This window comes from Chionomys nivalis, chromosome 7, assembly GCF_950005125.1.
Source record: "Chionomys nivalis chromosome 7, mChiNiv1.1, whole genome shotgun sequence".
Lineage (NCBI taxonomy): Eukaryota > Metazoa > Chordata > Mammalia > Rodentia > Cricetidae > Chionomys > Chionomys nivalis.
This window is the reverse complement of record NC_080092.1, coordinates 42806209-42943951: the sequence shown is the minus strand read 5'-3', so window position 1 is coordinate 42943951 and position 137743 is coordinate 42806209. Positions and strand designations below refer to the sequence as shown.

General features: G+C 48.7%; 1 protein-coding gene and 1 pseudogene across 1 annotated transcript; one reads left to right on the top strand and one right to left on the bottom strand.

Moving 5' to 3' along the window:
* The first annotated feature begins 33010 nt into the window (after nucleotides 1–33010).
* LOC130877010 (ras-related protein Rab-5B-like) lies at nucleotides 33011–34425 on the top strand (annotated as a pseudogene).
* Nucleotides 34426–64021: 29596 nt separating this feature from the next.
* On the bottom strand, nucleotides 64022–111834 carry Kcnj12 (potassium inwardly rectifying channel subfamily J member 12). Its single transcript, XM_057776379.1, has 2 exons — nucleotides 111267–111834; nucleotides 64022–68030 (listed from the first exon to the last, which is right to left on the bottom strand). Exon 2 carries the CDS (start codon nucleotides 67972–67974, stop codon nucleotides 66688–66690), a length of 1287 nt encoding a protein of 428 aa, XP_057632362.1. The 5' UTR covers nucleotides 67975–68030; nucleotides 111267–111834; the 3' UTR covers nucleotides 64022–66687.
* Between the last annotated feature and the right edge of the window lie 25909 nt (nucleotides 111835–137743).

Genomic DNA, 137743 nt, shown 5'->3' with positions numbered 1-137743 from the left:
TTTGAGGTCAGAGGTAAAGGCTTTAGCCTTCACCCTCTCCAGCTGGTCTGCGTATGTCTGCCTGTAGGCCAGTACACCTGTGAGACTTGTGTGCTGGACGGCATGTGTGTAGGTGTGTGCCTAGGTACCAACCATTGTCTGCCTAGTGGTCTCTGTGGAGGCCTTCATGCAGAGTAAGTAAGTATCTTTTTTTTTTTAATTGAAAAAAAAATTTCCGCCGCCTCCCAGCCTCCCATTTCCCTCCCCCATGAGTACGTATCTTTTAAAAATAAATTTATTTATTTTAATTTTATGTGTGTGTATATATGTAGGTATATATACATACACTACTTGTATGCCTGGTGTCTGTGGAAGTGAGGAGAGGGCATTGCATCTCCTATAACTGATGATATTGGTGATTATAGGCTGCTGTTTATTGATACTTGAAACCAAACCTGGGTCCTCTGCAAAAGCAGCAAGGTGCTCTTAACCACTGAGCCCTAATACAGGATGCCTCATCTGCCCAAGGCCCCTTCATCTCTGCAATCTACTTTGCCTCGCGTGACCCTCCTCCTTTCTTGGCCTCAGAGCACGACCTCAGAAGGACCCTACTGTCTCCCACTACATGCACCCCCTTCTTACTCCTCACTGTGGCCTTGGCATTCATGGGTGTGGCTGCTTTCCGCCATTGTTTAGGTTCACCACGGGCATGCCCAACCACAGTGGGGCAGAGCAATGCCAGGTCACAGTGGGCAGAGCGACACTAAGTCACACTGGAGCCTGGCTATACTGGAGCAAGATGGCCCTAGTCACAGTGCTGGTGTCACGGAGGCAGGCAAACACAGGGATAATTTAGTCCTAGGGTACTTGGTTTTGGTTAGGCAAGTCTGTCTCCTGGCTGCCCAACTCCCACTACACACCCACCCCTCTTCGAACAAGGCACCTTCCAACCTCAGACCCCCACCTGTGTGGAGCTACACCTCTCTCTGAATGACTTAAGGTGCTCTGCCCCAACAACCATCAAAATCACTTCCTATTCAAACACATTCCTAATGTAGCAATAGGAAGAACAGCAAGGCCAATCCAACTTTTAGGGAGCAACCCCTTATTTACCAGTTTATGCATATGCATAATTGGGCACACACATGATTAAAATCAGTTGCATTATGGGAAGAGACATATGCAATAGAATAAAATGCCTTTATCACCTAATCTATACATCAAAACAGAGACGCGTCCGTATTACACCCTTAGAAACCAAGCTCCTCCTTCTCTTGAACTGGGGGTCTCGAGTGCCTTTTTCCCTCCATGTCCGCTGCTCCTTTGCAGTGTATTCAGATCATTTTGATTGCTTTTGCATAGAGTTTTCTTGCTACGTTGCAATCTGTGTGAGCTTTTGTTTCATTCTTGAATAAAATACCAAGAATATGCACATGGTCAGTGCAGATAGCCATCCCAACCACTGGCTACAAAACAGGAGCAGGAGGATGTCTGCTCACCTGGAGCCCAACAAGGACCAATAAGAGCCAGCATCCAGACTGCGGTGAACTCAGGTGGCTCACTATTCGACAAAGAACCCTCAGTCTTATCAAAGGTTTACAAAAGATGCTAGCAGACACTTCCTAAAGAAGACAGAATCACCCACAGGCACTGGAGAAGATACCCAGCCTCATAGCTCATCAGGCTTACTGTAGGCCTATCCAGCCATTGGGGAGCCTGGGGCAGGCTCCCCAGCTTAGCAAGACTACCTCAAAACTAAAAGTAGTAAATAAAATAAATAACAATTTTAAAGGCCGGAATACAGTTCAGTGCTTGAGCCCTTGCCCAGTATACATAAAGGCAAGGGAGGAAGGAAAGAGGAGGGAGATGAGAGGGAAGAAAAGGAGTGAAGGAGGGGATGGAGGGAGGGAGGAAGGAAAACCTGGGCCATGAAACATTACAATAAAATTACAGAATCTGGGGATAAAGAGAACTGTGAAAGTAATGAGACAAGCCACAAGCTGTGTGCCAGGAGACGGACCAGCAGGTAGATGCCTATGCTGCCCAAGCCTGGAAACCTCAGTCTGACCTCTGGCACCCCTGTAGGGGTTAAAGAAGATAACTGACCCTGCCAAGTCGTCCTCCGACCTCCACATGCCTGTGATAGCACCTGGGCCCTCACACGTATGTAAATTCTCTCTCTCCTCACCCCCATACACATCAACAGCATCATCATCATTATGAAGAAAAAGAAAGGCAACTTGTTATGTACAAGGGACCTTCTGGAAAATTGACGGAGATGAGAAAGAATGGGATAAGGGATCTAAAGGCCTGGAAGAAAAGAGCTGTCAGCCCCAAGTTGTGTCCTGAGCAAAACTTCCTTTCAATAATGAAGGAGAAATGAAGACAAACAAGAAAACAAAATCTGAGGAAACACATTGCTGGTATCAAAGGCTACTAAGAGTCCTTTATCCACCTGCCTCTGCCTACCCAGTGCTGGGTGAAGGGTGTGCGCCACCACCACCACCAGAGATCTTGACTGTAATGGAAGTGACTGGACAGTGTCATGGAGCCCAAGAAAGGATGGGAACACTGCTAAAGGTCCCTGCACAGAAAACACTAGCTTTATTTTTCTTTCTTTTTATGTATATGGGCATTTTGCCTGTAGGTGTGTCTATGTACTATGTGCATGCCTGATGCCTGCGGAGCCCCTGAAACTGAAGTTACCAAAAGCTGTGAGTTTCCATGTAGGCCCTGAACCCCAGTCTTCTTGCAGAGTAACTAATGCTCTTAACTGCTGAACTGTATCTCCAACTTCGGTTTTATTTTTTGAGACAAGGTCTCTCTATTTAGGCCAGGCTGGCCTCAAACTCACTGTCTCTGCCTCCTGCGTGCTAGAATTAAAGGAATACACCAGCCACCATGCCTGGGTTGTTAATTAATGTGTGTGTGTGTGTCTGTCTGTATGTCTCTGTGACTCTGTATGTATGTGTGTATGTATGTATGTGTGTGTGTGTGTGCTTGTGTGTGCACGCAAGTGCATGTGGTACTAAGGACTGAACCTAGGCTTTTCTAGGTGTCAAGCACGCACTCTTCCAGTGAGTGACATCTCCAGCTCTTTTGTTTTACTTTGAGACAAGGCCTTGTTAAATTGGCCCAGGTCGCCCTTGAATCCCATCTCTAGCCAAGACAGGGGCTTAAACTTGCAATCTTGCTGCCTCAGTTTCTTGGTACCTGGGATCATGGGCTTGCACCATGAGGTCAGTCAAGATAGACTTTTATAAAGGCAAGAATTATTGCATGCTTGTTATGAGTTGAAATTCCTGTTTCCCTACATAATTTAAGAGACACTACATAAAACAATTATTAAAAACCTATGTTAATAATCATTCAGTGTTCAAAGAGAAAATATGCAACAATAACAACATAAAAGGAAAAGGGCAGAGAGTTTTAGGAATAGAGTTTTGCATATTAATGAAACTAAGTAGATATTCAAATTAAGATATCACAAGATCAAATTGTTAATTTTAATTTTTAAGATAATAACTAAGAAGATAAATTAAAAACTACATAAAGGAGGGTGGGGCAGTGCCATGAGTCAGTGGGTATAGGTGCCTACTACCAATCCTGATAACCTGAGCTCAATCACCTGACCCCATACAGTAGGAGACAATCGGCTCCCACAAATTGTCTTCTGCCCTCCACCCGCTGTTTGTGGCACTGAAGTCCCCACACATACACACATCCACACACAAAATAAATAAAGTGGAAGCAAAATGTAAACAGCAGAAATAAATCTTTATCAGAAAAAAATATTACATATAAATGATCTGAACTCTCTTATTTAAAGGCGGAAATGGGCAGACAGATTTGCACAAACCCAAAAGATTCATCTACATGCTATTTATAGAGGATTTGTTTTTGTTTGTGGTGGTGTTTCTGATGAGCCCAGGGACTAGAGCACTAGGCTGTCTCCCCCTTAGCCACGCCCCAATCCCAGCACTCAGATCAAAGGACACAGAAGATCTAAAGTAAAAGCACAGAGCAAGACACTTTATATACATAGTGCTCCAAGAGCAGACTCAAACTCACGATTATTATCAGACAGAATATGTCGTCTGGCAAGCCCCAAAGAGACATTGAAAGAAAAACCCCAGATTGATAGGTCCATGAATACAGGTGTAAGTTCCTCAACAACATATCAGCACAGCCAACAGCCTTGCATTAGTTACCACCATCAAAGGGGATTGTTCCTAGACGGCTGCAGGTATTCAGTTCTACAAAAAACCATCGGTTCCGTGTACAGCATTGAAAGAATTAAGAAGGAAACTATACAGTCATTCCAAAGGTTACAGAAAAGGCTTCTGACAAACTTCACCACCTTTTCTGATTAAACAAAACAAAAACAAGAAAATACCAGGTCTAATAAACTAGGGTTAAAAACAAAACTTTTGCACAAGAAAGGCCATAGACAAAAAATTTTGCATACAATAACGTGCTTATGGGGGAAAAACTGAAAAGTTTTTATGTAAGATCAGGAATGAGGCAAAACTGTACCCCTCACCCTCTTCTGCTCAGCATGGTACTGGGTCAACTACACATTTGGCCTCATTCCCAACTCCCAGTCCCAAGTCCTGTGGTATTTTCTTTTGGGTCAAGGTGGCCTTTGGCCAAAGCCTCATCCAAGTCTCTGAGAAACTTTATGTTATGGCATCCTGTGGACTTGGCTGCTGGTTACAGATGAAATTAGAATAACAGGCTGCCCTAACTCTGGCACTTAGGCAAAATAATAATGATAATACTAAATAGAGGTATCCAAATTGGAATGAAAAAAGGTAAGTCCACCTCTGTTCACAGATGACATGATCTTACAGGAAAAAGGACCACAAAACTGTTAGAACTGATAAAAAAAACATAGTTGAGATTTTTTTAAAAAATCAACAATCAAAGCCATTGAATTTTCATAGACTTGCAAAGAACAATCCTAAAGGAAATTAAGGAGTAATAACTTATAATAACACAAAAAGAAATAAAATACTTAGTAAATTTAACCAATGAAGTGAAAGAAGTATATGCCAAAATCTATAGAATACCATGGAAAGAAATTACCTAAATAAGTCAAAAGACTTATAGACTGGAAGACTTAAGAAGGCAATATGGTCCAAAACAATTTACTAATCATATAGTTGACAACAAAATCCTAACAACTTTTAAAAAACAGAAAAGGTTAACCTAAAAATTCAAATGGAATTTCAAGAAACTGAGCAGTCAAAATAATCTTAAAAGGAAGGGAGAAGCTAGAGGACTCATACTTCCTGGTTATAAACAGCACAGAGTTGCACAGCCAGCCATGTAGTACCTGTGTGGACAGGGGCGACAGGGATCTGGCCAGTGCAGCCGGATGGGGAGCACAAACAAACCTTTGTAGGTATGAGCAGATGGCTTCTTCACAGGCCTATCATGAGCATTCAATGGGGCAAAAACCAGTCTTTCAATGAACAGTGGCTATCATTCAAATTAGAATGTCATACATTTAAGATGTTTTGCAATCAGTCTAGCAATCAGTCTTGAAGAGAAAGCTGGATAGACACATGCAAAAGAATGAAGTTAAGTACTTAACCAATGCCACAAAAAAAAAAACAACCCTCAAAATTGATCAAAGACCAAGGGACATGCCTTTAAAACTTAAAAAAAAAAAAAATGGGCTAAAGAGTTGAATAGACATTTCCCCAAAAATATACATGAAGAGCAACAAACTCAGGGAAAGATGCCCAGCTCAGCACTGGAGAAAGGCAAACGGAACCAGCGAGAGTCTACATCTCCTTCTATATATCCTCCTACAGTGAGAGGATAAGGGACACAGACAGTCAGGAGGACCCTGTGCATTAAATGGGATTTGAGAGTGTTGCCGTGTTGTGGCCACTTTGTCACGTGCCTTGGCAAGCTAAGTCATTCACCTGAGTCACCGTGCCAGCCAGCAATTCCTCATCTAGGCAGCTGACTATCCTAAAGAATGGATCCGCCCAATATCTAAACACACGTTCACAAAAGCGTTGTCCTCTGTCTGCAGAGAGTAGCAGCCACCCAAATGAGGTCATCCGATGGATAAGAAATGCAGTCTATCCCTAAAATGCGATATTCCATGGGTGGCCTGTGAAAACACACGAACTAGAGGGAGTTGAAGACACAGCATACACTGAGCGATAATGCTGATTACAAAATAGCCCAGATACGCAAAGCTCCGGAGATGGGGGATGGATTAGTTGTCGTCTGAGGCTGGAGGTGGGAGAAGGAAAGATTGACAGGGTTTCTTTTGGGGGTATTGTGGTGGCTACACAATGGTGACACAAAAAGCACAAAATCATTTGCTTTAAGTGGAGCTACTGGTCTCCCTGTGGAGCGGGTTAGATGCCCAGGCCACCTTGAGAGACTCCATGACATACTGAAGGTCTGGAGCCACCACAGCCACTGGGTTAGACAGGGAGACTCAGGTTGTTAGGAAACAACCTGACGCTGGCTGTTAGGAAAGAGCTGTGTCCACCCTTCTTTCTCACCCACCACCCACATCTATGTAAAGTCCAGAAGCACCACCCAGCCCCTAGGATGGGCAGAAGACCCCCAAGGATGACGGTGGTCCAGGCAGCAAGGAGGTTGGAGAAGACAGCTCTGCTGGTGAATAGCAGGGAAGGGGAAATTGCTCTCAGAAACCAGACCTGTACACTGGGCTCAGACCAACACAGAAGCTCTCCTGTACCCTGAAGCCCAAGAATCAGCAGGACTTCCAGTTCCTAAAGGCTCCCCGACATGATGGCCAGTGCTGCTTCTTGGAAGACCGCTGTGACAGATGAGTTTGAAACCTAAGACGGCAGCTTGCATCACACAGAAAGACCTAGTGTATCTACTGTGGTACTGCAGGTGCCTTTACCGGGGAACGTGAGGTCACTTGCTAAGATGGGCAAAGCGGGGTCGCAGCAACAGGTGCTCTGTCCCATGCTCTAAACTGATGGAATTCTTCACCCCTCACTCCAGACATCAAGGAAGGCAACTTTGAGCCCTCACATGCGTCAGTTCCCATCTTTTGAAAACTAGACACACATGTTTGGCTGCTATTGTGAATACCTTGAAAGAGGAAGGAAAGACTCCAGTCTTTCAATGCCAGTCAGAGGCTACCGTGAGCAAGCAGTCCCATGCGGCCATTAGGATAAAACACCTGGGCAGTTTTAAGAACACGGCGAGGGCCAAGCTACAGCTTTTGGTATTAAACCAAGTACTTGTGGTTTATTTCGTTTTCATGCAAAACATGTTTCTATTTGAGCAAAACAATTTTTTTTAAAAAAAAATAAGGTGGTTACTTTCATTTTAATGGCTTTCTATTATTATTATTAACATTGTCATTATTTTGGGTTTTTTTTTTTTCAAGCTAGGGTCTTACTATGTATGTAACCCTGGCTGTCCTAAAACTCATTATGTAGACCAAGCTGGCCTCAAACTCACAGAGATCCACTTGCTTCTGACTCATGAGTGCTGGGATTAAAGGAGTGCACCACTACACCTGGCCAGTGGTTTTCTATTTTTAATTTCATGTGAAATGGTCTTAGCTTTTGATATAGAGGAACTAAGAGCAGAAAGAATAGATACCTATTTCATGGTGGTACAAATATAAGAAATATTAAAATATTTTTAAGTTGGAAAATTTTTTTGTTGCTGTTATTTTTAACTTCCCAGAGCCTTTGTTTGTGGCTCTTCAAGAGGCTCTGAAAAGTGGAAAACAGGTTTGTGGTTTTGAGAACCATTTTGTAGTTGAAGAGAAGTGGCTTATCTGAGGCCAAGGCAAGTGTATGACCAGCGATAACTTGAACTCTTCACCTGTCTTAACCTTCACTGCAGCACCGAAGTTGCTGTGGGTTCTAGCACATTCTAGCTGATCCCTAATTCCTGGTCTCAGTGGGTTCCAGCATATTCTAGATGATCCCTAACTCCTGGTCCCAGGTCCATTGGCATTTCCTCTTCTGTCAAGGTGGCCCTGGTCACTGCCCCATGGGATTCTCTGAGAAACTATGTCTTGGCGTCCTTGGTGGACATGGTTGCTGGACAGAGACAAAATTTCTAGCAAGGACCTGCCTGAGCCAAGTCTGGGTGTGGGGACAGGTGGAGCCGCAGTGAGCAGCGAGTCCTTCCTGATGGGGAGTCTTAGAGGAAACCCCTTAAGACCCCAGCAGCGCAACATGTAAACAGGCCTGCTCTGTCAACAGTCGTCAAAGAAAAGAAGGAGAAGGCAGAATGGGGACAGGGAGAGGTTGAAACACAGAACCCAGTCTCTCTCGTGGGCCCCCGGAGGACCTGGGCTGAACTTAGCCACCGAGGACACCATAGGCACTTCTTGCTCAACACCTGTGCTGTTTAAGAGTTCTTAGAAATCCACGACAGCTAAGTGGAGACAAAGATGTGAGCGCCAACTCCTGGGGCGTCTCATATCTACCAGATTAGAAGTCATCCAGCCGCCCTAGGAGAAAACCTGGAGCACGCGGATGCAAAAAGAAGGCCCCTACACGTCTAGCTGACCCATAACCCCTGGCACGCAAGACCTGAACCTGGAGACCTCTCCTGTGTACAGGACTGGGGCTGTCCCAAAGTTGGGTAGCCCTGGCTTCTACCTGGGGTGACACTGCTGGATCCCCAGCCCCCAGAACACCTTCTTGGCCCTCACCCACCACAGCTGGCTACTCACCACGCTCCTGTGCCACTGCTCCAGCCTCCTGCCTGTCCTGGCCCACGCTACTCATTACTCAGGCCGTTTATTATTAGCCTGAGATTTTGTTAGGCCTAGGCCACACTTCCTGGGTTTTCCCCTCGACCTGGGCATGTAAATAAGCCACCCTGCTGACCTGCGCCTGCGCCTCAGTCTACGGAGTTCAGGTGGGTGACCTGACCCTATTGGCTCAGCATGGGGGGCTTAGCTTGACCTGGCTGTGAGACGACAGGACTTGGGCACTTCTGGATTGTCCCTGGCCCACCTCTCAGGGGCCTGATTCCTGTTCACTGCCCACTCACAGTCCAGGCTAGGCTGCCCCAAAAGCTCTTGTCACCCAGAACTAACTTGAACTCAAAATTCTCCTGTCTCTGGTTCGAGACTGTTGGGATTGTAGGCGTGCTCCACCACACCTGGACCAGAAAGCCATCTGTGACCGCCCTGGCCATTAGATGCCTATTCCTACAGCAAGTTCTCAGCACACCATGACTCCGCCAACAAGTTACATGGGAAAATCAATGCTACTGCCCTGATGATCCTGTGTTGTGACTTCATTTCTATGCATTCCCAGGTCTTCAGGATCCTGCAGGGAAAGAAAGCCCAACAATTGCTCTCCCAAGTCCATGGCAGTACTGTTCATAGGAGCCCAGATACAGAGTCAGTCTGTACGTCATCAGTGGATGAGTGGATAAGAACCGGAGTGTGTGTAAACAGCAGGATTCTATCCATCCTCGAAAGAGAAGGAAATCCTGCCATCTGTGTCACCCAACATGAATGGAGCTGGAGAACCTCGTGTTTAAAAATAGAAGTCAAGCTGGATGTGGTGACTCACGTCATTAACCCCAGCACTTGAGAGGCAGAGGCAGACAGATCTCCAAGTTCGAGGCTAGCCTGATCTACAGAGCGAGTTCCAGGACAGCCTGGGTTTTGCAGACAAACAGTGCCTTGAATAAAAGAAAGAAAGAAAAAGGGAAAGAAAAGAAAGAAAAAAACAGAAGAAGAAGAATAATTCATGGCCTAGAGTGAAGGCCCAGTGGTTAAGAGCTCCTTTGAAGAGCCGGGCTCAACTCCCAGCACCTATGTGGTAGCTCACAAATATCTGTGACTCCAGTTCCAGGGGATCTAATACCCTCTTCTGGGCTCTATGGACCCCAGATACACATGGGATGCACAGACACATATGCAGACAAGACACCTATACATGTAAAAATTTAAAACTTGAAAGTGTTTAAATAGAAAGAAAAAGGAGTCAGTCCTGGAGAGACAAAGCCATATGTTCTCACTGCTGTATGGAATACAGAGCACAGAAATCTTACAGCTCCAGAGAACAGCAAGTCATCAGAGGCTGTGGAGGGTGAAGGGCAGGAGGACAGGGACAGCTTGGTCAGAGGGTCCCGTTTCACCTGAGTAGTTCTGTGGTTCTGTTGTGGAGCAGGCTAAGGTTCACAGTCATTCATTACAGCTCAAAATGGCCAGAGGAGAGCTGCAGCACGGCAGAGCAGTCAAGCACGGGGAGGGCTCTGGGGTTCATCCTCAGCTCTGAGAGACAAAATGGCACATACAGCGACCCCAGTGCGTAAGAGGCTGAAGTGGGGGACCATGAGCCCCAGCATGGGCTGTATAGTGAGACCCTGGAGAGCATGGGTGGGGGAAATACAGTCTGGAAACTGGGGTGGGGGTAAGGGTGGTGGAGCTTGGCACTCACAAGGCCCTGGGCTCAATATCCAGGACAGAAGGGTGAAAGAAGAGACAGAAAGAGGGAGACAGAGAAGAAGGGAAGGGAGAGAAGGAAGGGAAGGGGAGGGGAGGGGAGAGGAGGGGGGAAGGAAGGGGAGGGGAGGGGGGAGGGAGGGAGGGAGGGAAAGAAGGAAGGAAGGAAGGAAGGAAGGAAGGAAGGAAGGAAGGAAGGAAGGAAACTGAACAATGTCAACCAATGTGACCCATCAGGGTCAATCTCTGAGCATGATCCCGAGACAGGCTGCAGGTGATCTAGGAGATAAGGGCATCCTGCTGGAGCTTGTGGCTGCCCAGAGCCATTTTAGGGAACAATTTACCCAATACTGTCCCTTGAGACCTCAAAAGTCTGTCACTGGAAGCTCATGAATGTCAACAGGAGGCTGGCAGCAATGCACTGCCCATCCAGTGGAGGATGACTGCATAGCCAGGGTGCAGAGGTCAAAGGAGAAGCACCAGCAGTTGTGAGAGTGTGGGAGAGGCTAGACTCGATAGGGTAGGCCACTGAGGAAAAGTGGTGGAGCAGGATGCTGACAGTAGGATGTGTATACACACACACATGCACATGCACATACACACGCACACACACACATTCATACATACACTCATAAAATATACACAATCACACATACATGTACACATTCACATATATACACACATGCACAATATACATGTCACATGAATATGCATGCACATATACATACATGTACACACATGCATGTACACACCTACACATGTACACATACTCTGATGTTGTTTTCCCAGAATGAGGTACCTGGGAATGTGATATATGACAGATGGGACAAAGGGTGGCATTTGAGGGAACCCCAGTCCTATATGGGAGGTTTTCATAGCTAGTGTTAATGAACAGTAACAAAACCACAGCTGGGCCAAAGGAGTGACAGGTGGAACCCATTGCCAAGAACATTCTGCCTCCATATGGGAACAGGGCAAGCTTGGGGTTTATGAGATTTCTGGGCCATTTCCCCTCCTCACCAATCTGAGCCTGTTGGAGCTGGACTCTACTGCCTCACTGAGGGCTGTCTGGGGCCTGGGCCCATGTGGGGAAACTGTCTGGGGTTGCTGAGCCTTCCACCACTGGAGCTGAGAGTATAAACTGAATGGCTGTCCTGAGTCTCACATGCCATCTTGGCCAATACTTACAATGCTCTGTACATAAGCGAGAGCCAAACAAAGCCCAGGTTCTCTGGGAGACAGCAGGGAAGAAGGAGAGGGTCCCTTCAGTCACATCCAGCCACCACTGGCTGACGCTCCAGTGCACATGTGCTCTCTCAGAATAGTGCTGGCAGTTTCCAAACCTCATTCTGAAACCAGACTTTTCTGTGCTGTCTCCAGGGGCACCACCGGCTTCTCACTGTGAGTCACATGGCCAAAGTTTTAGAACTCGGAGCAAAGACACTTTGCACACTGCAAGGATTGAGAGCTAGTTCATTTACGCTAGCAGGGTCCAACAATTAAAAGGCGTAGGCAGTTGGGACTAGTCCAGAGAGCAAACCCCAGACCATCTAAACACCTCAGCGTGCCATTTCCAACATTTTTAGCTGAGCCCAGCCCCGTATCAGTACCTCTGGGGGATGCGACCATCGCATGGCACCCTTTGCTTACATCATACTGGCTGGGACAACTCAGATGTGGTGTTTCCTGTGTGACTCAGTCTCTGAGCTCTCAGAGGGACAGTGGGGCTTTGACTCAGTCTCTGAGCTCTCAGAGGGACGGTGGGGCTTGCTGCGGCCCCAGCTCTGCTCCATTTCTTCAGTCTGTTGGGCTGTACACCATCTCACTGAAGGCCTTGTGTTGCCTCTGTGGAATTGCCTCATCAAAGGCAATGTTGCCCATTATTATTGCCCAACTTTGCTTGTGCTCGTGGTGGGGTTTGAACCCACAGACTCAAGGTGGCAGCTAGCTCTGACCTACCTCCCCTCTCGTCCCTGTATTGAAGCATGCTATTTGATAATATCCTCTGAGTAGGTTCTGAGATAAGCAAGTGTCCCGAAAGGGATTTTTTTTTTTTTTTGAAAGGGACATTTTCAAATCTAGAGCTGAAGCCCTTGTCAAGACCACAATTTATACACGAGCCATCTATGACCACTTTCCAGTAGGGCTAGACACCCTACCTGGGCAAATCCCGACTTGAAGAAGCAGACAGTAGGCTCTTTATTATCACTGTTTATTATTACATTAAGTCCCCGGCTTCTTATAGGAGGAGCTGGACACTCTTTACTTTAACATGTTTTTCCTGATTACATTTTATTGTGAAAATTTCAGAAGGAAGAACATAGTGGTGATGGGAGCCCAGTCAACCATGGGGTCTCCACCTGCTCATGGAGTCTCTTCGGCCGTGTCCATCTGTGCCCTCCTGCTGAATGTCACCTCTGTCTCCCAATCTTGTTGTCTAAAGCAGTGATCTTCAACCTGTGGGTCCTGATGCCCCTTGGAAGGGATTGAATGACCCTTTCACAGGGTCACATCAGATATCCTGCATATCACATGTTTACAATTCATAACAGTAGCAAAATTACAGTTATGAAGTAGCAACAAAATAATTTTACGGTTGGGGGTCACCACAACATGAGGCACTGTATTGAGGGAAGGTTGAGAAAGTGTTTTCTGTTATTTTCAGTGTTCCATCTCTTCTTTGATCTGTACTGTAGTTTATCTCGATACCCCTGAAAGGCCAGGTGATAAAAGCATGGTCTGGGGCCTGAGAAGCTGCTGGGAGGTGGTAGACCCCGTAGAAGATGGGGCCTATGGAAGGAAGCTGGGCCATTGGGAGCCTGGCCCTCCCTGTCTCTCTTTTCTCCCCACCCTACCACAGGCTGTAAAGCAACAGAACCCTCACCAGGAGTTAAACTTAGGAAGCCAACAACTAAATAAATCCTGTCTCCTACAAGTTGCTTCCAACTGGTTCTTCACAATGATGAGAAAAGAAACCAGCATTCTAGTCATCTCCATGGAAGGCAACGGCCCCTTCGAAAGCAGTGACACCTGGGCGTGTGCTTTGACTGTTTCTCCCACGCCCACCCTTGCTTGCCCAGCACTGGCTTCTGTAGCTCAAACCCGGTGTATCAAGGGTGACAACTTAAACTGATGGTCCTTGGCCAAAACAGATGGCACCCTTGCAAGCTGGAGGCTTTCTAAACCTGCCACCATTTCTGTGTTTTAGTGCCTGTGAGGAAGGGCTCTCTCTTTTTACTGTCGTGCTCATGAATGTCCTGAAATCATGTGTTAAAGATTTGCCTTTGGCCTGTGGTGTTAACGGAGGCTAGCGATGCATGTAGGGGTCAGAGCAGACGTTGTAGGAACCAGTTCTCTCCTTCCGCCATGTGGGTCCTGGGGAACAGACTTAGGGTTAAGTCAGGCTCGGTGGCCACTCCATCATGGGGCCTCTAGAAACCTTTAGATCTTTTTTTCCTTTTTTTAAAACTAAGGTCTTTGAGTCCTTTTTTATTTTATTTTATTTTAAATTTTCGAGACAGGGTTTCTCCGTAGGTTTTTGGTTCCTGTCCTGGAACTAGCTCTTGTAGACCAGGCTCGCCTCGAACTCACAGAGATCTGCCTGCTTCTGCCTCCCGAGTGCTGGGATTAAAGGCGTGCGCCACCACCGCCCGGCTTGAGTCCTTTTTTTTAAAAAAATATTTATTTATTATGTATACAATATTCTGTCTGTGTGTATTCCTGCAGGCCAGAAGAGGGCACCAGACCCCATTACAGATGGTTGTGAGCTGGGAATTGAACTCAGGACCTTTGGAAGAGCAAGCAATGCTCTTAACCTCTGAGCCATCTCTCCAGCCCCACCTTTAGATCTTAAGATAGGAAAAAATCCATTTCCCTTCCCAGTGGTTCCTTGTTTCTCGAGTTGAAGTCCTCTACTGTACAAATGGGATAGGGGAAGCTGCCTCCTCCGGGATCCTCAGGGCTCTAGAAGGGAAGGGACCTACAAGTTGAAGGCCCTTCAGGGGACCATGTATTTTAAGATGGGGACAGTGGTCATGAACCGTGTGGGCTCTGGGCCGTGTGAACATCAGGCTTGTCCTCAGAACCCAACACAGGACTCAGCACACACTGCCCGTTCAGTTAACAGTCTTTGAATGAGCAAATGAATGGAAATTAAAAGCAAGTTCACAAAGCCCCAAGTTCTGCTTCCTAGAAGAGATGACCAATTTGTGGGATGAGAATCAGTGAACCAGGTCCTTTGTGAAGAGAAAAGGTTACACCCTGAGGGAAGGTAGGGGGCAGTGACTCAGAGAGATCTCTGTGCACCGCCTATGACTCACGGATCAGCAAGGTGGGAGCACACAAGCCAAGAGTAACCTGGATCCATTGCCTGCTCTTCTCTCCCACACCTCCCATGCCTGTTCCACCACAGACATCCCTGGGGTGGGCCAGGGACATCCCTGGGAACACCCATAGCCTCTGTCCTGCTTCCCTGACCTGGCAACACTTTGCCTCCTGTACTATGCACCACAAAGTCTTGGCTCCAGCATCTTCTTTACGAGACCATTCTACTACTGAGCAGAGTCCCAGTTCATCTTAGTGAAGGTTTCCATTGCTGTGATGAAACCCACGGTAAATATGACAGAAGAAATCTACAGATCCGATGCAGTGCCCCTCAAAATCCCAGAAAAATTCTTCACAGACCTCAAAAGAACAGTATTCCATATCATATGGAAAAGTGAAAAACCCAGGATAGCCAAAACAATCCTGTACAATAAAGGAACTTCTGGAAGCATCACAATCCCTGACTTCAAACTCTACTACAGAGCTACAGTACTGAAAGTAGCCTGGTACTGGCATAAGAACAGACAGGAGGACCAATGGAACCAAATCACAGACCAAGATATTAATCCACACACCTACGAACACCTGAGTTTTGACAAAGAAGCAAAAAAATATAAAATGGAAACAAGAATATTCAACAAATGGTGCTGGCATAACTGGATATCAACATGTAGAAGAATGAAAATAGATCCAAATCTATCACCATTCACAAAACTCAAATCCAAATGGATCAAAGACCTCAACATAAAGCTAGCCACACAGAACTTCATAGAAGAGAAAGTGGGAAGTACACTTGAACGCATTGGCACAGGAGACCACTTCCTAAATATAACCCCAGTAGCACAGACACTGAGAGAAACAATTGATAAATGGAACCTCCTGAAACTGAAAAGCTTCTGTAAAGCAAAGGACACAGTCAACAAGACAAAACGGCAGCCTACAGAATGGGAAAAGATCTTCACTAACCCCACATTGGACAGAGGGCTGATCTCCAATATATACAAAGAACTCAAGAAATTGGTAATAAAAAGAACAAATAATCCAATAAAAAATTGGGGTACAGACCTAAACAGAAAACTCTCAACAGAGGAATCTAAAATGGCTGAAAGACACTTAAGGAAATGTTCAGCATCCTTAGTCATCAGAGAAATGCAAATCAAAACAACTCTGAGATTCCATCTTACACCCGCAAGAGTGGCCAAGATCAAAAACACTGATGACAACTTATGCTGGAGAAATTGTGGGGTGCATTGCTGGTGGGAATTCAAGCTGGTACAACCCCTTTGGATGTCAGTGAGGCGATTTCTCAGAAAATTAGGAAACAACCTTCCTCAAGACCCAGCAATATCAGTTTTGGGTATGTATCCAAAGGATGCTCAATCACGCCACAAAGACATGTGTTCAACTATGTTCATAGCAGCATTGTTTGTCATAGCCAGAACCTGGAAACAACCTAATTGCCCTTCGATCGAAGAATGGATAAGAAAAATGTGGTACATTTACACAATGGAGTACTTACTACACAGTAGAAATAAATAATGACATCTTGAATTTTGCAGGCAAATGGATGGAGCTAGAAAACATCATTTTGAGTGAGGTAACCCAGACTCAGAAAGACAAGTATCACATATACTCACTCATAAGTGGTTTTTAAAAATAAAGCAAAGAAAACCAGCCCACAAATCACAATCCCAGAGAACATAGACAACAATGAAGACCCTAAGAGAGACATACATAGATCTAATCTACATGGGTAGTAGAAAAAGACAAGATCTCCTGAGTAAATTGGGAGCATGGGGACCTTGGGAGAGGGTTGAAGGGGAGGGGAGAGGCAGGGAGGGGAGCAGAGAAAAATTAAGAGCTCAATAAATTTTTTTTTTAAAAAAGAATATATCCTGGAGAGAGAGAGAGAGAGAGAGAGAGAGAGAGAGAGAGAGAGAGAGAGAGAGAGAGAGAGAGAGGAGGCCAGCATTACTGAGGTGAAGTCTTCTGGAAAGTGTTTCCTCGGGGTCAGCACACAGAAGCTGTGTTGTAGGAGTGACCAAGGTTGTACCTCGTGTAGGCAGCCAAATTTCCTAGTTTAAGATTCACTTAGGTGGTACTGGTTTTGAAGGCATAAGGGGCCATGGAAAAGAGCTGAGGCTTAGCAGTGTGTGGCAAGACTAGAACCCCAAAAGAAAACCCAGGAGAGGCTATTGGTGCAAGTTCTGTCCAGTTGCAGCAAGAAACCCCATCGGTTTGGGAGATGCCAGTACTGTGGGAGGACCATCAAGGACAGCAGCAGCAGTGGAGTGCAGCCAACTGGGTCTAGAAAACAAACTGTGTGTGTGTAATGGAGGGCAGAGCTGGAGAAGTGACCCAACCCCCCTGGGAGGAGCCCAGAAGATCACGAGTGAATCCATATATTGGACATTGAGATGCTGGAGTTTGGTTTTGCTTTGTTCAGAATGTGACTGTACCCTGGTTCTTCCCTCTTGGAGTAAGGAAATACTTTTTTTTTTTATTTTACAGGAACCCACAGTTAAATGTTTGTGTGTTTTCTTTTTTTAATTGATTTTATTGAACTATACACTTTTTTCTGCTCCCCTCCCTTTCAACCTCTTCCATGGTCCCCATGTTCCTAATTTACTCAGGAGATCTTGTCTTTTTCTACTTCCCATGTAGATTAGACTCATGTATATCTCTCTTAGGGTCTTCATTGTTGTCTCTGAGGTTGTAAACTGTAGGCTGGTTTTCTTTGCTTTATGTCTAAAAGCCACTTATGAGTGAGTACATATGATATTTGTCTTTCTGGGTCTGGGGTACCTCATTTAATATGATGTTTTCTAGCTCCATCCATTTGCCTTCAAATTTCAAGATGTCATTATTTTCTTCTGCTGTGTAGTACTTCATTGTGTAAATGTACCACATTTTCCTTATCCGTTCTCCAATTGAGAGGCATTTAGGTTGCTTCCAGGTTCTGGCTATGACAAACAATGCTGCTATGAACATAGTTGAACACATGTCTTTGTGGCGTGATTGAGCATCCTTTGGATACATACCCAAAACTGATATTGCTGGGTCTTGAGGAAGGTTGTTTCCTAATTTTCTGAGAAATCGCCTCACTGACATCCAAAGGGGTTGTACCAGCTTGAATTCCCACCAGCAATGCACCCCACAATTTCTCCAGCATAAGTTGTCATCAGTGTTTTTGATCTTGGCCACTCTTGCGGGTGTAAGATGGAATCTCAGAGTTGTTTTGATTTGCATTTCTCTGATGACTAAGGATGCTGAACATTTCCTTAAGTGTCTTTCAGCCATTTTAGATTCCTCTGTTGAGAGTTTTCTGTTTAGGTCTGTACCCCAATTTTTTATTGGATTATTTGTTGTTTTGATTACTTGAGTTCTTTGTATATTTTGGAGATCAGGCCTCTATTTGATGTGGGGTTAATGAAGATTTTTTTCCCATTCTGTAGGCTATTGTTTTGTCTTGTTGACTGTGTCCTTTGCTTTACAGAAGCTTTTCAGTTTCCCGAGGTCCCATTTATTAATTGTTTCTCTCAGTGTCTGTGCTACTGGGGTTATATTTAGGAAGTGGTCTCCTGTGCCAATGCGTTCAAGTGTACTTCCCACTTTCTCTTCTATAAGGTTCATTGTGGCTGGCTTTATGTTGAGGTCTTTTGTTTTTTTTTTTTTTTATAAGATTTATTTATTTATTATGTATACAACATTCTGCCTCCATGTATGCCCACATGCCAGAAGAGGGCGCCAGATCTCATACAGATGGTTGTGAGCCACCATGTGGTTGCTGGGAACTGAACTCATGACCTCTGGAAGAGCAGCCAGTGCTCTTAACCACTGAGCCATCTCTCAAGCCCCATGTTTTGTGAATGATGATATATATGGATCTATTTTCATTCTTCTACATGTTGATATCCAACTATGGCTGGCCTCTTCTTAATCATAGCTGATTCTTCATCCCCAGCTGACCATACACACCAAACTCCCAGGAGAATCTTTGCTTCCCTCTGAAGCTTCACAGCCAGGCCTCCAGCCTCTGTACTGTTCTCAACATTCGTATTTTCCAAGTTCCCATTGAACAGCTCACTAAGCTTTGAACACTCAGTAGCTTTTCTAACCCAAAACCTTCCACAATCCTCCCCAAAACAACATGGTCAGGTTTGTTACAGCAATACCCAACTCCTGGTACCAACTTGTCCTAGTTAGAGTCACTATTGCTGTAATTAAACTCCATGACCAAAAGCTGCTTTGGAAGAAAGGGTTTATTTCACTCACAGTCCCTTTTAACAGTTCATCATCAAAAGCCCTGTGGGCAGGAACTCACTCAGGTCAGGAATCTAGAGGCAGGAGCTGATGCAAAGGCCATGGAGGGGTGCTGCTTACTGGCTTGCTCTCCATGACTTGCTCAGTCTGCTTTTCTACAGAATCCAGAACTGCCAACCCAGGAGTGGCCTTACCCAAAATTGTCATCAATCATTAATTAAGAAAATGCTCTACAGGTCTGCCTCTAGCCAGATCTTATAGAGACAGTTTCTCAACTGAGGCTCCTTCTTCTCCAGTGACTCTGTTTTGACATAAAACTAGCCAGTGCACCACCTGAGCCACATCTGTCTACCATGAGCTTATATTTTCTCTGCATGTATTTCTGTGCTGATAGGAGCCACCTGCTTTCTTAGCTAGAATGTGAGCTCCAGGTGGGACATTGTGGCACAAACCTCTAAACCCAGTTCTCAGGAGGCTGAAGAAGGAGGAAAGGCACAAGTTTGAGGCCAGCCATGGTGGGCCGTATAGTGTTGACCAAGTTTTCTGTCCCACCAGGTCCCACAGCTCTTTAGTCCCAAATAAACACACAGAGGTCTACATTAATCATAAACTGGTTGGCCTAGTAGCTCAGGCTTCTTCTTTTTAATTGATTCTTACATCTTACATTAACCCATTATTCTTGTCTGCATTAGCCACGTGGCTTGGTTCCTTTTTCAGCGAGGCAGTCACATCTTGTGTCTTCTGCATCTGGGTGATGACTGCAAACTGACTCTTTCCTCTCCCAGAATTCCCCTGTTTTCATTGTCCTGCCTCTACTTCCTGCCTGGCTACTGGCCAATCAGCATTTTATTAAAATACAATTGACAGGGTACAGACCATTGTCCCTCAGAAATATAGTGAGCTCCTGCCCATCTTGGGCTGTACAGTGAGACTTTGTCTCAGCAAAACAAGGCAAAGGAGAAAGAATGTGAACTCCAGGACACCAGGGCCTTTCTCTTCTCCTTGCAGAGCCCTTGGGACCTAGAGCTGTGCCTGGCATGTGAATGGCATCCAACAGATGACAGGTGACCAAACAGAGAGGAAGGAGGTGAGGCTGAGTGCTGTGCCAGGGCCCCTGCAGAAGAGGGATGAGGTTCACGGCACTAGTGAAGTTGCCCATTAGTAGAGTGGGTAGGCTAATAGTCGGTGATCAAAGTTTGTTAACCACCTGTCATGTGCCAGGCACAAGGCACAAATCTGATTTTTCATCCTTAGAGTGAAGGCAAGATGGTTGCAGCCTTTTCACATATAAGAAAGTGGGGTTAGAGAGACTCGGCATTTTGTATACAGTCTGTGGTGTGGTGGAGAGGGGATTTGCTTCCACAAATCTCAAACCTCAGATCATGCACTTCTCCTACCAGTAGCTAGTCCCTGACCTGTGAGCCGCATTCCTACTGATCCCCAGGCTCTTCTAGCCGGTGGCCCCAGCCCCTGAGAGGACAACAGGTAAGAGGCAGAGAGGTCGCCTGCACGGTCCACAAGCAGCCAAGCTCCAAAGGTGGAGCTGCTGGCAACAAAGAACTTGAGGCAAAGATTCTGTGCTGGTGGAGCCCTCCGTCCGCTGGGGGTGGGGTCAGGTGGGCTAGGGTCTCCTTCCCAGTAATGTTACTGTGCAATTCTGCTGTGGTTTGGGAAGGAAGGTGCCTTATGCGTTACAGGCTTGGCCCCCAGTGCTGACTCCTGTACAGAGCAGGAGCCTCAGGGAAGCAACTCTTAAGAGGGAGTAGAACTGTGAAGGAGGGGCCAGCTAGATACAAGCCTTTGAGGAGCATCTTGGCTTCTGTCCTTCCTTCCTGCACTCCTCTCTGGTTCCTATGCCCTGACCTACCACACACTCATCTCAGAAATCTGCACCTCATCTCAGGTCCACACTACGAATGCAGCCATCTACCATATCTGTCATGACCTTGGAAACCCTGAGCTCAAACAAGCCACTCCTCCTTAAAATGCTGCTCTGTCGGGCATTTCCACAGAGCCACTAGAGTTAACAATTCCATATATGGCTTTAGCTTTATCCTGAAAGAGGCTCATGGTCTCTCTCAAATCCATGCTGCTTAAAAGACCCTTTTAGGAGCCGGGATGAAACTCTTCAGTGGACTGATTGCTTAGCAAGTACAAGGCCTTGGGTTCTATCCCCACCACCCTCCCTCCTACCACACACACACATATAATTTTTATTCAGTTACCATCCCTGAACTATTGCCACTACTCCATGCCTTTTACTCCTTTGGGACTCAAGTTACATACATCTTAGGTTTTTTTTTTAGTATTAGGTTTCAAATTAATTTATGCTTTATTATTATTATTATTATTTGACTTTGAGACAGGGTCTCTCTATACAGCCCTGGCTGTCCTGGAACTCACTATGTAGATCAGGCTGGTCTAGAACTCACAGAGATCTGCCTGTTTCTGCCTCCCAAGTACTGGGATTAAAAGTGTGCACCACCATGCCTAGCTTATTTATGCTCTATTTAACTTTGTTCTTCAGTCTGGATATTTTCTCCTGTTTTATCTTCCAGTTCCTTGAAACTCTCTCCAGCTGTATCTAATCAATTATCAAACTCATCTTTTAAATTTTTTATTTGTTGCTGAATTTTTTAGCTCCACATTTTTTAATTTGTAAGTGATCCTTCAGTCTTCATTTCTTTCCAGTGGTTTTCTCTCTACTTTTTTTCTATAATAGTAAATATTTTTAGTGACGTCTTAGCTTCACAAAAAAAAATGTGGAAATTGCAGAGTTTTTGTATATCCTTAGGCAACTCTGCAACATCCTCCCCCATCCGTGTCCTGTGCAGAGGGCTTTGTGCTTTCCTCACAGCTGTGACAAGACCTGCGTCAAGAAGCAGCTTCAGGAAGAGTTTGTCTTGGTTTCTGGTTCAAGAAGGTCCGGCACATCATGGTATGAAAGGCGAGGCAGCAGGCTCGGGAGTCAGCTGGCCACATCCACACTGCCTCTGCAGTCAGGAAGCAAAGAGCGATGGGCAATGTGGCCAGCTCGTTTTCTTCTTTTCATTCAGAGGCTAGTCTCCTAGGTGACTCTAAACCCAACCAAGTTGTTCAGCAAGATTAAGCATCACATAGGGATGTATTTGCTGCAGTCAACGGAGCCACACTGCCAAGTCACTACCCGTCAGAATTCCTGGTTTGCCTCCCTCTCTGTGCACCCTAAATTGGTCTCTGACTCTGGATTCAAGTGAGAAGCAGCAGTGTGGCTGCCCTGGTTCCTCCCTGCCAGGCCCCAGCCACTGGGCTGAGGACTCCTGGCACTCTTGGGATGGTCTCATCTTGCCTGGCAGGAGACTCCCAGGAGACGAGAATCTGGACTTAGGACCCAGCACCTGACATCTGTCTGGTCCACTTAGCTGTCCCCCAGGGATGCTTGCAGGACCATATTTGGTGTCCCCAGCAGAGTGGAAGAGCCCAGATAGCTGCTGTCTTGTGAATTTCAGCCATCAACGGTGGCCGTGCTACCAGTTAAATAAAGTGGAAAGTTAAATAAACAAAGTTGTTTATTTATTTACAAAAAACATGATAAAGTCCCTATCTTGTCAGCACACACACTAAACTGGGAAGTCTAACTATGCAGGCTCCGAGGTCAGAGTGAGAACTTCTGCGGTCTTGTGTTTGCAGACAGCTTTGGTTCACAAGCCAGCACCTAAGTGCTAAGAATAACTGGATTTACAGACAGATGTGGGGTCAAGGCAGGATCTGGTAGGTGCCATTAGGATGAGGAGCCACCATAGACACTGAGAACACAAGGCATGGTCTTCTGTTAGAACTTGGGTCCCGGGTAGGTCACATGGCCCTCACCCTTCCTTCCTTTTGGACTCTATTTTCCCCTCTGTGGAAGTAAGCCCTGGCAACCTCCACTTCCCAGGGTGCAGGAAGCTTTGCCTTTGAGAACACACCCAGCGCCTTGCACTGATGAACACCAGGTCTTGTGGTTTCTCACTGTCAGGGTGTGGGGTACACTCCCTTCCCTCCTGCTGTGCAGTCTGAACCAGGGCTGGATGGAGGGGAAGCAATGGCAGCCTAGGGTCCAAGACCCCAGTGTTCTCCACATTCTCCTGTGTGGAGAGGCTGAGGTGGAGCAAGAGAGATGACTACCTCACACTGATCTCCTGTGACCCCAAATGTAGACTCCCCTGACCCATGAGTATGGTAGCTTTTTATTGCAGCAAAGACCCAGAAGAGCTGAAGACTGGCCAGGTCTCCGCAGGGGACGGGGAAAGCATGCATCCACTATAGGCAGCCAGGACAGAGGGGACAGCATTGAAGCCCCATGTGGTTGATCCCTGTGGCTTCATCCTTCACCAAGACCCATTGGGACACTGGACAGTAGGGAGGCACTGTCTCTCCCTCTTCCAGTCCCAGCAGGTTTCTTTGACTAAACCCACACAACCAGGGCCCAAAGCCCAGTCTGAAGAAGGCTCGCTCTCTGCCCCCTCCCCACCCAAAATAAGGGTCATTACTTCCTGTGAGGTTAACCTTGTCTAACAGGGAAGACTGCCCTGCCAGCATTACATGGGGATTTGTTTGCTATGTATAGCTGTCCTTCATTTATGTCTTGTTGCCGGTGTTCCATTCTATAAAGACCCACAATCCTACCCATTATCCTGTTCACGGAGATTTAGAGTAATTACTGTCTGGAACTGTTGCAGACAGGGCTGGCATGAGGGTTTTTAAAAATGTGAATTGTAGTGAAAATGTCAACACATCTAAGTTGAACGCATACCCAGGGGTGAGGTGGCTCCTGAGAGGAGGGGTGTATTTGGCTCACGTGATGGTTGCCACATCATTTGAATACTTTCTACACTGCCTGTGCCCTCTACCCTGTCACATCCTGAGGCCCTGTAGAAGGACCCGTGTTCATGTCCCTCCGCCACTTAGGAGTTGTGATACTTGGGCAAACCATACTTTGGTGTCCCATATGTGAGTGGGGTGAGCCATGGGGTCCTGTCTGCCAAGTGGGGTGATTGCAGTGTTCTATCTATAAGTGGAGTGAGCCACAGTGTCCGGCCTGTGAGTGGGTGGTTACCCTGCCTCATGGGTCTGCAGGGAGGAGTAAGAGAGGTGAGAGCTCTCGCCTTGAGTGACAACTCTTCCCTGCCTTGGAGGAAGGTCCCTCCACTGCCCTACACGGAAGCCTGGAAATGCCACCAGACTCTGGCTTTTCTCTATCTGAGGAGGAAAAGGCCCTGCATTGTACTTTGACATGCTGTCCTACCCTGCAAAGGCTCATTGCTCAAACCATTATCCTCAGATTACATAGTGAACATGAATAGTGATGGTATTTGGAAATTGGGTCCTTGGGAGGTGAGGCCTTAAGATTTGATGAGGTCATGAGGGTGGGGCACTGCTATGGCATTATTGAATGTATTTGTTTGTTTGTTTGTTGACAGAGTCTTGCTGTGTAGCTCGGCTGGTCTGCAAGTCATGATCCCCCGGGTCAACTTCCTGGGTGCTGCAGTGACAGGCCAGGGTCCTCGTTCTGTTTCCTGAGGAGAGCCAGCATGCCTGGTGTGCCTGGCCTGACACCCTTTGCCATGCCATGTTGCAGTAGGAAGCCCCTAACTAGGTGCTTGCCTGACTCTGATGTCATTCGCTTGGAATTCTCAGCCTCCAGAACCGAGAGCCAAATAATATCTGTTCTTTATGTGTCCCTTGGTCTTGGCTATTTAGCAATAGCAGCAAAAAATAGACCAGCACATCCTGGGCCATTCTAGGCCATTTCAGGAGCATCCACCTGAGATCCAAATGGCTCTTAACTCTCCAAAAGTGGTGCCCTATCAACCAGAGGGCTTTCCAGCAGTGAAGAGCCCAGCTGAGCCCCCTTTGGAGCACCGACCTTGGCCCCATAACCTGTACCCCATCCTCTGGCCATTTACAGCACCCCATCTCAGTAAAGACGTGTAATCAGAACTTAGGGGCCCAGGACAGATGTGGCTCTCCCCTCTTCCAGCAGTGGGCACCCCACTGTAAATCACTCCAGAGACAAGGCATGCACGTTGCTATATGTGTGATGGCAGCCAGTCACTATTTCTATATACCAGGTAGTGCCCAGTCTGTCACTACCACCCTACACCTCATACTTTTCCACCTGCCATTCCCTCCAAGGCTTCTTCTGGTACACACAGAGCCCTCCTAACATCCTCCACAGGCCCCACACCCACATCAGAGCCCTCCTAACATCCTCCACAGGCCCCCGCACCCACATCAGAGCCCCCATCATCCTCCATAGGGCCCTCACTCACATCAGAGCCTCCCTCTTGTCAGAAGCTTCCTTCCTCTCATTCTCCTCCTCCATCCCAGCTGGAAGGGTCTCTTCTGGAACACCTCTTCCAGCCACCGCACTAATGACATCTCCGCTGTGTCACCATCCCCCAGACCCTGTCTGTCTCTTTTGCAGCTTACACTGGCTTCACGTTTTAGACACTGGCTCATCTGCCTCCCGATAAAAGAGAGTCGTAGCTGTGAATGTGTCCCTGGCATGACCTATCTGGGGGGTGTGAGCACTTTTCAAGGCAGAAGATAAGTTTAGAAGTGACCAGAGACCTGCTGAGGTCACACAACAGTGACTATTGGCCTCCGAGGGACCTTTGTTGGCATTTCCCAAACCCTCACAGGGTGCCAGTGCTTAGCTGACCCTGGACACAGGATGAGCGAGCCATCAGTCCTCCACAGACGGGAACCAGAGTCTTGGCCATGACCAATGGCTGGCCATGCTGAAATCAGAACCCAATACTCCTGCTTCTTGAGCAGCTCTGGAGACCATGGAACTGATCCCCCAGGCAAGTCTCCTTAACACTCCACTCTCACCCAGTCCATGTACAAATCATGTCGGAATCACCTTCCAGAAGATTCTGGGATAGTTGCTCCTTGCTCCCTGCCTGCGCTAATAGCTAGCTCCCCTCTCCCCTGAATCAGCCAGAGCCCTCCTCTGGGCCCCTCCTACTGCCACCTGTACCCCTCCTGTTATTCCTATCCAGAAACACGGGGCCTGCTAACATCAAACAGCCTGCCCCTCCTTTGCAGGATTCTCCACTGGCTCTCCAGGGCCTCTGAAAGCCCAGCTTTGTCCCAAACTGGGGCCTGCACTCTCGGCTGTGGGTACCCTCCCCGCAACTGCAGTTGCCTGACTTCCCTTCTCCACCCCTTGCAGGGCTTTTGCCTTTCTGCCTCAGGGCCTTCAGGTGTGCTGTTCCCTGAGCCTGGATTGCTTTGCCTTGAGATCGGCAGGGGTAGGTAACCTATAACTTCCTACCGATGTTCATATCTCACGCGACTGTGCACTATTGTGTGATCCACCAACTACACGGAGAAGGAAAGGAGGGGAGGAAGGAAGGCACACTGCCATTTTTATTCCAGGGAAAGCAGTTTCAGTGGGTCCCCAGGAGCAAGACAGATGAAAGTGGAGCTCAGGGTGGGGCACTGCTCCCCCGCAGTGTCCCAGAGGCAGATGCTGAGACTACAGATGGATGAGCGTCATTTCTGGAAAAGCCTGTCCCAGTCCCTCTCTAACACACTCTTTCCACCCCGAAACCACGCCTACCCATCTGGTCTCTAGGACAAGGACCTGAGAGTAACCAGGCTAAAGTAAGACTCCCCTGCTAGCAATCCTCCAAATGCCCGACCTCACCTCTCCTCTACACAGGGCTGCTGCCCTGGGGACAGGAAGGTCCCTGACAGTGTGTCCTCAGCCTGCCTTAGCCTCAGTTATGATTCCCATCCAAATCGGGGGCAGTGAATGCTGTCCTCAATGGGACAGCCCTTCGTGTCTGCTGCCTCCTGTGCATTTCACTCTGATGCTGCTCCTCTGACCACCAACCCAGGACAGTGTCACCTGGTGTCCCCTCTCTACCACCCTTCTCGAGAGTGGCTTGGGTTTCACATACCGCAGCTAGGACCCCAAAATAGCCTGCAGTCACTTGCTGGTGCCGAAAAGGAAGTGAGAGAAGTGCGCCTCTTCCCCTGGTGGAAAGGGCCTCTTCAGCGATGACGTCCGGTTGTTCCCCAGAGCCTTGCTGTCCTGGTTCCCATCTCATCCTCCTGTGGGAGACAAAGGCTTAGCTGGCCGGGGAGGCAGCTGCATGACAGGATTCTCTACCGTACGTCATTCCCCGTGAGCCATCACAGGGGACACAGGATGTCAAGCAAGTCCCCTGGAACCTGAGTGACCTGTACTAGTCCTACTGTTTCTGCCCTGCTTGTAACACCGTATGTCTTGGGGGGAAATTGAACCCCAGCAGAAGACTGTAGGCAGATAAGAATGTTACCTTAGCATACATTATGAGACGCTTTAAATTCCCACATAGTCCCCAGCGTTGAGCATGAGATTCCCAGGTCTCAGAAACTGATACCGTGTAGTTGATTCTATGGGTCCTTTAAGGTCTCATGTGGTTTAATTAAAGTTGCAGCTTCCCCTATGGGAAGCCGAGGTCAAGACACTCATCTCCTGAGGCTATCATAGAAAAAATAGCTGCTTTTAGCAGGATGTTCAGCCTGAAGGACCTTTTCCATCTCCACACATATCTGGAGCATCTCAGGAGAAAGAACGCTGGCAAAGCGAGAGTGGTGTATTGCCGAAAGGAACAATTTATCCCTGACTGCATCTTAGAAACTCCACCCGTAGGGAGTCTGGAGTTGATGATCCTCTCCACTGAATCCTGTCCCCTTGGAGACGCTGTCCTCCTCCGCGGCCTTGTGCTTGGGCTGATGCATCTGGAAAGAAGAAAAACAAGCTCATCCTGCTAAGTTATTCTCGAGTTCTCGCCTCTGCCTCTTGAGTGAACTGAGGCCTTCAGGTCTTCCAAGTGCCAACGGATGTCCTCTGACAGAGAAGCATCACCTGCCAGACACAGGGCCAAGGCCCAACTGTGTCTTTCATTCTTGCTCTGATATAGCAGGCGTTTAGAAATTGCTTTTACTAAAAAGTATCAACTCATCACTTGGGTATAGAAAGCAACTAAATGCAGGATGAAGGCCTGGCATTTCTGCCTTTGTTTTGGGCTCATTTCTTTTACCTTGGGTCAGATTTCTGCCCGACCCTACACGGATGCATTGGTTACAATGGTGTATCTGCTTGCCTAACCTGTCTCAATCTCCTTCAAGGCTAGAGGCACAACGGGAAGTCATTGATCTAGGCCAGTATCTCCTTGGATTCCAGGAACAACACAGACACTACACCCCCAGGGTAAGGCAGCTATCCGCTGTGCTGAGTTGCAGCCTGGAGCAGAAGTGTCATCTCAGAGGAGCAAGCTTGCTCTCCTCAAGTGAGAGATAACAGCTGCTTCACAGCTGCCTTGTAGAACAAAAACTGGGGCAAATTATCAACCAAGCTGTGCCTTGACCAAGACTAGTTAATTATGCATAGCTTTAAAATGTATATGACTGTTTTCCTGCATCTATGTATGTGTACACACGAGTACACGTGTACCTGGTGCCCTTAGGTCCCTTGGGACCAGAGTGACAAAGAGTAGGAGCCACCTTGTGGGTGATGGGAATCAGATCTAAGTCCTCTGGAAGAGTCGCAAGTGCTCTTAACAACTGATTCATCTCTCCAGCCCCTAGTTATGAAGAACTTTAAATCCTATTCCCATTCCTTCCCTGTTTAAGCCTAAATCTCATGTCAGTGCTAGGAAGACAAACTTGGGGTGACCGGATCCATCTATTTGCTCCTCTTCCCACAGCACTGATTTTTCCCTGTTGTCCCCTGCTTGTCTCTTTAGTTGATGTATCAAGATGGGTGACTAAGCTGAACCAGGTGCAGATGCCAAAATGTGTTTCTGCCTCCAAGCTCCAGTTGCCCCAACAGAAGCACTTCGGATAGTCACACCGAACACAGGCAGTGTTATAAACGGTTTGATGAGTTCTAGACACAAGCAAAGCATTTTCTTCCTAAAGCCTCCAAGGAAGTACTAGTGAACAAAACTCAGAATTACCGTGTTCCAAATGCGTCAGTCATGTGTTATTATAAAGAACATCTTCTGTCTGTGGAAAAAATTAAGTATCTATTTGCATGTACAGGCGGAATCGCTGTTAGGAATGTACCACATGTAAGAAGGCCAGGTGTTGAGACCCCGTGGGACCCAGTGATCACGCCTTCCATGCATATGGCGTTCCTGTCTTGTGTGAGCCAGGCTTACAAGCAGTCAGTGTCATCAAGAATAGGACACATAAATACTGAGCACTGGAGGGACTCCAAAATAAACCATTTTCATAGAACAGGACATTTACAGCCATTGTTCTATCTCATCCTGAGGGCTGGATCCCATTTGCGGAATTTGAGGCAAGCGCCTAACCAGGTGCATTTGAACCAAGACAGAGACATACCAGTGTAGACCAAAAGGACCCATAGAAAAAGAGGAATTCCTATACTATACTAATCCTGCCGGCAACTCCCTCTCTTTTTTACTTCTGGTAAACACATTACTGCCCACGCAGCACAGGCCTCGATGCCATGGTAAGGTGTCGACCGCCTTGGAGGGTCATTTAGTCTAGAGATTGTAACCCGCCTGGCTGGTCAGTTATTCCAGGGTCCCGGAGAGGCCCTACCTGAAAAGACATGGGCAAGAGAGAGGAAGGAGGCCAAGCAGAGTTCTTGTCAAAGCTTCCGTTTATTAGCGTCATGGTTGTGGCTTATATAGCCCCTGGATGAGGAATTTGGTTGGGATGGGGGCAGAGGCAGGAAGGGATCTTGTTGCGATGGTCCAAGCTGGTCACGAGGTCATTGGCCAAGAGGTTACGATCAGTCAGGTCACGATTCCTTGGTCAGGAAGTCACAAGTTGACGCACCTAGTTCTCTAGATAGTTGGAATGTGAGGCGGGTTCCGCTAACAGATAGCTCTCTATTAACAGATAATTGGGGTATGGGATAGGCTTTGTCAATAAAACAATTCTCAATACAATTGGGAAGTGGAGCCCTCTGCAAATTCCTCAGGGTGATGATCCCTATAATAATTTGGGGGGGGGGGGCGGGAAATGGCTCCTGACAGTAAGGGCCTGCACAGGGGAGATTAAAGGAACCTGTCTTAAACTAAATAGACCTATAACCCATAAGGAAGTAGAAGCAGTCATTAAAACCCTCCCAACCCCCGCTCCCCCAAAAAAAACCTAGGGCCAGATGGTTTCAGCATAATTCTACCAAAATTTCATAGAAGAGCTAATACCGATACTCCTCAATTTGTTCCACACAATAGAAACAGAAGGAACGTTGCCAAACTCTTTTTATGAGGCTACAGTTACCCTGATACCCAAACCACACAAAGACATTATTAAGAAAGAGAATTACAGACCAATCTCTCTCATGAACATTGATGTAAAATTACTCAATAAAATACTGACAAACCGAATCTAATAATACATCAAAAACATCATCCACCATGATCAAGTCGGCTTCACCCCAGAGATGCAGGGACAGTTCAGCATATAAAAATCCATCAGTGTGGACTGGAAAAATGGCTCAGTGGCGAAGAGTACTGCCTGCTTTTCTAAAGGTCCTGAGTTCAATTCCCAACAACCACATGGTAGCTCTCAACCATCTGTAATGAGATCTGGTATCCTCTTCTGGCCTGCAGCATACATGCAGACAGAACACTGAGAATATTGTATACATTATACATAGTAAATAAAAAATCCATCAATGTAATCCACTTTATAAATAAACTGAAAGAAAAAAGCCACATGATCATCTCATGAGATGCTGGAAAAGCCTTTGACCAAATCCAACACCCCTTTATGATAAAGGTCTTGAAGAGACATACCTTTTGAAGGAACATACCTAAGCATAATAAAGGCAAAATACAGCAAGCCAACAGCCAACATCACACTAAATAAAGAGAAACTCAAAACGATTCCACTAAAATCAAGAACAAGATAAGGCTGTCTACTCTCTCCGTATCTATTCAATATAGTAATCGAAGTTCTAGTTAGAGCAATAAGACAACAAAATGAGATCAAAGGGATGCAAATTGGAAATGAAAAAGTCAAACTTTTGCTATTTGCTAATGATATGATAGTATATATAAGTGACCCCAAAAATTTTACCAGGGAACTACTACAGCTGATAAAGACCTTCAGTAATGTGGCAGGATACAAGATTAACTTAAAAAAATTAATTGCCCTCCTATATACAGATGATAAATGGACTGAGAAAGAAAGCAGAGAAGCATCACCTTTCACAATAGCCACAAACAACATAAAATATCTTGGGGTAACTCTAACTCAAACAAATGAAAAACATGTATGACAAGAACTTTAAGTCTTTGAAGAAAGAAATTGAAGAAGATATCAGAAAATGGAAAGATCTCCCATGTTCATGAATAGGTAGGATTAACATAGTAAAAATGGCAATCTTACCAAAAAGAATCTACAGATTCAATGCAATCCCCATCAAAGTCCCAATATAATTCTTCACAGACCTCAAAAGAACAATACTAAATTTCATATGGAAAAATAAAATATCCAAGATAGCCAAGACAATCCTGCACAATGAAATAACTTCTGGAGGCATCACCATCCCTGACTTCAAACTCTACTACAGAGCTACAGTACTGAAAACAGCTTGGTTTTGGCATAGAAACAGACACTGGAATCATATTGAAGACCCTAATATTAACCCACATACTTATGAACACCTAATTTTTGACAAAGAAGCTAAAAATATAAAATGGAAAAAAGAAAGCATATTCAACAAATATTTCTGGCATAACGATTTCAACATGTAGAAGAATGCAAATAGATTCTATCACCATGCACAAAACTCTAGTTCAAGTAGAGCAAAGATTTCAACATAAATCCAACCACACTGAATGTCATAGAAGAGAAAATGGGAAGCATCTTTGAATGCATTGGCATAGGAGACCACTTCCTAAATATAACACCAGTAGCTCAGACACTGAGAGAAACAATAAATGGGACCTCCTGAAACTGAGACGCTTCTGTAAAGCAAAGGACACAGTTAACAAGACAAAACAGCCTACAGAATGGGAAAAGATCTTTACCAATCCCACATCTGACAGAGAGCTGATATACAAAGAACTCAAAAAAATAGACATCAAACTACCAAATAATCCAAATAAAAAGTGGGGTACAGACCTAAACAGAGAATTCTCAACAGAAAAATCTCAAATAGTCAAAAGACACTTAAGGAAATGCTCAACACCCTTAGTTATCAGAGAAATACAAATCAAAACATCTCTGAGATACCATCAGATACCAGTCAGAATGGCTAAGATCAAAAACACTGATAACAGTTTATGCTGGAGAGGATATAGAATAAGGGGAACACTTTTCTCCATTGCTGATGGGAATGCAAACTTGTACAGTCTCTGTGGAAATCAGAATGGTGAATTCTCAGAAAATTAGTAATCAGTCTACTTCAAGACTCAGCAATACCACTTTTGGGAATATACTCAAAGGATACACACTCACACCACAAGGACATTTGCTCATCTATGTTCATAGCAGCATTATTCATAATAACCAGAACCTGGAAAAAACCTAGATGCCCCTCAACTGAAGGATAGATAAAGAAAATGTGGTACATTTACACAATGGAGTACGACTCAGCGGTAAAAATCAATGACATCTTGAAATTTGTAGGCAAATGAAACTAGAAAAAAAAAAAAAAACTAGCGAGGTAACCCAGACCCAGAAAGATATAGTATGTACTCACTCATAAGCGGAGTTAGATGCAAAGCAAAGGATAACCAGCCTACAGTCCACAACCCCAGAGAAGCTAGACCCCTCATCCAGAAACAGACGGAAGCAGATGCAGAGATCCACAACCAACCATTGGGCACAGCTCCCAGAGTACAATTGAAGTGATAATATGAACAAAAGGGTCAAGACCATGATGGGGAAACCCACGGAATCAGCTGACTGGAGCTGGTGGGAGCTCACTGACTTCAGATTGACAACTGGGGAACCTGTATAGGACCAAACAAGGCTCCCTGAATGCAGGGGTCAATGGTGTGGTTTGGGCAGTATGTGGAGACACTGGCAGCGGGACCAGGACCTAACCCTAATACATGGACTGACTTCGTGGAGTCCATTCTCTATGGCAAGATACCTTGCTCAAGGCACAGGGGGAGGGGGGATGATGGGACAGACTTAACTTATTAACTTCCCAGGGGAGGCCTTACCCTCTCTGAGGAGCAGATGGGGAATATGGGGGTGGTGGTGGAGGGAACAAGAGGAGAGGAGGGAGGGGGAACTGGATTAGTATGTAAAAAATAGATAAATAAACAAATAATAAAAAGGAGCCTGTCTTGAGCATTAAACCGGTGAAAATATTCTGCAACATTTCCGGGCTCTTACTTCGGCTGATTTGGCTTGGTTTTAAGTCAGGGTCTCATGTAGCCCAGGCTGGCCTCAGATTCACTAAGTAGCCAAGGATGATTTTTGAACTGCCAACTTCTCCTGCCTTAATTTCCAAGTGTTGGGACTACAGGTGTGTGCCTTCATGCCTGGGAATTTTGACTTTGACTTTTTCTTCTATCTCTTTTCTGGGGACTAAGCCCACAAATGCAGTTTCTCACCTGAACTGCCATGGCTGTCCTTTTGCTAATATTTTCATAGGAATCAAAAGGTCAAAACTTAAAGCAGAGGTTCCACACAGGCTTGGACCCAGTGGGGGAGATGAAGCCCCAGGACTACTGAAGCCTGGAAGTCCCTCCCTTTCTCCTCCCCACGTTGCTGCTTTGTGGCACCCCCTCCCTCTACCCGCTCCTACTTTGATAGCCTGCTGTGACTAGCACAAGTCCAACCAGGTCTAATGGGCAGCCCCAGGCCACCGAAATATGCCAGTTCAAACTGGTCCTGCTGGGAGAATCTGCAGTGGGGAAATCTAGCCTGGTGTTGGCTTTGTCAAAGGGCAGTTCCATGAGTACCAGGAAAGTACCATTGGAGTGGCCTTCCTCACCCAATCTGTGGGTCTAGATGGCACAACAGTCAAGTTCGAAATCTGGGACACAGCAGGGCAGGAGCAATACCAAGCCTAGTCCCCATGTACTACAGGGGTACCCAGGCTGCAATTGTGGTTTATGATATTACTAATCAGGAAAGTTTTGCCTGGGCAAAGACATGGTCAAAGGAACTTCAGTGGCAAGCCAGTCCTAGCTTTGTTATAGCCTTGGCAGGGAAAAAAGCTGACCTTGCCAACAAGGAGTGTGAAGAGACTCAGGCATACACAGGCGACAACAGTTTATTAATTATGGAAACCAGTTAAGACCGTTCTGAACGTGAATGATCTCTTCCTGGCAATGGCAAAGAAGTTGCCAAAGAGTGAACTCCAGAATCTGGGGGGTGCAGCAGGCCGGAGTTGGGGTGTGGATCTCCCTGAACAGCCCCACCAGAACAAGAGCCAGTGTTGTAGCAACTGAGGGTGACTGGCAGCAAACACGTGTGGAGTTAGCATGAGGGCTAAGACATAACCTCCATCTCCACCCCTCAGCACACAGCCCCTGCAGTGACAGTCCACTGAGCCCTGGCTCCCAAGGGCTGCCTCCTGACAGCTGTCATGGCACTTTTTAACACTTTAGCAGCCAACACCAGGTAGCGGTTACCACTACTATGCCCTACTCTGGGGTTTGGGGTCAAATCTCCCCAGGACCTTCCTTCCAAAACAAGCTTCCTTTACTTAGTATTCTAGGTACAAACAGTGACCTCCTCACTGTTACTCCCCCACTGTGTTCTTCCCAGGGTTTCAGGGAAGACGCTATCTCCTGTCTCTCCCCTCCCCCACCTCGCATCACTCCCTGTTCTTGATCCTGTTTCTGCCTCTTCCCAAGATGATGAAAGGTAAACCCAGGGGTTGAGAAGGAAGACAATGTCATTTTAGTCACATTAAGGGCCCTGCAGAGACCGTAAGGCTCAGAGAAGAAGGGGGTAGGGAAACATGTCTCTTTTGTTTTATTTATCTGGTAGGAGTTTCTTGTCTGTGAAACACTGTAGCGCCCATGAGCTGGACTTGTGGAGGATGTTCCGAGGTAGGCGTGAGACCAGGGAAGCAAGCTCACAGGCACCATGGGAAGTTGTATTAGCCTATTGGATAAAAGTTGAGGCACAGTGTCTCGTCCCAAAGCTGTTTTCCCTCACCCAGCCTCTTAGTTCTCCCCACTCACTCACCCCCCATGCCAGTGTGGGGATTGGACCTCAGAGTGCTCCAAAGAATCTTCTCTGGTTGCCTGCACCCTTATCTCTGCCGTGGTCTAATTGGAGGAGGTACCAGTTTCTGATACCCATCTTCAGGTTATACACAGGCATTTTCCCTACCACGGCCTTGAGATGGCCTTAGCCTCAGACACCCTGCAGTGTACACTTTAACTGAGAGTAGTTCAGCCAGCATACATGTTTCACAGGGGTTTTGATAGATTTATCTGTCCTTCAACCTTTTTAATTAAATGGAATGTACAATGTATGAGGTTCAGGGGGCACTATAGGAAGCAGTAACAGTAGCAGCTACTAGGGCCCAGTCTCCACTGCTAGCCTCCTCTGGCCCATTCATGCCTCTGTTCTTGGGCATAGGTCTGTCTGAGCAACTGGGGAGTGACCTCAGAACAGAGTGGGCCTCGGTAGTAGAGGGAAGGAGGGTCAGGCAAAGGGAGTGTTCTCACTTCCCAGAGTTCACATTCAACTTGTTCTATCTCACTGTGTCTTGTCTACGTCCCCGTAAATAGTCTTCATTCTCACTGTATGGGCTGTCCTGTCTCCTGTTGCCCCCTTTCTTTTCTCTTTTGTTAGTATCTTGAGTTTAGTTCCTCCCTCCTCCACCCCCACTCTTACTTAATCCTTGTCCCAGTCGGGGCTCCTGCCTCAGAGGTCACTTGTCCTATGACAGGCACAGTTAGAACTGAAGGTGCCTAGTGGCTGCCTTGTGTTATCAGAGGGCTTTGGTCCTTCCTAAGTCTCTGGCCTCTACATCCTTCCTTAGGTGTTTTAGGGTGTCCGTGGGAAGCCATTAGGGCAAGAGGAAACTCGGTTTTTTCATGTGCTAGCCAGAATTTTGGGGAAATTTGCAGAAGAAATGAAAGACCACAGTAACCCAGAACTAGAATCTTTCCGTCCCTTTGGCTGACAGACTGACGGCTTTGTGTTCCCGAGCAGCTGAGGAAACCACGAAGCCAAGAGTCTCAAGAAACCATCTCAGGTTCTTTCACTTAGGCCTCAATTCTCCTCCTCTTCCAGGGGCAGCCTTGGTCCTCACGGCCCTGAAACACACGTCCTTTTCCAACTCTATTTTCCTAGAACTGTTAGTCCGCCAAAGCACCCAGGTGCATCCTTTTGACAAGTGAAACATCTAGGGTGGCTGAGTCTTCTCTGCAGTTTTCATGGGACGAAAGTGAAGACGTTTTATGGCCTAGGGCTGGGAAACCATTTCCCTAGGTTCTTCTCCCTCAATCTTAGGAACAGTATTTACCTTAGCTTCTGGGTCACTTCCCCCAGCCCCTCCCACTTCCCCCAGCAGCCATCAATGGCCGATAGCTCCTCAGACAGAAGTGGGAGATCATGAGCCTCTCCCCATCTATGCTGGGGTTTCCGCTGCCTTCATCTTGTACAGATCTTCTACACGAAGCCCCAGCCTCTGTCTATCCATGTGTGCAGCTGCACCATCAAGGCCGGGAAATACTACAGACACCCACCCCCTTTGGCTTTAGAATCTTTCTGCTCCCAGCTCTGAGATGATGCCCGGGCCTTGTAGAAAGGGATATGATATAGATTTCCCATTTAGAGTTGAACCCCCCATAGTCTCTTAGTCTCTGCACATTGACCAGTTGTGGATGTCTGTATTAACCACTATCTACTGCTAAGAAAAGTAAGTAATAATAAAAAATAAACGAATAAATAAATAAAAGCTTAACAAGTTATCTTTCCAGATATGGACCCCACAAGACAAAATATTTGTTCTTACTGTAAAGAAATTCCCATTCATTTTTAAGGAGGGGTTTGCTGAGAATTTGCCCCTACATCTCTGTCTTTCCTTGCAGCATATTTTCTTTAATGAATATATATATTCTGGTCTGGCAAATACCTCCACTCTCATGCCTTTACCTTGTCATGTTGTTCCCAGCATATCTTGGTGCCCATGGGGAAGTCTCTCCCTGACTCCCTTGGCCTCTCCACACTGGAGATACAACCATGAGCACGGCTTCACGGTAGTGTTGTACTCCATTGAGCCCACAGACCTCCAAGCTAAGGCATGCCTTCCAGCCCTTGCAGAAGGCTTTACTTCCCATTTGCAGCTGGAGGACGCTGGCTGAGGCTAATCTTTGGTAGCTCCACAAGAAGAAGATGACCAGTTCTAAGTCCGTGTGGAGTCACCTTGCCATCCTTCTGGGAGTCACTGCTTCCCAACATGTGACATGGCTGGCAGCAGCAACTTGTCCAGGATGAAGCTCTGCAGATTATAAGGATTTCTTCCATCTCCCCTCTCACCCACCTTGCTGCTCCTGGCATTGGATGCCACCCTTTGGAGCAGGCCACAGTGGAGCATGTGACTGTTGTGTTTATACCTTCCTTTCTTCATCCTGGCCAGAATTCCTGATCCAAACCCACATATGGCTAGTAAGCTTCTAGCTCTCCCTCGTATCTGAGTCCTAGCCAGCTCTGGTTTGTGATGTTTTCCCTTTAAGTTCAGTCCTCCCTAGCCAGCCAAGGTGATTTGGCTCAGAAGTAAACTATGAACAGAAGGTGTATTACAGTCAGGGTGGCCTGTCCTGTCCAATTCCCCTAGTCTCCTGAGAACATTGTACACGGCTTCAGCCAGCCTACATTCTAACACAAGAGGGCAGGGGATACCCCAGCTTAGAGAACACCTCCACTGTGTCAGTGTGGTGAGACTCAGCCCTGACAACAACGGAGGTCAGTTGTCTTCAAGGGACCCAAATGATGGGACTCCGACCGTCTTTCCTATGATCGGTCCCTGGGACATAGTCTCAAAAATTGGTCTAAATTGGATCCCCAAACTTATAAAGGGAGAAAAAAAAGAAAGCCATTTTGTTTTACTTTGTAACAAAAAAGATCAACAATGCTGGCAACTTCATGGCACATTGAGCTGTAGTCAGCCGGTAGCTAAAACTCTGTAGCTAGCTCAGGGAGGACCCTGAGATGCCTTCCTGGTCGATAAACTCATGGTTTTTCCTCAAAGCTTACATTTGTGATGGGTATGCTGCCTGTGGCATACTGGAGACTCAGACACAAACTCATCTTTAAATTCAGCCCCAGATGGCACCTTGACCACCTTCCTCTGTGTGCACCCCAGCCTCTGCTCCCCCACTGGTCTCTCTGCCACCAGCCTTGCTCCTCCTGGCACCTCTGCTCTCACCTCCCTCTTTGGCTTTGCCCACATGGCACCTTGATCTTCTCCGCCTGCAGAGCTTACTACCACTGCTCTCCCTGAGAGCTGCCTTCTTCCTCATTGCTCACCCAGGAACTTCACACAGGGAACTTGGAATGATAAACAGCCATGCCCTCTTCCTCAGAGGACATTCTCCTCCTTCATGAGGTGGCTAATGGGACCTAGGCACCACCAAGTACCTGTTCCTTTTGCATGTCTGACCTGTCTCAAATATAACCCAAAGTAGATGGTTTAGTCAGTATTTTCCACCTTCATTAAGGACGTCAAAAGACCCACTGTGGCTTTAACCCAACATGGAAAACAGCTGTCTCGTCCTAACCACCTGCCGCACACATGAGAGGTCCCAGTCTAAACTTTAGCACACAGCTAGGCTGACGGAGCCCATACTCATACCCTAGTTAACAGGCAGGCCAGGCTCCATTGCAATGCCCATATAGAGCCCCAGTGGTCGTAGCAGGCTACTAATATAGAAAACAACCAGGGGGAGTTCCACCAAGTCTGTATGATCATTTATTCAGGGGAATGAAAGGTGACGCCAAACCCGTTAACTACCACTGGCTATCGGAGATAACACGGGAGCCTGGGAACCCTGCCCTCTGCGTTACAATCTAGGGCAGCTGGAAGCTGCACAGTATGCTAATGACGCCCCTGGAAGTCAGGGAGGCCAGGCCACCCTGCCTGTGTTACACAACTGCCGTTCCCAGCATTGACATTAGACAAAAGCCTGGAAAACTAGACCAAGGTCCCCAGAATCCTCCACCAACTTTACTGCGCACAGCCTTCAAGGTCTTCAGAAAATGAGTCAGCTGGGTCAGATTGGAACAAAGCTGATAACAGGCAGGCTGCACGCAGGGTTGTAACTGGCCAGTCTCTGACTAGCCCAGGCAATGCTCCAGACAGTGCTCCAGAGCCATCTAGTGGCATTCTGGTTCAGTCTAACCGCACAAGCGTATTCAAATGAGCCTGCATCGAATTCAAAAACCGTTTGCAGGCAGTGAAGGGTAAGCATGAATGTGGCCCAGCACAGAATCCTAAATTTACTTGAGATATTATGAGATTCGATTTTTGTTTGTTCGGGCATCTTGGGAAGGGGGATCTCATAGTGCAGCTGCACAGAGACAGACAACAACCTCATGTTGTAATATCGAAAGATCAGAAATGCTTAAAGGAAACAAATCCAGCCTCGGGTTTGAACAGTTTGGCTGCTATTGTTGCAGTCAGCCAGAAAAGCTCAGCTAGGAGCGCCCGAATCCAACGGGCTATATCACTCCTCTGGGGCAACTTCCAATCAGCAAAATGGGGTTCTTGAGGGAAGGCCAACCTTTTGTCCAGGACATCATGTTAAAATAAACCTTGAACAAACTCTACCAGACCCCAACTAAGACTCTATGGTGAAACTCCAGCCCTTTCTCCTATGAAAGTGAAGCTTGGGTTGCATTGGAGACCCCCAGATGTTGGAGATGCCAAAACTATGTCTGTTAAGGGAAGCTGCATATATGCAGTAGAGCCGACCCAAGAGAGAGAAGCATGCTTCAGGCAGTAAAGTTGGATAGGCAGAGCCATCTAAGCCCTTTCATGTTGAGCATGGGGCCGTAGGATTTGGTGTTTTCCCTGCCAGGTTCTGGTCTTGCTGTGGTGCAGTATCACTCACTATGCCCCCATTCCTCCCTTGTAGAATGGCAATGCATATTCTGTGTGATTGGAAGCATCTGACTTGCATTCTGATTTTACAGAGGGTCACAAATAAAAGAGCTGGCCTGGAGTCTCCGATCAGGGTTTGGACTTTTAGACAGTGTTGAGTCTGTGAAAGACTATGCCATTGAGCTAAATGCATTCTGCAGTATGACACGTTCATGACCCTATGGGAACCAGAGAATGGAGTGTGATGCTTGGGTGAGATTGTCCCCCACAGGCTCATGCATTTGAACACTTGGTCCTCAGTCGATGGCACTGTCTAGGGAGGTTTTGGCCATGTGACCTTGTTGCATGAAGAGTGTCACTGGAAGCAGGCTTTGGGAGATTAAAGGCCTTTGCCATTTCCAGTGGCTCCCTGCTTTGTGCTTTTGGTTCAAGATGTTGGTCTCAACTTGCTGTTCCAGCCACTGTGTCTATCTGCTGCCATGTCTCCCCACAGTGCTGAGATGGATAGACTCTTACCCTCTGAAACTGTAAGCCCAAATAATCCCTTCCTTCTGTAAATTGCATTGACCATGGGGTGTAGTAAGAGGCGCTTGTTTGTTCCCAGCCACTCAGACCCAAAATAATTACACAAAAACTGTATTATTTAAATCATTGCTTGGCCTATTAGCTCTACCTTCTTATTGGCTAGCTCTTACATCTTAATTTAACCCATTTATATTAATTTGTGTATCACTTCATGGCTGTGGCTTACTGGCAAGGTTCCAGCTCATCTGTTCCCAGCAGGGTCTCCATGGCATCTCGTTAACTCCACCTTCTTTCTCCCAGTATTCAGTTTAGTTTTCCCTGCCTAGCTCTGTTCTGCCCTGCTACAGGTCCAAGGCAGTTTCTTTATTAATTAATGGTAATCACAGCATACAGAGGGGAATCCCACATCAATGGTGTTTTTATTACAGCAACAGAAAAGTAATCTGTAGTAGGGGCTGTGGGCCTCTTCCCACAGCCCGGCTCATGGTCGCCTGGCTAGCTTATGCCCTGAAATAATGACACACAAACTGTGTTCTTTTAAACACTGCTTGGCCCATTTCTATTCATGTGTGTAGCACCCCAATGTGTGCTTACCGGGAAGATTCTAGCCTACGTCCATCCTGGCTCGGAGCTTCATCGTGTCTGCTCTGGAGAGGAGAGCATGGCGTCTGTCTCTCCGAGGAGCTGCCCTGCATCTGAGCTCACTTCCTCTTCCTCCCAGCATTCTATTCTGTTTACTCCACCCACCTAAAGGCTGGCCAATCAAATGGGCCAAGGCAGTTTCTTTATTAGCCAATAACCTTCCTCCATCATTTCCCCTTTTCTGTTTAAACAAAAAAAAAAAGGAAGGCTTTAACGTTAACATAGCAAAATTACATATAACAAAACAGTTATCAAATAAGAATTACAGTTACAATATTTACATCTACTTTATCTTTATCATAACTAAGGAAAACTATAACTATCTATCTATTCTTCAACTCCATCAAAGACTCCAGAAGGATATAATATTACCTAAGCAAACAAAAAATAAGCAACTTTCAAACTCTAGAAATGACAGAGACATCTCACTGCCTTGACAGTCACCCAAAGTTTCTCTGTACCGTTGGGGCATCCATCTTCGGCCTACAGACCCATAGTTTCCAGCAGACATTTCCATGAAGCAGAAAATTTCAAAGGCAGTTCAGTCACTATCTGCTGTGTCCTGCAGAATGTCTCGCATGAATTCATGTCTCTTTCATGAATCAGGAACCCCAAAAGATCATCTCACCTTTAGGCAAGTTCAGCAGTCCTCTCTCTGCGGGTTCTTTGTGTCCAGTTTATACAATAGTCCAGGCAAGAGCAGTTTCTTGCCCAAATAGCTATCAAACTCCATAAGGATCCTCTTCGATGCCCATCTTCTTCTTCTTGAAGTAGATTGGTGCTGCCAGGAGCAGAGTGTCTCATTGTCTTGAAAAACCCTAAGTTATTAAAACATTTAAAATACCATATTCTCTAGCCTTTGAAAGATATGATGAATGCCTATCTGAAATATATGCATGCACATCTAGAAAATCTAACTAACATGACTACAAACTTGACTATTATTAATAATTATCCACTAACAACCTATATACATTACATTTTGAAATGAACTATACAATCACAATACCTTAATCAATATCAGAAATACATACACATATAATAAAATTGACCTTAAATTAATATCAGTAAACCAAGATTCATATCAATGCAAATTATTCACATCTATATCATCTCCCCCTTTAAATGTAAAAGAACATTTATAAACAATATATGGGAACATGGGCGCAGTTTTTTCTCTCCAAACTGCTTCCTGCTGAATGGGGGCGCTGTTAATCAAGTCTTTCATGGTATAACCTGTGTGCTAGGTTCCTCTCAGTCGGCAGTTGAGCAAAGTAATTTTTTGAAGGTGTTCACAGCAACCCTTCAGGAGGACGTGGTCTATCATACCATATTGGGATCGAAGAAGCAATCCAAAGAGTCTCATCCTCTGTGAAAACAAAAGAAGAAACTCTTTTCCAAAGTATCATATCCTTAGATCCAAATTCTGAAGTCAAGGTATTTTGAAAATACCTATCTTGGATTAGTTCAACAGCATTTATAAACAAATATCTTTTAGCAGCTGATGCTCTTTTCTCAGCATTCAAACAATTCAAAGAGAGCATAATAGCATACAGTATCAAGATTTTCTGTGTACTTTCCATCTTTGTGCGGCTTTATTTTAACTCTATTTTGTTTATTTTTACTTTTGTTTTATATTTCCTGTATATCTTTGTCCTGGAATAACTCTGTAGACCAGACTGTCCTTGAACTCTCAGAGATCCTTCTGTCTCTGCCTTCCAGGCATGGGATTAAAGGTGTGCTACCACACCTTGAAGTCACAGAGGTAAATTTCCCTCTGCCTCCCAAGTGTTAGGATTAAAGGTGTGTACTACCACACCCAATTACTCTCTTTCTTCCTTATTTTACTTTTAAGAACTTTAATTTTCAGCCTGTATATATTTTTAAACACACTGTAAATCATTTAAAGTTTTCTTTGTCTTTGAATCTCTCTTTACTGTATATCTCTCTTTTTCTGACCACATGAGTCTTTAATTTACCAAGCAATATCAGTAGGATGAAAGTCGTGGCTTTGACGGCTGGATCCAGCCATTCCTTAGCTTTCCAGCCTCATGGCTAAGGTACCGGCTGTAGCCATGTTTATCACCACAACTCTGTGGCGTTTCAAGGTCTTTGCCAACAAGCAAACTGCAGCATTACGTCCACAGACAACAATCAAGTCCTCTCTCTGTAGTCGGCCCTCCTGCCTCCAACAGTCAGAGTTTGCCCTGGCAGGACGGCCCAGAAAGCCGGCATTTTAAAACAGCACAACTTTTTTCCTGCTACGGCTGAAAACCGAAAAGCATGCCTTCAGCTTTTCACCAACACTGTTTTAAGTGTTTAGTGGCAGGACATCTTAAATGAGCTGCACGGTTTCACAGCTGAAGCTGAGTCAGGAAGCCTCTCTTAGATGAGAGCACTTGCTTGCCTCTAGCAAGCAGAGCAGACCCAAGAAATTGTTGCTACCAAGAAAACATGCTTTACTCTATTCTTTCCCAAGCTTTCTCAGGCTTTCTGTGGATATAGTCGTCCACACGTTGGGGGCCATCTGTAGTAGGGGCTGTGGGCCTCTTCCCACAGCCCGGCTCATGGTCGCCTGGCTAGCTTATGCCCCGAAATAATGACACACAAACTGTGTTCTTTTAAACACTGCTTGGCCCATTTCTATTCATGTGTGTAGCACCCCAATGTGTGCTTACCGGGAAGATTCTAGCCTACGTCCATCCTGGCTCGGAGCTTCATCGTGTCTGCTCTGGAGAGGAGAGCATGGCATCTGTCTCTCCGAGGAGCTGCCCTGCATCTGAGCTCACTTCCTCTTCCTCCCAGCATTCTATTCTGTTTACTCCACCCACCTAAAGGCTGGCCAATCAAATGGGCCAAGGCAGTTTCTTTATTAGCCAATAACCTTCCTCCATCAGTAATCAGGCATAGTGGTATTTACACATGCCTTTAATTCCAGCACTAAGGAGGCAGAGGCAGGCTGATTTCTGTGAATTCAAGCCCAACCTGGTCTACAGAGTGAGTTCCAAGCCAGCCAGAACTGCACAGTGAGACCTTGTCTCAGAGAGGGGGAGCTAATACAAGGAGGAAGTGGCTTATTTGGCTTACACATTGCAGTTCATTATTTTAAAAAAAGAGTCAGGACGGGAACTTGAGGCTGGAGCTTGAAGCAGAAACCATGGAGGGGCACTGCTCACTGTCTTATCTCCAGGCTCGCCTTCAGTCTCCTTTCTCATGTAGCCCAAGCTCACCTACCCAAGCATGGCGCCACCCACCATGGACTGGAGCCTTCTAGTCAACTATCAATTCGTAAAAGAAAAAAAAAAAGGCCCCACGGATATTGCCATGGGCCAAGGTGATCTAGTAAATTTCTCAATTCAGGTTCCTACTTCCCAGGTGTCTCTAGGTTTGTGTCCCATCAACAGTTGAAGCTATGACAGTAGGTTAACCAGAGCTAATGGTGTATGAAAATGTCTTCTAGAAACCCACTAGTTAGTAAACCCATGTCAAAATATAACTTTGAAAAAAGTTAGAAGGGAGTTGCCCTTCAAGGCAGATGGTGCTGCTCCCAGAAGATGTGGTTTATTAAACAAAAATCAGAGTGCAAGGCATAGGATACCTCCTGAGGAGTCATTGACTAAGGTGGGGGCCTCAGAGGTCTCCACAACAATGCAGGCTGTTAGCATCACCCTTAGTTTCCCATCAGATTATACCGCAAGGCCTTGTGCTGGAGATACCACAATGCTTTGCGGAACATAGAGAAGTCAATCTCCCACTATCCAGGAAAGTTCCTCACTGTTGGCAGCTTTTGCGGTGCTGGAAGGTACTGTGTAGGCTACCAGGGATAAAAGACGTCAGTGGTCTTGCTCAGAACTGGGCAATGTGTGCTCTAATACTGACCAGCTGGGCAAGATGTCTCCACTTGTGCAACAGGGCATAACTGTTATGGGGTAACTGAGCACGTCCTGATTGAAGTTGAGGCCTGCCCCACAGCAGGGGCTCTCCTGCCTGGTACTGGACACCTGATCAAAAGTCTGTGTCTGGGGAGGTCACAGGCCCTACGGTGGAACCTCGTTGTTGTTGTGATTATGTCACCAGATTGTCTTCTATATGTTTGTGTTTATACCAGGGATGCTCTCATCTTTGGTAAGCAACGTTTCTGTTTTATTGTTTGTTTTTGCAGTGGGCTGCAATCAATGCAGAGTTATAACAAAGTGCTAATAATAAGTGACCGTGAGTGCTCAGCTCCAAACTGGATATCTATACCACTCCCTCAACACACGCACATGCACAAACACACATATGCACACATGCACACGCACACATACACACACGCACACACATGCACATACACGTACACACATGCATGCATGCACACGCACACACATACACGCATGTGTACACACATGCAGACGCACACACATACACGTACACACACACATATGCATGCACGCACTCAAGGTCTCAGACATTTTTTGAGGAGTTACTAGCAATTGGTAGCTGCTGGCGAAAACAGAATCTTTTTTTTTTTTTTTTGGCATGGTCTTACTGTGTATTCCTGGCTGGCTTCTACTCACTCTGTAGACCAGCCAGACTGGCTGGAACTCACAGAGGTCCGCCTGCCTCTGCCTCCCAAATGCTGGGATTAAAGGTGTCTGTCACCACACCTGACAAGAGAACCATTCTCGGGTGTGGTCACTGGTAGGAATCCATGCTTTAGTGGGTGGCACCACACTCATGCACACAGGAGAAGCACTAATTGGACTTAGTGGGTCATCAAAAGAATAAAGGGAGGACATGAACTTGAGAGGGGAATGTGTTGATGGGGATCTAAGAGGAGTTGGAAGAAGAAAATGGGGAATGAATAAGATTTCATTGTATGTATCTATGACACTATTGAAAAATAAATCAAATGAATAATACTTTTTAAAAAGTAGTTTCATATCTCCCACCCTGGAGATCAATTCATAATTGATCAAAGACTTAAATGTAAGATCTGAAATTTTGAAAAGTTAGATGGAAAATTGGGAAATCACTTCTAGATGTCAGCATTGGCCCGACCTTCTTGTAAAGTATAATAAAATATAGAAAATAACCCTACAAACTGACAAATAGGATATGTGAATTAGAAAGCTCTCTCTGGGACCCTGGCAGGCTACAGGGTCTCTCCAGGTGCTGCAGGTCAGGTGCTCTGGCTCCAGGTGCTGCAGGTCAGGTGCTCTGGCTCCAGGTGCTGCAGGTCAGGTGCTCTGGGGACCTGGCAGGCTACAGGGTCTCTCAGGTGCTGCAGGTCAGGTGCTCTGGGGACCTGGCAGTCTTCAGGGTCTCTCCAGGTGCTGCAGTCAGGTGCTCTAGGGACCTGGCAGTCTTCAGGGTCTCTCCAGGTGCTGCAGTCAGGTGCTGCCCCACCCCCACCCCCTGTTGCACTGTTAGTTTTTCTTTGCTTTTTGGTAGTTTTTCAAGACAGGGTTTCTCTGCGGCCCTGGAACTCACTCTGTAGACCAGGCTGGCCTGGAACTCACAGAGATCCACCTGCCCCTGCCTTCTGAGTGCTGGGATTAAAGATACAAACACTGTAAAAGATCAAGCCAGGATCTCCTCGCCAAAACCTACTGGTCCTGTAGCCATGTGTGCAATGAGAGTAACCTCGGTGAGACCAGGACAGAGGATTCTAGAAGGACAACCATAAACTTCACCAAAAAAAATTAACAGTTTAGAAATGATGCAAGCGGCTCAATGAAATTATGGAGCAAGAATGTAAGGAGACTAAATGTCTGAACAATGCCCAAGAACACAAAAACATAAGGCTGCTGCTGTCGACCTCTGAACTACACAGCACGAGCCCAGCAGGACCTCAGTCTCTGCTCCTGTAGCCCACTATACCCCACCCCTACTCCAGGAAGAGAAAGAGACTTAATCACATAAAATCACAGGAGGGAAAAAAGTCTTTAAAGCTACTTGCAATCACTCTTCCAAAGCAGCCCTTGAAGGGAATGGATGCTGCCAGCAGGTGGCAAGATACACAAATCTGTGCTGATTTCCTGCAGCCAAAACGTAGGAGAGTCTGAATTGCATTTTAACTGCAAAAGGAAATGCTAATTTAAGTTAAATATCGAATTTCAATAAGATTTTTGTAGGGTGCTAAAAATCTCTTGGTTACTAATAGTTTTGGTTGCATTCGTCTCACCAGAACTCAGCCTGGCTTCTGGCAACTTTATATTTACCAATTGAAACTGTATCTAAGATGTAGCCTGTGCAATGTATGAAGCCACGTGAAGCATGAAGTAGCTTCCTTTGTCTTGCTGCACTTCTTTCCCCCATCTACTCTCAGCGTGTTGGTGCTCTACGGTGGGCGTGCTGGGACAGAATGCTGGTCCTGTGACTCCTTCCAGGTTTTATATTAAGGTCCTTTAAGCTGATGCAGTTTTCTTTTGTGTTGTAAAAGATATCACCGAGTCACGTAGAATAGTGTCAGCTTGTCAGAAATGAGCATTCAGGGGGTAGGGGGCGTTGTCTTCCATGCTGCAGTCTCCCTGCAAATTCTAAGACATGCCCAGTTTGAACTCACACGACAGGAAAAGTCCGTGAATGAAAACTCAATGATCCTATATTGGGCCCCAAGTTCCCAGCATGCCCAAACCACAGCCAAGGGCACCAAACACAAACGAGACAGAAGCTGGCCAAGAGCAGCAACCCCAGTAGGGGAGTCTGGCACAGCACCTCCACTTGAGGTGTTGCTAGGACACCCTGAAGTGCCCCATCTTGATGCAGAAGCTGAAACGGGTAGTGCCACTTCTGCCCATCCTTGTTAGCAGAGGCAGAAGCACAGATGGACACTGTGATGCCCCGCCCCAGGGCTAACTGCTCTGCTGTATCAGGCCCAGCCGGTGGACTTGTATTGATCTAGGTCAACTTGTATTGATCTAGTCGAGCTAGAAAATCGCTATTTTCCCCCACGTCATAAGAGGGAACAAACGACAAGAGGTGGAACAATACCATCTAAAGAAAAGTCGTACGACAGTGCACATTTTGTTGCTTCGGAACCCTTCAGGACCCTATGTGAGATGGAGGACTGGAGCACAAAGAGATCAAATCAGCTCTAAATTCAAGGTAATTTGCATCTGTTTTTTGCTGATGGTGACTTTGACAGCAAGAATAAATGAGCTGTCATCTCAGCTGGGTTCTGGGGAGAAGTGTGCCGAGCTGAGCGGTTGGCTCTATGATGCCCAGCGTGCCAGGAGAATTGTGCCGCGCTGAGCGGTTGACTTTGCAATGAGCAAATGGCCACACTCACCAACTCACTGCCTTTTCAAACCCTTACTTGTGTGAATCACTAGTGAGTGGTAAAGCCTTTCCTATCTGACTGAGATGGCTTCTAAAGCCACTAGTGATCACAGGATTAACTGTCTCATCTGGCTTAATTGAGGAGTCCTGAGAAGGCTTGTCACTTGCTGCATCCTAATAAATGGGATATTTACCTACACGTCACCTGCCTCCCACGGGAATGGCACATTGAGTTATAAAATGAGAGCGAGATCCATAAAGGAACCACAAACAAAAGTACCAAGCAAACGTAGGCCTGATAGGCAGGATCAGGAGATGCACACACAATGGGCCTTGCCATCCCATAGCCCAGGAGAGGAGAGCAAGAGCTGGCCGGTGGGATTGCATGAGATTAAAAATCCACGGAAGATGCAATAAGTAGAGTGAAGAGATCCGACAGAACAAGAGGGGGTCCTTCCTTGCCAGTACTACCTCAGACAGGAGTTTAATATCTAGAATCCTTAAAGAACTAAAAATTAAAATGCCAAAAAACAAACCCATAAATCACCTAATCAATGAATGAGTAAATGAATTGGACAGTTCTCAGAAGTAATAAAATTGGCCAATGGATCTATAAAAAGATGTTCATTTGATTCCTGTATCTGTTAGGAAAACGCAAGTCAAAATTGCATTGTGGTTTCAGTGCTCCCCCCACCCCAATTGGTATGACTGTCATCTGGAAAACAAACAGCAAACCCTAGTAAGGACGTAGGGGTGAGGAGTAGGGGACGTAGGGGAGGAACAGATCACAGTGCTGGCTCAGCCACCATGGAAGAAACTCACGATAGAGCGCCAGAGCAGTGCCACCCCTGGCTGTATACCTGAAGAATATGAGGGTCGTTACATAGTTCTCTCCCATGTCCTTTACTGGACTTCATACTTAATGTAAATATTTGAGGATCAAATCAAACATGGCAATACCTATGCATCTCTCTGGAGATCTGAGTGGCTTGCCATACCGTGGATACTCTGGGAATTCCAAGTCCCCTCGAGGAAACTCTCCAGCCCTACTGGGAACACAAAGTGGACTCTGGAGTGTGACTGGTTCACAGGACCTAGGTGCCTACACTTATGGCTTGGAAAGGCTGTGATCAGAGCCCATGTTACCTGGTAGCCTCAGGGTGGTCAGACTTCCCACAGAAGTATACGTGCCTTCCCTAAGAATGCGCTGAGAATTCATTTGGTGGCCTACATGATATGGGCTGGGTAGTCCAACAATGACTATCTGCTTGCTGGAGAGGCTGAGAGCCCAGGAGATGCTCAGTTACAGGGCTGGATGCTTCAGCCATGCCAACAAAGGCCTGGAGGATTCCTGAGAGTCACTGCTCTTCAGTCCACACAGGAAGACCAAAGCAGCTGATGGAGGCATTGATAATGGGGTAGAGGGCCTCAGGTGCAAGAAGCAAAGGTCAGTAAGCAAGCAGCATTGCTTCCCCACCCCTTCAGATCGGGGCCACTGCCAGAAGATGCTGCCCACTCTATGAACGGACCTCTTGCCTTTCTTTCCTGGAAGCCCAGAGTCTCGACTATCAGTTGATTCCAGATGACTATTAAGATAAACTATCATGCAGGGCCTGGAGCCACAGGGGTTTGGTTGTTTTGGTTTGGTTTGAAACAGGGTCTCACTGTGTAGCTCTGGTTGTCCTAGAACTGGCTGTGTAGACCAGACTGGCTTCAAACTCGCAGAGATCCATCTGCCTCTGCTTTCTGAGTGCTTGCCTCAACACGTCCAGAGTGACACAGATTGATTTGAACCCAGCTACTTAGGAAATTGAGGTAAGAGACTATGGATTTGAGCTAGGCTAGCCTGGGCTACTTATTGAGTCCCTATCTCGAAATAAAAGGTGGAAAGAAACTGAGAGAAACTATTTATAATACTGAAGTAGAGGGCAATATTTTTAAAGATCCTAAAACAAACGAGTACAGTGGTCATCAGAACATCTTTGAGTAGTCACAGCTCTGGTGCGAGGTGGTTAGGGAGAGACGGACGTGGGGAATCCTGGTGGAATCTAGTCAGCAAGCCACAGAGGAAGCTCCTTTCTGCCGGTCTTCATGACAGCTGAGTTATGAAAACAGGGAAGTCCCCACCAACAGGCAAGTGGGCAAAAGAAGATGGAGTATATATACATTTCTGTGGCGTTTGTTTCAACAGAAAAAGAAAACATTCAGGGAAAGAGAATAGAACTGGACAACATCAGAGCGAGTGAAACAAAAAGACATGTACATTGTATCTTCTCTGCCAGTGGGCCCAGCGAGAAAACTGGGAGGGCACCCAAGGTCACAACACCCAGCACGCCTCAGTGAAAGTGCCATTTTACAATCCATCATGTTGGACGAGGAAAGTATGCTAATTTAAGAAAATGAGACTAGGTTTTACTCTGACCAGCCCAGCCTGGTCTGAAACTCCAGGCTAGCCTTGAACTCAGGACAATCCTCCTGTCGCAGCCTATCAAGTGCAAAGATTATAGGCAAGAGTCAGCCCTACCCAGCTTATAATCTTTTATTTTTTAACACACACACATACACACACACTGTCTTGAAGTACCAGAGGCCTGTCCAGAGTCTGTTGGCTGAAATCCACGTTAGAGCCATGTATCTCGGGAGAGTCCTTGCTCTCAGTTGCTGGTGGCCGCTTTTCCTTGGCTTGAGGCTGCATTACTTTGTTCTCCTCTTTCTTCCTCTGCCTCCATCTTAGAAACACACTGTTGACTGTAGTTAGCTGACCCAAGAACGCACTCACTCACCCTCACCTGAAGACCATTAGCATACAGTCACACCTGCAAAGTCCTTTTTCCCGGCAGGACACCCACAGGGAGGAGGATCTGCAGACTTTGGCAGCTGACCACAACACGTCCTCTCTAACCTTACCTGACTGTGTTGGCAAGGCCTCTTTGCATATCATGTGTGTGTTAACACTCAAGTGCCAATATGGCGGTCCTGAGAAAGTCACAAGCAAGAAATGGCAGCATGGTTTGTTTTCTTTGCAAATAGAGTAAACTCTCCACTCCCTTCTCTCAGGTTAGCTTCTCTGAGAACATGGAGCCTGGCAATATCAGCACATTCCACCTGTGCTGCCCCTTCCCGGCCCCCGCCCCCAGACAGTGGCTTCCGGTCTGCAGTGCTGGGAGGGACACTCTGAGGTTCATACGCGGGTCATAGCTGGTAATTCATGGACACATTATGAGTAGGAAATATAAAGTGGTGTCTCTCTCAGTGGGAATATCTTTCCTTCTATCCCGGAAGTGCTATGATCATGATTAATATCCCCCTGGGGGAGCCCGCCTAGGCCTCCAGGAAATGGCGTTTCCTCAGCTCACAGATGGTATCTGTGGTGTCTTCCTCCGTCTTCACCTGGTCATCCCTCTAATTTCATCTGATCTCACTTCACCTTAATCATCTCTTTACTCTAAACACGAGTAAACACTCTGAGATAACAGGGGGTCATGAACTTGGAGAACACAGGTCAGCCTCCATCCTGTAGCTTTGATGGGCCAGCCCAGAAGAAGCTGGGTGGAAAAGTCCTTGGTGGCGGAGATGATAATTTGAATAATGAGAACAAAACCAGTTCCAGAGGTCAGGTTCAGGCACAGCTCTGCACTCTGGATGTCGTGGGAAATGTCAGTCTGGCACCCGACTCTGTGACCTTCCCTTCTGTCCTTCTTACTCAAGACATCCAAGTGGCAATCCCCGGTCTCCATCTCTTGCTTCTCACACTCTCTCCTTTTTCTGCCAGCACTTCTAATCTCCACATTTTCTGCTCCATGGTAGGCTTGCAGCCCACTCTTCCTCCACCAGCCTGTCCCGACGAAAGCTCCAGCTTCTGTCTGCCGAGCCTTTATTAGCAGGAGGTTGGGACTTGTTGGATAAACTCCCACAAGAATGGAGACGTCTGCCAGACTCAAAGTCCCTGGTCAGTCCCAACATCACGTATGGATCTCATCCATGCCCTCATCAGCCCATCCATCCACCCACCCACACATCCATCTATCCCATCCATCCATCTAGCCATTTAGCCATCGACGGCCACTCATTAATTACATATAAGTTTAGTAAGTGCCTTCCACATTAGTCAGAATGCATCAGTGCACAAAATAGACAAAGTGGGCTGCCTCTCAGATCTCACATCAAAGGCTACGTAAATGTTTTCTATAAACAGTGAGATATTAAATATTTTAGGGTTTGCAGCCCATATGGTCTCTCATAAATACTCAATTCTGCCATAGCTGTGCAAAGGCAGCCATCTCTCCATGGATGAACGAGCATGATTCTATTCCAAAGGCCATTAGCATTGGGATTTTGTATTGTTTTTATACATCATTATTATGTTTTATTAAAGCAGCAGAAAAAGTGACTGTTTTATCCCAAGGAATCATGTTATCTGCACACCACAAATGCTTTGATTCCATCTATTTGTCCCTGAGCTCTTTGTCTTCAATAGTCTTTCGGCATACAAAAGAGAGGTATTACCTCATCTCAGTAGAAATGGGCTTTGTGTTTTTCTTGTTTAGAAAAAAATACAGTGGATCTGATTCCTCTGGCACCAGTCTATTCCCACTTAATCCAGATTCTCGAAAACTAAGGCTGTGTTTTTACACGCACGCACACGCACACACACACACACACACACAGTTTGAGGTGACAGCTTCAATTCTCCATGTTGGATACTAATGAGCTGAAATGCCAGCAGTTGGAGCAGCCGTGTTGCTGGTGGCATTGCCAGTGGTTGTGACAAGTTGAGACACCTTCATCCCTTACATTCCAACACGCCCGTCTCTTTGATCAGCAAATGTGCTTTTGTGAACTCTACCCCAGCAGGTAAGGCACATCAAGCAGCAAAAGACAAACTTAAAATTGGCAATCCTGATAGAATATTCAGGGTTTTTTTATTGGGTTCTTCTACAGAAATTAAAGCTGGTTATTTTTCCACTGTAGTTCGAGTAGCCATTCTGTGTTCCTTTTCTACCTCTTTGCAGAAAAGATATTTTGGCATTGCATGCTGGTTAAGGCAGGAGACTCAGCTGTTCTCTTTAAGGACGTTTGTTTATTGGCCCGTGTGCCAAGAGTCAAAGACACCAGAATGTGACTTGTCCGTAGCCTGAGCAACACATTCCAACAACTGGGGTTTCCTGCCCTCTGCTGGTTCCAAGTGGAATATTTATCTATTTAGGAGTGTGTACATATGTCTGTATGATAGAACATGTGTGTATGTGGGGGTGAGTGTGCACATATACAAGGCCAGAGGTCAACATTGGAAGTCTTTCTCAGTCTTTCTCCACTTCTTTAGAGATAGAGTCTATCAGTGAACTCAGAGCTCACAGCCAAACTGCCCACAAGCCCGTCTCCAGCTCCCCAGCATGGGGATTTCAGGTGCCTGCAGTCATGCCAAGCTTTTATGTGGGTTTTCGGGGTCCAAACTCTGGTCTTCGTTCTTGTACGACCAACGCTTTACTGACAGGGCCGTCTTTCCTGCCCAACAACTGTATCTCTGGTGGTAGAACACATACACATTTCCCCTTAAAAACAAAATAAGCAAAAGTAAAACAAGTGAGAATGTGAAGGCTGGTGTGGGCTCTTAGCCAAAGAGCCAAAATTCCGATTCCATATAAGACATCATCGAAGGTCATCAAAATTGTAACACTTTGCCCAGAATTTTAGATTCCCAGTAGAGTTAGTAATGATGACACGTGGGAAAAAATGTCTGCCATGCCATTTTCTAAACAGGGGTCTCATCTGCTGGTCTCGCAGAGAATGCTCCATGAAGGCCAGGAATACCAGGCAAACATAAGTCAGCCCGATGACTTCAGTCCTCCAATGCTTTTTATTTGGTGTGTGATCCCAGTAGGCTCCAGGATTTTCCTGCTGGGTCCAGGAAGCTTTCAAACTGGAAAACACAGGCAAATAAACATCCAGAGAAGGACACACAAATGCACAAGTGGAAAAGTCTCTCTCTCTCTCTCTCTCTCTCTCTCTCTCTCTCTCTCACACACACACACACACACACACACACACACACACACACACAGCTTCAGGACCAGTTACCCTGTACTCTTTTGAACTGATGTCTTCTGTTATCCTTGAATGATGAAGTGCCATCAACGGCCAGCTCTGACTTTTCTGGATATTTCTGCTGAGACGCTGCTCCTCTCCCTAAGTTCCACTTAGGATGAGCATGCTACAGACAGACATGCAGGTGGTGCCACCACTGGCCAGGCCCACACAGACTGTCCGCCCTGTGTGACCTCCCAGGGCAGTGATGCAAGCAGGGCGAGGCCCAGGCGTTCTAAACTCTTCTTCCGGTAAATGGCGGGTATTCTCTACACAGTAGCATGGCAGAGAGTCATGCTATTCCAGACGAAGGCTTTCCCACAGCTGCTGGATAAGCGTGGTAGTCTTTCTCCACAGCAAAGTTAGAAATCAAGAATCTTAAAGAGAAGAGTTAGTGTTGGCGGGAGGAATCACTTTCATCTTCGTGGGAATGCACTGAGCATCACTGCTGAGTCCAGAATGGCAGGTCTTCCCCTGTGAGGTGTGACATTACCACCTCCCACCACTTCCCACTCCAGACGAGTACCAACAAGCTCCAGACACTACTGATTAGATCTGCGCACACACACCACGTGAGGGGTGGTGTGCCTAGGGTAGCAGATACCTGCCCGCCGCTCTCCTGGGTCCACTCTGGGACTGGGACTGGTGAAGGAAATGGTAGAGACGGGTGTTTGATCCATGAGGAACACACCGTAGCTCTGAAGAGACATCAGGTCGCATCAGATGACACAGATCCAAGGATGCTGAGGAAAACATCAGGATGTGGGTTTTACTCTCTCAGGGCCACCTGTCGTCCACCTGTCCTTTCCAGTTGTCTCTATCTGTATCGGTCTAACCCATAACCATCCCTACAACCACGACACCACCCCCCCACCCAGCCTCCAGATGCTGTAAGGGCTATGTTTTCCCTACTTCTGGTAGATGTACATAGAAGGTGGGCATGGGGTGAAGGCTCCAGACAGGTAGCGGCTATGACCCCCAAATGCTTCACTGGCCCCCCGCCACTGAGTGTCAAGACCTGCACACACTGTTCATTTCTCCCTCACGAGCCTCCTTCCTGAACCCCACTGTGCATTTTTTCCTCTTCTTCTCTCTTCTATTCTTCCTTCTTTTCTTTCCTTCTTTCTTTTTTTAAAGATAGGACCTCATTATGTGGCCCAGGTGGTCTGGAACTCACAGAAAATCCTCCTGCCTCAGCCTACAAAGTGCTGACATCACAGGCTTAAGCCACCACCCCCAGCATCTTAATGAGGTCTTTAACACCCTCATCATTCAGCTGCACCCACACCTTTGTCTCACTAGTCTCCACCTTCACACTGCTGCACCGTCTGAAACCCACACACTGGCGTCTACGTGCCGGTTTGTTTTTTTTTTTTTTTTTTTTGGTTTTTCGAGACAGGGTTTCTCTGTGGTTTTGGAGCCTGTCCTGGAACTAGCTCTTGTAGACCAGGCTGGTCTCGAACTCACAGAGATCCGCCTGCCTCTGCCTCCCGAGTGCTGGGATTAAAGGCGTGCGCCACCACCGCCCGGCGACGTGCCGGTTTTAATGGTTACTTTTTTCCCTTTAAAAAATAATTAGGTGCAATCTGCTTATTCTCAGTCTTGTGAGCTTTGAAGCATAGAGGGATGTGGCACCTTCTGCCCGCCTCCACATCTCCTCCTGCACACAACCTTGTCCTACACACCCATCCCATTCCCTATGCGTATGCCCCGAGCCTGTGACTGTGTATTCTCCAGAACATCACTTGACGACCCTATGATGGAACACAGCAGGAAGAACACTGGGTCTGGCTTCTCTCATTCCACTTCATGGCTTCAAGAACATTCCGTGTGCCCATTTTTCTTGTTACCCAATAAGATCCCATCTGGGGTGGGCCATGGTCTACTTAGCCAGGAAGGAGTAAGAACATGCCTGTGTAAAATACATACATCAACCTGATATGCTAAAACCATCAAGAAACTGTAATGTAGAAGACGATCCTGTGCTTTGCCTGTCCCTTTACACCGGCTGCAGAATCCTCTAACTTCAAGGAAGAGAGTACCTTCCTCACACTAGTGGAGAGAAGTAATCTTAGCCCCAAAGACTGGGAACCTGGGGCTATGATGGACCTGGGGCTATGTGGACCTCGGCCTCTGTCCACACACTTCCTGTGAACGACTGTCCTGGAACCCACTGACTTGCACCTACAGTGTAATTTCTATCATTGTAGACAATTCATCATTTTCTGTCTAGTATGGGAGTATCTTAGTCAACCTGGGTTCAGCCCTAGCTCTACAAAATTGTTCAAATGAATTTAAACAATTCTGATGCTTTTCTCTTGTAAATCTATCTTTTTCGTATTTGGTTTCTAGAGCAGAGATGCCCTTCAGGTCAAAGATGGGTATGGGTCATTACCAGAATGCCCTATGCTCCCTCATCAGCTAAGGGGCTCACGGTGCCTCCTAATCTTGGCTAGTCAAATAAAGCTTCCATAAACACCTGCTCGATCTTGTTTATGGGCATAGCGTCATTTCTCTTAAGTAGCCACGGCTTGTGGAGAGGCTGACTTGATCTGAGAAGTCAGCCTATGCCTGAGTTGATTAAGAAACTGCCAGATTTTGGACATTTTTTGCCACATTCATTCTCTGCTGAGCAAGCAGGAGGCTCTGTTGTGGCTGCTGTCATCTTGTGCTGAGAGAGCCACAGAGAGGACGCTGGGTGCCCCTGGAGCTGGAAATGGGGTCAGTATCATTTGAGGACACAGCTGTGGACGTCACCTGTCAAGAGTGGTAGGACCTCAGAGGAACCGCTGCAGGGACGTGATGCTGGAGACCTACTGCAGCCTGCTGCTCTTGGAGCATCGCATGGCCAAGTCTGAAGTGGTCTGCAGGCAGGAGCATGGATTTGAGCCATGGAGAGGAGCAGAAGCTTAAGCATGGAGCCTCCGAGGTTGGCAAGACTCCAGAGGTCAAGAGCTAGCCTGAGAAACTCAGTGAGATATCACACACACACACACACAAAGCAAACTATTCACTTGAAGCATGCCTTATGTGACATCGAAATCCACATCAGTGCAAAACCCTGCGAATGAAGACAGCCACCTCTTAGCTGAGCTTGAAATGGCACCAAAACCCCGAAGAGGTCACCAGACTGAGGAGTGCGCTGTAGTAAACAGGCTGCTATAGTTCTCCTGAGTCTGTGCCAAAAGCCACTGAGAAATCCCACAGACCCACATTAGCAGGCATCAAATAACTTACAACAGTGAGAGCTCACTTCAAATTTAAAAATAAATGGGGCTCAGGATGTGGCTCAGTGGCAATGTGCTTTCAATATTTGTGCCGTGTGTCTACACTTATAAATTCTTCATGTTACCTTCATCTTGAGGATATAAACCCATGGGTGAGTGTTTGTAAATATAATCAGTCATGGAGAAACTGTAGCCCATTTAAAATTCCCCTTGAGCAAGGACATTTGTTTGATCATGGTGAGTTAAAAAAAAAAAAACAAAAAAAAATCTTTGCTAAGAAACATGGTGCTGAACGGTAACATACAGTCTGGCCTCAGACTGTTACTCCCGCCTCACACTGTTGCTCCCTGCTTCATGCTGTTGATCCTGCCTCACACTGTAAGTCTGATGTTAATTTTGAAATGGAATTATTATTGGACATTAAAGTCGTTCAAATATAGGCAAATAACATAATGATATAGAAAGAACGGAAGGAAGGAAGGAAGGAAGGAAGGAAGGAAGGAAGGAAGGAAGGAAGGAAGGAAGGAAGGAAAGAAGGACAACGCAGAGGTGGGTGTGGTTCAGAGGTAGGGCATATGTTTAATATGAGCAGGCTGTCGGTGGGTTCCACCCCAGAAGATAAGGGAAGGGAGGTGAGAAAAAAAGAAAGGGGAGAGACGGGGGAAGGGAGGGAAGGACAGGGGAGGGAAGGACAGGGGGGCTGTCAAACTGACTTCCAAGGTGGCGGTGCCATTTTCGGAAGTCTTAAAATGTCCAGCAGAGCCGGGTGGTGGTGGCGCACACCTTTAATCGGGAGGCAGAGGCAGGCGGATCTCTGTGAGTTCGAGGTCAGCCTGGTCTACAAGAGGTAGTTCCAGGACAGGAACCAAAAGCTACAGAGAAACCCTGACTCGAAAAATCCAAAAAAAAAAAAAAAAAAAAAAAAAAAGAGGCCAGCAGAGGCCATCATTCTGGCCAAGCCTAGGTCTCATCCACCTTGCTCTCACTCCATTCGGCAGGCAGCCTGAACGCCTCAACACCCTTCAGGACCCGTGGGTCAAGCTACTTAAAACCCCAGCCTCAGCCCTGCCTGCTGCCTCCTAGCCTGGATTGCACGGCTGGCCTTCTCTCTGCTCCTCAAACTCACTGCGCACCAGCTCGAGTCCACCCTGCCAGGGACATTGGAGCCTGTGCTTAATGCCATCCTCTGGGTGCTGGGTACAGTTACCAGCAGGGTCTCTGAGTCAGGGCAGGTCCCTCGTGAGGTCTTCACAGGCTATGTTCTGATCACCATCTGCACTTCCCAGAGAAGAAGACAGAGGCAGAGAGAAGCTCACTTGCTGGCTTGGGTGGGGCACGAGACAGAGGCACTGACGGGCCGCCGTGCCTACAATTCTGTTAGCCACCGAGCAGAAAGCATGTGGGTGCCCTGGGCCTCCTTGGGATGCTTCAGAAGGGAGGCTGTGTTTGCCACTGAGGAAGGCAACGGCCAGTGTGGCAGGCCCTGCTGACCAACGGTTAGTGACGAAATGCAGTTCACTGCAAACGTATTCATCAGATGCTAAAAACGTGTTCCAGTAACGTGGGTTTCCCTTGAAAGCCTGCGTACTCTTTGACGTAATGTGTTTCAAAGTGTTGTTCTAAAAGGATGGCACAGGGCACAGGACATTTCTAAAGCGTTCAGCAGTGAGTTCCTAAACTGGGTCTAGCGTTGACTGTGCAGCTGCTCCCCTGTGCCTCTGGGGCCAGCTTCACAAGATCCTCTTGGCCCTCCCCACCCCTATCATAGGAGCTCACCTCAGCCCACCACTTCTCTCCTGTGGTTCTTTTCTGTCTCTGGTAGGGCACCTTCCAGGTGAAAAGGGCCTGCTTTTCTGAGTGCTGAGGCACAGCCACGAATAGGAAGAAGTTCCTGCCCTCAAGCACAATGACATTTAGAGAGGCCAAAGCAACCATGGTGTGTGTGTGTGTGTGTGTGTGTGTGTGTGTGTGTGTGTGTGTGTAGGGCTGAGTGGTGGGGATGAAGGCTGGGCCCAGCATGTTGCCCTCGGCATCCTGTGTTCTACATAGCATCGATGGAGGTTCATGGAGTGCCCTCAGGAACCTGAGTGGTACGCACGAGGCTCTGTGGGATGCCATGGTACAAAATCCACGAGGTCCAAATAGGGCCCTCTGGGGCCCTCGTGCCTTCCTGCCAATCCGGTGTGTCCCCCTTTCCCTTTTGTGGAGATCACTCCCTTAGTCAGAATCCTCACTTCTAGGGGACTTGGACCAGGACTCTATGCAGCATCTGCCTCCTAGGTCCCATGAATGGAATGCTCTGGACAGCAGGAGCTGGACCTGGCTTGCTTCCCAACAGAGAGTGGCAGCTTACAAACACTTGTGGGAAAGATGACCAGGGCTCTTCACTTCTTGTATAAAGAGGTCGGTGCCCAGAGTGGCAGGCAGACAACAGGACTGAGCCCAGAATCTGGGCTTCTGAGTCCTCGCCAGCCTAAAACGAGTCCCTTCTTCATTTCCTAAGGAAGATGATGGGCCAGAAGTCCAGAGATGTCCTAAGTCCAAATTCCCCCAGCACAAAGCCCACCCATTCCATCCCAACATTAACCTCAGGTTCTGGCTCCAGATTTCAGCCACCTCTGGCCTCGGGCAAGACCATTCCTTCTCTGGTGACTGGTGGCCAGGCTTTGTCCAGGCTGGGCCACAAGAGGGGCTGCAGAGCCCTCTCTGTAGATGGGAAAGAAGCCTGTAGGCCTCACGATCCATCCACTCACTCACATGTAGAGGTGTACTGTCCCCTCTCCTGGCCCCAGGGACCCAGAGAGACCAGTGAACAGCCCGGGTACTATAGGGTTAACATCCTCAGAGGTCATTGAGGATGAACCCCACCTCATCATGGTCTACTTTAGGACCCATATCCCATTTCTCTGGTAACTCAGAAAGGTAAACATGGTCTTTGCCACCTTTTAGGATTTAAATTACCATACGAAAAGGTGGACATATTTGGATTTTGTTGAGGCCCACTGAGGCAAAACTCTTATCTCCTGGTCAGAATAGAATCTAAATTCTACCTCTGGCCTAGTGTGGGACCTGGCAGTCCAAGCTTCCCCAAACACTATATAGTATGGTTTTCTCCCCTAGGAGTCAATCCAGCTGGGCTTGTTAATCACCTAAGCAGGTATCCACCCAGCCTCACCCCAAGAAATCTGGTTCACCTGAAGACACCTAAGAGAAAGAAAGAACAAATTATCTCCTTAACGAGATCACGTATGTGTCCCTCCCAGGAACCCCTTCCCGAGTGGGGGATCCTCCTCACAGAGCTTCCACCCCGTAGCGCCGTGGAGCCTGCCAACTTTTTAGGGTTACTCAGAAAAGCATAACTTACTTTTCCTTCTCTTCGATCTCTTTCTCTCAGATAATGGGCAAAGCCTGCGAGTGCTTTTCCTGACTCTCTAGACCTTCTCACTCAGTCTGGGACACTCTTCCCCAACCCCTTTCCCATCATGCACCTGCTTATCCACAGTGTGACTGCTCCCTGCTGTCCTCCACTGAACAAGCGACCCTCATTTACACAGTGTGCCTTTTGCTCCTTCTCCCTTCTGCTGGAAGCTTTTGGCATTTACACCTCGCCTACCCTGTTGTTATCCTCTCAAATGCCCATAAGCTAATCCTCAAGTCACCTCTGAGTCCATCTCTAGACTAAGAACCAGAAGGCAGGAACCCTGGTTTTCCCAGTAACACAAGGCAAGATGGATGGATGGAGCTGCTCGAGAGGGAGGTCCCACTGTCTATCACACCTGCTCTGGAAAAGAGGGAGGAACTTCATTTACTTGCCAGGATGAGAGAGGGGAACAGCCAAGACACTTCCCACCAACCCCAACAACCTGGGCTTGACCTCCTGAACCGACATGACAGAAGGAAAGAACTGACCTCTCAAGTTGTCCTTTGACCTTCACACACACACACAATGGAAAGAGCATGCACACACACACACACACACACAAATACATAAAGAAATATAATTTTGAAGTGCTTTAAAAAGCAATCTGGAGGGCTGGAGAGATGGCTCAGAGGTTAAGAGCACTGACTGCTCTTCCAGAGGTCCTGAGTTCAATTCCCAGCAACCACATGGTGGCTCACAACCATCTGTAATGAGATCTGGTGCCCTCTACTGGTCTGCACCATATATGTAGGGAAAATGCTGTATACATAATTAATAAATAAATCTTTAAAAAAAAAAAAAGCAATCTGGAAAGGAAGCAGTTCATGCAAAGGTCTAAGGAACCAAAGGGAAGTGGGAAGTCTGGGGCAGTTGGGCAGGAGAAGATGGAGGGAGAACTGAGTGGGAGCAGGAAGTAGGGGCCATCAAGGATAGAGTAGTGGGGACCAATTGAGTGTTTACATTCAGTGTGGTAGGAAGCTGGGCGACCATGTTGGGACTGTGGTATCACAGTGGAATGGAGCGTCCTTGGAGACCCTTTGTTGTTAAGGAATACATGAGAGGCTCTAGTGTGGCCCCTTGTGCTGAGGAAGCATCATGCACAGTTCCCTCGAGACCAGGGACCTCCACCACAGTAGACAGGATGAGAAGGGCAGACTACTCACCAGGCTGTTCGTCGGCTGACAGGCACTCTGGCCTCTGCCCTTGCCACCTGCAGGCCGAGTATGGAGTGTCTGGGTTGAATGACCCAACATGAAGACAGCTTGGGCCTTAGGCTTAGCTAGATCCCATCTCAAATCACTGACCTTCGATGATCTTGGTCAAGTCCTAATCCTCTTGACAAACTTCCTCTAACACAGAGAAATGATGCCTCTTGGTTGGCCTGCCAGGGCATGGCTAGCGTCAACAGAAATTTCCAGGCACTGCGTTTGAATTTAGTAGGCACTCTGTCCGCCATTGTGACCAAGTGCCAGCTACGGCAGTCTCACCTGTCTGAAAGCAAATTCCCAGGGGATCCATTTCATCCAGGTTAGGGCAGGAAAGGGAGCTGTCCTGTGACCACTCAGGCACAGCTGTTATACCTGCCTCTCAAGTATACTGAGCACAGGGCCCAGAGCCCCAGCATAAATCAAAAACCTTAATGCTACACAATGGTTCTTCCTACCTCCCAACTCTTTCAATATGTCTGCAAGCTGGCCATTAGCAGTACCATCTTAACTGCTGGAGAGACCGCAGGTACATGAGTGCCCTGGGAATCAAGTGGCCTGAAATCTGACCTAAGCCAGGAGAGGGGATGCCGAGAAACTGCAAACTCGGAGGACACCAAAGGCAAGTGGTATGTAGCGACCAGGACCAACTGTGAAGTGTAGCCACAGGCCTAGACCTGATGGTCAGTGCTGTGGGGGAGGCTTGTGTGCAAAAATGAGGTCACAACACTTGGGCCCCAACTGGCTTAGATCCTGGTGGAAGAATCCTAGAAGAGCGCAAGGCTATGCGCCCTACCAGACCAAGCCAGGAGCTGAAGAGCGCCCCCACTCCTGCAGACCCCGCTATAGGAAAGCACTGCTGGAATTCCCCTAGACCACCATACCAGGGGCTAGAGAACACATCGCTCCTTCTCTGCTCATCTGGAACCACCTACATCTGCGGGATGAGGAGCCCCTGGGTCTGTGCTGGGGCAGAGGGTTAGAGATCTGTCCACTTGTAGAAGAAAGTTGGACAAAGGAAGGGATTCCTCCTGAACAGGCTTTGGTCATGGAGACCCCAGGGTCTGAGCCCTGGGCACAATGACATCAATTTCCAGAAAACAAACCGACACAGGTCCTACCAAGAGCATTTGTCTGCACTCTGTTCTCAGCTCCAGCCTCACTCTGGCCTCAGGTGTCACCAGTTTGACTTGTGCTGGGGAAGGGCTTCTTTCAGTCCACGGTCCTCCTCTCCCTTCTGCAAAGGAAAAATGGTTACCCATCTCAGGGCCAGGGAACCTCTATCCGAAGGAGCTCTGGGAGGGTCCAGGACACACCTGTAGGAATGGACGCTTCCTGTGTGAAAGGGCAGTAAGAGCCAAAGAATGAGTCAGTGAGGCACTGTGTGGAGGGGGTGGGGAGTGTCCACGGAAAAGGCTGAAATCCTACCCTGGGGTCTGAGCAGAGACCATGCTGCCTCTTAGCAATGTTGCTGCCATGCCCTACTCTGTCCCTGAAGATGAGCTTCCACCCCAGGGAGTGCTATGGTCCAGCCTGCAGGGGCCAGAGGATGTGTGAATGCTCGGCATGTGGCAGAGGCAGGCAGAGGACAATGAGACACACATCTCAACACAGTAGCACTCAAAGAGATCAAAATGCATTTAATGTGGTCTAGTCTCATTGCCTACATCTTTAGATACCACTATGTATTGAAAATAACATGAAAATTCTCCAGTTTCACCATTTAAAATAGATTTAACATTCTATGACCTCACACAGGGCAGACACCCATACAGGGGCCTCCCTGTGGTGTGTCCTTCTGCCCCCAGGCCCTCAGCTGGACAAGGACCAGGTGGCACAGCACCAGCATGGGCTCAGGGCAGCCACTTCGTTCTGTGCAGTTCTCACACGCTGTGCACAGCACCCACCCCACTGACATTCACATACACACACCCTGGGACCTTCATGCACTCACACATGTTCGCATGCACAGATGCACGCATGACCTCCATCAGGACCTGGTGCAGAAGCTTACCACCAGACTCCTCAGACTGCTGCACACTGTGTACAGCCTGCATAACTAGGGCAGGGCAGGGACTCACATCGGACTGTGATTGTGTCTGTGGCCAGCACCCAACCTGACCAGTTCAGGTTAGTGAGCACCAAACCCACCTTACCCCTACAAAAAAACAAGCACACACATACCTGTGGCCAGACACACACGGACTACCTGCACATAAACACCTGTGTATACCATATATCAGTATACCAAGACTCTCACACAGGGAGGCAATCATGTGAGCACATCTGTATACGCAGGCACACACACCCCGGCTTCCTTCCTCACGCACTCCCCAGGGGCCAAGCTTTCCTGCTTGGCACAGGCACACGCTCCCCTCTCAGTGGCCTCCCCCATTAGGTGCACTAAAAAGAGGGGCTAGTTTGGTCTTTAGCACAAGCAATAAATAAATACAGGGAAAGAGAAAAAAAAGAGGGCAGGAGAATTTGAAAATACAGCATCCGCCTGCCTTTGGCAGAGATGAAAGGCAGCTTGAGCTGCTCTCCAGCAGGGCCCAGAGACTGGACCATTCTGGCAGACCTGGGCCTGGGAGGAGGATGGGCCAGTGCTGGATGTTTCAGGCCACTGAGATGAGCTGGGAGCAGGCCTTGAAGGACCAGGAGCCCCTAGACCTTGCTCTGGATGCAGGTCCACCTACTCAGAAAGGTACTTAGGCTCCCACAGTGGTACCCAGGACCCAGGATCTCCCCTTCTTCCCCCCCGCAGCCTGACAACTGCACAGAGGTGGGTGACAGCCAAGCACCCCCACACTGAATGCACCCTCAGGCCCAGGGCCAAGGTTAGAAAACTCAGTGAGATGTGAGGGCAGAGGCCAGGCCAAGAACACAAAGGAGCTGAGGCCTCTGCAGCAGGTCCTGGGCAGACTCTCCTAGGCTAGAACATAGCATGAACTCTTAAGCTAGATGCCCGGGAGCAAGCCCACCTCAGGTCTCCCTAACTGGGCATGATGGGAAGACTTCACGGTTTGGGACCTCGGGGAGGGAAAGCTCCATCACAGGCCCCTAAAGGCTACATAGAAATTGTTTTATGACATTTCTCTGGTCATCTCTATGGTGGCAGGGGTGGGGTGGGGACTGGGGAGGGGTGCTCCTCTCCTTTCCTAGACTCTGCCTTCCAGCAGCAGATGACTGGCTAGGGCCAGCTGGGCTCATGGCGCCCCAGGAGTGTGGGAGAAAAGCAGGTAGGGACGTGGTGGCTGTGAGACAGGAGGGGTGCAACCTGCACCCTCGGGGAGGGGGGGCTTTCTGGGCATCAGGAGCGGAGATTGGGGCAGTAGGGAAGGATTGGACAAGTCTGATAAAATCAAAAAGACTGAAGCCAGACAACCAGAGTGTCTAAGGCACAACTCAAACTGTGAGTCCTATGGGGGTGGGGCTGACCCACTTCCTGGGAACATGGGAACCAGACCCCATGCTAATTTCCTGAGTGTCCTTTCCTAAGAAGCACCCACTCTGGTGTTTCCTACCAGCCCTCACTGCAAGGCAGACAGGGAGTGAGGAACAGGGGCACAGAAGGGGGGGCCTCCCCTGGGTCCTAAACCCAGCCCTGATCCAGCTGAGGTACAAAGGCAAACACAAATGATCAAGCCAGATTCATCCTAGTGGGCCCCCACCCCAGAGACATCCAGACACTTTATTAGAATCGTTAACATGGTCACAAGCCTGATTCACCCTTGAGCAGGACACGTGAGGGAGACACCAGACTTCCGAGAACCGTCCGGTCTCTCCATCCAGCTGCTTGCCTGGCAGCTGGGAGTAGAATTCTAACTGTCCCCACACCATAGATTTTAAAAAATGCAACCACATGTTAGTGTTTTCTTGTGTTTTGTGGGGTTTTTTGTTTTGTTTTTTTGTTTTTGTAAACAGTCTTATCCAAGTTAAAAACCAATGAGGTGTGCACACACAGCTTTCTCCCACCAGGGCTGGGACCTCTCCTGAGCTGCTTCTGAGGCCTCCAGAAGAGTCCTCCACTCCTGCTGTTCGCCTTACCCCAAGAGGTCACCTCCTTGCCCATAAATATACATCTGAGGCCACGGGCCGTTCATTCTGGTCACCCGCTCTCTCACCAACTTCCCCAGGCTATTGCGGAAAAAACATGGAAAGACTAAGATGCTACTGAGTTTGTGGCCCGAGGCATTTGGCTTGCTCTGCTCAAACCCAGGTCCCCAAGGGACCTGGGACCTATCATGGTCATGGTGGTGCTGCACCCAAGTCAAGGGCACTCAAATCTCTGACTCCCGTCTGTAGGACCGCTGCTCAAGGGCACCACTGCCAGCCTGCAGTCGGTCAAAGTCATGCTCTGGCTGAGGGCTGCGGCCATCCCGGTCTGTCGCCACCTCATCCTCCTCGTCTCGGCTCAGGAAGGCCAGTTCGTTCTCATAGCAGAAGGAGTTGGCACTGGGCAAGAGGAACTTGTTCTCCACCAGGTCCTTGGCGCTGCAGCGGGGGGTAGAGGGCACCTCATAGGTCTTGTGGAAGTGTGAGTAGTCAATCTTGTACTGGTTCTTCTCCTCGAAGAGCACTGGCTCAAAGCGGTGGCCCCACAGGATCTCATTAGCCAGGTATGAACTGCGAGCCTGTGTGGTCATGGCTGTAGCCTCTACCATGCCTTCTAGGATGACGACAATCTCAAAGTCATCTGTCTCGAGGTCCTGACGGCTAATGCCGAACAGAGGGCTGGCCTCATCAATCTCATGCAAGATGGTGATGGGTGATACCAGGAAGATACGGTCCAGGCCCTTATCAAAGCCCACGTCGATGTCGATCTGGTCTAGCGGGATGTACTCACCCTCCTCTGTGACCCTGGGCTTGATGAGCTGAGCCCTCACGTGGGCCTCTACGATGTGGCTCTTGCGAAGGTTGCCCACGCGCCACATCAGGCAGAGCTTTCCGTCACGCAGAGCCACGACAGCATTGTGGCTGAAAAGCAGAGTCTGCGCTCGCTTCTTGGGCCGGGCCATCTTGGCCATGATGGCACCAATCATGAAGGAGTCAATGATGCAGCCTACAATGGACTGTGCCACCACCATAAATACAGCCACCGGGCACTCCTCAGTCACACAGCGGAGCCCGTAGCCAATGGTGGTCTGTGTCTCGATGGAGAAGAGAAAGGCCGCCATGAAGCCGTGGACCTGCAGCACACAGGGTGTACGGCCACGGCCCTCGGCTGGCTCCAGGTCTCCATGGGCGACAGCAATGACCCAGAAGATGATGCCGAACAGCAACCAGGAGGCAAGGAAGGCCAGGGAGAAGATGAGCAGCATGTAGCGCCAGCGGATATCCACGCACGTGGTAAACATGTCAGCCAGGTAGCGCTGTGACTTCTCATCCATGTTGGCAAATTCGATGTTGCACTGGCCGTTCTTCTTGACAAAGCGGTTGCGGCACCGGCGCCGTGTGTGCACCTTGCCGTTGCCGAAACCGTTGGCGCCGGACATGGTAACCAGGTGCAGTCCGTCCTCCTCTGATGAGACGATGCTGTAGGGGTTGGCCCGGCTGGCTGCGGTCATCCCGGGGTCTGGTGGACCCTGGCCTGCCCCCAGGCTGACTCCAGGCAGGGGCACTTCTGCAAAAGAGAGGACAGTGGGTCTGTCTGGGCAGGCAGCCAGGGCCCATGACGGTAGCTGGCAGACAAAGCCCCCGTTTAGTCACCACAGATCCCGTCTTCCCCTCCCACTCGAAGCCTGCTCCTCAATCCACCTTCTCAGCTTGGAAAACAGGCTCCCCTGGCTTCCAGCAGTGCCGCTCCACTCAGAAATTTTGGCTTCCTCTCTTCTTACTCATATCTCAAGGGCTTGCAAACATATTTCTATTTCTCTCACCCTCATAGCCTAAGTCCTGGTCACCTCCAGCCTGAACCAAGGCAGGGGCCACCTCACCAGGCTCACTTGTCTCCCTTACTCCCAGTCCCTGAAAGGGACCAAGTTAGATGCCACCCTTCCTCTAGTCACAGTCAGTGGGCCCTGGAGCTGCAAGGCCTGTAAGGCAGTCCCATAGCTTTGTTGCCTAGTTGAACACACACACACATCCCCCCCACACTACCAACACACGCATACACACACATATGTGCACATATGTGTGTGCATGCTATTCACCCACCTGCCCCCCCTCCCCCAGACAAACACCCTCCCAGATCAGTGCTGCTGTACATCAGACTGTGCTCCCACGTTGCCAGGGCAGGCCTCCCCATGCCCCAGAAGAAATGCACTCATGGTTCTGACCCACATACTGCACACCCCACCCAGCACAGATCCTCGTGTAGAGCAGCAATAGCAATGACCATAAAAGCTGTGACATTGGCCTGTCTTTCCCTCACACACACTGGTCATTTACGTCCCTCACTGTCTTACCCCAGGTCTAGAACAGGTCTGCCAAGGCCCAGGCCTCATCATGTCTGACATTCTATGTTCACTTTGCCCATCTTCACGAAGTCCACGGCATCCACCAAGCACCCATAAGCTACACCCATGACTTTTCTATCATGGGGTCATATGGTATAAGAGTAGACACCCAGATTGGGTCTCTTAAGGTTTCCCTAACTTCAGAACAGGCAACTCCCCCGCCTCTGCTGAGGACTACAGGTCCAGAGACCTCACACGTGTCACCTGCTTCCATTACCACTTTTGGTCTCCTGTAGGGAGCACCGTATCTCCAGGCCAGCCTAGCACACACTCTTCTCAGAGAAGGCCTGAAGAAAGGGACCATGGCCAGCAGAACAAACCCAGGCTTTGCGCATCCCCATTGGTCCATGAGGACCAATGGCAGGCTAAGCCAGGGATCGTAGCACTGCCTGCCTCTGGAGACACTAGCCTGTCTCAGCTGGGCTGAGCAGAAAGTGGGTGTCCTCTGGTGCAGCAGAACATTGATGAGCTGGACAAGAGCCCAACAAAGCCTTGGAGCCCTCAATCACCTGATGTCACTAGGAAGACAAAGAGATCCTAGAAGATCCCATGGTAGCTGGGCACCTAGGGCAAGCTAGATGCTATCAGAGCTTCCTGCCCTTGGACTCTTGAGGGTAGTAGATCTGCCCATTTTTTTCAGACAAGGGGGCTTAGAACAGGAAGACACTCCCCCAGTGTGCCTGTAGGCACAGATAGCAATGCTAGAATTCAGTCCTATCTGGACAGCACAATCCCTGGCCACATCTACATCAGAGGCTCAGAGGGACACAGCCTGCAGACTCTGCTAGCAACACAGTGGAATGGGTAGAGACCATTAGACCAGCCAGATCGGGAAGCACTCCCCGAGTCTGTGCTGTAAGCCACAGTGCTGCTGAGTCCCTGAAGCCTGGCAGACACTGACAGGCCCATGAAGCCTGAAAACCACAGAAAGCCTACTAGGATGGGGAGAAACACACCCAAGACCCTCGAGTCTTCCTCTAACAGCCATAGGGGGTTCAAAGAGGGAAAAAAACTCCCAACCAAGATATATGGGCATCAAGCAGGAGAGCTGAGATCCAAACCTCATGTCTAACACAGTTTCCTCCATGTGACCTTAGGCTCTACAGGGCCATCGGTCCTCATTCTGACATCCTCCCCTACGGCTACGTCAGTTGACCACCTCACCATGGGTCTGTGTAGCTGAGGCTTGGGGCTGTAATGGTGGATGCTGTTTCTGTCTGGGCCAGGAGGCAGAGGGTTGGCGGGGCTGAGGACCCTGGGGACCACACTGGGAAGACATCTCAGCCCCAGATTTCTGAGCCTTCCAGGGTAAGGTGGTCAAGGTTGGGGTACTCAGACGCCGGGGGGAGGCTGCCAGATGCCAGGAGCTAGGCTTGTGTGACCTAGAGGCCTTGAGGGATGTCCAGCGGGTCATGGCGCCTCTGGCTCCCACTATGAGCAGCAGCTGACCTGCAGGGAACAGAATCACAGGCATCAAAGACTGGGGAGCCCCATCCAGAAGCCTGCTCCAGGAAGGCAGCCTTCCATCTGGCCAGCCCCATGGAGCTGAGAGTGTGGCAGCCACTTCTGGAATCATCTAGGCAGCATTACAGACCTGGGAACTCCCACTTCTGCTGATATTCCACCCAAACCACAGAGAAAATCAACTTCATTAAGTGTATGCCTGTTCTGTACCTTGAGCCAGAAACCGATAGTGAGCAAAGTCCCTTGTCCCCAAACACCCAGAGAATGTACACAAGCAACAGAAGCAGACAGAGCCCTAGAACATGGAAGACCCTCACGTGGGGGATGGTGAGGACAGACCCAAAAGGAGGACCCAGAAGCAGGAATTAGTGCCACAGAAGGCCAAAGGTCAAGAGGAGACCCCCGCACCAAGGCTTAGACAACAAGAATGTACTAAAGATCTCTAAGAAACACAGGGCAGAGCCTCTGCCGGGGTCATGCAAGCTGGCAGGCTCTTGCTCAATGGGCATGTCATGAGACTGGGAAAGAAAATCAATGAGATTTGTTTCACTTGAAGAGGTCTAAGCAAGAAAAGAGGCCCACACCCCGCTTCAGAGGTGGGGGAACTGAAGCCAGAGGAGAAAACAATGCTCAAGCCAACACTGAGGACCGCGTTCGCAAGGCCTAAGCTGGCCAGTGGCGGTTCTGAACACTGCCAGGAGGGAACGAGGAGGCTCAGTGGAATACAGTACCTGAACCAGACAAGGAGAGTCAAAACTGGACAGCACTCAAAATGAGACCAGGCACAGTGGGTAGGAGAGGCCACAGAACCTGCAGGAAGAAATGACCTGTCCTGGACCGGATTCTTGCCCTGGCATCTGCAGGCGCAGCCTCTCGGCATCCAGTAAGCTTGGAGCTCTGGCCTGGGAGGGCCAGGACTGGAGCTCTGAGTGAAAAGAGCTGCCACCTAGCCTAGGGTGGGGCCTGGGAGTCACTGGGAGGTACCTCCGGATGGAGCAGGACATCCCATGTCAGTCTCCAAGGCTCTGGGACACCTCAGGTTTCGCTAATATCCGGGAGGAACTGGGACAAGGCTTGGGCCCATAGTCCCAGATGTCACCTGGATAGTGACTGCAAAGAAACCGGCCCTGGAAAAGGAGCATCAGGTGAGGCCTCTCCCTTGGGCTCCTCCAGGATGAGGAGCAAAGGTGTCAAAAGTTATCAACTGCTGCTACCTCCCAGACACTCTCCTGAAACTCTGACATGCTCGCCCAGGTAATCCCTGTAATGACCGTGACAACTAATCCCTTTTCCAGGGAGGAAACTAAAGCTCAGAGAGACTGAGTCACTAGTCAAGAGACACACAGTCTCCAAGGAGAGGAGTTTCTGTTCTGGAGAGCTGGGATGAAAGCATCCATCACTCCGGCCTCCAAGAGCAGGCTGGGGGAGCATCACGTTCCACTACCAGTCCTCCAGACCCCATTTCTTACCCCATCTGGTAATAAAACATGCACTATGAACTGTCCCCAAGTTGGCAGTCAACAGCAGACTTTTAAGGGACAGGGGACTCTTGGAGCTCCCGCATCAGAAGACTCCTTGGAGGTCATCTGTGCAGGGAAGGCACACGTGTGACCCGCCTGAGCCTGTTCCTTTCAACTGTGCCTGGAGCAGACTTCAATCATCAAACACAGAGCCTTGTCCCCACTGTAGCCAGGAGCAGCCAATGCAGTGGCTACCCAGAAGTCTTTCCATGAGAGGTTCCACGAGGGCTCCCTGCCTCAGCCACAAAGGAAATGGGAGACCAGGCAGGCATAAGGCACAAAGTTCTCCCTTATGCCAGGCCCTGCCCAGAGAGCAAACCTGTGGCAGAGAGATCGCCCGGCCAGAGCTAGGGGACACAAGACCAGAAAGGAAGCTGGTCTCCTTGCCGAGAGTTAAATTAAGTAAGGCTGTTCAGGGGATGGAAAGTTGAGAGGGCTGACATTTCTTTCTCTAAATCTGGGACGATGATTCTCAGGCCACTCTTCCAATCCAGACTCCCTGGTCAAATCCTCAGACAACCTTTGCCCTCTTCCCCGGCAAATGTTCAGGGTCGGTGAACACACTGGACTTCTGCTCCAAGCTTATGTTTCCCTATGCTAGGGAAACAAAGGCCACTCCATGTTGGGGTGGGTAGGTCAGTGCTGGCCCCCACCCCCAGGCCTCACTGTCCTGATTCTAGCAGCCACATCAACATTTCTGCCTGAAAGCTCTCTGGCCATTAAAGCACACTCTGCCCATAGGAAGGGCAGGCTGGGAACCAAAATCACCAGGAGCTCCACTCCCTGCCCCTGGCATGAGATGGCTCTGAAGTCTATGTTCCACGTGTCACCTTGCCTGGGTCCTCAGCTAGGATCCCTCAACTGGTTAGATCCCCAGCTTGTTCTAGCTCCAATCATCTGCTCCCCCTCCAAGCAGTAACCCTATCAATAACATGTCTTTATCCCTCTTTACCTGTTCCTCCTCTGCCTTGTCTCTCTGAATTTCCTCAGCTTGTCTCACATGAAGCTCCCTACACTGGTAGCTTTGTCCCTTATCTCTGCTCATGGGGCCTCTAGTGTCTCACATCTGCAAAGCCTCCTTGAGTTCCAATATCCCCTTCTCCAGGATGATCTCAGTAGACAGTACAACCCTTCTTCTCCAAGATGTCCTCCACGCTCTCTCCTCTCCTACCCACTCTATAAAGACCTCAGTGTTCTCTGTCTCTCTGTCTCTGTCTCTCTGTCTGTGTGTGTGTGTGTGTGTGTGTGTGTTTTCAAAATAGTGTTTCTCTGTGTAATAGCCCTAGCCATCCTGGAACTTGCTTTGTAAACCAGACTGACCTTGAACTCAGAGATCTGCCTGCCCCTGCCTCCTGAGTGCTGGGATTAAAGACAACCATGCCCAGAGACCTCTGGGTTCTCTAGTCCTAGTTTCTACCCATCAGGGCCAGAAGCTGCTTCTACACTGTTTGAAAGCGGTTCTTGTCCCAGCCCCACCTTGGATCAGCCTTGGAGGCCCAGCGGGCTGGTGCGGGCCTTGACACAGGAACTGAGAAGAGTTCCCGAAGACTGGCGAGACGGGCAAGGAGGTGGCAGCGCCGTGACTGAGGAGACAGATACAAGCACAGGCGGGTAGTCAAGCAGATGGATGGCTAGACCAGGCGGACAGAGGTATGGGTGTCTGGGCAGGAGTGACCAGATAATGGGTGGTTTGGTGGGCGGGTGGATGGTAGAGCAGATGGATGGGTGATGAATGGATGGGACGGGCAACTAGCACTTCAGGGCGGATGACTGATAGGTGGGTGTTTTAGTGGTCAGATGAATGGACGGATGGGTGTGTGGATGGGGCGAGGTGGGGAAAGTCGGCGGGGTGCGGAGCAGGAATCAGGTGAGAGTGGGAGGTGGGGGTGAGAGGATGCGTGTCTGATAGACTGGGTGTCAGGAGCTACTGGATGGATAGCAACAGCTGACTAAGTGGGTGGAAGAGACCAATGGGGGGGAGCGGAGGCACCAGTGAGCATCCGTTGCTGGATGATGAGCTACACACCAGGACCTCAACCCCACCAACTTGGAGTTGTCGCTAACTCCAATGCCAAGTGGCAGTCACTGTCTTTAGAAATAACCCAAGCAGCTGCTGCCATCACTCAAAGCCAGTGGAGAGGGGTGGGGCCACCAGTTATTGGACCCAGAACAAGACAGTCACCACTGATGACGGCAAGTGTGGTGATGCTCTCCAGGCACAGGGTAGGCACCTCACACATATCGTCTTGCAGGTCTGGAATGACTACCCTTCCCTCTTCAGAGAAGCAGCAATGTCTCCAGGGTCATGAAGAAGCTTGGGATGCTATGCCTGTGTTCTAGTTACTCCTGCCAGGTTTCCCCAGTGCCACCCCCAGAGGGTGGATAGTATGATGGGCAGTATTCCCAAGGATGGTGTGTAGGTGAGCAAACGGAGGACAGGCAATAGCATTTCAAAGGTGCAGACAGGAGCATGCCTGCTTGCACACACACTGGACAGGGTACAGAATCAGTTTTCCATCTGTCAAAGGGGCCCCTACCTCCTGACCTATCTGTCAAAGAGATTTGGAGAGAGGATGATGGGAAGGGCTCCAGGACCTTGAGATGTTGTCACCTTCCCCACTTCTCAGGCAGAGGTCATGGGGACGCCCAAGCCAGCTCTGTCACACTGGTTTTTCTGGTTGGGATTAAAGAAATGGTCAGTGAGTCACCCCCACATTCTAAGCCTCTGGGGCAAGCGACAATGGCAGGTTCGGAGATGCAGAGTTATTTTCAAAGCGGGGCTCTTCCTCTTACAAGTTGTGTGGCCCTCGGGGAGTTACTTCCCCTTTCTGTAAGCCTCTTCATCCCTCATTGTCATCTTTAATGCCACCTGCGCCCATGTTTGCCCCTCAGCCCTTTTACTCTAAGAAACCAGGAATCGGGAGGCAGGGCCAAATGTCACACAACTGGGAATGTCCACGGCAGGGACATCCTGCCTGTGAATTGTGGATGAGTCCAGACTGGGCTTGGACCTACATGCACTACTCATTGCAACCCAGACTTGAAGGATGGCTCCTCCCACTGGGCACAGCAGGAGCCTGAGACTAAGAGGTCAGTCACCCAGGTCAGAACTCTGTGCAGAGAAGCTACAGAAGGTTCCCGAGAAGAGTGAGGGCTGAGAGTTGCGAATAATTTGTTCATCCCATTTCCTGTTGACCACCTGGCTACGGCCAGGCTCTCTCAATCTGACTCTTCACCGGGGCTTCCCCCAGACCCAGAACTCCAGTCCAAAAACTCCAACAATCGTTCCTCTTTTTTATGAGGAAACGGGCTTATTACAGAGAAGTGACTCACCCAAGGTCACAGAGGCAGGGTGGTGGCCGCGGATTTATAGATATATGGTCCAGGGCCCCTAGCTTACCCTACCCTGCAGCAGCTACAACAGTTTACCAATAAGCTGCCCCCTTGGCTCAGCAAGAGCATCTTCCCAGGAGCAGACACCATCCCAGATGAGAAGGCTGAGCATACAGGGCAAAGCCTCTCTAGATCTGAGGGTTGGGCCCCAAACAGTCACCAGCCAGTGAGGGAAAGGCTCAGCTGGCCCAGGACTCTTCTCATGCTAAGGCTGGAAGGCCAAGTTCTGGAGGAGACAGGCACTTCCTGAGGCTCAGGTGACACGCCAGGCTCTAGCCAATATCGCCATGAAACTGAGCACGGCGCCAGGAAGTGAGAGCCAGCCACAGCGCAGGGGATGGGTCCTGTCCCAGCAAAGAGTAAAAGATAGCATGTCAGCAATGATGCCAGTTTCTTGAGGGCCCTTCCCTGACTTCCGACTCCACACATCTCAGCAGGCGCCGCGGGATGAGCAGAATCCTAGCTCTCCTGGCGTGCAGCGGTCACACGGCAAATCAGGGTCCTCGGTAGTGTTCAAGAGTGTTGGTTCAGGATGTGACACCCCACCCGGACAGCTGAGGACAGAAAAGAGGCTCCACGTGCGTGTCTGGACACTTTTTGGGAGACATCCAGCATCTCCTCAGGGTACACTCAGTCCCCTTGCTCCCCGTTACCAGGGCACCTGAGTCTCAGATAGTGTTCGGCCAGATGTGACTGAGGAAGTTGGGGATGAGTGAGACATACTAACCCCAGTGACATGCTGTCCTAGATGGCCAGGAGGAGTGGACAGCACCCTGGGAGCCTGAAGTTGAGGCCAGGACTAGAGGTTGTGACCCCATCAGGGTGGACAACGGGCACCAGATGCCAGAGAATGTTTCTATGATATTTTTATCTTGAGAACATCCTTTGGGAGTTGGGGGACAGAGTGTCCTTGGCTCCAGGCCCCTGGGAGGAGCAAAGAACAGGGACCTCTGAGTATCCTCTGCCAGGACCATAACAGTTGCAAGGTCCCATCCTGGGGTAAGGAGCACCTGGCCAGTATTTGGGTTTCATGGGTCCCTGGGTTCTGGTCCAGCTTGCTGTGTGTCCAGGGAAGTAGATCTCAGCTCCTCTCTCATGTTCCTGCTACTTTTCCACATTTTCTGAGCCTGTTCAATGCCAGCTCAGAATGGGGAACTTGAAGAAGACAGAGTGGACCTCTGACTTCATTGGATGCTTTACCAGCAAGGGATGAAGCAAGGCAGCTAGATTAGAGACACACCAGAGCCCTGGGAGCCTAGGAAGGCTCTGTCCCATGGTGGAAAACCCAGGAGCGTCCAGGTGAGTCTCTTTAAGCCTAGGAGAAGTGCACCGTCACAGGGACCATCCATCCTGAGATGGCCAAACAACAGCAAGGGTAGGAGGGAGCCAGAGAGGTAAGTCTTAGAGTCTCCCAGATCTGGAAGCAGAATCCAGCCAGCTCTGCCTCTCTCACACTGGGCCTTGGCAAGCTCTGCCACCTCTGAACTTTCCTGAGCCTGCCAGTAAACCCAGGGGCCTTCCGACCCAGCAGTCCAACAGCCTACAGAGCCTGGGGCTGAGAAAGTCTAATGGAGCACACTGTTGTCAACCTAATTACAGGGAAGGTGAAGCTGTATTGAGAGTTCCAAAGGAAACAGGCCCTGGTCCAAGGTTACACTAACAGATGAAAGAAATAGAGGCCAGAGAAGCCTGCATGTCATACTGACGAGCTTGGACTTGATCCCAAGAGTTGCACAGATCTCGAGAGCCATGATGGAAGCTGAAAATCTTAAGTTTCAGCAATATGAACTGGATTCCTGCCCCTTCCAGTGTAGCCCTGGGCAAGCTGCATCATTTCTCTGAACTCAGTTTTCGTACCTCCGGTACAGGACTAATAATAGCGCCTGCCTCATGGGGCTGGGATGGGCTCTCAGTGAGTCAGCCCATGGGGATTGCCCACAGGAAAACCTCCTGCCCAATCACCCTGCCCATCACAGCCCAGGAAGCTCACGGGGCCCTGTAGGGCATGGACCAACCCCTGTCACAGGAAGGAGGATCAGATAACCGGATGGGTATGAACCCCAAGAGAGGGGCCCAGGGGACAAAGGCCTGCCAATGTCTAGTTTCCTTGGTGTCTCTTTTCAAACTTCAACTAATCTTAAGTCTCAGACATTTCCTGAGCGCCTTGTAGGAGCTTGCACAGAGGAGCAAGAACTCAAGAAGAAGAAGCAGCCAGATATATCAAGAAGAAGCCTGGAGAATTTGCCAACATAAAAATGTGTATCAGAACCGGAGAGATGGCTCAGCAGTTAAGATCTTCTGTTATTGCAGAGGATTCAAGTTCAAGTCCCATCACCCACGTTGGATGATTCCCAACTGCCTGTATATCCAGCACCATGGGAGTCAACACCCTTTTCTGACTTATTTCTGGGCACCAGTACACATGTCACACACACAAAACACACACACACACATAAATAAGTCTTCAAAAACTTTTATGGTGTTACTTATCAAACCTATCACAGTAAGACAAAAAGCAAGTGATAAATAGCCATTAATTGATGAGTGGATAAGGAAAATGTGATATAAACATACAATGGAATATCACTCAGCTGTAAGGAAAACAAGGGAACCACGAGAAGTTCCACCTGTGGCATCTTCAAGAAATAGTGCAGGCCCAGGAGGAGATGAGAGCTGACTGAGGACAAGAGCCACAGATATGTGGGGAGTTCCTCAGCTCAGTGAAAGTTGCAGACCCAAGCAGGAAGCCTGAGCAGACACAGGACAAGACCTGAGCCCCATAAGACCATCTCTAAAACTGACCACATATTAATGTACACAAAACAAGCTCTAAATACAAGAAAATTGAAATGACATCCTGTATTCTAGACCTGGCCACAATGGATTAAAACTAGGAGTTAAAGCAGCAGGGGTAACTACAGAAAGCACACAAACTTGTGGAAACTGAACAACACACTAGTCAATGAGCTTTAGGTCACTGGAGAGATGGGGGAGGAAATCCAAGACTCCTAGATGAAATGAATATTAAAACACAGCTTACCACAATCTCTGGGACACAGTGAAGGCAGTCTCACATGGAGCATTTATAGCAACAGTGCCTACATCAAAAATTTGAAAGATCTCAAATAAATAAATTAATGATACATTTTAAGGCCTTGGAAAAACAAGAGTAAATCAAACCCTGAGCAATAGATAGGAAGAAATTAGCAAGGTCAGGGCAGAAATTCATAAAATAGAAACAAACAGAAACAATGCAAAGAATTAGCAAGATGAGAGCTGTTGTAGGAGGCTGCTTGTTTGTTCCTGGCTGCTCAGCCCTGAAATAACCACACAAAATCTGTATTAATTAAATCCCTCCTTGGCCTATTAACTTATGCATATTTCTAGCTCACTCTTCTCTCTTAAAGCAACCTATTTCTATTATTCTATATTTTACCACGAGGCTCATAGCAAGGTTTCAGCTGGTGACTTTCATCTTTCTCCTCTGGTGGCTCTATGGTGTCTCCCTGACTCCACCATCTTTCTCCCAGAATTCCATTTAGTTTTCCCTGCTTAGCTCTATTCTGCTAAGTCACTGGTCGAAACAGCTTCTTTATTCATTAACCAATAAAAGCAACACATAGAAGAACTTCCCACACCATTGCCCCTTTTCTGTTTAAATAAAAAGAAAAGTTTTAACTTTAACATAGTAAAATTTCATATAACAAAACAGGTATCAAGCAAGAATTACAGTTACAATATTTATATCTACTTTATCTTTTATCATAACTAAGGAAAACTATAATTACAACTATCTATTCTTCAACTCCATCAAAGACTCCAGAAGGATATAATATTACCTAAGTTAACAGTAAATGCATTGTAAGCAACTTCCAAAACTCTAGAATTGACAGAGATATCTTGCTACCTGGACAGTCACCCAAAGTTCTTCTGTACCATTGGGGCATCCATCTTCAGCCTATAAGCCCATAGTATCTGGCAGACTTTTCCATGAAGTAGGAAATTTCAAAGACAGTTCTGCCTATATTGGCAGTTTGTCAGTCACTTTTTTCTGTGTCCTGAAGAATGTCTGGCAACTTTTTCATGAAGGAGGAACCCTGAAGAACCGTCTCACCTTTAGGCAAGTTCAGCAGTTATTTCTCTGTGTGCCCCTGCATGTCCAGTTCACACAGCATACCTTCAAGCAATCTAGGCAAGAGCAGTTTCTTGCCCAAATGGTTATTAAACTCCATGAGGAGCCTCTTCAATGCCCATCTTCCTCTTGAAGTAGATTGGTGCTGCCAGGAGCGGATGTGTCTCATGTCATGAAAAGTCCTAAGTTATTAAAACTTTTTAAATGCCAACGGTCGGAGAGCTGGCTGAGAGGATTGGAGCACCGCCCGCAGAGCCCGAGGTCGCTGGTTCGAGTCCCAGGTAAGGTAAGTCTGTATATACTGTACTGTACTGTGTGTGTCTGTGCTTGTATATGAATGTCTCTGTGCTATATGAGTCTGTGTGCTGTGTGTGTGACGTCTGCATGCATAATTAATTCGAAAAAAAACTTGTTAAATGCCACATTTTGTAGGTCTTTGAAAGGTTTGAAGATTATCTATCTAACTGAAATATATCTCTATACATCTAGAAAACCTAACATGACTACAAGCTTGACTACTATAGATGATTAACTTATATTTCTTAATTATATATTACATTTCTAAATGAACTGCACAAACACAATACCTTAATCAAGAGCAGAAATATACATATATATTTATGATGTGGGAGTCCCCTCTGTATGCTGTGATTACCATTAATGAATAAAGAAACTGCTTTGGACCTATAACAGGGCAGAACTTAGCTAGGCAGGAAAATTAGACTGAATGCTGAGAGAAAGAAAGGCAGAGTAAGGGAGATGCCATGGAGCTGCCCCCAGGGACAGACACTGGGAACTTTACCCAGTAAGCCACTGCCACGTGGCAATATATAGATTAATGGAGATGAGTTAAATTAAGATGTAAGAGTTAGCCAATAAGAAGCTAGAGCTATGGGCCAAGCAGTGTCTTAAATAATATAATTTCTATGTGATTATTTTGGGACTGAGAAATCAGGAACTAACTAGCAGCCTCCTTACAACACACACATATTTTATATATAATATATATATATTATCAATAAACCAAGACCCATACCAAAGCAAATCTCTATAGTATATCCCCCTTTAAATGCAAACACACATTTATAAACAATCATTTAGGGAATTTGAGCATAGTTCTCTCCAAACTGCTTCCTGACTTTTGTTGGGCAAAGTATTTTGGGGGGAGTTCATGGTGACCTTTCAGGATATCTTGGTCCATCAAACCACATTAGTCTGGAAGATATCCACAGGTTCTAATCCTCTGTGGAAACAAAAGAAGAACCTCTTTTTCCAAAGCAACAAATCCTTAGATCCAAATTCTGAAGCATGATACCTTTAAAATATCTATGCTGGTTTAGCTTAGCAGCCCATACAATGAAATGTCTCTCTGTACTTAGCTCCTTCACAGTCAAAAAAATTCAAAGAAAACACAATAATATACATAATTCATACTCTGTGTATTTTCCATATTTACATGGCTTATTTTTCTTACTCTATTACTTTTTCTACAAGTTTACAATTTATAATCTTTACTCCTTTAATCTATGGCTGTCTGTACTCTTTTATATTACATTTACTGTCTCTTTACTCTTTTTCTTCTCTCTCCCAAGCTTATGTGCATTTTTTGAACACACTGTGTCTCATTTAGAGGTCTTTCATGTCTGAATCTGTCCTATTGTGTATCTGTGATTCTTTTCTCCTGGAGAGCTTCTTAAAATGCTAAGTCGTGGCCTGACTAGGACTAAGCCTGCTTTGCCTTTTGGCTCCACCCAGTCCTACAGGTCGGAGGTCCCTTCATTCCTCTGAGAGCCGTTCTCTCTGCCCCAGATCCAGGGTCTGGTTACAGCTGGTCTGTGTTGCTATTAAGCAAGTTGTAGCACTTGGTTCACAACCCCATTTAAATGCTTCATAGCCAGACCTCCAGAAAGAGTCAGAGTTCTGCTAGCAGCATGGACCAGGAAGCCGCCACTTTGAAACCACAAGGGTTTTTGCTGCCACCCCTGAGTCAGGAAAACTTCTTGTAAAAGAATTGTGCTTCTGAGCCGGGCGGTGGTGGCGCACGCCTTTAATCCTAGCACTCGGGAGGCAGAGGCAGGCGGATCTCTGTGAGTTCGAGACCAGCCTGGTCTACAAGAGCTAGTTCCAGGACAGGCTCCAAAACCACAGAGAAACCCTGTCTCGAAAAACCAAAAAAAAAAAAAAAAAAAAAGAATTGTGCTTCTGCTTGCTTCTAACAAAAGAGCCCACTCAAGAAAATGCTTAACTTTGGTTTTTGTTGTTGTTGTTTGTGTGTGTGTGTGTGTGTGTGTGTAGAATTCCTTTTTAAGCTTTCTCAGGTTTTACGTGGATTTAGTTGACCACATTGGCATGCCAATTTGTTGTAGGAGGCTGCTTGTTTGTTCCTGGCTGCTCAACCCTGAAATAACCACACAGAATCTGTATTAATTAAATCCCTCCTTGGCCTATTAGCTTATGCATATTTCTAGCTCACTCTTATCTTTTAAATTAACCCATTTCTATTATTCTATATTTTACCACGAGGCTCATGGCAAGGTTTCAGCTGGTGACTTTCATCTTTCTCCTCTGGTGGCTCTATGGTGTCTCCCTGACTCCACCATCTTTCTCCCAGAATTCCATTTAGTTTTCCCCACCTAGCTCTATTCTGCTAAGTCACTGCTGAAACAGCTTCTTTATTCATTAACCAATAAAAGCAACACATAGACAGTAGGACCTCCCACACTAGAGGGCTAAAGAAATAGTTTGTGTTTTGGGACACCTGCTGCTCACAGTTCAAATTCCAGCCCCACATCAGATAGCTGCTTGTACCTCTACTGCAGGAAGATCTGAGCCCCTCTACTGACCTGTAGTACAGGCACCCACACAGGTGTCCACAGACATGCACACAAACACGTACATGTAAACAAATAAGAAAAAATTTTAAAAAGAGTTAATGAAACAAAAAGCTGGCTTTTTGAGAAGATAAACAAAATTGACAAAATTTTAGCCAAATTAACTAACAGGAGCAAAATACTCAAATTAATAACATTAGAGATTAAAAGGGAGATATTACAACAGACATCAATGAAATCCAGAGAATCATTATGTTATACTTAAAATATACACTCCACCAAATTGGAAAACTTTTTAAAATGGGTTGATTTCTGACATACCAAAATAAAACCAAGAGGAAATAAATAACCTAAACAGATCTATAACCAGCAATGAGATTGAAGCAGTAATAAAAAGTCTCCCAACTAAAAGAAGCCCAGGAACAGATGGAGTCACTGAAGAAAGCTACCAGAACTTCAAATAAGAACCAATATCAATACTGCTCAAATTATTTCATAAAATAGAAAAGGAAAGAAAGCTTCCAGAAATGAAGCTAGTATTACTCTGATGCCAAACCCAGATAAAGACAAAATGAAAATTATAGAAAAATCTCCCTAGTGAACATAGATGCAAAAATCCTAAATAAAATACTTGTAAACCAATTTCAAAATCACATCAAAAAGATCATTTCTGGGGTTAGAGAGATGGCTCTCCAGCCAAGAGCACTGGCTACTCCTCCAGAGGACTGGGGTTTGATTCCCTGCGCTTATACAGCAGTTTACATCTGTAACTTCAGTCCCAGGGAATCTGATACCTGGTTTGGGACTCTGTGGGCACTAGACACAAATGTGGGTGCACAAATATATATGCAGGCAAAACATCCACATAAATAAAATAATTGCTTTTACTTTTAAAGAGAACAGCATGAGCAAGTTGGCTTTACCCCAGTGATGCAAGAATGGTTCAACATAAGAAAATCAATAAATATGATTCATTGTTTAGATAGATTAAATGACAGAAATCACATGATCATCTCAATAGACATAGAAAAAACTCTTTGGCAAAATCCAAGATCCCTTTATGGAAAAAAAAAAACACACAGAGGCTAGAGGTGGAAGAAGCAACCTTAATATAATAAAGGACACATGCCAAACCTATGCCAACATCGCAATAAGTGGAGAAAAATGAGAAACATCCCCACTAAGATCCCTGGGAGTAAGACAAGAGGCCCACTGTTATTCAGTATAGTGTTTGACGTCTCAGCTAGAGCAACAGCAAGAGAAGGAAATAAAGTAGACATAAACAGGAAAGGAAGAAGCAAAAGTATCCCTGTTTGCAGATGTATTATATACATAAGGGACTGTAAAGATTGTGCAAAAACAAACAAACAAAAAAACAAAAACCTCTAATATAGAGCTAATAAGTGTGTCCGGTGAAGTAGCAGGATACAAAATAGACAGAAAAGGATCCTACGTGCCAATAATAGACTAAAAAAGAAATCAGAGAAAATCCCGTTCTCAGTAGTCACAAAAGCAAACAACAGATAAATAATAATCTGAGAATAAATCTACCCACGGCCATGAAAGACCTCCATGATAAGGAAAACACTCGTTTACACTAGCAGATGACCTTCTGTGCTGACGAGCTGGAAGACATTGTGGAAATGACTCCCTACCAAAAGCACTCTACAGATTCATCGTGATCCAAATAACAATCACAATGCCATTCTCCACACATATAAAAATCACAATTCAAAAATTTGCGTAAAAGCACAAAAGCCTAAAGACAGTCAAAGCAAAGCAAAGATTATTGTGGGAGGTGTCACAGTATCTGATCAAATTACGCTACAGAACCATAGTAATAAAAGCAGCATGGTACTGGGGCAAAACCAGGGACATGGATCAATGGAATAGAATTAAAGACCCAGATATAAGTCCACGCAACTACAGCCACCTAATTCCTTGACAAAGATACCAAAAACACACTCTGGAGAAAGGACATTCTCAACCAATGGTGCCGTGAGAGCTGGATTTCAGCATGCAAAAAAGTGAACTCCACCCTCTTCTTTCACCCTGAACAAAACTCAACAGGAAATGGGTCAAAGCCCTCAGCATAAGACCTGATAGCCTGAAACTGCCAGAGGGGAAGCCACCTACAGGCACAGGGAGGAACTTCTACACAGGCTAGAAGACCAGCAATAGCAAAGGGCATCTCTTGATCTAAAAAGCTTCTGTAGCAAAAGAAACTGCCAGCCAAGGGAAGAGGCAGCCACAGGATGGAAGAGCATGCTTCCCGCTATACATTTGATTGCCTTGTTTTTGAAACAGGGTCCCTCTAGGTAATCCTGGCTGGCCTGGAACTCCCTTTGTAGACCAGGTTGGTCTCAGACCTGCCTGCCTCTCCAGAGGCAGAGAATTTGTGTCTAGAATAAAGAATTCAGAAAGCTAAACATTAAGAAAAGAAACAACCCAATGGAAAAATAGGCAAGCCAGGTAAGTTGGTCCTTGTTTTTAATCCCAGCACTGGGAGGCAGAGGCCAGAGGAGCTCTGTGAGTTCAAGGCTAGCCTGGTCTACTAGCAGTTCCAGGATATCCCCGACTTCATAGAGAGACTCTTTCTTATAACAGGAAAAGAAAAAGGACAAGGAACTGAACAAACAAAAAAGTTAAAATTTTCAAAAGAATAAAAAATACACATGGAAATTTAAATTCCTTTAAGATTGCATCTCACACTAACCAGAATGGCCATCATCAGGAATACAAATGACATCAAATGTTGACACGGATGTGGTGAAGGGAGAGTTTTTTCCACTGTTAGTTTCCACCACACAACCAGTGGAAACTAGTGCCACCACGTTGGGAATCATTCTGGAGATTTCTCGGAAATCAGGAACTAAAACTGTCGTGTGGCCCAGCTACGCCTTCCTAGGCATATACCTGCAGGGCTCTGTACCCTACCAGAGGATCTCACATGTCCATGGCCATTGCTGCTCTGTCTACAACAGCTAGGACACGAAATCAGCCCAGATGTCCATCATCAGGTGGATGGATAAGAGAAATGTGTGACGTGGACACAATGGAATATTACCTGGCTGTAAAGAAAGACGGAACCGTGAAACTCTCAGGGAAATGCATGAAACTGTGAAAACGATACTAGATGGGGTGACTCTGGCCCAGAAAGACAGACTTGTGTGTTTTCGCTCACTTGTGCATCTTCAATCTTTTGTTCTGTGTGTTTAACTTGAAGTACAAGCCAGGCAACGAGGAAGGAGCCCTCAATGGGAGCACAATGAGAAAGGGAGATGGTAGATCATAGGTAGGTGAAAGCCAAGAGGTGGAGGCTGGAGGCTGAGAGACTTAAGTGAGGAGGATCATGGGAGCATGGGGAAACCAGGGGTACAGAGGAAGACCAACCGGAGGGAAGATGCACGGATAACCACATGGAAGCCTGCCCTCTCCCAACCCAGCTACAAAAGTAATCAGAGAGATAGTGGAAAACGTGTGACGTGAAAGAGGGGATTGCTGGGGCTTGAAGGATTAAGCCAGGATAAGGGTGAGAAAGTGGAGGAGAGAGGATTAACCCTAACTAAGGATGCATGAAATAGCCTCAAGAAAATCCATTATTCTAAGTTAACTTCAAACACAACTTAAAAAAAAAAAAAAGAGTTCAAATGGAATAACCCTGCATGGGTGGAAATGTGCAAGGCACAGGATACCTCTCTAGGAGTGGTTGGTCAGGGAAGCCCCACAGAGCTTCTAAACCACATGGGCTAGCTGGACACCATGGAACACACCTTTAATCTCAACAAAGTCAGGTAGATCTCCTAGAGGCCAACATGGTCTACACAGAAAGTTCTAAGATAGCCAAGGGCTCCATAGTGGGATCCTATCTCCAAACAAGCAAACAAGCTATTGCCATGGCTCTTGGTTATCCTCCATAACTACAGAGTAAGACCCTATCGCTGAAGAAACGGCAAACTTTGGCTGCAGGGCATAGAGAAAACAACCTTAAACTGACCAGGAGACTTCCTCCCTTCTGGTCAGCTTTCATAGTGCTGTAAGGTGCTATGACAGTGTGGGAGGAGGAAAGACATCAGTCTTACCCAGGGCTTACCTTGTGTGATGCAATAGCAACCTTCCCAGCAAGATGTGCCTACTGGTGCAGTAGTGGTTCAAGTGTTAGGGGTTAATCACTTTCTGGTGGGATCTGAGACCTGCTCCACAGGAGGGGATTTCATGCCTGGAACTGAAATATGAATCCAAAGTCCCTAGCTCAGAAGGTCGTGGACCCTAGGAGAGGACCTGCTATTGTTGTTTTCCTCAATGGCCATGCTGTCTATTTCTTTCTGTTTATGTTCACACACAGACTGTGGTGCTCTCAGCCTGGGTCAGAGGTCATTATGCAGGAGGCAGCAGTCACTGCAGAGATGAGTAACCGGTCAGTGTCAAGAGTAAAAGACAGTGCTCAACCCTAAGCAGGACACCTGCATCACGCCCACCACCAAGGCTCAGGGGACGTCACAGAAGAGGAGGCCAAAAAAGGTAAGAGTTGAAGGATGGGAAGGAGTGCCGCAAATACTGTTTTATAGCCAGGAGGGCTGTCATGAACTCACAGATGCTGTGGTTACATGCATACAGTCAAGCCAAAATTCTAGCACAGACGGAAGAAATGACCTCAAGACCCATCCGAGACAGAGAAGCCATTGGCAGTGGGTCGCTGAAAGAGAGAGAATCACTATTTTCTGAGGATGTGGCCACTGGTTGAACTCCCATATGCTCTATACCTGTGTACATTTGAGCAGCAATAAATGGACTTAGTAAAAAAGACAGACAGATAGATAGATGGATAGATAGATGATTGATAGATAGGATAGATAGATAGACAGATGATAGATAGATAGATAGATAGATAGATAGATAGATAGATAGATAGATAGATAGATAGATAGATAGTTGATAGACAGGATGGATGGATAGATAGATAGATAGATAGATAGATAGATAGATAGATAGATAGATAGATAGATAGATAGATAGATAGATAGATGATAGATAGATGATAGACAGACAGACAGAAATATCAAAAAAAAAAAAACCCATGAAGTTGAGAAGGGAGTTGCTGAGAGAGATAGAGAAGGAGTCCGATGGGAGCTGAGGTGAATACAATCATATTTCATCGTATGCATGTATGAAATTCTCAAGAAAAAAGAAAAATCATAAAATTTGCAGATAAATGAATGCAATTTGAAAAATTATACTAGTGAGTTTATCCAGGCCCAGAAAGGCAAACACCACATGTTCTCTCTTACCTGGTTTCAAACCCTTTTGTATATTTCACTTAAAGTTTATGTGATCGTCACAAAAAAAACCAAACAAACAAAAAACAAAAACAAAAAAACAGAAACAGGCCTATTGGAGGATGGGCAAAACATTCAGGGAAGGGAGATAGTCAAACATAGGCAAAAGGAAAGCACAGATGGGGATACTGGAGGTAGAGAGGGTCCGACCTGAAGTGGGGGTGGGGTAACAAGTCAGGAAGGTGTAAGCAGAGTAGAAGGTCCATGAAAAAGCTATCTAGAAACAAGCCATCTCGTCACTCGGGGGAAGTATGACAATGGTCCCTATCTCACGAGGATTTAACCGGCACTTGGTGGGTCAGCACATGCAGATGGACCAGAGGAAACCATGCTACCAATCCAACACACCTGAAGGGGAGAAAACATAAGGGACAGGAAATCATAGGAAAATCCTCCAGGAGAAAGGTTTAAGTGTGGTTGGTAGACAAGAGGGCATAAGGAGTGGGTGAGACAAAACCAAAGACACATGAGTTTTAAAAAAAAAAAAAAAAGCTAAGAAAAATTCAGGGGTTTGTAAGCTAAGTAAAAACATAATATTTTTTAAATAATTTAATCAGAAGTATACTGTTCAGCTGAACAATTCTGCTCCCAGAAGACACGGGTTACTAAATGGTCCAGTACTTCCTCACTATGCCCCTGCCCCTCCATTTTGGAATGGTAATGTGTATTCTGTGTCATTGTATGTTGTAAGTATGTAATGTACTTCTTTTCTTTTACAGGTTTACAATTAAGAGATTACCTTGAGTCTCAGAAAAGACTTTATACTTTGTGTTTTTACGCTGTCTTGAGACTATGAAAGACTATGGGGACTTTTGAAGTTGGACTAAATGCATTTCGCAATAAGATATACTCCAAAGTCTTTGGGAACCAGGGGTAGAATATGATGGTTTGAGTGACAAAGGCCTCTATTGACTCATATGCTTGAATACTTCATCTCCAGTTGATGGAACTCCTTGGGAAGCATTAGGAGGTATGGCCTTGTTGGAGGAGGTGTCTCACTGGGGACAGGCTTGACGTTTCAAAGGACTACCAATGTGTGTTATCCCTCCCTCCTGCCCCTGCCCCTGGTTGTATCTCAAGATATAAGCTCTCAGCTCCTGCTCCAGCACCATGCCTGCCTGCTGCCATGCTCCCCACCTTAACTGTTATAGACTCACCCTGAAACTGTGAGCCCAATAAACTCTTCTATAAGCTGCCTTGGTCATGGTGCCTCTTCCCGGCAATAGAAAAGTAATTAAGACAAAAAGTAATTGCGAGCGCTCAGCTGCAGATGGGACGTCTATGTCCACCTCTCTCATCCAAGGCTCAAGGAACTTTGTCCAAAAGTAGGCAGAAAGCATGGAAGAGTCAAAGGATAGAGAGGAAAGCTGTCAAATGCTCTCTCTCTTTTAGACGTGACATGGCTGTTGCACACAGCTGCTGAGGAAGCAAGAGTCATGTTTTAGAGATATGTCTGCTAGCAGGTTGTACATTTCCAGTTTGCACACAGGCAGCACTAACTGGTCTAAAGGGATGATTAATAACAAGGATGATGATAATGATAGTAATAATAATAATAAGAAGAAATAAGAAGTTGAGAGGGAGATGGGGAGTAAATACAACCAAAATATACCATATACATGCACCAAGCCTTCAAAGCATGAATGCTTAATATTCTTTTTTAAGAAATGATTCCTGTGCTCAATAGGCAGAGTACACAGAGCTGAAGCTCAGAGCATGTGACCAACGAGGGTCAATTGACTTGCCGTGTCTCTAGACCCACATGATGCAGTCTCCAAGAGGCCCTTCATGGCACAATGCCCTCCTCGGCTGGTCAGAGTGCAGTGAGTCCTTCCAACTCAGAGATGCCTCCTCCTTGCAGTCTTCCAAGGTTTCCCGACTCCCCTGTACCCGTCCAGAGCACCCTGCATGTCTCTCAGGCTGTACCCTGGGCCTTGCTTCTGCTCAGTGTATTCGAAAGTTCCAGGTGGGTGGCCAAGCAGGTTTGAGAGAGGAGGGAATCAGGCACAAGGCGCATGCTGAAGTGGGCACACAGAGGCCCTGAGGCTGGGCAGTGGCCTGGTGTGTCCCAAGAATCTGAGTGGTGGTATGCCCAAGTTGAGCATGCTGGAGAGATGGAAGAGAAGCTGAGAGCACAAAGGATAACAGGATGGAAGACAGTGACTCGGGTGGGGACACAGGGCTTGCTGGCTTCCCCTTCTTCACGAACCAAAGCAATTAATGAATAATCATTGTCGCAGAGTGAAGCTGCCCTAGCAGGCCAGGGCCACCCCTGAGGATAAGACCTGAGTCTGATTCCTCTGAGGGGACCTAACATACGACCTGGGAGGCAAAAGGAGGGTAGGTGGGAAGGTGGACACTGTCCTATGCCAATAATGCCCACAGAGGGATGGGAAGGTGGACGCTGTCCTATGCCAATAATGCCCGAGGGTGGCATTTAATACAGCAGCAGAATTCTCTCCATGCCACATTCTTTCCACGCCCACTGTCCAGCCTCGGGGCATCTGGCTGGCTGGCTGCCCCCTTCCACAAATAATCCCTTCCCACACTCCCATCTTCAGCTCCCCAATCCTTTTCAGACATGCCTGCCTGGTCTCTAGAATACCCTAACCCATGTCTGGGATTACTCAGATTCTTCTTTCATACTGTTAGCTGACCTTCCAAGACATGAGAAATTTCCCAAACAGTCAAACTAGGGTGCATGCCTAGCACCCAAGTTTCCCTCCACTTTAATCCTTGCACACACACACACACAAGGTTACCTGGTGCAGCGGTTAATCACTGGTTTTAGACTCACCACAGAAACACACCTCTTGGTGTGTCTAGATGTTTCTAGGAAGCTTAATTGAATAGAGAAGACCCACACTGAATTAATGCTGTGGGGTCCTAGACTACGTGAAAGGAGAAAGCGAGCTGAGGACCAGAAAACACCTCTCTACTTCCTGAGGATCCAACCTGACCCATTGTCTCCCACTCCCGTCGCCATCCCCTCCCACCATGATGGACGGTATTGACCAACTGTGAACCCTTTCTCCTCTAAGTCACCTCTGATGGACAATTTGTCATAGCACCAAGAAAAGTAACTAATTCACCTGACTATGCCAGTCACGATCTCTCTATTGCTCTGCCTCCGAGCCCTGAGGACAGAGGACAGAGAAGTGTGTGGCACCATCTGTGGTGGCTGGGATAGACCATCTCATAGCTCCCTCCTTGCCCCATCACTGCTAGCTGAGGCGGCACCAGGCAGTTCCTATCCACATCTGCAGATACCATCTCAATAAAGACCTCACTGCTCCTAGTTACCTTCGCAGCAAAAGCATCCTGATGAATAAGTAGATGGCAAATGTGCCCTGACTGTGGACAGTGCAGCTCACTACCAGGCAAAGGGTAGGGACCAATGGCAATTCATGAGCCCATAGGGCAGTCAGGGACCCACATCTGCTCCCCATGGCCTCATCCCTTCACCTGTTGACCCTGAAGACATGTTTATGAGCGCTAATCCTATGCAGGGTGTAGAAAGAACAGAGTGAAAGGCTCGGTCCTCTTGATGTTTGGGGTGGGACTGTTCTAGAATAAAGCCACCAGTACATAAGACAAGGAGGCGCTAGAAGGCCACCCAGGGTGGAGAGAGCCAGGATTATGGGACAAGAATGTTACAGGCAGAAGGTAAAATGAACAAAGGCTCTGAGGACAGGGTGGGCTGCATAGTGTAGCACGGTATGAGAAAAAGTGGGGGTGGGGCAGGAAGTGAGGGGCCCATTGGGAAGGCAGCTTGGTGCTCTGCCTTTGGACACATGAACCATCCTCAGTCTCCCAGATCAAATCCACAGTTGAGGTCTAGCGTGCTCACCTCTACCTCAAAGCCCTTCCCAGGCTGGGGGCCCAAGAAAGAACACAAAACTGAGGTTTCCAGAAGGTGAGCAAGGGGTATCAATAGCACCTTGTCTAGTCCTGGTATGGTATTGCTCTTGGTGGCTCCAGTCAAAGATGAGACTGGGGAACTCCACCCTCCACAGGTGACAAGTGGGTCCCCTCGTGAGGTTCTGTCTCCACGTACCTGTCCCCAGCCTCTTAACACTGTGCTTTCTAAACCCAGTGAGGTAACATCAGAGTGCAACAAATGTCACCACCCTTTTACAGACCCTAGAACTCAGAGCTCAGAGAGGGCAAGTGCCATGCCCACAGCCCATCAGCTAGCCAGTCCTTGGCACAGCAGGGGTAGGGAATTGGGGCTCCAGAGCTGCAAACATGGAGGTGCAGAGTCACTGACAGGAATCCTTCTTGGACTGTGTGCCTCTTAGCAAGGGTTTATGTAGCTAACTGATGCCACGAAGAAGCAGGGGCTGCCAGGTACCTGAGTTGGTGCCTCGGGACTTGGTGTCCATCCCCTGCTGCCCCAGCCCATAAGCACAGAGTTAAAGAAAGCGGTCCATCTATGGGGAGCAGGGGTTTTACCAGCATGTCTCCGTCGCAAGAGCCCCAGGAAAAGCCTGCTCCTGTTTGGCTCAGGAGAGTGAGAACGTCATTCTTCACCTACTGCCTGTGCTTCTTGACAACCTGAGAGACACTCCTGGGAAACCTGCCACTCTGAAAGGGAAACCTCCATTCAGAGAGAGGCTCCCGGGGAACTAAGCAAGCTAGTCATTTCAGACCTGGGCTAGGTATCTGGGTGAAGTCACTAGGGCACACTGCTGGAGCAGCTGATGAGGCTCACAAGTAAGTAAGTCTGCCTTCCTACCAGCTCCACCTTCTGGGAAGATGCTAGACCGGGGGGGGGGGGGGGGGACACGACACAACTCTTTCTACATCTGCTCCTGGTTGCAGCCTACTGTAGCCTGCTCACTTCCACCTCAAAAGCACGGTAATGTCACTAACCTTTGCCGCCTCCAAGTTCACATCTTTAGAATGGGCATGCTGCCTCCCTACCACAGAAGTTGGAAGATTAATGACATTGCTCCATGTTCAGTGCCTAGAGCAGACTTGAGTGCACAGCGGGCATCATACACACAGGGGCTCACACCGCCACCAATATATGTGGCATCTTTACTCACACATGGCCTAAGGCATGGTGCGTGTTCTCCTAGAACATTCCCCCAAGATCAGGCCAAGGGCTTGGAGACAAGAAGTTTATTCGGGAATTGGTTGGGAAGCTTAGACAGGGAATTCGAGCCAGGAAAAGACGGCAGCATGGTCAACGGCCCCAAGGGGGCACCAGACACTAGGCCTAGGAAGACCCTTGGAGGACCTCCAGGGTGCCATGGGTGTCAAGGGCTGTGGCCTGGCCTAATACCAAGTACCGAGAGCTGCCACAAGCCGGTACACTCAGCCCACAGCTGTGTATGCAGGCAGCTACAGTGCTACAAGGGGCGCAGGGCAGAGCCTAGGAAATAATTGGCACAGTTGGCCTCATACAGAGGTCAAGATAGCTCTGTGCAGCTGTCACCGTGCGGGCAGCCTGTTTTCCCATGTGTGTGCCTTCCCAGAGAGCAGATCTGGTCACACTCGTGGTGCTGTGTGCACCAGGACTCTGTGTCTGCTCTTGCACATGTGTATACACAGGCGTGGACACACACACACACACCTTGTTCAGGGTTGTGCAGAAGGGCAGATGCACACACCCAGCCTAAGCAATGCTGCAGGGTGGGAGAGATGGTCTGGTCACCTTGGCAACGGGCAGTATCTAGCTAGTCTGGGACAGCTTTGGTTCAAAAGAAAAAAATATCCAAGCATTGAATACAAAAAGAGACTGCATGAAGAAAAGGAGTTGAGGGTGAGGGTGTCACCCCAGCAGCCCCAGGCAAGTGGGCCTAGCTGAGTTCGTGGGTATAAGGGTCCTTTCAGAGGCTTGGGAAGCCTACTCAGGGGAGAGCAAACAGGGGATAAGTGTCCTAGGGTAATGCTACTGGAGGTGTGGGGTGGGGGTGGGGGACATGAGCCTCAGAAGGCATTTGGCACTCTGTAAGCACAGGCATGCTGGGCCATGCCTGCACAAAAGTCCCCAGCTCTGACAATTAGCGCACTAATTGCGCATGCTGTCCAGAGCCGGTGCATTAGCCCAGGTCATGTGGTGATTTATTCACGAGCTTCCAGCTCCTGCCTGTCCCCAGCTCATAGTCTCAGCTGCCTCTGCTGGGTGAGGAGGCTGAGATGGAGGCAGACACTTCCCTGGCCTTGCTTTAAAACCCTGCATGCTGTTTGTGTTCCATCAGCCAAGAGTGCTCGGGATGAGCCACTCCCTGCAGACAGTGGCAGCTGTAGCCTCCTGTCTGGCAGCGAGCGGCAGCTGGAAAATGCCTCCTCTCGTATCTGAGGAACTGGGGCTCAGAGGTGGCCACTGCTCAAAAGTCCATGGCTGGAATCTTCAACACAATAACAGAAATGCCCCCAGACTTCTACCCTCGGTGCAGAGCACAGCCTGCGGGGAAGATTGTAATGTTAGTCTCACTTGATAGAGAGCAAACTGCTGTTCAGAGACGGCGAAGGACTTACTCAGGGCTAGACAGTCAAAAGAGTCAGAGCTACTGGCTTTAGAGCCCATATCCTGAAGGCCCCATCATTTAGCCTCCCTAGCTCAGTTCTGAGTGGTCCTGTGGGGCTGCCACCATTATAATACTTTAAAGATGGGGAAACTGAGGCTCAGAGAACTAGAGAGTTTGCTCGGAATCACACAGGTACCAAAGGAAATAGACAGGTGACTTTGATGGACAATGGGCTCCCATGTGGGCCCTGGGTAACCCCCTGAACTGTGACTCCAGGACTAGGGTCTGCAAAAACACCTGCCTGGGAGCGAGAACAGCTCAGGGTAGTCAGTCCCCACTGCAGTCTGAGTCACAACCAGGGAGGGTGCCCTCCCCTGTGAAGTCACCTGCCTTTGGGGACAGCCCACCCACCAGCCCTGGAGGAAGACGGGACAAGTGTGAAGGACCCACGCCACAGAGTAGCAACCTTGGGTGGAAATTGCAGTGACCATCCCCCCAAATGGAGCCCCTCACTCAGGCCAGCACAGGCTCGGCATTCTGAGCCCCACCCCCATATGTTCCCTAGAACATCCTGCTGGCTTCTCTGGAGACCAATGGAAATGCTAGGCTACTCTCACAGGGCTACAGCCACCTTGTCCGTGAGGACTAACTCCCCTGTGAGGGCTGAGGTAGCCATGAGGACTCACCATCATGTAGACTGCTCATGGAGCAGGCGGCAGAGCATGCAACTGGCTTTGAAGACCAACCCTGGCTGTGTGATCTTAGGTCCCCAGATGCCCCTCTCTGAGCCTGTCTTCCCAGTGTCTGCTGGACATTTCTCTCAGGGCTCTGACAGAGTGAGACATCACAGCAGGGCAGTGGGCATCTCTGAGTGACCTCAGCCTCTGCCTACTTCCCAGGACTCTAGAGCAGCTACAAGACAGACCTGGCAGAGACCTGGGTACAATAGTGGACATCTGGGGCTGGCTACTTAGGCCCACCGCCTAGCTGTTCCTGTGTCACACAGCATGAGAGGGCAGACCACACTCTGGAGATGGCCTTATCCATTCCGCAGAGAGGTTTCAACCACTCCCCAGCCTCCACCAGACACCAAATGCTCTCTTTCTCTTTTGGCTAGTTCACAGCTTTTGCTCCAAGCTCTGCCTTTTGGTCACGGTTAGATCTTGGACAGGACACTGCCCCTCTCCTGCCTCTGCTTGCCCACATGTAACAAGCAGCAACTACACATGATTGTACGAGGACCGCCAGGTTCATAAGCAGTTTAGTGCCGAGCCTGGCATAGAGAAATGTCACCATCTTTATCCTACTTGCCACTGTTTCTGTCTGCGCACTGGGGACACATACTTTGCTGTAGGCCTAACAGGGTGTCAAAAGTTTCTGGAGAAACAGATGGATGTTTTCTGGTGGTTCCCCCTTCACAACACAAGCTCCCACAGACCATGCCTCCTGCTCTTACCAGGCCATCCCTCCCCAATGTCCACAGCCTGCCCACTGCTTTCCCCCTTCCCACCATTTAGCCTCCAGCTGAGCTTCTGGTGCTGATATGAACACAGTAAAGGCACAGCAGGGGCCCCTGACAGTTTGTAAAACAATAATCTAGAGATTGCTCCCAGATACCAAACCCTACTCCCTCAGGAAGCCTTAAGGGGCAGTATGATTCCCAGGGCGGTGGCACACATCGTTGGGAGGCAGAGACAGGCAGATCTTTGTGAGTTTGAGGCCAGCCTGGTCTACAGAGAGAGCTCCCGGACAGCCGAGGCTACACAGAGAAACCCTATCTTGAAAAACAAATGAACAAACAAACAAAAAAAGAGCAGAATGAGACAGACATCATACTTTTACAGACAGGAAAACTGGGTTCTAGGGAAACAGCCTGCAAATACTTGAGAGGTTGGGTAAACTACAGCCCCCGTCCTCAGCCTATCTTTCCCAGCACGGTCAGCAGGGCAGCAAAGACCGTCATTGTACCCACACTGAGGATGGTAACCCTAAGCTTGGAGAAACCACATTCTGGGAATCAAGGGCTTAAGTGAAATCCTGAGAGAATGTCCTCTGCCTAAGGTACCATTGCTCAATGTGGGCCTGGAGACAGACCCAGAAACTAAACTGAATACCCCTGCCCACTGTGGTCTCATCTGTGAAGTACAGAAGGACTTGGTTGCTTAGGCCCAGTGCCTTCAAACAAATAGCCATCAGTTGTGAAATGACAAGGTAAAGAGGCTCCTCACAGCCCACGTCCACCAGATCCCAGCGCACCCCACAGGGGCACTATAGTCCTGCGTTAGACCACTGGAGAGTGCTGGATCCATAAGATAAACACGTGAGCAAAGGGAAGAACTTGAACAAAGGAGGAGCCGCTTAGGCTGTGGAAGTGGGAAGGGGCTCATGAAGAGAGAGGTTTCTATCTAGGGAGAGCCTACATCCCAGGACAGGTGTGTGAAAAGAAAGGCCACATTCAGGGAAGATGCCCAGGATGGACAGAGATCAACATCACCAGCCCTGGGGTGTAGCCAACCATGGGAGCAATGTATGGGCCCTGAAGACTGGACCCTTCCATCCCAGCTCAAGAGAACATCAGAGGCCCCAGAAAATCCTGTAAGCCTCTGTAAGCCCGCGTCCTCCTAGGGATAGGAATAGAGTCCTAGCATCCTCCAGCATCGTAATGCAGGTGCAATGTGTCAGCATGCATGAACAAGACCGTGCAAGCATCCACTCTGTAGGCTTTCTGGGCCCAGAAGACCAGGGTATAGCTGGAGTAGAGGTGAACTGGAAAAGTCTGGACACCAGAGACAGCAGGTATAGACTTACAGAGAAGATACAAAAGACCCCAGAGACACATGGACTTGGGGTTATAGGCCTGGTCTCAGAGGAACAGCTCTGTCCAAATAGTGGGCTGCCTTGGCAAGGCAGAAGTTATATAGAGAGCCAGGGGAATGGTGTTCCACTGGGATCCTTGTGCCTTGGATTCATAAGCACTGCCTTCTCCTCCTACGGCTGTCTGTGCATACAGCGCCGTACCCTCCCAGCCTCCTAAGTTCAGAAACATTGATGTGCAGTCTCAGCACCCACCCTCCCATGGCTCACACCACCATCAGGCCCTCCAACTGCGTCCAGCTACCTCTACGCACACTGCACAGTGTCTGCCATGTAGGGAGTCTGATCCTATCTGCACTGCTATCTAAGGCCCCCACCTTTGAGTTCCCTGATCTGGGATCCTCGGTTTGAGGCTGCTGGATTGTGAAGAAGGCATGGTTCTGTGGCCATCTTCCCAATCCACATCAGCACCCCTAGGCTGAGGGAAGACAGGTGGCTTGGAGTCCCTCCAAATCCAGCCTATTTCACTGCCCTGGGGGAGGAAGTTCCTGTCAGTCCTCATGCCAAACGAGCTAAAAGAGGGTGGGGACCAGCTAGGGCTGTACACCCCCCAAAACAGCTGCAGTTGAAGGTGGAGCCCAGAGAGAAAAGCCCTATGGGGCATCTGTCCATCTGTCATTTCCTTGGCATCCCATTACAGCAGCCAGACCAGCCTTCCCTGAGGAGCCCAGGCCTTTGGAGCTGGCAGTACCCCGTGCACACATGCTGGCACACATGCGAAGACAATGACCCAGTCTGTAGACCCAACAGAGAAGGGCCCTCCTGCTCTGTTCCTGCTCTGCCCTAACTAGTCCGGCAGCAACCACTTCTGGCCTACCCTGCCATCTTCTCTCAGACACCCTGCAGCTCACTCCTTGATTTCACGGTCTCTGCTCACACGGAGTCTACGGTCCTTCACCCCTTGACATGCAAGTTCCATGGAGCAGGACTGCTTTGTCACCCAGTGTCCTAAGGCTATAGACTCTTTACCTCCTCTGGAAGGACTTCTTCCTAAGGAGTCTAGAGAGAGTCCAGTGACAAAAGAGAAGCCTGGATATATCCTATAGCAATAGATTTAGATAGCCAGAGGGGGACAAGGCCCTGAGGACAAGAGGGTGATCATCCATCTATAGGAAAGAGCCGAAAACAGAAAATGGGCAGCTGTGGCATAGGCCAGTGGGTTCTCTTTTGATTTTCTCAGCAAATCAAACTATCCACAAAGTCTAAGGCTTTACTGGGGAGGCTTGGGCCCAGGATCTTGAGGATGGGGACAGGCACCAAGGACTTAGATCAGAAATGAGAGACAGGTTCAGGAATGGTTGGGGAGATGAGGGTTCAGGATGGGTGCTGGCAGGTGCAGAAGTGTTTGGTGTGGATGGCCAGCTGCCCCACAGCAGACTGCAACTGTGTTTAGGCTTTGGATTCTTTGGCTCTTGTTCTCCGCAAGTCCCAGGAGACTTAGGTAGCAGTCAACTAAGAATTTCATTGTCTAGAGCCCAGAGATGTCTCTCAAGAGTACTCTAAGGGCCCTCCTGGGCTAAACCCTCCCCTGGGAAGACAGGTGTCACCATAGTCCTTGAGAAGCCAGGACCCAAAACACTCACCTCGGAGCCTTTCATTGGGTCTCAGGAGTCTGTGAATACAATTGCTTCTCCACAGGACCTGGGATCCCTAAAACCAAATGGAGGGATGGATGGATAGGTAGATGGGTGGATGGATGGATAATGAATGGATGGATTGTGGTGGGGGTGGGGATAGATGGATGGATGGATGAATGGAGGAGTGGATAGATGGATGGATGCTTCCTTAAGTATCAGATTCTTAAACTAGAGATTTACATATAGTATGGGATACATATGTGACTCCATATGGTAACTCAATATGGGTCACAAAAATGCCAACGGTAAATATTTTGAGCAGGCAATGATCAAAACTCAATGCAAAGTCAGCATGTCATGAATCCCATGCATTTTAGGCAGTGCTTTTCCTCGTTGTACTGCACAACATCACTGTAGCCTTGATTCTGAACACTTCATGCCCACTCTGCACTGAGCCACACAACACCAACAAACGCTGCCTGAAACATCTTGGCTCAAATGAATGTTACAAACTGCGGTGTTTTTAATGCACACACAATGTTCTGATCTTACAGAAACATATATTTCTCAGCATATAAGTATTTCATATATTTGGATTGTATGGTGGCTTTAATGAGAAATATCCCTTCTAGGTTCATGTTTGAACACGTGGCCCAACCACTGGTGGTGGTATTTGAAAGATTATGGAATTTTAACAGGTGGAGCCTTGGCTGAAGGACATACAATATTGGGGTGAGCTTATAGGGTTTACAGCCTCACCCTACTCCCTGCTGGTGTGCTTGCTCTCTCTCGCTCTCTCTCACCTTCCCATTCTGCCATGCTGTGCCTTCCCCACCACTGTGGACTCTAGCCCTCTAAATATGTAAGCCAGACAAACTCTTTCTTTCTTAAATTGCTTTTGGTCCTGGTATTTTTTGCAGCAGCAGAGAAGTAACTAAAACAGATTGTACCATGAACATTATATATGTGTGTGTGTGTTATAATGTATATATCACATGTGTTTATATATAACAGACATATATGTATATGTGCTATGCTATATAAAATCAATAATGTTTGATTTTAAAAATTGTTACTAGACAGATGGTTCAGTGGTTAAAGGGTATTTGCTACTTTTACAGAGAACTTAGGTTTGGTTCCCAGTCCCCAAAGGGTGGCTTACAAATGTCTGTAACTTCAGTTCAAGGGATTTAATGCCCTTTTCTGACCACCAAGGGTACCAGGTATACACATGGTACAAATACATACATGCAGGCAAAACACTCATATACATAAAATAAAAATAAATCTTTTATTCAAAAATTGTTGCCAGGCTAGGCGGTGGTGGTGCACACCATTAAACTCAGCACTCGGGAAGCAGAGTCAGGTGGATCTCTGTGAGTTCGAGGCCAGCTTGGTCTACAGAGTGAGTTCCAGGACAGGTTCCAAAGCTACACAGAGAAACCCTGTCTCGAAAAAAAAATTGTTGCCAGGTGTGGTCATGCACACCTTTAATCCCTGCACTCAGAAGGTAGAGACAGATGGATCTCTGTGAGTTGGAGGCTAGCCTGGTCTATAGTGAGTTCCAGGCCAGGCCACTCAGTGCTGCATAGTGAGACTGTTTCAAATAAAGCTGTTTGAATTTTATTTTTTTAAAAATTTCAAAGAATTTCAGCTTGAGATCAGAGCAGATTTTTTTCAATCATTCCTGAAAAGACCCTAAACATAGTTGTGCCATTTTCTACTATGTATTTATGCAAAAAAACATTCTCACCACTTGACAGCTATAAAATCAAAATATTATCAATTCTGAAAAATGTTACTCTATGTCCTAGATACTCTATGTCCTAGAGTATCTGATATTCAGCTAAAATGTAATTATTTACGTAAAAAGTAGTATGCCCAGTTCATTAGTATGCAAATTTTTTCATCTTTATTAATGATGAAATTACACACATATCAAAGAGCTGCTTTAAAATAAATTGCTTAGCCGAGCGGTGGTGGCACACGCCTTTAATCCCAGCACTCGGGAGGCAAAGGCAGGCAGATCTCTGTGAGTTCGAGGTCGAGGCCAGCCTGGTCTACAGAGCGAGTTCCACGCGACAGGCTCCAAAACCACACAAAGGGCTGGAGAGACGGCTCAGAGGTTGAGAGCACTACTGCTCTTCCAGAGGTCCTGAGTTCAATTCCCAGCAACCATCTGTAATGAGGTCTGGTGCCCTCTTCATGTCCAGCAAGCATCCAAAACTACACAGAGAAACCCTGTCTCGAAAGAAACCAAAGGAAAAAAAAGAAAGGAGAGAGAGAGAGACCTTGTCTTGAAAAACAAACAAAAATAAAATAATCAAATAAAAAAGTTTCTTTATGATTTACTACCAGTAAATGCTTAATTAACCATCTTTGATACCTCTATACCCAGAGTCACAGGGTAAAAGTGACCACAGTGGGGAAAGTGTGAAGAAACCTTGTCCATAAGCAGGGCAGCTTCCACACCACAGCGTTCCAGAGCAGCATAGCTGCTTGTGACCAAATGCTTGAGAAGTTTGCTGTGCCCATCTTCTGCACCCACCTGGTCTAGGAGGAGCACAGCTGTGAATGCCAAATGGCTCCCAGGTCAGGGAGCAAATGAAGATGTCAGAATCAGCCACATAAAAGTAGAGAGAGGAGGCACTCTGAGAACCTGCATGGCTCTGCCCAGGATCCCAGCTCCAAAGGACCCGAGAGACTGTGTGTCTGTCCTCCAACCTGGTCCAGAGCAAGGGTGAAGTTGACTAGACAGGTCCATATTCAGAAGGTGAAATCACAGGGGGACAGAAAGCTTCAGATCACTCAAGCTGGGTATGAATCCTGACCATGTCTCTTCACCATGAAGCCTCAGTTTACCTGCCTGTGAAATGGCCCTCTGCCATCTAGAGCTTTTAAGCAGTTATAAAGTGTGGCCAAGCACTCATCTGGAACAATTCATGTGAAAGGGAGCTTCTGCCCTATTTTTCAGAGTTACAGAAGTGAGGGTTAGAGAGATGACTCTACCTTCCAGTCACACAGAAAAGGGACAGCCCCCACTTAAATCTGGGCCAATACAGCTTCTGGTGCTGATGGCCGGCACTACTCCCAGGCAAGCATGATCCTTAGCCATCTCCTGGGAGAAGATCTCAGGCCAGGCATCTCCCACCAGCCCACAGTATTCTTAAGGCACTGAGGTTTCACTTCATGGCTTTGGGGTATTGATTGACATCTGGGTCGGCCCCCTGCCTCCCAACTGCTCATCCCTTTCTTGTCCAGGACATTTTGAGAATTAAATAGGATAGTTTCTGGAAGACACCAAGCACAGTGCCCAGCACCAAAAGATCTGGTAACAGTCATTTCATTGTTATCTGTGGATGCCAAATCTCAGGGCGACATCATACCACTTCTCAAGAAGCACTGGCACCAGGTGTCATGCTTGAACTCCCGCCCCCCCCCCCAAACTCCCTGGAGTATGGGGAAGGGCCATAGACACCGGTATCACCAAATAAGCACACCTCCACGGGGACATGCCTGGTGGTAGACGAGGAAATAGTTTAGGCCACAAGTCCAAAGACAATGAGCTTTTGGGGAAACCCGGGCGCTATGGATGCCACCGTTGGGCTCTGGGTACACAGAATGATGGAGACAGACTGGTCCCCGCACAACCTCACTGCACCTTGGTTTTGGAGTCTGTAGAGGAGTAGCAGATCCCTGTCCTTTAGGTCAGCTGAGAAGATCCAGAAGGACAAGAAAAGACACACCGTGGCAGACACTAACCACTTGGCTCACTGACCAGCTAGTGGGGTAAGAGAGAGATCTGAGAACACCCTCCCCAAAGGAGCTGAACTCTGGACATGAGCTACAAGAAGATACCAGCCTGGACAGTGTCTCACATCTAAACCAAGGGAAGTGAAAGTCTTTGCTGTCAAAGGTGGTACTGTCAAATACAGGCATCCGGCGGCTATGGTACACAGGCTCTGCTGCGGTGCCCTAAACTTGTGTGACACCATGGGGAGCTCCTAAAATCATAAAGACATATATAGCCCCTTCAGCCTGTGTAGAACCTATTTAGGGGGCCCAGGCACAGTGATGGCTAGGGCTGGACCGAGATCTAGGAAGTTAATGCATCAGAACGAGCAAGTTAGCTAAGCAGAAATTCGGTCTCTTGCCTGAAATACCAGGCAAATCTCAAAACCATCTTGCCATAGAAAGTAACATCTCCCACACCCTTCCATGTGCCCGGGCTATGTGTGAACTCAGATTGCTCAAAACCACTTCAGAAAGAAAGGACCACTACCATCTCTGTGCCTCAGAGAGGAGACTGGACACAGAAGCAGAGCCACCTGCCAAAGGCGCACACCTGGGAAAAACTAAAATAGAATTCTAATACTATGTGTTTCCAAAGGACACCGTCCAAAAAGTACATCTTCTCTTTCTTTTTAAATGATGGTAGTGTGTGTGTATGTGTGTGTATGTGTGTACCATGACACACACCTGGAGGTCAAAGGACAAATTTTAGTCATCAGTTCTGTTCTTCCACTTTTATACGGGTTCTGGGGGTTGAGCTTGGGTTGCTAGGCTTACATAGCAAGTGCCTTATGAACTGACCCATCTTGTTGCCCGGGATTTTATTCTTTACAATATTTTTCTGGTGCTGGAGGTAGAGATCAGTGGCAGGAGGATTTGCCTGCCATGCATGAGGCCCTAGGTTCTGTTCCCAGTTGAAGAGAGAGGAAAAAAAAAAGATTAGAATGACAAAGAAAATTCCATATCACAAAAGCTTACACAAAATTATTAAAGATAATATATTCATATTCAGATTCTATATATAAGCTATAGATAAATCAAACATATATGGATTTCGTATATAGGCTTGGGTCCCCTCCCTGGATATCTCATCACATATATTCTAAAACCTGAAAACCAGTTCTGAAATTCAATGCAGGTTGAATCTCAGCATTCTGGACGAGAGGCTCTGGCCATACTGTTTCAATCCCCAACACAGAAGCACCTGAACCAGTTTGGGGTCTTGTGCTCCCTACTGCTACCACTTCTACATCTAGAGCTCACCCTGCCCCAGACAGGACACCAGGTACGTGGGCACAACTGCCTTCCTCGCTCTAGTGTTCCCATTGGATAGAGGCAGATTTTGAGGCTCTCAAAACTCCTGATCACCATCACTCCCCTGTCCCCCAAATCTATTCCCTAACAACCTGTACCTATTTAGGGGGTTTTTGCCCAGCTACAGCTGGGCCGAAGGCCAGCGGGAAGCATCTGGGTCAGGAGAGGACCAAGCCTGGTACTGTGGGTCTAGGCATTTGCTACAAGGTTAAGGCCAAGACCCTGACTGGTAATGGCTGTGCTGGCCAGACCTAGTCCAGCTCACATTTAGCAAAAGAGAGGGGATGGTGGGTATTTCTGTCACATAGGTTTGGGGTCCTGGGACGTTCTAAGAATACCACAGGGGCTCCTGGGGACACTCCTAGTGGTCTTCAGGTTTCCTAAGTCCCAGAGAAGGGCCTGGCTGCTTTGACCAAACAGGTGTTGCCAACAGCTTGAGACCCAGCAGGTAGCAGTTGGCACGGCCAAACCTCCGGCTGCACAGTGGAGGGGGTAACAAGGAGAGGAAGCTGCCCTGCCCTGCCCTGACCACAGAGCCAAGTACAAAGGGCAGAAGAGGATGATGTCTTGAGAGAAGGGAAACTCTAGTGCCCATTTCACAAAAGGGAAAAGTGAGGCTTAGAGCTAAAGCGCATCCATGGTCATTAGCACCCCTCCTGGAACCAGGGCAACATAAAATTTCTCCACAGGGTCTTTCTTCACCTCAAACCAGGATTCAAGAATGGCAGAGGACCAAGCAAGTGGCCGGCGGCCGGAGGCAGAGTTCACAGCAGAAGTGGCCCTCCCCCAGGCAGAAGGTGGACCCTGCCTGAAGATTAGGGTGGCCCTTCCTCTGGAAGGTCCAGAAAGGGGCCGACAGGGAAGCAGAGACTCCCCCCTTCAAGGAAAAGTGTTGGACACTTTCCCCCTTCAAGTCAAAGCAAGGTTTGCTCTGTCCCGAGGGAGCTGGTCAGTAAGTTCCACAGCGCAGATAGATTAGATCTCACAGTCTGGGGAGCTGGACAGCTAGAGCTGAGCTATTGGGGGAAATTAAAACACACAGACCTCACACTCTTTGAGCCAGAATTCTTGGAATCGAGATGGTCTAAACCCCCTGGGATCCCAGGAAGAAGGTCTCCAGCAAGGCCCTAGAGCTTCTCTGGGGGTTAAGCTGCTCCAGTTCTGCAATTCCAGGTTCCCTGCCTTAGGCCGGTAAAACTTCACAAAGAACCCATGATGTGTGAAGTCAATGGCTGGGCGAGTTCAAAGGCTCCACAACCAGGATCCACAGACTTGGTGACTCAGCCCTCGTCTTGGAGACAGGAATGGAACCCTGAGCCCAGTGGGCACTGGGTACCACATGGCCAGGATCCTGATGCAGACACAGGGGTGCGGGGAGGGGAGAAAAGGGGAGAGAACCTCTACATTCACACAAGCACTGGGAAAGACAGTCGCCCAAAGAACATGAGGCATTCTGGGGAAAGAGAAGCACGGCTGAGAAGAGATTCATTTTCTACTCTTACTATTTAATTGTACCATGCAACATTCCTGTAATTAAAGACTGTAATAATTAACAAAGGAATATGACCAAGTCCATGATTTCTCCTTGGCTTGTCTGTTTTATACTCCCCCACCTTCAGAGATATCATCCCCGTGGGGGCCCTGGCAAAGGGAAGGCTTGTATACATCCACAGCCCCAGCCTCCAGGCACAGGGCACAGCACGTGCGTGTGCGCAAAGCTATTTGTCGAAAGTGTAAACGATGCTAAAATTTGACATCCTCAGGGCCTGCGTCATAGCACTTGAGAAGTCAAGACCTCTAGGATTCTCTGAGAAAGGAAGGGATGGAAGAGAAAGAAGAGAGATGCCCAGAGCTGGCCAAGAGAGCAGTGGCTATGTGAAGAGGTCGCCTCTGTGACCAGCAAGTGACCAGGTCACCCTGAGTTTGCCCTAGCCCTCCCAGGTCAATTTCTACCAAGTTGAAATGGAACCTCCCCCTCCTGCTGGAGACTCTAGAGCCTCAGGGGCCACCAGTGCCTCTGCCTTACATATGACCTCGCCAGATCATGCCAAGCCCCCACAGGCTTCACATCCTCTCACAGGCCTGAGAGGAAGGCTGGCCTTGGCCTGGAACCAGAAGCCCAGAGGCAGAGGTCGGGGCAGGGGGGTGGTGCGGCTGCTGCTACCCAGAACGCCAGCTGCTGGCGGTGATTTATTTTTGCTTTAAGTGCTGAAGAATTGCAGGGCTGGAGCAGCCAGCTTAGGGGGGCCTGAGCTACAGCTGGAAGGAGGAGGAGGTAAGCAGGGGTGAGGGCATGCCTCTGGCTTGGGCCCCATAGCTCCTCTAGACCTCTCCACTGTCCTCTCAGACTCACCAGGCCACAAAACCCAGCACCCCAGTTTCCCTTCATCCCCGCCCCCACCCCATCACCAAGTCTCCATACAGCTAAAAGGAGGCCATGGAGGGCAGAGATACCCAACTCACTACTAACGGGCTATGAGACCCTTTCTCTGGCCTCAGGGGATCTACTTCCACAATGGGGATGCCATGTCTCCCTACCAGAATACTCCCCTCACGATGGAAGCAGGGAGAGCTGCCCAGGGCTCCAGTTCAACGCTGACTTGATCCCTCCTTTGTCGCCAGGTGAGCCTCAGAAGACAGGACCCCAGGCACCACCCACTCAGTCACCAAAGAGCCTGCAAGCCTGGCCTTTTCAGAAGCCATAGGGACATCCAGAAGAGAAAGGCCACACACTGACCACAGGAAAACAGAGAGTTTTCTTCACAACAGACACTCCTAAAGTTGATCACTGAAAACCTGAGAAGTTAAACATAGAGGAAATATGGAGGCCACGTTCAAGAGACTGGAATGGAAAAGCAAGACACACTGCCCCAAAACCAGAGTCCAGTGGGAAACAACATTCTCATGCCATTGGTCAAAGCCAGGCTGGACAGGAAGGCAGATAGAAGGCCCACCAGCAAGACCCACCATCTAAGAGACCAGCAAGGAGTCAAAAGTCACCTCTCCTGGCCTCAGAGTGCCCACACTTATGAGACTAACTACTCCCAAGTAGCTGGGGTCAGGACATACTTAGCTAGGGACTGCCAGGCTCAGACAGGAGACTGGGCAAAAAGGCTCCAGCCAGACAGGTCTAGACTCTACTCTTCCTGATCAGCCACAGGATGACAGGGCAAGGGCTCAGAGCACAGCTCTGGATCCCAGCTCAGCCTCAACAAACTCCACAACAAGCTCAGGAACTAGGCTGGCACTCCCCGAGGTTCTGTACTCTCACCTGCAGATAGATGGACCACAGTTGCCACTACAAGACAAACCCAGCACATCAAAGCAGCACACAGCTGAGACCACACACCCGCCCACTGCATGCACTGAACACCTGCCGTCCACTGACTATTGCCACAGGCCCTGGGAGCACAGCTGTGGGACAACAGGACCAAACCCCTGAACTCGTTGAAAGCCCAAGACAATGTAGAAAATAGAAAAATAAAACACGGGGGGCAGATGGCTCTGAGTTCTATGGGGAGAAAACAGTAGAGCTGGGGGAAGGTAGTGGGGAGCAGCATGACTTTGCTGCTGTGAGAAGGGGGGCAGAGGGGGGCTTCAGCAAAGAAGTAACATTTGGACCACACATGGAGGTGGAAAGGAAAGTCGTGTACAGATCTGGGAAGGAATGGTCCAGATAGGGAAATGGTATGTGCACAGATAGGCCTTGATGTAGGACAGGTCTGGCCTGTGGAAAGCAGGGCAAGGAGGGCAGGGAGAGAAGCAGAAGGAAGAGTGTGCAGGGAATGAGGCCGGATTGGAACCCCTGAAGCACTGTCACCCACGGCAGAGCGAGCACACAGTAGGTTCTCAAGCAGCAATGGCCGGCCACTCCACACCTCTCACGGTCTATCCTCTAGCCATCTTGAAGTCTGAGTTCTTCCAAGAGACCAGGCTTCGGGTGAGGAGCACAGAGAACCCTTCAGCTGCCCAAAGCCTGCAGAGGACATTAGGGGGCTCCTAAGCCAGACCAACAAGGCTTCATCCAACAACTCAAGAAGCAACTGATACCCAGCAAGAGCAAAGCTGCTCCTAGGGCAGTTGAGGAAAGTATTCCTATGCCTGCCAATCAGGCTTGTGTCTGGGACTAGAGGCCGAAAGGCTAATGGGGGTGTAGGGCCAGCATCTCCTAGGTCCCCAGAGCTTCACACCTCAGCAACCAAGCAGGACAAGTTGAGCTTTAGGATATCACTGTGGATAAGAATGGACATAAAGACCAGCCTAGGGTAGGAGGCCAGCATCTGAGGCCACTTCCATAGAAACCCACTTCTCTCTATCCAGTTTCCCATGAGGCCAAAGGAAGACTGGGCTGCAATGAGATTCCCAAGGCTTGGGCACAGGGTTCAACATTCTCCTTCATGTGGTCTCCTCTGAACACTCCCAGTTTTGCTGAGCCTACGCTACTCTTAGAGGCATGTTCAAAGGCTGCTCCTCCATCCTGGGATACCCTGGGCTTCAGTTCCACTTAATGGATACAAAACTGAGGTCAGGATGCTCCACCAACCTCCCTAGTACCGCCCTACTTGCCCTCAAACCAAATGTTCCCTACACAAACTTACTGAACAGTCACTTACTGTCTGTCTATGCTAGACACTCCAGATCACACCCACTACAGCTCACGCTACATCACAGAAACACCACTACTGAGGCCTCAGGGGACATTTATGGAACACTAACTTCATGGCAGGCAGCTTCCTGGGAGCTAGGAAGGCAGGCCGGCCCTGGAGCTTAGTGGAAACTGCTGGGGGGGGGGGGGGGGGTGGAGGCCAGCTCAGCACACAAATGCCCCCAGCAAATGTGTCTGTGAGTGGCAGGAGGTGCGGCCTGTCCCTGGGAGAGCCCTAGGCTCTGGCTCAGAAGCACACAGGCTACACTGAAGCCCCACAGCCTCCTGGCCTCCACTCTCATCCGTATAATGGAGCCAATACAGCCCTCTGCACTGGCAGGCCATTAGCAAATTAAATTAGCTGGTCCATCTCTGGGCCCTCAGCTCCTTCCTGGGGCCAGTTCCTCTGGAAAAGCCCCATCATCACCACCGCGCCTCTGAAGTATCTGCGGCCCTGTCTGAAACCCCAGACAGTCCCCTTCATTCTTGCTTTAGCCACTGACTCCCCCTGCTGCCTGCCCCCCTCACCCATTGTTCACCAGGAACCCTCCCAAGGGGTGGGCTCTGCCTGCCCCTCCTGCTGTCTGTGAGCTGCCCCTTGTCTGCCTCTCTTCAGTGTCAGTCCCTGGCAGGGCTCCAATGACAGGCCAGAGGGGAGGGGCATGTGTCCATGTTTCACTCACAGCAAAGCCCTGGCCAAGGCCCAGCCACAGGGACCAGCTGCATCTGTTGCAGGAAGGGTCTTGCCCAGAGCAGGAGTTAGGAGCAGAGAATGGAGAATAACTATTGAACAAGCTTTGCAGCATCGTAGCAGACCTACTTGGGGGCTGGCAAGGACCACAGAGATTGCTGGGAGTGATGACGCAGTTGCTTCCACCCTAGCTATGTGCCAAGGCCTTTGGGTGCCATGGCTAGTCGTGCCAACTATGGCCCCAAGCACTGGAAGCCCGGCTGAGCCAGAGGAAACTGTCTGTAGGCTGCACTGGCCCGTGTCGCAGAGCCTAGAGGTGCCACTGTGACCAGTGTTGTTACTGTCATTGCTGCCATTGCTAGTTCAGCGCTAAAGGACCACTTAGTGCTACCTGGTCCTTCCTGGGGCAGAGCAGAGACAGGGTAGTGCTGGTAGGAAGGCCTTTTGATTTGAGGCCCAGCATGTTGCATGGCCCTGGAAGCACCTGCTGTAGATACCTCTCCCGGTACAGCGGTCTCCTGAACCTCGCCTTCCACTAGGCACACACCTACAGGAGACCCTGCCAAAAGAACCTGGTGGCAGAGGACTCAGCTGCCACCCCACGGTGCCCACCCAACCCAGGAGATAGGAGAATTCTTAAGTGATCAAGGGTTTGAAGTTCACACATGCTGGGCCTGTACCAGTGCTGCATTAACAAGGTGCTTTCTGCATGCATATAGCCATGTCTCCCTGGAGAAGATGGTCCCACCTACTTTCTCCCCAAGGATGTCTGACCCTCTCCCCGTTCCCACTATGCTGAGGCTGGTCCAGTGGGCCATATGCCCACTGCTATGCATTTATTCTCACAAGTGACTCCGCCTATCCGGGGTCACCTGCTATGATAGTGAACTTTGTGTCTCCTGGCTAGTTGAAGGGACCTCTTGAACACAGTGGATGATTTTGCTGAGCAGCCTCTTTGGCGGTCCCCTACAAGCCCTGGGGGACAATTCTGGGAACACAGAGGAAGGGATCTTCAAGGAGGAACCTGGCACTCAGATCCCCCCTCGCTGACCCTCTCCTGTCACACGGGCAGATTTTGGTGAGGGGTCCCAAATCAGCCACCTGGTGAAGGGCCAAGCTAGAATATAGTCGGGAGGGACAGTAGCCAGGGCGGGCTTTTGTTCATCTCTCAGAAAGTGTGTTAAGGCCGGGAGGCTAAGCCTTCTGGGTTCCCACCTTGGAGGAGGCGGCAGCTGATTTCAGTGGCATGTGGGCGCCTAGGCAATCCGGAGAGCCGAAGCCGCCTCACCAGGGCTCGGGAGGCAGATGCCAGGGCCAGAAAGTCCCCAGATCATTACTGCCAGGTTCGGGCTTGGATACAGGTAGTGAGGAAGCAACTAGAAAAGGGCCAAAGACAGTACCACACTCTGGGGACTGGCAAAAGGGCAGCCCCAAATCCCACCAGGTCCACGCGGTAAGGAGGCAGAACCTCCCAGAATTTGAGGCCTTTACCAAAGAGACACTTGCCTTTGAACTCCATTCCCAGCATTCTAAGGTATTCAGACAGACGTGTGCACAAACTAAGGCAGGGGCTGTCTCAAGGGCCTCAGCTCTCCAGCCCTCCTACGAAGCTCTCTAGGGCTCTCCACTTCCGCTGCCTCTTTCAAAGGGTCTAATCCCCCACTGGACACCAGAATAGGCCTGTGCGTGCGTCCAGGAGAAACCCCTCTGCCCTGAGCCCCCTGTTGGTTTCTCAAGACCGACTTTAAGAAGCAAAAGGTGCTCCTGGACTTGCAGACTGACTGGATGGTGAAGAACCACGTCCAGAATATTTTTACTCCATGACAGCACAGGCGGCAGGAAAGAAATGACTCCAAAGATCCAGGTCTTAGCAGGGGGCATTCTCAGGTCGCTGGCTGAGCCTGTGCACCCACTCCGTACCCCTTCTTGATCACAGGTCTCTCCGGTAAGGTCACGCCTAGGACCAATGCTGCGCGCAAAAGTGGCTCCGCCCGCTGCCTAGCAAGCCCCCTCAATCAAGCCGGCCGAGGAGGGGGATCGAGAGCTCCTCAAAGTTTCCGAGAGTGCCCCCCCACCCCGCCCCGCAACACACATACCCCGGGACAGAGGTTAGCCCGGAGCAAAGTTCCCTGGTGGCTGTAGCCCGAAACATGGCAGTGGGAAGAAAAGCTCGCAGTCAGCATTTCATCTGGTGGTTCACCACCGGAGAGGAGAAAAAGAAAAGGAACAGAAGGAGCCCTTCTGCCTCACCTTTCCTGTTGCTGTACCACCCCGCGCTCACCCGAGGCGGGAAGCTGCCTGCTGGGAGCTGGGGCCGAGCGGGTGGGCCGTGCGCCCGCGGCCGCCTTCTTACCTCGGTCAGTGGCCGGGGCGCGGCGCGTCCCGCGTCCTCCAAGATCCGCGCGGCCGTTCCCGGTCCCGGCCGCCGCTGCGCTGGCTGCATTGCCACCGTTGCCGCCGCCGCCTCAGCGCAGCCCCTGGGAGCGCTCCACGCCGAGGGGCGCGTCGCTCCCGGGCGCCGGGCGCCACCAGCCAGCCATGGGTTGGGGGCGCACGCCCAGACGGCGCCCCCAGCCACTCGGCGCTCGCTCCGGGCTAGCCGCTGGCTTCTGTCACTCAGTCCCGCGGCAAGCACCGCCGACCCACCCCCTCCCCCGCCGCAGTTATCTGATCCCGGGCAGGGCCGGGCGCGCTCCCCTGCACCGGGTGTGGGTGTCCTGCACCTCCCAACGGGCTTCGATAGCACAGGGCCCCCTCCCCCGGCGACCGTTCCCAGGGAGGCGGTGGCAGCGCAGTCGCGGCGTGGCCGGGGGAAGACGGGGAACGAGGAATGGAGGGCGAGGAGGCGGCGGGAGGCAGAAGCTCTGCGCGCACCCAGCTCCGCGCCCCGCTGCCACAGTAGCCCAGCTCGGCAACTCCTCCAACTCTCCGCCAAAAGCACGCCCGCCCTGCGCGGCGGCGCCGCTGATCCCGCCCACCACCGCCCTGGTCTGGCCCGGTGGCCCCTCCTGGCCCCAGCTGCCCCCCACACGCACCAGCCACTTGCGCACTGGAGCGCGCGCGCGCGCGAACACATACACGCGCACGCGCGGGGCACACACACACACACACACATCTTTTCGGGGACACGCGCGCACACACAGGTGCATGGCAAGCATATATTCAGACTCCACACACACACACACACACAGACAACGGAATCTGAACCGGCTGCACACAGCAGGATACCAAGCTCAGGCGTCACCTGCACAAAATGCATGTGATGAGGAGCACAGTGGCTAAGGTGTACAGGTGCACGCATAGTCACATATGCACGTGTGGAGTGGGATCAGTCAACACATCCACACAGGCAGGCTTCTAAGCTCGTGCATTCCCCTTGCACACCAAGCACGGGGTCATATGCACACTCTGCCTACTTTAATATCATATCTCTTCTTTCCATCTTGTATTGTATTTAGCTTTTGTTTTCTCCTGCGTGCTCCTCCCCCTGGCCTCTCCACTGATTTGATTCCATGTGTCTCCCCTCCCTTTGACCAATCTTGACTGGAAAGCACCCCTGGTACTCTGCTCTCCCAGGCTCCTGGAGCCTATTGTCTGGGCCTCACATCTCTGCCTCCTGCAGGGCCTGGACCTTTCAGCCTGGCAGACAGATCAGCCTTAGCTGGCCTTAGGGAAATCCCATTTTAACACAGGGCTGACCCCTAGTTCAACCCTAAGGCTGAAGAATCTGGCCAAGAAGGCAGGTCTACAACCAGAACACAAGTTTCACAAAACTCCCCAGCCCCTTGGTCTCCAGCTCCCACATAATGTGAAATAGAATTATGCATTTGAATAGCAGAGACACTAGATGCGGGATCCTAGCCAAGAAGCATGGCTTTCTGGCCACCCAGATGCCCAGGCTCTGCTGGCTTATCCAGAGCTCTGCAGAACCCACCAGCCCAACTCCAGGGATCCAATGTCTCATCCAGGCCCCAGAGTCCCCAGAGAACTCTCCCACCTCAGGCTGTGCGTATCCTACCTCCTTGACGGAACAATCCTCCACACAAGGTACTTCAACACTCAGTGTCGGGATTCCCTGCGCTCACATGGATGTTATGGGCTTACTGGGTTACAGGACTGCAGTGAGGATTAAATGAGATCGGTGTGTGTACAGTTCTTAACCTGGGAGAGGGGCTGAGTGAAACAGCTCGTGGATCTTGGGTGCTCAATCTATGCTGGCCTCTACGCTAAGGCTTTAGCTGGAGTATTTTGCTGTACCCCTGAAAGGTACAACCATTGACCCACTTTGCAGATAAAGAAACTGAGGCACTGAGGAATAGTTGTTTCTCTAGTCAGAAAGACAGACTGGTAGAGGGAGTCTCAAACCAAATGTATTCTTAAGACGGCCATGCCTCCCTGTCTCACCAACCACTGTCCAGGACTACAACAGAGAGAATATGTTTATTCCCAGGGTCTCCTCCCCAGGCTCCCAGACCTAACTTGGACAGGCACATGATGTCCTGATTTCCACCTTCTCCTGAGTGACCAAGGAGGAAAATGGTTCAGGTCCCCCTGCTCCATTTTACCCAGCCCTGGTACCCAGAAAACAGAAGCCAAAGGCAGGAGTAGAGAAGACTTCCCTTGCCTACAACCTTCTCTACCCTCTCAGGGAGAGCAGACACATATCACACTCAGGGGACTCCACCACAGACACCCCAAAGAGCTCACAGCATGCTGGTGGACAGAAAAATGGACAGAGCTCTATGATGCTCCCTTGGGTCTAGGATCGTTGTTTTTTGAGACAGTGTTTCTCTGTGTAACAGCCCTAACTGTCCTGGAACTCTCTTTGCAGAGCAGGCTGGCCCTGAACTCACAGAGATCTACCTGCCTCTGCCTCCTGAGTGCTAGGATTAAAGGTGTGTGCCACCACGCCTAACTTCAGGTCTAGGATCTTGAGCAGCTCCTGTAATGAGTTCGAGGGCCTTAAGCTGGAGCATACACGCACATATACAGCCACTATCAGCTGCTGCCTGTGTAAAGTCAGTGCTGGGGGTCTTCCCCCAGGATCTATTAACAGATACATTTCATGGATAGGACAAGTGTCTTGCCCATGGTCATCAAAAAAAAAAACCTGCCAGAGAAGTGGCCCTGATTTCCATAGCTACTGCCTTGTAGATGTCACATCCCGCCCTCTAGCTTACGAACAGGGACCAACTTCATTTCTTCATCATAACATCTCCTTCTAGAACGTTACAAGTCTTCTACCAGGCTCATGTTCACAGCCTCCTCCAGAGGGCTGTCACACAGGAAGGCTCTCTCTAACCAGGGTTCTAAGTGTGGACATGTCATTCCTAGTCCACACACACACACACACACACACACACACACGTCATCCTGCCTTCCTCCAGAGTAGAGGGGAGGAATGTTCAAGAATGTGCCCAGTCCCAGTTAGACTGCTCCCAGCTTAGGGCCCATGGACACATGTCCTCCTTCCTTCTCTGTAAAGCACAGATGTCCATAAGCACAGAAAACAATTTCTGCCTTACATGGCATGCAGCCTGCAGGTATCCCCAGGGGCTTGTCTGGCTGTCCTTAATCCAAGAGAATCCTCCTGTGCAAGCATACAGCTGGGCCCTGTCTGTTCTCTCAGTCGCAAGTCCTTCACCCTTAGAGCCTCAGGCTGAGATAGTCAAAGGAGGTCATCTGTTCATTTGGAAACTCCTTCCTTGTCATGATCATAGACATCCAGAGAAAAGCCCCAAAGGCTTGGCTATGCTGTCCCCATAGGAGGTAACAACAGTCTGGAACGTTGGCTTCTCTGCCCAGTAATTCTAACAACCAACTCCTATGGAAACCAAACAGTCTATGCTCACGGTCGATCCTCATGGTTCATGCTCATGGTCCATCCTCACAGTCCATGATCATGGTCCATGTTCACAGTCCATCCTCATGGTCCATGATCATGGTCCATGCTCACAGTCCATCCTCATGGTCCATGCTCATGGTCCATGCTCACAGTTCATCCCCATGGTCCATGCTCACAGTTCATCCTCATGGTTCATGCTCACGGTCCATCCTCATGGTCCACGCTCACGGTCCATGATCATGGTCCATGCTCACAGTTCATCTTCAGTGTCTTTGCTGGCCTGGCAGCACCTGGAGCTCCCCAGGAACACCTTCTCCTAGAGGCCCACTTAGGATTTCTTCTACCCATCCTAGATGTTGACCCAACCTCTGCCCTTCAGCCCTCCACCTGCTCCATTCTCCCTTCCGGCACACTGGCCAGCCACCCGCCTGATCCTGTCCTGGCCACCTGCTCACATTTCGAGCAGGAATGCTGTTTTTCCATTGCTTTTCCTTCAGGGCACCTCAGGACTCCCCTGGGAAAAGCCACCACTAGGACATCCATACTTCCCCTGTCTTGCTTTGCCTTCTCACCAGATGTCTGGTTTCCTGTGCAGACTAGGGCAGGCACCTGGCTGATGTGCAGACTACGGCAGGCACCATGGGCATGTGGCTATGTCTTCAGAACAAGAATGATGAACACGGTGGAGAATCCCACTCATGGACAAGTCTGCTCTGCACAGTGCTCATAAACAAATCTAAATCACCTGCATAGACACTGTGTGCATGTGTGTGTGTGTGTGTGTGTGTGTGTGTGTGTGTCTGTGTGTCTGTGTGTCACCGTCTGAGGAACACGCCTGGCCTCCTACTCCAATATTAATCCTGCCTCTGATTGATAACCTTCTAAGAAATCAGAAAGAACTGTGCTTGTGGGCCTCAGGATAAGCGCTTGTGGTAGGAGCCATGGGCAGGAAGTCAAGAGGCACAAGGAGGGGGGACATTCTGCCTGAGCCCTGTCCACAGTCTAGGCAATCAGTCAAGTGGGAAGAGGCCTGTCGTTCCAGCTATGAGCCACAGAGTAGAGCCTAGGCCCAAGAGCTGTGCCCTTAAACTGGCCTCTCTCTTCAGCACCATTTGTCCCAAGATGCACATTGCTGACAACTATAATAGTGATGTGTATATTGGCCAGTGCCAGCTGCTTGTCTGCCAGGCATCACACGATAGAGGTAAACGCCCACCAACCTACACTGGAGGTGATGGGCAGGTAGGTACCATCCAAATTAGATGGGTAAAGCTCAGCAGGGACAGAGGCCTTGCCTCCAGGAGAGCTACGGGGGAAGGCTGGAACTTCACATGCCATCACACACCACACACACGCGCGCGCGCGCACGCGCCCTTCCCCTGCCCAGATACCCATAGACTTCTGGCTGAGCCGAAAGCATTGATTTGAGGCACCGGACTTCAGGAACCATTACCATACTGAGAATAGGACACTGAGTTCACAGCCCCTCCCACCTGTCCGGAAGCTCACATTGATCAGCTGGCAGAGCTGGCAGCTGACTGCTTCCCTGGGCAGGGCTCAGCCCTACTCCTGCTCCTCTCCAGGACGCAGCAGCCAGGGGCCAGGCTGATGGCCAGGACTGTATACCGTGTTTGAGCCAAACTCATAGGCATCAAAAGGCAGGGGTTTCAAGCCTCTTCTTGTCCAGGCTGTGACACTTCTAAGACAGGCCACTAGTCTACCTACTGCCTTAGAGTCGCCCCCCTTTCCGAGAGCCTTCATGCTCTCTCTAGTCCCACCTCACACCCCACTTCCTGCTTTCCTCGACCATCCTCAGGGCCAGCAGTGAGCACGACAGTGATTGGCTGAGGGATAGGCATGTGTTCGAAGCCAACAAAAGAGAACCCACCCCAGGGCTTCTGCTGATAGGTAGCAGGTGCCAGAGGGCAGGGGCCCTGTATCCTGGGCTGCTTGCTGGGAGCAGGGAGCTGCTGTGGACACTTCTACTGAAAGACCCTACAGACCCCCTCCTCAGAACCCGCAGCTAGCAGGCTCCCCGGGAGGACGTCCTGTTTGCTTGAAAGATTCTCAGGATCAGCAGCTAGCCTGCTCTCAGGAGAGGAAAACAGTATATCTGTAAGATAGGACATCTACAAAGCAGGATGCCTGCAAAGTAGGATATCTATAAGATAAGAGCAGGATGTCTGCTGCCAGACATCCATGCTGGGAGAGGAAAACCATTCATGCCCCCCGCCTCATTCCTATAACCAAGCTTCTGCTTCTGTAAATTGCTTTTTGCTGCCCTCTTTCCTATAAAAAGTCCTCCTCCCAGTCTGCAGGCGCGCAAGTCCTCCGAAAGACTTTGCCGCCCGCAGGTACCTGTGTCTACCTAATAAACCTCTTGCAGTTTGCATCCGACCCGTGGTCTCGGCCTGGTCTCTGGGTCCGGGGGTCTCCACCTGAGGGGATCTTTCATTACCACCTGAAGTGACACACCTTGAGAAAAGCAGAGTCGAGACTCTGAGAGGAACTGTATTCCAGACAGGTCTTTTGAGCCCCATGTCTCTACCCCTGGGCTTTTGAGTGTGAACCAAAACCCTGCTTTAATTTTGGAAATGTTTCCGTATTCTCAAGAGACCGTGGAAGCCATGGGTTTGCAAAGAGCATCAAGGCTTCCAAAAGGCCCCGCCCACTCTCCCTCTCTCCTTCCTTTCCCTCTTCTGCCTCCACAATGAGTAAGAGGTGCAGACCCAGTGAAGTCACAAGGGATCCAGTGAGGAGCTGACTCTCTTCTCCCTTTTCCTCTCTTCCTCTAAAGGGACGAGCTTCCAGGCCTTCAGGCCCCAGGAGGACAGAAATAAAGGGCAATAAAGGGAGGAAGGGAGGGAAGTGGCTTCAGTCTCTCAGAGCTAAAAATAGCCTCCCGAGGAGGCCTCCTGCGGGTTAATCTGGCCAATTATCCAGCCCCTCTCCACCCTATGAGCTCTGCCTCCTCCTTGCTATCCTCCAGGTGGTCCCCACATGGGGCCATCATTCCAAGGACATAGGCCTCTGCCCCAATGTGCCCCCTACCCCCACAGCTGAACCCTGGCCCTCCTTCCTCAGCATGGGTTCAAGAAGGGTGGAAGTCTTGGTAAGTCTACCCAGGCCTGACCAACAGAGGTCTGTGTTTATCCTGACATGAAGAGAGGATGCTGCAAAACACTCTGCTTCCCTGAGAAAGAAGATGGGAGACCGACTGGGGGCTGCTGGGGTCCATCTGCATTAGCAAACTGAAAGTCTACGAATTCACAGACACAAGTGTCCGTGACTTTGTCCTGGGACAGGACTTTGACTCCATTCATTTCTGCGTCTTGACCTTCTTCCCAAGGGCTCTGCCTGATGGGAACCTATTGTACGGATAGGATTGCCACATGAGGTGTCCTCCCATAGGCTCCATTCAGTTGGCCAGGAAAGGGGAGGGGGTAGGGTGGTGGCAGGCATAGGACATATTGGCACATCCTGTGGCTCCAGGGCCGTTTGGTTTGATTTGATATTGATAAACACTGATTGCTTCAGGGATTTTTTTTATATCATTCAAGTGACTCTACTAGTGAAATAAAGGCCAATGGAACAGTGATGGAGAGAGACAAATCTTTATGGGGGGACCAGGAAGACTAAAGGCCAGTCTTGTGTCCATGCCCTATGGCCTAGTTCTCTTGCCTGCCCCAAGATCAGGGTTATTTGCTCCATATTGAAACACTCCCCCTGGGAGAGCAAAGGCTCCTAAGACCAGCTAAGCAGAAGCAGTCTGCGCATTTCTTAGAAGGCTCCAAGCTTCATAGGGCCCTTCCAAAGCCTGTGTAAGTGAAAAGCAACTGCTGGAGAGTGGAGATTCCTTTAAGGGAAGCTGCCACCATGCTGGGGTTGACTTTTTTTTTTTCTTAGTTTTTCAAGACAGGGTTTCTCTGTAGCTTTGGAGCCTGTCCTGGAACTAGCTCTTGTAGACCAGGCTGGCCTCGAACTCATAGAGATCCGCCTGCCTCTGCCTCCCGAGTGCTGGGATTAAAGGCGTGCGTCACCACCACCCGGCTGGGGTGGACCTTCTTAATGATACAGCCATCTTTGAATCATTTGTGCTCCTAAAGGTGACCCCAATAAACCAATTTGCCAACATGGATTTGGTGGAATTGTTCTTTCTTCTGTTCAGGAGTCCCAGCCACTGTGAGCAGAACTCTTCGGTCATGTCTCTCCAGGAAACAGCACGCGGCAGCTGATCTGGACTAAGCATCGAGCTGGACAAGTTGGGATGGCTGGTCAGGATAGAGCTGGACAAGTTGGGATGGCTGGTCAGTCTTCTCACAGCCTTGGCAATCTTTAGGGGGGAAGCAGGCTAGCTAGCTGGCTACCAGCTTAACCCCTGCTTTAATTGGGGATTGAGGCCATTCCTGCAGGGAACCTCTCGGAGGGTGATTCTCTCTGTGTGAAAGACAGACTGGGGCTTCAGGAGGGAAAGCCAGCTCTGAATCTCTACAACCTGGACCTCAATGTGCCAGGGGCTATCCTCCTGAGGGGCCACTGCTCTGTGATGGTCCAAGGAGGCTGGTGATCAATTGAGCTATCTTGAACACAGATGGCATAAACTGGGTCAGAGGTGACTTCATAGGACCCCACCCCTTAGGTGCCAGTTGGCCCCCCGAGGCATAGTCCTAGGAGTCAGCTGAGGCTCCTGTTTATAGGAGCATCTTTGGTCTGGGCTAAGGAACAGACCTAGGAAGGAAGGAGATGGAACTTCAAGGCCCAAGACTTTGCCTACTTCTTCACAGCTTCATTTTCCTCAGCCATAGAACAGACATGGTGGCCCATGGGGTCCCTGCATTACCCCAGTACTTTGGTGGCTGCTCAGTGGTCGAGTGCTCTGACCACTCACTGGATAAGTGAGTAGATAGCACAAAGAGCCCAGGAGACACCGCACCGAAGCCCCGGCTAAGTGCCTAGCAGCAGGGCCTGGTGAAGAACCTCAGTTGGTGGTCTCTAGTGGCCCCACAAGCCCTCAGGCCACAGCATGTCCCTCTGCTTGTCCCACCATCACAGAGCTCTGGGAAACACCCCTCTACAATTCCGCTTGTCTCCTCTGTCCTCCCTGCCTAGCCAAGTCTCTCCTTTTGGCCCCACCTCCCAGATTTGCCTCAAACTCCAGCCACCGTAAACTGGTGGCTTCTTACTCCCCAAGTCCTGGAGCAGCCAGCTGTGTGTCCCCATCCTGTCTGCGGTGATTAATAAATACAACAATGGCCTGGATCTTACAGGAACTCCAGGGAGCCCGTGTCTTCTCTCAAGGATGCCCTTATAACACAGCCCCGGACCAGAAGGCTTGCTCACCTCGGGGATACTCAAGGTACCACCACCCTTTTGCCCAGACTGCAAATGCTCTTCCTGTTGGCATCTTGATTTTTTTTTTTTGATCACAGGACTATTGAGGATCCCTGAAATGAAGGAGGCCCTCCTTCAAGCTGGCCCAGCCACAGCGTGGGGGAACCTGAACCCCATTAACCTGGCTAGAGGTAAAGATGAAATATAGAGCCATGGGACCCACAGATGAAACGTCCCTTGTTGTACATGAAGAGTTCAGCAGGGACAAGTAAGTAGGTCAAATATGTCTTCTTTTTTTCTTTTTTGTTTGTTTTGTTTTGTTTTTTGAGACGGCCTCATAGAGCCCAGGCTAGCCTCGAACTTGCTATGTAGACACACAACCCTGAACTCATGATTCTTGTGCCTCCATCTCCCAAGCGCTAGGATTAGACAGGCCAGTGTCATCATATCCATATCTTATACTCTACTTCTGGGCCGTTCCTCTAGGAAGGTATAGCTCGGGCTCTGGGAGCCAGGAGACTGAGTTCAAATCTTAGCCCCATCATTCACAAGCTATGTGACCTACGACGACTCTCTAGGCCTCACTTTGTCTCACTGTTCTCCTCTGCTAGACAGACTATGCTATGTTAGTGCCTGCCTCATGGCGCTACGGCGAGGGTCATACGAAGGGGAAGCAGGGTCGAGCAGCTGGCACGTAGCAAGTCTCCATAAATTCTAGAAACTGTTATTCCATTGCTGTCATTTGCTGCATGTGGAGTTGCTAGCGCTGCTGGATATTCCGGTCAGGAAGCTCTGGAGAGAGGAGCAGGGTAGAGCCCAGGGGCTTCCATTAGACTGGGGCCATAACATTATTTCCACTACTAACCTTAAGCTGAAATCCAACTATAAACCAAAGCGGCAAGCCCCAGGGGTCAGCAGCACCTGGTACTACCACTTAGTGAAGTCATGACCCACCCAGGCCTGGTAGATTCCAAATGTCCTTCACATTCACTTCCAGTTCACCATGGCCAAACCTCGAGCACATGCCGATGAAGGCGCCATTCCCAGATGGTCTGTATTTTCTTTTTTTCTCTCTTTCTCTTTCTTTCTTGTATGCATGCATGAGTGTGTGTGTGCATGTGTGCGTGAGTGTGTATGTATGTATACATGTGTCACTTAAGACAGAGCCCAGAGCCTCCTACATGCTAGGCAAGTGCTCACCACTCAGCGACTTGTTATTTCAAAATAGAATCTCAGAAATCTGCCTAAGCTAGCCTGAACCTTCATATACCCCGTCTTAGCCTCTGGTGCAACTGGGATCATAGGTCAGTGCCACCATACCAGCTACAGAAACATTTCTAAACCCTATGAACACCTGGCCTCCTCTAGAGTCCCAAGGACTGTTTATAACTAGGATTCTGCAGAAAGGCCAATAGCACAGAGAAAGAACAGGATGTCTCAAGCAATGACCTTGGGGTGCTGAACACACTGACCATGATGCCCTCAGCCCAGACTCCACCACTTTGGTCCTCACCTTGTCACTGTGTGCTTCAAGGCCCAAGTCAGTCTATCTTCTTGTGCATCTTGAAGTCCCCCTGCATAAGCCCTCAAATCTCTATAGCCATCAGGGAACTTGGGTGAAGGGCGTATCTAAGCCCTGGGCCAGGCAGCTTCTGCCGACCTTGTGTCTGGGATATAGTCTTCAGTATCTAGCCTGACCCCAGCATCCTAGCCAGGCTTTTATTCCTCTGGCCACTCCAGAGTCTCTCTAACAGCTCCCCCCTGCCCAGCACACACATCATGTAATCAAAACGGATACTCATAGAACAAAGGAGAAGCAAAGAGTGACGTCCGTGAGGTCCTTCCCATTGGGTCCTTCAGCAGGGTCACCCACAGAAAAGGACTCTGGAATGAAGCCAAAAGCTGGTCTGGAGGAAGTAGCTATCACCCACAGCAGAGCTGGTGACTGGGCTGAACCTGGTCCCTCATCCCTCCTCAAGGTGACCCCAAATCCTATGGAGCTCTGATCACCCCCGCTGCCAGCACACTGATTTTCTCCAGGTCACCAGACCGTTCCTGCCATGGCATTTTAAAGATGTGGAAACTGAGGCCCAGAGACGTTAAGCCCAGGGTTGCACAGCCATGGAATCACTACCTCCAAAGTAGATGCTCAGAAATCCCTCGCTGTGTGATGCCCGAAGGCCAGTGGGGATCCGTTCAAGGACTCCCGAGCCCTCAGGTGTCAGCTGCCTGAGAGAAGAGAGGACAGAATTTGCACAAAATGCGTGCTCGTCCATCCATGTCCTTCCTCATCAATAGGAGCACAATACTGAACACAGCATGAATGCTGTGTGAACCATGGCTGATACTGTCTGGGGAACAAGAAATCAACTTGTACACATTCAGACAGATTCTATGGTCCCCGTCGTTGCAGCTGTGTGGGAACGGAACCCGAGGTCTGGCACATGCCAAGCCAAGCCAAGCTCTCTATCACTGAGCTACACCCCAACCCTTCTTAATTTTTAAAAAGCCATTTCATTTTGAGATAGGGTTTCACACAGTCTCCCTGTGGACATAGAAACTGAGAGCCAGGCACAGCTGGCCTGGGGGCTAGTGAGTGCTTCTTTACAGGAGGGTCCCAATAGCCAGGACTCTGTCTCGGGGTCTGTGGGGGGGGGGCTCCAGGCAGCTTGTCAAGGCATGTGGGGTGAGGCGATGGTGCGATCAGGCAGGCAGGGTAGGGCCATGAGGTCAGAGACCAACTGAGCGCCATTGTCCCTGGCTCCCTCCTGGGCCTTTGGCCACGCAAGGGCTTAGGCACAAAATGAGTGCAATGAGCAAAGCCAGATGAGGAATTCAGGGCTGTGTCAGCACATAGCCCCACTGTGCAGGCTTCCCCCCAGCCTCTCCAGTGCCCCCCAGCTCCCCTCTCCATAGCTGGAGAGGGCAGCAGGAGACTGAGGGAGATAGTTTGTCAATTTGCTTTTGAATGATTTCACTTACTGCCCGGCTATGCTGTGCCGGTCCTTGGGGACTCCTGTTGTGGGAAACACTGACCACAGAATTACCAATGGAAAATTGGGTTTCAGAAGGCCAGCAAGGACCCTGATCACACTCCACAGTATAGCCTCTGTGCCCGTCTTGCAGTCTCCTTTCATTTTAGAGCTGGAATCCCACTTTAGCAAACAAGCCCATCTAAGGCTAGGCGCTTGCCTGGACCTGGTGAGACAACAGCCATGAAGGGGTGAGAACGTAGAGGTGGTGGGCAGGCTGAGTCCAAGCACCACAGGAAGTGACTGCTCCAAGCACCCTCTCCTAGAATGTGACAGGCTGGGGAATCCCACTGAATCCTCTATTCCTTGTGTCTGGAGATGCTGGTCAGACCTAACTAACCTTGAATTCAACCACAGAAAAAAAAAAAAAAAAAAAAAAAAAAAACAGCTTAGCCGCAGCCTAGAGGCCCTCATCCCCTCCTTGTCACCCTCCCTAGTGTCTTCTCAACATAGACCCTTACCACAGGGCCTTTGCGTTCACGGCAGCCCCACACACTGCACACCCGAGACTTCTGAATGACTCACACATCCCCTCCCAGGGGGGAGGCTTCTTTTGGATACTTTAGATAAAATTGTATCATTGCTGCCCTATGTTCCTTCCAGGGCTTTGTTTTGCTAAAGCTCACTAATCCAGACCTGACATGGTGTCTAATTTCCTCATTTGTTGTGTTAATTGCCAGTTTTCTTTAGGAAGCCAGTGATATTTGTTGTATTTACTGCTGCGTCCCTGGTGCCTAAATCAGTACCAGGATAACTGGAGTCAGAACGGAGTCTTCACAAAGAAGCTTCAAGGGAAGACCTTCCCTATTTCCTGTCTTTTTTCTATTTTCTTTCTTCCTTTGTTTTCTTTTTTTGACAGGGTCTCCCTTTGTAGCTCTGGATGGCCATGAACTCACTGTGTAGATCAGGCTGGCTTCTAAGATACACACTCTGCTGGAAGAGTGCTGAGCTTAAACGTGTGTACCATCACACCTGACCACTCTGTCTTTTTGTTGGTTGGTTATTGGTTGGTTGGGTTATTTTTGAGACAGGGCTTCACTCTGTACCTACTGATTGTCCTGGAACTTGCTATATAGACTAGACTGCCTTTGAACTCACAGTGATCCATCTGCCTCTGTTTCCCCAGTGCCGGGGGGGGGGTGTTAAAATCATCCTCATCCACCGTGCCATACCTGTTTCCCCATTTTAAAAGGAAGGAATGTAACCAGCACCCCAAACTGATTTGCGACAAAGTCTTGGACCTTCTCTTGATGCCCACAGTCATCTTGACGGACGACTATACACAGGAGGGAGGAAAGTCGGGGTCTTTGCTTTCTTTCTTATTTGTTTCTTTTACTTCGGCTCAGACTCCCACTTGATTCCATATAGCTCATCACTAAGGACTGTCTCTCTAACCTGTCCCTTTCCCCTTCCAGGCTGAAAGCATGAAATAAGTCATGTCCTAAGCCTGCCATCACCTTGGATTCCAGGAATAGCAGAGCCTCTCAGGACAGACCACCTCATCTGGTACATCTAGATTCAAACCTGTTCTCACCTGCTCCTAAACTGAGGCCTCAAAAGGAGATTTCTTCATCCCTCCCTGACGCCATTTCCCATCAGCAGATGGATACAGAAATGGCCTCCTCTAAGACTGTAGGAACTTTTACATAAGGTAGATTATGAAAACTGCAGTAGGGCATAAGAAGACACAGAGCAAGCACTGTGTCATCCTGCTCGTTACCTGTTTGCTCATCCATTCACTCCCCTACCAACTGCCTCTCCACCGACCCTCCTCCTCACCCACCCACCCGCCCACCTAGCTACCCACAAATCCGTCAATCCACCCATCCATCCCCATCGGCCACTCATTGTTGGTGGGAAACTCTTCACATGTCCCTCCCAGTGCCCTGGCTTCACGTCCACTTGTCTGTCTACCCATCTGTCTTGAAACCTATAGCCTCAGCTTTCTCAGCCTTCCTGTCTCTTACTCCTGGGGACTTTTCCAGCTCCTAACCCCAACTGTCTCTGTATAAATCCCCTCTGCCTCCTGCTGCTGGCAGAGAAGAGCCAACCTTCAAATTTAACTGGGTCTTCACCTTCTACACTAGCCACCTCAGATGCCTCCAGTTCACAGAGGGGAAGAAAGAGCAGAGGGATGGGAAATGCTCATGAGTGCTTATGGGGATTGTCTGCCTCCACTCTTGGCTCATTGGAAGATCTTAAGTATAAAAGTGATAAGAGCTTACAGCTTTAAATAGGAGACAAGTAATGCCCTGCCCCAGTGGGTGCTCTACTGCCCCCACCCTACACTAGTGAGGCTAGAGGTATCACAGGCACCTGGGGCATCTGAGTCCCGGGTCACAATTTCCAAGTTCTTGTGTTTCAGGGCAAAGAGTTGGAGGAGGGGCACATAGTTAGACACAGAGAAAGCGTATTAAGAAAGAAAAAGAGGCAGGCTGTGGTGGTGCATGTCTTTAATCCCAGCACTGGAAAGGCAGAGGCAAAAGAATCTCTGAGTTCCAGGTCAGCCTGGTCTACAGAACAAGTTCCAGGACAGCCAGGGCTACACAGAGAAACCCTGTCTCGAAAGAAAGAAAGAAAGAAAGAAAGAAAGAAAGAAAGAAAGAAAGAAAGAAAGAAAGAAAGAAAGAAAGAAAGAAATCCTGAGAGTGGAGGGGAACCAGTGAGCTGGAAACGTCCTGGCCATGAGGCTCACGGCCATCTCTTCATAGGTTATTTATGTAGCACCCATCTCTCCCACATTCATACAATGCATGCTTTGCAGTTTGCAAGGCAAGGCTTTCCAGTCTTCCTTTGCCAACCCTTGTCTTTCACCCGTTAATCTTGATGTCTCCTGCCACAGAAGTGCTAAGGGCAGAGACTGTGGTGGGGACATTTTTGCTGAGAAAAGAGGAAGAAGGAATGGGGATGGGGTGGGGCTGTAGAAATTAAAGAATAAGTGACCAAGGCAAGGGAGAAGGAGGCAAGAGTCCCCAGACTTGACCTCAGTGCCTGCTCCACCTGTGAACCGGTCACTGTGGCTTCTATGGGAAGGACATCAGAGAGGCCTCTAGTGGCAACTCATTGCTCTTCTGCCTCTGTGCACTTCCAGCACTCCTGCCCACACCAAAATCTCTCTATCCCAGACGAAGGTCTTTCCTGAGCTTCAGAACCTCAGGTAGAGGCAGGGGGAAAAGTGGGGAGGCCTCCAAGGACACCCATGCTGTCCCCATTCCCATGTACTAGGCTATTCCTGTCTCCCATCCCTGCCCCTCCAGCCATTAGTGTGTCTTTCAGCAATGATGGAGGCTCTAAGTAAGTTCAGTTCTCCTTGGAGACCTCCCCCTGCCCAGGACCTTAGGAAATTAGCAACTCAACTTAATGGAGCAGAAAGTGGAACCTCTTGCTGTTCTCGAAACCCACCCCACCCCCAGGAGCTCTCCACCATGCTCCCCTTTCCCAGACGCTATTCAAGCACCAGGCATAGCCATGAAGTCAAATTAGTTTAAAATTCAAGATTTTTCTATGAAAAATGGAAATAACAGTGTAACCTGTCTTGGTTGGAACAGAGATATTCTAAGGATAAGTATTTGTCCCCTCCCCTAAGGCATCAAACTGTTGAGATACTGGAGCCCCCTCCCCATTCCCCACCTCAGATGAAATTTCTTTAGGAATGTCATGTTGGGAGAAGGAAAAACTGAAGTCTGGGACAAGCAGAAAGGGGTCTCATACAACCAACAATCTTCTGGAGGGGATTTGAGCCTAGGCAGTACCGGGTCATGTGGGTGGGACTATTCCTTAGTAATGCATATTTCTTGCTTTCTATCTAAACCTAACTCTTCTGTCATGACCCAAAACATAGACTCAGGGGCCACTGGAGCTCTTTATGTGTTCTCTCAATGTAGCCACATTGAATAAATCTCTTTTTTTCTTTTCCACTGTCTTTTTAATTGATTTATTGAGGATGCTGGCCGAGTCTAGCTGGTTAAGGCTGCGGGGCCCTGAACAACCCTACTACAGCAGCATCCTTTTCTGCTTTGCCCAAGATCAGGTTCTTCTGGGGTGCAGAGTTCTGCTGAGACCACTCCAGAATTCCACAGCCTTAGTCTGCCTCACCCCACCCTATCTCTGGGTTAGATACAGACAAGTGGGGACATCCTACTGGCTGATGAGACAAATTAGAGAGCTCTTTGAGAAGCACGAAATTCAGCCACCATGTCGTGAAGAAAGCCTTGGTAGGAGTCCTCATCAGAGCCAGCCAGCTGGCTAAAACCAGAGTGACCCAGAGTAGGCACAGAGGAGGGGATGAAGTGGGCTTGGCAGAGTGGGTTATAGGAGATGACAGACCAATGGGGATCTACAGGAAGGGTTCAGCTTGGGGACACCAGCACACAGTTAACTGCGGACTTTCCTTCCAAGGTGTCTCAATCTCTGACCTGGAAGCTGGCTTCCCCACCCTTCCTCATCCACCACAGGCAGAGAGGGTCTCCTAAGTTCAGGGATCTCCACGAAAACGTCCTCTCCTGCCACAGGCCTGAGATCCCACCATTAGTGACTGATTAGGGGAATGACTAAAGGGGCAAGAGGACCTCCCTTGTGACTAGTGACTGATTCTTTCTTACAACCAAGAAAAGGGACTTCCATCCATTCTGCAGCCCCTCCATCGGCAGCACACACACACAAAGAGAAACATACAGTGATACGTACAGATACACACACACAGGAACATACAAAGATACATAACACAGACACAAACAGAAACACACGATGATACACACAGAAACATGCAGACACAAATAAAAACATACCCATACAAATACACACAGAGACATACATACATAGAAAGACACACAAAACAGAGATTAACATAGGCACAAACACACATACCATCCTGTCTGGTCCAAAGAATGAACTATGATGACCCTGCTTTCGTCTTAAATGAGTGAGTTTATAGCCAGCAAAAGTAAAGACTAGCTAGTGAGTATCCTAGAGAGGAAAGCGGCTGATACTTAGTAAAACATTGTCAACAGTCATGGCAACCAGCAAAGGTGATTAGAGCATCCAGACTGAGAGAGGAACACCAGCAGATGGACAGGGGAAGCCAGTGGAGTTTTCAGTGGAGTTCCCAGTCAGTCTGAGTTCCCAACTGAGAGAGTCCTTGGTAGAGGGTCCTCACCGTTCTTGCCGTGGCACAGCCTCGGCATTGGCTACCCTGGAATAAACAATAACAACCTGCATTGGAAATAGTCACTGTCTTGCTGTCAAGGACACAATGCTTTTTAACACCCTTAGTGAGCTGTTTACTTTGTCCTTTCTCCTTGTTACAGAGTTAGGTGGCCAGCCTGACTCAAGACAACAAATTCTGGAAGCAACAACAGAGGATCTCCTTTTACCTATCTGAATAAGTTTATTTTGAATAAGTCCATTTTGAACACGCTTAAGCAGCCCATGACAATTTACCAATATAATGTACATTATAGACAGTCATACATACACATACATAGACACAAACACACAGCTATGCATACATAGACATAGGCACAGGCACACAGTTATACATACATATACATAGATACAGACACAGTTATACATATATGCACATATACAGACACGTACACAGCCACACATGTACACACACAGAAATATGTTCAGACACACACATTTCAGCTTTAAAAATGCTTGCAGCTCTCTTTACACACTGGTGGACTCATCATAAAATAAGCTCTTGGAGCAAGTTGTCTCTGGAAGGATCCCAAAACAGTACTGTCAACTCTTCCCCTTCGCAGCTCTTTGGTCCTCCCGACTCAGTCACAGCAGGCCGTGCTGAAAATACCGTGCCAGCCCCTCCCACTTGGCAGGGCCCACCCTGCCTTGGGTCCTCCTCCTTTCCTGAGGTCAGAGAAGACTCTAGCACATCTCTCTGACGGCCTGGAACAAGAGAGCCAATAATTCCGTTTCTCCAATCCTCTGGTCCCACGAGGAGCCAAACGAGGAGAGTGTTGAGAGTGGACGTGGCAACATAAAGACAAACATAGGAAAAAAACCAAAGCCATCAAGGAAAGTCTGGAAACCTTTCCTTCCCCCAGATGCACTCAGCAAACAGAATGCATTCAAGAAAAGCCTGCACTATACAAACGGGAGAGACAGGTGCTATGTAAATGACCTGAAAAGGGTCCTGAGCCTTGGGGCCCAGAGCTTTCTCAGTGCATGCTTTTCCCTCGGCTCACTGGCCCGCTCCCATGAGCAGAATGCTCTTCCCGTATCTCACCCTGTGTCCTTCATCCCTTGCTAGGCTTTGGCACACATGAGCCTCAAAACTCCAGGGAGTGAACTCGTGACTCAGATCCAGACCTTTAACAATGAGGAACACCAGCATGGAGGATCCTCTGTGGGGGCAGGGTGAGCACCCAGCCTAGCATGGGAGACAAGGCGGACAGCTCAGTGTCTCAGCAGTTGCCCAGGAAGAGGCGGGACCCTGCTGAGCTGCCAGCCAACCTCCACCCTGGAATTCTGGGAGGCACGTAATTCAATTCTCATTCTAATTAGGAAAATCTAATTCTAAGAATCATGAGGACTCTAATTCCCCATGACTCGAGTGGATTCAAGTCCACCCTCTGTTCTCCGCTACCACCCAACTGGAGCCCCAGCACCTGCAGGCTCTACACGCAGTCCCAGCCAAGGACCCCAGAAACCCAGAGCTAGCTTCTGAGTCTGGGGCTACCTTCTGCTCAGCGGTAGGAAGCTGTCTTCCTCCCCCACCCAGGGTCTCTGACTGCCCATTCCAGGGAAGGGCACAGAATGTGCACTCAGTGGATAAATGGCAGTGAATGGATCCTGTCATTATGACAACCTAAGACAGCCACCCTCCTGCCTGAGATGCAAAGCTCGGAGAATGTCCTTAGATTGGCCCACAGAGTGGAAGAGTTCCTCTGTGTTAAGAGGCACTTCGCAGAGGCCAAAGGTGGGAGGAAAGCTGAACGACCACCCGACACCATCTTCCACTCCCTCTGTAACTGGCTGACCAGCTGGCCCAAGGCCCGCCCCTCCAGACTCCCCATCTCCTACAGTCTCTGAACCCATTGCAGCCCCCGCCATAGTGGCCAGCTGCTTGTGGGTGACTGTTCCTCCCACAGCTTGATACCTTTTCTCAACTGTTCTAACAGGGTCTGCCCCAAACCTACACAGGCTGACAGGTGCGGATCCCTCAAAGATCTGAGGACCTCTGAAACCTGAGGGGTCGGGGTCAGGGAGTAGGCACTCTGCCAGGAAGTAGAGGGTAGGAACAAAGGCCCAGTGGGGGCTGGGGCTAATGGACTGCTAATGGCCTTGCAGCTGGGCCCTGGTGGCCCCTGGTTCCCTAGGCTCTCTTAACTCTGCTAATGAATGTGCCCCTCCCATAGCAGGCCCTTCTTTGGGGGCCCAAGGTCTGCAGAGCCTAGTGGGTAAATGGCAGGAAGGCCCAGCCCCTCCTCCATTCCACAGTCCCCACTTCCCGCCTTTGTACTTCAGGGCACTCAAGGAGCCAGGCATTAGTTTGTAGTGCTCAAGAGAAGGCTACAAACCCATCTCTCATTACGTGTTGTAAAACCAAGATGTAATACATAAATCCAGTATCATTCATACCTTCCCTGATCATCTGATGCTTTAGGCTCCCTTCTTTCTGGGTTTAGGCTCCCAGTCACAGACACACACACCCCCATCCCCACCCCCGCTTCCAACCCTGGCCAGAGAAAGAAGGCTATGACAGCCATCCTTGTGGCACAGAAGACCTAGTGTCCAGCTTCGAATCTACTCAGAGCCACAGCAGTGCAAAAAGAGACGAGATAACATGACACAGCCTTGAAAACCCAGCTAAGTGGCATTTGTGTTTGAAGCTCTTAGACAATAGGAACCTAAAAATGGGCTTCTGATAAGAAAGATGACGCCTGGTGATGGTTGTAGGAGATGCACGCAGAGCCAGAGGTGTAGACTGGATAGGTAGATGGGTGTACGGCAGATCGGTAGGGGAGTGGTGTGTTGGTAAGGCAGTTGCGGGATGAAAACGTGTGGGTAGATAGTTGATGGGTGAGTGGGTAGAAAGGCACATGAGTAGATAGTTGGGTGGGTGCATGAGCAGGTAGGTAGAAAACTAGATGGGTGAGCAACCTGGACTCAGAGGGATACCTGGGTAGACAGGTGGATGAGGTGTTAGCAGACAACTGATTCTACTGGTCTACTTGGGTACGTGCAACCACAGAACAGAATGGTTAGGATTTTCCCATGCAAGGACAGGTTGGAAAAGATGGCACCTTTCTGGAAGATTGGGGGTCACACTGTATCTCTGAGGTGCCTGACAGACCCCTCCTGACCTTCTAGGGCCCTGGGTTTAGTTATTGTCATTTTATCTCACTTCTTTCGGCTAGAGTCAGCCTTTGCGAGGTCTGTTTCCCCACACAGACTTTACTCAGGTTATTTCCTCTGCTTGGATGTTCTCTTAAGCCTACACTACTCCTTTCTTCCTCCTACAATGCCCTCTAGACTGGTTCAGGGCTGTCTGGGCTCCTACAAGCTTTTGGTCTATACCCAGTGAATCTGAGGCCCATGGTCTGTCCACAAAGACAAAGAGCCCTGGGAACAAGAAATAGCAGCCCATTATTCTGATGTTCCCAGCCTTGACCATTTGCCAGTCCTTCCAGCCTCTCAACACCCAGTTTTTGAGTGGGGCTGAGGGACAGCTGGTAACCACCCCTAGCTCTCTAAGTGGATCCTAAACCCAGACCTTTGTCCAAAAGCTTTGGTTTTTGTTTGGGTTTGGGGTTGTGTTGTATTGTTTGGGGGTCTGGGGCTATTTTGTTTGGGTGTTTGAGTTGTTTTAGTTTTGGTTTTGAGACAGAATGTAACTGTGTAACCCAAGCTAGCCTCAGACTTACAGTAATCCTCCTGCCTCTGCCTCTTACGTGCTGGTAAATGAGTACCATGCCCCTCAGGTTGCCCAGAAGATCTTTTGGATAGGAGTATTGAGGGAAAAGACTCCTGAGGACAGAGCCAGGGATTCTGGCCACTACAGCAACTCCATCATAAACAAACATACAACTCTGTCAGCCATGGCCATTCTGTCCCTTCCCTGCTCTGTCTGACCTTGGATAACTTCCTGAAGGCTCCACCATCTGCCAATAGTGTCATAGGAGGTTGGAGAAGACCAAGGCAGTGGCTGGGAACCACGGAATAAAGACTCTGCAGCAGGAAACAGGCCAGGCCAGTCCCAAGGCCCCATGTTTGGAGGATAGCTAAGGAAGACAAGAAGCAGCTACTCTGGGAGTGGGGTCAGCATTGGCAAAGGTGGGGACTAGAACCTGCCGCTCCAAGACAGAAGTCGAAACAATGTGGGCTTCAGGGGAGAGTTTGGCTTTCCCAGACCACGGGCCCTGCGGGATTTTGGTTTGTGTCATGGGTAGTGACTGGACGATTTGAATCTGGGATAGGAGAGTCTACCTGATTTTATTTAAATTGAGGGCCGGGCCGTGGTGGCGCACGCCTTTAATCCCAGCACTTGGGAGGCAGAGGCAGGCGGATCTCTGTGAGTTCGAGACCAGCCTGGTCTACAAGAGCTAGTTCCAGGACAGGCTCCAAAACCACAGAGAAACCCTGTCTCGGAAAAAAAAAAAAAATTGAGGTATTCTTTACATGACATAGAAATTTTAAATTGTTAACAGATCCAGGCAAGGCAGTTCATGTCTGTAATACAACACACAAGAGACCGAGGCAGGAGGATCACCATGAGTTTGAAGTCAGCCTGGACTACATAGGAAAATCCTGTCTTTAAAAAAAAAATTGAGGAAAAAGTAAAATATAACATAATGGTATTTGGGGATATGTATAGAGTTATGTGTTGCCTAGTTCCAAAATGCTTCATTTACCCTAAAGGAAAGCTTATACCTATACCCCTTACTCTTCCTACCCTAGAAAGGCCATTAGCCTGCTTTCTGCCCCATGGGTCTTCATGGGCACTTCATGAGAGTGGAGCCACACAGGTGGGCTTGTGTCTGCCTGACTTCCCTGGGCACCCTATCTTCACAGTCTGTCACATGAAAACGTCTTCCTGTACAGGTCTGTGGATTTCACAGTGTCTTGCTTATGTGTTGGTGTGGTGATGGACATCACAATTTAGGATTGTCTCCACCTGAAAGAGGGAAGTGTGGCAGTGCCTGGACTTGTTGGGAGGATTTGCTGTTTTCTGAGATGTTGATGGGGACGCTAGAAATGGCCCAACTCAGGGCCTTCTCATTCACTGTTCCCTATGCCGTGAATACTGGTCCCCAGATGGATCTCGCTTCGTCCTCACTCGCTCCACGTCTTTGTCCAACTGTCTTCTGCTCAGGCAAGGCTAAGCTGGCCCATTGTTTTTAAGTTGCCAGCTGCTGCTTGATATTTACCAGTCTCCTTAGCTTGAATATTAACTCCACAGCTCCTTCACCTTTGCACAGGTGATTGGCACACAGTCCTTCTAAGTGTCATCGAATAGAGAGGACTCACAGGGGGCAAGCTCCAGGCAGACGCCACCACGTCCCTGGGAGCTGATGGCATTTGCCCCTTTCTTTCTGTCACTGCAGTCGCTGAACACTTGCTGAATAAAACCATCCAGACACTGTCTGGGCTCGGGTGGGTAAGTCGACAGTCACACACTAGTGGAGACAAGCAATTGGTGTGCCTCTACATCCGTGGGAACCCAGAGGACTCAGACAGGTTCCCTAACTAGGCCAAGACCTGGCCTGGAGGACCAGGGGTCAGGCACACTCTTTACTCCAACTGTGAGACTGGGCTTCTTTCACAGGCCAACTCTGGAGAACTCCCAAGCAGAACCCAATGTTTCCTGCTGAGCCCCACCTCTTCATCCTGGCTCTAGCCCCTCCCTCTCTACATCCCAGTCCATCTACGGGACCCACATTTCACTTCTTCTAGATCTACTTACCCGTGGGCAGGGTGCACTGAAGGGAGGGCCTTCTCGTGTCTTCAGGGTCTCTGCAAAGTCTCCTCCCAACCCCAGATGCCCAGTTGGTGGGTGGCAAAATGACTACTTAGAGGAGTAAGGGTCCAAGTAGGAAGCAAGGCTCTGGGGCGACTGGATTAGGAAACCCCTGCCCATGGGCTTTGGAGCTGCATGGGAGGACGTGAACTCTGACCCTCCGTGACTGTGGGAGCCTAGCCATGTCATCATACCTTTTTGAACTGTTTACCCAGCACTCAGTGGGAGCACACCTTTCTGCTCTTTCACCGGCCCACAATGAGTGCCCCCTACCCTAGACAGGGAGAGGCCTTGATGATGGGGGAGGTGAAGCCAAACCCAACCGAAAATAGCCTGGGATGGCAGGATGATGAAGGCCGTGCCCAGCTGGATGGCAGGAGCTTGTAATTGATTACTCTGCACCAGACATGAATAAAATATCGGCCTCCGCTCTAGGCTGGGTTCGGTATTTGCTAAGGGGGACAGGGGCTCACTTGTAAGGTCACCTCCACTCACTCCTTCTCAAGAAAGAGAAGACCCTGCTCCTTTCTCCTGTCCTCCCCCATACTAACTTGGCTCCTTGGTGCCTAGAGGGAACACTGAGACTCTGGGCAAGATGGCCTGTCCTCATCCCCTCCTGTCAAGCCCACGGTCCCACTCTACTTCCTACAAACCATCGATGGTCACATACCCATGGCTTTGCCTGTGTGCTGGCCGTACTTCTTTCTTCCTCTTCCTGATGTAATACCCGCCACTCACACCAGGCTCGGTGAAGGAGGCTGTTTGAGACACTCTAGCCACCCCTAAGCAAGAACTTAAAGCACACAGTTCATACCCACCCTGAGCATTGTAGCACTGCCCCAGGAGGCCCCACTGCCTGGCCCCAGGGTCTTCCTCCTCTCCTAGATCCCTGCACCCAGCTCCAGAGCAAACCTGATTTCGTCCTCCTGGTTCCACCATCCTTCCCCCATCAAATTTTGAAGGACCTTGTGTCACAAATAGGTGAGTGGACGCACATGGGTGAGGGTCGCACAGGCCTGGCTGGCCACGCTGGGGATCAAGATTGCCATAAATGACATTCCTACAATAATGATAAACTTCTGATGGCTGAACAAGAAAGCTAATGGCAGCGTATTTACACAAATAGGGTGCCCACAGCTATGAATGAGGTGACCAGGTTCGCCCTGTTAAAACAACAGAGTGGGACAGCATTCATACAGGCTGCCTCTTCTGTTCAGAACAAGGGCCACAGGAAAGCTCTGCAACCAGTTATGCATACTCTGGTATTTTTTTTTCTATTAATACACCCAGGACCACCAGTTCCAGATGGCTCTGACCCACAGTGGCCAATAATGAATCAAGAAAATGCCTACAGGCTAATCTGATGGAGGCGGTTTCTCAGTTGAGCTTCCCTCTTCCCAGATGGCCTTAGCCCTTGTCAAGTTAGAAACAAAAAAAAAAAAAGCTAAGCATCAGAGTGTGTAAATCTCTAGAAGTGTGCATGGAAACCCGGTGCTTGTCCCTAGAGCAAAGCTGTAGGACTACGGACAAGGACAAGCAGGGTAGGCGATCCTGACCGCTCCAAACCCAGCAGGCATCTGGGTTTGGGATCCCCCACTCCGACCCTGGTATTTCATAGAGAAAATGATGAGGATAGGGAAGCCTGTAGCATAGGGATGAGCAGTGACAAGCTAGGCAGCCCTGCCCAGTTCGTCCACCTGCGGCAGCTGCCACAGCTGACCACGAGGAAGGCACTGTGGGATAGAAAGGTGCAGGCGAGAGCTGGGGGAGCTGAGATAGAAGCAGACTGCAGGGCCTGTGCAGAGAAGTGTCCAGGCCAGTCAGTACTCAGAGGTTAGCAGAGCACAGAGTAGCTAAGGGTGCCTGCCATTCTCTTCCTGCTGCTTCCCCAGGGTTTTTGAGGATGTGCGTTGCCTGTAGTATAAAAGTCCTCACCCCCAGGCCTGCTGCCTGACTCGGGATGCAGACCCCATAGTACATACCTGCACCCTGTCACAGACTGGGCTGCATGGGTATGTAGTGCTGTGTGTGTGTGTGTGTGTGTGTGTGTGTGTGTGTGGAGAGAGAGAGAGAGAGCATGCACACACACCTTATGTATATATGTGCGCACACACTTGTGTACATTTGTGTCTATGCAGTATGACTGACCCTAAAAATGATCCCTGACCCTACATGGATTCTACAAATACAACTTAAAAATAGTCAGGGAATTTGCGGAAGTGGCTCAGTGGTTAAGAGCCCTTGTTGCTCTTCTAGAGGACACAGAACCCATTCCCAGCAGCCACACTGCTGCTAACAACTATCTGCAACTCCAGTTCCAGAGGATCCAACAACGTCTTCTCACCTCTGAGAGCAAGGCCTGCCTTCAGTTCACAGACATACATATAGGCAAAACACCCTCACACATAAAATTAGAATATATAAATATTTTTAAATAAATAAAAAGTCAGAAAGTTAAACACGGTAGCTCATACCTGCAATCCCCCCACACACACAGTAGAGGCTAAAGGGGGCGGGAGGAGTCATAAGTTTGAAGTCAGTCTCACCACCTAGACAGTTCAAGGTCAGCCTAGACAACAGAATAAGACCTTGTCTCAAAAAAACAAATGAGTAAACAACGGAAAATAGCTGCAGGGATCCCACATACACAATCACACGTGGGCAGAGCCTGTGCCAGCTCCCGACATCCTAAAAACTCTCCACCTCACTTCTCCAGCATGCCGTAGCTGAGCATTGCCAGCCCTGGGTCTTCGTGTGCTGTGCAGCCAGCCAGTGCTGCTGTCTCCATATCGAATATAGCATTTTCTCCTCTTTATTCCTTAGACAATGCCACAGACTGTTTATACAGGATTTGCATTGGGCCAGGGATTAAGTAACCAAAATCTAGCAATAAATAAATAAATAAAATAAATAAATAAATAAAATATGTAGGAGGACAGTGCAGGCTGGATGCAGATACATCATTTTATACACAGGACTTGAGCAACCATGGCTTTGGGCTTCTGGGGATATCTGAGCCGGTTCCTCCAGATGTGGAAGGGTGACCCTATGTGTCTCATAACACTCCTCCGATTGTAGATCTGTGTTTGTCCATGCAACTATAGACCTGCACCTGTGTATCTGTGTTGATATGACTGAGTGTCTTTGCAATTGCATATCTATATCCTTGTGTATCAGTATGTGTGTTGTGTGTGTTCCCTATGGCCAAGGCCATGTCTGATGATGGCTGTCCCCCATACAGCCTTGGCCCCAGGAAGAAAGCAGCTTAGACCCTCAGACAGCCCAGCTTTGGCACTGCTTTCCCTGGAAGAACTGCCCCCTCCCTGCTTTCAGACATGGGTGAACCCTGTCTTCTGTCCCCCATTCACCGAGACTTTCAGAGCACACGGGGAGACCACTGCACACACCCCTCATTCCACAGACAGACTGCTCCCCCCACCCTGAAGACTAACACACACAGACAGAGAAGGGCCACAGCTCTGTGATCACCATGTGACCTTGGGAAAGTCTTGCTTTCCCCACAAGCAGAAGGATCACATTCATTTTGAGCCCAAAGGGTCGATGAACCTCCTCTATTCCAAGCTTCTGGGAAAATAGGGGAGACAGAGGAACAAGGGCATGGCAGGGGTTTAGAAACAAGG

Excerpts from the sequence above, each read along its gene's own strand:
- Kcnj12 (XM_057776379.1), bottom strand. The coding sequence starts at position 67,974 with ATGACCGCAGCCAGCCGGGCCAACCCCTACAGCATCGTCTCATCAGAG.